The sequence below is a fragment of the Protopterus annectens genome, chromosome 2.part0 (assembly GCF_019279795.1).
Source record: "Protopterus annectens isolate FY-2018-M chromosome 2.part0, PAN1.0, whole genome shotgun sequence".
NCBI lineage: Eukaryota > Metazoa > Chordata > Ceratodontiformes > Protopteridae > Protopterus > Protopterus annectens.
Genome location: NC_056728.1, coordinates 1,357,608,663 through 1,357,752,841, shown reverse-complemented (window position 1 = coordinate 1,357,752,841; position 144,179 = coordinate 1,357,608,663).

Genomic DNA, 144,179 nt, shown 5'->3' with positions numbered 1-144,179 from the left:
GCAGAAAAGGGGCATTTTCACATTCTGCGCCTTACATAGCCATTGCTTTTCACCTTCAAACTTTTTAAAGTTCGATCATATGGTGTCGACCATATGACATTCGAACTTTAAAATGTTTGAATAATTAATAGGGACCAAGACAAAGTTCAGATACAGTAGAAGAATAAAAGAATATGCAAGACAGTGGTGGGAGAGCACCGTAGCTATCTACGTCTTCACAAGCTAACTGTGTATTTATACAAATAAACTGAGGAATATGGATAGTCACCACATCAGGACTATGTGAAAACAACTTAGTGTTGTGTGGACATCTGGATCAATTTAAGTATCCCATGCACAACCATAAGCAAAGTGGAGACTTATGCATGGGGTGTGAATTTGTGAGGGACAGACACCCTTTTAATTTTTTTGAGAGATGGGAATGTTGGGGTAGTCTATAGAGAAGTAGTTAAAATATCCCATGAATAAGGTATTTACTTTGATGGTCAGTGTCTCCAGTAGGTCTAGGTATGAGCTACTGTATTCTAGGGACATGGAAGGTATCCCATAGCTTGCTAGGATATGGGATGAGACTTTGTCTATGGCAATTTGCATGTGGACAAATTCCAAGGCATTGCCCTGTTTAAGTAACACAAATTTATGCTTATTATTAATATAGATTGAGTCTGCTCCAACTTTTTTCTCTGTTAGAGCAGCTGATAGTATAAATGCGTAGAAGGCACTGAAGCCTTGCACTACCAGAGTATTTCTGCAAATTTAAACCATGTCTCAGTAGTGGCACAGATGTCTATATTCTACAAATGTGTAGAGCTGGTAGGGTATGGAATTTCTTGCTTAGGCTCCTAGCATTGAGGATTACCACCTTTAGGTTTCTTTGGGTTTTATTTATATCGGTAGGTTTATCAATTTGTCATTGCCTAAAAAGCTCTAAGGGGGTGGATATAGCTTTAGCCAATATTTGGGAGACTGGTGCAGGAAATCCTTTGCAAAGCAACGTTGTTTGGTAACCATGTCTTCCCACACTGACAAATAATGAATCCCCCCTGGAAAGACTGCAGAAACTAAGCCAGTTATTGAAGTCAATCATCTTTTGTTCATACTGTGGCAACATCTTTGGTGAAGGTAGAATGCTGCTCAATGCAGCTTAATAGGATATAGTTTGCTTTGGAATATTCCTGTTACTGGGTTTGCTTGGGTAACAAGTTGATTTTTCTGCTCAGTGCAAGGCACATTCATAGTTTGTTTGGTCTGTATATGTTACATATGATTTACTATCACATTGTCAAAGTTCAAAACAAAATCCAGCCATATCTGTGAATCAGATGTGTGAAGTGCGGCATATCGATGAGGACAAAATGTCGAAATGCACACACCAACATATTCAAATTCACACTTTCAACATTCTTTTAAGTACATCACTAGTGTACACTATGCAGTGCCATCTTTCTGCAGTGGGTCTATGCCCCTCTGCACCCCCACCCCATGTAAATAATATATTCCAACTCTGAGATCACACTACAGTGGGAAAAAAGGGAAATTTCCTGATCCCCACTGTACCACAATTTGTAGTCATAATGTTGAAGACAGATGTGAAAATGCACTGTGGTATTCGTGATTCTGAGCACTTGCACTGGTGCAGGTTAGACAAAACAGAAATCGTCCAACTGTTGTTCGACATTTCCATTTTCGCCTAACCGGTACACGTCAATATGATAGTAAACCATTGCATATATCACTCATATAGGTTACTGATGACATTCCTGTATAATTGATCAATAGTTTGCTCTTACCACAATGTAGTTCATAAATACAAGGTAAGCATTTCTTTGTTCATACAGGTTCATCACTCACCTTTGTTACTGTTGCTGAGAATGTTGTTTTCTGGGGTTGCCTTTTGTCTGATGCTCACAGGAACCAGCCAGTACATGGGTAAGTAAAGACTGGTAAATTTGCATGCATCACTGTTGTAGTTTGTATGTGCTTGCCTCTTTTTTTTTTTTTTTTTAATTACATGGTGATTGTGTGTGCTATTCACTGCCTTTTAGACATTGTCATAGCATATTTGGAACACCTCCATCTGCCATGATCATCATCAGCTCTGGGTTCCTCATCTGACCTCTCATCTAATCCTACTGACCCTTCCTGTGGTGCTGGGACCTGTGATTCCTGTTCTGGGTCTCTCTGCTGCAACTGTTTCTTGAATATAATGTTATATAAGATGGCAAAGATGGCCATATTTTGGCAGAAGTGGCAGGGTCATACTGTGGGGCACCTCTAGAAGTATCTAAACTCAGAATCATGACTTGAGCAGGTCAAATACATATTCTATTGTATTTATAGTCTCTGTGTACAATATTGTAACTTTGTTCAGTAGGGTTGTGTGCGTCTTTGTTCAGTAGGGTTGTGTGTGTTTCTCATGGGAGTCATTAACCAAGGTTCCAGTCTGTATCCTGCATCCCCCACCAGAAGTCCTTGTGAAAGTGCCCCCCGAAAACCTTGGGTACATGTCACAGGTGTGCCATATGTTGGAGTTGTGAAAATTACCAGTGTTACCTGCACACACACATTATAGATGATACCTTGTACATTATAGACCACCTGACAGTTCACTAAGTGATAGCCTTTCCTGTTTATGCACCTCTTTCCAAGTTTACTAGGTAGATATTCTATTTCAATGTAGGTGCAGTCTAATGTCCCTAGAACCTCAGGGAAATGTGTTATGGCATAGAAAATGTGTGTGGTGGTAGTTCTTTCCTCTAAGTATGTGGGAATCTTATATGCTCCCCCACATGTTGCAGCATTGCATTAAGAAACTGGGGGTGCATTCTTGAGGCATGGGCCTTTGACACCCCCACAGTGTTCCCTGTGGTTTCCTGAAAAGTCCATGTAGGTAGTATATGTAATGCTACACCTACATTAATTTCCACTGGGATAAATTCTTCACAATTTCCATGGGGCCTCAGGTGAGGACGGCAGATGTTTACTATTTGCTATATTGTATCCCTGTCCACCCTGTAACATTATATTATTTCTATATTATGAAGGTCAAATGTGGTCTAAACATCCCACACCTTCTAGGCCAAGGTCTGGCAGCAGCAGTACATTGTGTTAGAGTGTATTGCACATACAGATTTATAATGACTGCAGCAACTTGTAACATTTCTAAAGTTTCCTTATTCCTGTATTCCAGCACGATTTGGAATTCAGAGGTAAAGTGTATGCAACATATAGGTGATCATTTTATACATGTCTGAATTGCTCCACCATGATTATTTAGCTCAATAGCATGTCTAACCCTTGTTTTGTAGCTGGCCACAACATGTACTGCTGTTTGCTAAATTGCAAACAGCTCAGTTGTCACACTTGCCACACAAATGTGCTTAGAACATGTAGGTATTCGTGAATCCCAGCCAGAGTGTGTCAAACACAATCAAAGAATATAAGCACATTATCAAAGATACAGCATAAGATCTGCAGACTTTGAAGAACTTTCTCACAATATTGTAGTACCTTACAAAGTAATTTAGTTTTGCTTCAGAAAAAGAGAAAGTTGTAAGATGTGTATCCTCTTTTTTAAATTATTGTTGCTACTAATATGTTAGTCATGTAGTGTGTTTTTTGTATACTATATAGCTTCAAAATCCCAAATGATAAGGAAGATTCAAAATATTGTAAAGGGATACATCAAGCCTGAAAACAACGACTTGACTCCAAAAATAGGAACATCTTAAATCAGACCTAAAAATAGAAGTATTTCTCCAAAATAGGGACACTTAAGATGTCTGTTGGAACTATCAGGGTATTTTTCTTCCACATTACTGCTTACCGATCCTGGTATGTAAGAATCTATAACCACTGGGTGTAAAAATTTTCAAAGATTAATGCTACTTTTGTCTTTTTTTTTTTTTGGACTGCTATACCTGGTTTTCTTGCATCTGTTTTTTTTTTTTTCAAATGTTTGTAATAGGTAATTCCATATGATGTAAACTTCATCATTGTTGATAATGCTTTGTAGTTCATGTTTCCAATGCTTCTCAATAAAGAATACTTCATTTGCACAATCCCCAGCGCAACAGTCCTGCCACATTATTGTTCCTTTCAGTATACAGACCCTCAGCATGTTTCTTGTTTTCTTGTCTAGCTGGTTTAATATTTTTTGAGCCAGTCAATCCCACCAAATCTGTAACCTAAAACAGGAAAGGCAAATTGATTTATAACTTGGACTTTATTTTTACATGTCAAGGCTGTTTTCAATATTAGGTTTAGTCTTCTGAAGTATTCCTTATTGAGCTTTGTTTTCATTTGTTCGCGCTTTATTGTCAACCCCCTCATCTATTCCCAAATATGTATAGACTCTTTCCTACACAAGCTATTTTATGTTAAATTGTTGTTCCAGGTTAATATTTGCTTGGTGCAGCAGATTTCTTTTTATAAATGTTGCATTGGCATATTCTTATATTATCAGAGAAATATGAACCATTGGTAGTTCTGCTTTCAAAGCCTCATCTGATAAAACATGCATATTCAAATTATCCATAAAAAGTAGCTGAGATGTCCTTAAACAAGGTTGGGTTCTACAAGTTAAACTGGAATCACAGCCTAGTCTATTCATTATGCTTTTTTATTAAGCAAAGCGCATCTTAAAAAGATAAAATTAATATTTAACAACTGATTTTACTTAAATTTATATAAGGTAAAGGGATTGAATGGTTCTGAGGCCTCTGTATCTTTGTTAGAGCCCCATTCAAAACCAAAGATGCAGTTTTGAGGATGCTATATATCTAGTTGTACTATAGTGTAGCTAGTAGGTCCTTGGGTAAGAAATAAGGAGAATAAAACCCATCACTGAAGTATTCACTGACCATTTGAAAATCTTGACTGGAATACTTTGTAGCTGTTTTCAGAAAAATAATCTGAATCTAAAGTGTTTCTTAATAGAATACTGAAATATAAAATATAAAAATTATTTGACAAAGTATCTTTGTGACAGCTGCATGAGAACTGACTACCCATGGGGACAGTAGAAAGACACCGCATGACATATAAAGTGAAGTTGTTTATGATTCAGACATGAATATGGAGGGTTATATTCTCTTGGGAAAGAACGGTTATAGGACAGACTGTATGTACATGACTGAATCCACCCCTAAAAATACTTAGCAGCTCTGAATCTGAGGAGTTTAAACCTTTGTGGTTTTTGCTGAAACACTTGTTTTGTAAATAACTCTTGAAAAAACAATCCTTCAGCATCTGGTTTCATTCAGCTGCATTTTACAAAGGCTACATGTTTCTGTTGTTTATGCAATATCCATGCTATAATACAGATAATGCAACTTCACCTCAGTACTTTTCTGCAAAACAGTGATGTGAATTAAAAGAAAGCATGATTTTAGTCAGAAAACTACCATATGTACTGCAGATGGGGTAGGTTAAAAGCAAAACAGTGGCACACCTGATCCAGTTTTAAAACAGAAATGCATGATGAGACAGTTTTAACTACGGATTTTCTCTGTTTATATTTTCTTGTTGGATTTCTTGGCATTATATTAAAGATGAGCTTGGTACCTCCATTGTCATGAAATAAAAAAAAAGCATTTACTAGCTGTACATTCCTAGCAGACAGTGCTGTTCATTTTGCAGGATGTGATTTCCATTTTTCAAATTCAAACACTAATCTCTGTCACAGACTTACTGATAGCATTATCTCATTTAATACTTTGTGCCTACTCCACACTGACATAGGAACAAAGGAACAAAGCAAGAAATAATACTAATAATTATTTGTTACCCAAGTAGGCCCACTGAACACAGTCCTTTTTCGAAGGTGATTCAGGAGTAATGTCTGGTTAAGTGACTTTCTCAAGGTCACACACCAAGCAAATCAAGGCTGAAGTAATCAAACCATCAAGTCTAGCTTTAAAGGTAATCAAAGTAGTACATAGTTTGACCTGTAGGGGATACTTATAGGCTGGGAATACAATGAGTTAGCAAACAGTCACTCCAGCAAATATCACTTATTTATGGTGACAATTTAGTCTCTAATCCAGGTATTTAAAGAGGCACTGGTTTTGTGGCCAAATAGGATGGGCTGTTTCATGGCTCAAAAAGCAATACAAAGGTCACCTTGGAGAAGCAAGTTGTGCTAATCTATTAGGATAGTTTTAATGATTTACACCTTTATTTTTCTTAGTCAGGTATTTTTGAGGCCTTTCTAGTTGAGCAATATGCACTGATTTATACATACCAAAGGAGGCATTGTATTTAATGATGGGTCTGATAACAGAAAAGTACAGGACCAAGATAACTTCTTTAGATGGTGATGACATTCCCTTGGAAATTAACTGGGCAGATAGAAGAATTTCCTGATTATGGTGGAAACAAGATTATCACATGAAAGTGAGTTGTCCACACAAGCATCCATGCCTTTTGATCTCAGAAAAGGAAGCTGATTCAGTTTCAGTTAAAAAAAATATTGTGGAGATTGTGTTAAAAAATGTTTCTTATTGTGGTATCCCCCGGCATATTTACAGTATGTGTGATCTATAATTTTAAATGCATTTTTGTTATATTTGCTGTTTTTGAATGATATTGTAAATTTAAGTATGGTAATGAGCACGCGCACACACACACACACACACACACACACACACACACACACACACACACACACACACACACACACACACACACACACACACACCAAGAAATGCACTTACTCTGTTTTGCATTATTAAACAGTAACAAAACCAAACACCTCTTCAATGTACCAAATGGTGGGTAACTTAAAAGACATACATTTCTTCTCAGTTCCATTTCCTACTTTTACACCTTGAAATTACTTATTAAAATTTCTCCATGTAAAATTTTTTGTAAATCTCAAAAAAAAAAAAAAAAAAAAAAATATATATACATATATATATATATATATATATATATATATATATATATATATATATATTGTCATACTGTCAGGTAACACAGAAAAGAACACTACTTCAGACAGCAACACCAATAACTGTAATCACCTTTAGGTTCATAGGTTCATACTAGGCTATCTGCCCTGGGGCAATTATAAGCCTAGTCCGATTCTGTATGGCTTATGCCACCCCTTGATTTGAGTATACTGTGCCCTTTTTAAGGTTTAGTTTACTGTGCCTTTGTCTAATAGTGACACGGGAGTAATCCCTGGGACAAACCTACGATCCCCCATCCACTTATCGAGATTCTTCTTGAAGAGATTCAGTGAGGTGCTCTGCCTCACATGAACTGGAATTCCATAACATGTGCTGCCTTACATAGCGTTAGCCACAGTTGGACTCAGTTTGAAACTGGGCTACAAAATTACAACCCCAGCTTAGCTATTGTCACATAATTCTGGTTTAAAATTTGTTTCTTGGATTCCATAGCACATCTTAGTACATTATATAACATTCCTGTACAAGAAATATGGCAAACAACAAGTCAGTGGAATATTAACATTCTTCAAAAACATCTGCGACCTAAACCCAGGCTTCACTGTCATTAATGATGCAATAAGCAAATCAGTCCCAAACTAGACCTTTATTCAACATTATTTAGGAAGCCATACAAAGTTGAAGTTTGCTGGAATCTCTCTTCTTCCTGCAACACTACCTATTTTAGAAAACACATTGCACCAAATTTTGGATTATTCCAAACAAACACTATTAATCATTTGTGGAGATCTCTGCCTCAAACAGAGAAGTCCACATGAGACCAAAGTGACGGAAATTATAGTGCCTGCAATTTAACATAAATGGGTGAAGAAAAGACATAAAAGTACTGTATTTAATGCCTTTTTCCATCACACACAGTATCATCACCAACATACTTGTGGCCATGGTGGTGCAGCGGTTGGCATTGTTGCCTTACAGCAAGAGGCTCTCTGGTTCGATTCGCAGCAGGGGTGCCTTCTGTATGGAGTCTGCATGTGCTCCCTGTGGTCACATGGGTTTCCTCTGGGTGCTCTTGTTTCCTCCCACATTCCAAAGACATGCAGTAGGTGGATTGGACACGCTAAATTGACAATAGGTGAGACTGAGTGGTACAAATGAACTACCACAGCAAGGCTAGCCACCTGGCAGTGTAAACCTTTGGCTGGAGATGATTGCACTGTTGAAGTGACACCTCAACCACATGTGCAAAATGGGAAAAGGTGCTGAGGATAAATGGATTTAACAATCCTATCAAACTACCATAGTGATCACTGCTCTATCTTTGCATGTTAGTTCGTAAAACACAATGACGCTATGCCAAAGTTATTTTCATATGGGCATTTCCAAATAACCTTGAAATCATTCTGCTAGCTGAATTACATCCAATTGATTTGTAGACATCTATTCGTGTGCAGGTCCTATCTCTGCCTTTTCAGCCTTCTATAACTTTCTCATATTGTTGCAGGGCAGACTATTCCCACTGCAAAAACAGGATTAAAAAAGCAGTTATGAACTTTGGATTACATTAGATTTATAGACACTCATTAAAAAGTAACAAGGAAATGAAAGCATGTAAAAGGTCACGACAAGCAACAGTAAACTACTACAAGTAGGTAACACATATTACAACAACTCAAACCACTGCTGCTAAAGCTCCGTATTTCAGAAACCTTCATACTTCAAATCTTAGCAATTCCAGCAAATTCTGAATATAAATAAAATCATTTAGCTCTATGACCATATTCCCTAAATCATGTATTACTGCACATTAGCCTCTCTCTTAATGATTACTGCTATAAAAAACATTTCCATACCCCGTCCTATAATAGACTCCTGCTTTAATATACATAATTTTCTTAAACCCTCTACCACCTTTGCACAGATTAATACAACATCATCCCTTTCACTTTAAGGAAACACACAGAAATAACTGTTCAGTAGCATCTGATTAATATAGACTGTAACTACCAGTCTTTATTTTCACTATCCATGCACAAAAATGCTTGACACAGCAGCAGCAGCAAAATTCCTCACAAAATCCTTCTGATCCTCTATAATGTAAGAGTAACAACAAACATTGTACCCCAAGCTTTAAGAATGCCTAAATTGTTATTCTAGCTAAGGATTTAGCATTTGTGAACAGTGCAGATTACAGAACAATTGTTAACATTTACCCACTTAGTAAAATTTTAGAGAAACCTATTTATGATTAAATTAAAGAATATTTTCAAAACTATAACTTCATATCAGACAGACATTGTGAATTTAAACCTAAGTACAGCAAATAAATTGCAACTTTCATGGAGAATGGCCTTCTAATTAGTGTCATATTTTAAACCTATAAAGGGAATTTGCCACAGTTGATCAAAATCTACAGCTGCTAAAATTAACTGATTATGGTTTTGACAGATGTGGTTACATTTTGGTTCAAGAGCTATTTTTCAAACAGATCTTTTATTGTATTGTAACAAACTTTCATTCAGAAACAGATTTACTTACTATATTTCAAAAATTGGTATTAGAATCACTCTTCTCTATTTATAAATAGTCTGCGTTGGAACTTAACACATTTAAACATTACCGGGTATGCAGATGATTTGTCATAACTAAATAACTAAATCCAAAACAATACATGCTTTGCCTCTGCACTGCAAAAAAACTTATCTTGGTCTGGCATTGGTATATTGACAACACTGCATCGATCAGTACAAAAATGTCTAAGTTATAATATTTGGTGCTGCTAAAAGACTAACCAAAATTCAAGATGTACTCATCACTGACCATACTGGAGTCTTTCTAAGTTACTCAAGGGAACAGAGGCATCTTACCACACAACACTTTCTCCTTCCAATCTCATACTGAAGTTATAACCATTAAAGTCCTGTAGTAACTTAATGCAAACTTAATGCAGCCTATAGTGCATCTCATCTCCTTACCACAGAAGTTCTTATTACAGTACCCATCAGTTTGTTAATCCGTAGACTGCAATACACACAGCTTCTTATAGCTACTTTAAAACCATGCAAAACTAATTTATTACAAACTACTGAAAACAAAACATCAGCACTCTATACCACTGAGCCATGAGTTGCAGTACACTGTGAAGCAATAATTACTTCTTCTGCAAACAACTTAACATTGTAAATATTTATGTCATGTCAATTTTTTATTATTATGTACTGGTCATTTCTTATACAAATGCATGCTATGTTTGCACAAGCCTGGTATTGTTATGCATGTGTTTTGTTTTATGTAAATCTGCTATTTGATTGCAGCAATGTTACCAGCTGGCCAGGCTTATGACTGAAAGGGTCAAGTACTCAGATGGTTAAATAAGCATGCAAGCAAACAAACAAACAAACAGATAGTTGGCTCTTCTTGCATTGTTTCTGATTTTATGATTCATAAGTCTAGAATTTACAACCATTACATAACAAATTTAAGGCAAGAACCTCAGAATTATATGTACGGGTAGCAGATGCTTTACGGATTTATTTCATTCCTTTACATTTGTTCCTCATACATTTTCTCTGAAAGCCCAAAAGGTGGGATGCCTGTTCCCTCATCATCATGCTTAAAATGGTAAACTACTAGGAAATGGTCATCATGAAGATCCAGGGACCACCACATGGTCCTGGCACTTTTATTTTTTCTTGACAATATCAAGTTAAAAAGATTGTGTTCAATTAGTATATAAAGTTTTATCCTCAAAATTGTAATTGTAATATAAGAACTCTGCAGACAAATTAATCCATACAGTCATTCCCTTTTTTGTAATGAAATATATCTTTTCTCATTTGTATATTTTTTATTGTAAAGAAAGGAATATTCTTTACCCACATGTTGACTCAGTATCACTCCCAATCTTATGCCGGATACATTAAGAAATAGCTTTGAAAATTCTGGATGAAACAGTTTAAGAGGATTATACACTATTCATTTTTTTTTGTTGTTGTTGGTAAAGATATCTTAACATTGTTCCAGCTATAATTTCCTGACGTGTGATTAATATGTGGTCTTGGTTCGCAAAATGTGACACAAATATCTGGGAACAAGCCATCAGTTCTACATTTACTCTGTATTCCCTTTTCATAGGCAGAAGGATCATTATATGGTTTCTCATACTTTAAGGCAAATGCATAACAATTTCTCATCTCTAATAACAAAACCAATGAATTTTTTATTTGGAATTGTTTAATTAAAAATCAACCTGGGATAAGGTACACCAAATATTTAAAAAAGCCTCAAAGCAAACAAATGCTGAAATGTCACTGACTGTAGTATGCTATTCAGTTAATTAACAAAACAGTCTAACAAAACCAAACACTCTGAATTATTTAAGGCAATGCCTCTTCATTAATCACTAATAGCAGTTTCATCATTTATAGGATTCACCAGTCAGTGAACATATATGAACAATTTCTCCAGACAAAAAAAAAAAATCAGTAAACAAGTCACATGACTTTTTCAACCAATAAAGTTCTTATATGAATAAAATATACTTAAAAATGTTCTCAGTTTAAAAAAAAGAAACTAGGTAAATAGGCACATTAAAAATCATCACTTTAAAAGATGGAAACACGAAAGTAACTTATTAAAACATTATACAATTATCACTAATGTTGAGATTGTAAATCTCTCAACTTGCTAGTGACAAAAACTATTGTAGAATGTATTACTTCTTAAATTTCCTGCCACTGTTCTGTTTTACCTTCACCTTTCTAGTGACCAGAACTGGTCTAAAATTTAATACTTCATGAATAGTCTGCCACTGCACTGTTGTAGCTTTACCTGCCATCTATAGCATGCAAATTCTAAATAATCATTCACTTTTCTACCTCTTGGGAATGAAAGCTCTTTGTTACATCAAACAAAAACTTTCTACCCCTGCCAAATATCTGCAAGGGCATTATTCATACCTTTTTTTCTTAGTCATTAAAGCATGCTTGTATATGAATTGATGCAAATGGCTGGTGATTTTCCCCACATAAAAATGCACCACAAAAATCATGTTTAGCTAAATAAGCAATGCTGTCAGAGTTATACTGACTCTACCAGGAATGGTACCAACCACCTCACTAATGATGTACCTCACTCATTTTTTCCTTAACAAACGTTTGCAACTTTGTAGTATCTTCTTTACATTTTTGTCTTACTCACAGCAAACTTAGGGATTTCACATATGATGTTTCTTATGTCATAATAGTTGCTTAAAATATGCCAGTTGTTGGGGATAATGTTCTTAATGACAGGGGTATCAGTAATGTGGTTTTGTCATGTTCATGAGTGCTGATATCAGTTTCAACATCAGGAGCGATAGTTTGTTAAATTATGGATTGTAATATAGAACTTGTATTCCTCGACACAGAAGTTACAACTTTTACCTAATTTGTGGAGTAATCCCTTTCACTAAACTCCTGAGATAAAATGTCATTTTTCTTTCCTATAAACACCTTTTTCCTGTTAACTTACTTCATTCTCACTGTCTTTTTTCACTATATTTCTTTTTACCCAAACAGAGTGCACACAAGTAAAATGTAAGCAATACCTTATTATAGCTTCTTAAATGTTTTGTGGACAGAATCTCATCTTTGTTATACAAATTAATATGAAAAAAAATCATGCTGTTGTCAACTTAAGAAACAGAAAAGACTAATCTTTCTGTATGTGTGCCAAGAAATTTCATAAAAGACAATAAACAAGAAACTTCAGCTCTCCAGATATTGTCAACAAAATACATATAAAAATAATAATACTCAAAATGTCTGAAATATAAATGTATAATTTTTCCCAGAATGGTAAAAATATATTAGCATGGCTCAAGGCCATCACCAACACATAATCATGCCTTTCATTTGTTGAGGAAAATCTGCCATTAAATTCAATGACATTAAATGACAGCATCAAATGCAATATTTCAATTAAACCACCTTATTTTTTTCAGAAGCATTCCCCTGTTTTCTAAACCTCATTTTACAATTTTATCCCTATAACATTTGGTATTATAGTATTATACAACTGGACAGCAATAAAAAGAAACACTCTTCATCACTGACAACATTCTTAACCTGCTTAGTGGAAAAATAAGGAACAGTATTATCTGAAGAGATTATGACATGCTGTTTTACATGTTTTCAACAAAAAAAGTAATGGCCCCATAACAGTATCTCCACTAGTTACTATTGGTCGTAATGCAGGATTGTCAATACCTTTATAAAATTTCCAAAAATCCGATATATCCAAACCTTGGATCTGTAACTTTTAAATAATTATCAAAATTATAGTCATTATTCGTTGAAGGTTGTGCATCAGGGCTGGCAACTCAGTACGTAAAAATCTACTTCCAATCATTAGCGGACCGGAGTTCCGCTGTGGCGAACCCTAACCGTGAAAAGCCAAAAGATACAACAACATTCAATATGACTGTGTACCAGCTAATGTCTCTCTACCTTGTACTTTCCTATAGTAACATATTCATCATTGCAGACAAGAATAGTTCCATCTAAGTAAAATAATCTTGCTTGTTTAATACCAACTGTCAGCTTTGTCTGCACTGGAGAAATTAATTGTATTGTCTATTTATGGTCATTTAATAGTGCTTTTTCAACAGATGTCATACTAAAATAGTTATTCTCAGGACTGCTGCAGAAATGTATTCTTCTTTCAGTCTCACAGCATTGCTGAAATGCACTATGGTTGGGTAATAAATGTGATTAAAGGAACTTGGCTTGATCTCATTTGAGCTCAGAAGCCTTGCAGAGTCTGCCCTGGTTAGTACTTAAAAGGTAGACTGCCTAGGAATACCAGGTGATGGAGCTAAAGAATAAAACTTTTTTTCAAGTACTTTTATTGATTGAATAATGTGATTGACTGTGAAAAGTCAAAAAAGATTTTAAATGATGAAATTACATATATTCATTGTCTAATGAAGTCCATGACTGATTATAGCACATGCAGTGATTAACAAAACACTTGTACCTTAAGTAACACAATTATTTGGCTTTGTTGGACTTTTTTTTACTAATATGCATCCTGTTTGGATTAAAAGAACTATAGTAAAAGGACAAGCAGTAAGAAAGAGTAGGCTAACAGAGGAAGATGTGTTTGCATTAATCAAGGATATTAAGGCCAGGGCTCATAAAGAGCTACAAAGTGTAGCAACAGTATTGGCTTTTTGCAGTGCCGTCGGCATGATAATATGCCATTTAGTATACATTAAGCTGCTCTATACAATCTGTAGAGCTACCAAATGTAGACACATGGCAGAATATGCTAATAAAAGCACAAAGAGCCGAAGTGCATGCTAATTAACAAGTCTAGCATAGTGAAGCTATTCAGGAGGCTATAAAGCAATCATGTACACTCAGTGTAGGCTTTGGCCTTGCACATCAAAACTCTTTGGAATACAGTCATGATTACACTTAGGAAAAAAACATGTGAGGGGTTGCTGCTGCTGTTATGCTGTAGGTACAACAGGCTTTAAATCAGGGTGCTGCTGTTGCTGCTGCCAGACCTCAGCCAAGAAGAAGGGTGTTTAGACCCCATTTAACTTATTGTGGACTGCATGAAACAAAAATTGCTGAGAGATACAGGGTGGGCAGGGAAACACTGGAGGAAATATGCAATCTCTGCTGCCCCCACCTCAGGTCCCAGGGAAATTGTGGAGGACCCATCCTAGTGTAAATGAAGGTAGGTTTAGAATTACATATACTAGCTTCTGGTACTTTCCAGAGACCTACAGGGGATATATTAGGGGTGTTACAGGCATCAGCCTCTAGAATATTGCATCAGTTTTTGAATTCCATGCTACTAAATGCAATGGAGCATATTTATTTCACATTAACACCACAGGAGAGAACAAGAACCATGCAGAAGCTTTATGCAATAGCATATTTCCCTGAGGTTTTGAGGCCATAGGTTGCAAATAAAAATAAAAGCCCCACCTGGGGAATATGGATGGAGTGACATCATCAGAAAAGGTTTCCCCTCTGTAAACTGCCAGGTTGTCTGCTATGCCCAGTGGATCATCTACAATGTCTGTGCAGGTAACCCAGGTAGATTCCATGACTCACACATATGGCACACTTGTGAGCTGTACATTCTTCAAGGTCATCTAGTGGGGGGTGCAGGTAGAGCTCAGGCTCATGACACCTCTGAAAAACCCACACAGTTCCATTGAGCAAGGATATGATGAGGCCCATGCGCAAACTAGGAATATCATAGAACATCTGTTTGGTCTGCTTAAATCAAGGTTCCAGTGTTTAGACACATTAGGAGCAGGAGGTGAACTGCAGTACAATGTAGGCACCTGTGCTGAAATACTTACAGTCTGTGCCATGTTGCACAATATAATTATCAGGTAAGAGTTTCAACAAGGACAGAAAAGGACAGGACCACAGTTTCAAGGACCACAGGCAGGGTCAGGAGCAACAACAGGTACAGATGAGGAGTTTGAGTGAGAACCACCGGTTGCAGATGGTGCTTGGCAGACAGAGGCATGCATGGTATGCCCTGGCTCTAGCTAAGAGGCAAAGGAGAGCACACACAGTCACTACTTAGCTCAAAGCCTAAGATCCCATGTATGTACACATATGAAAACTGATGTCTGTGAGATACCACAACCTTTACTTAACCATCTAATGGCTACATCAGGTAGGGACAACCCCCAAGGGTACAATTGTCAACTGCAGAATGAGAAGGTAAGTGTGGAACCTGTAACGAAAAAAAAAGTTACATAACTTATTACTCTCATCTGGAAATATGTATTTGCCCCTAAGCAGACCCTTTTGTCTGATGTGTACAGTTATGTCAGTAGTATCTGCTCTGTAAGATGCTTGCAACATGCATTTACATTTGAGAATGAATAATTTGCATTAAGCATTTCAGCTGACAACCTTCCATAAAACATGGAACAGGTCAATTATACTCTCATTTGCACAACCATACCAAGAAGCAAGACTGAAGTACCTAATAATTCCAATGCTACAGTGACAATACTAACTAAAATACTATGTGCTATTACAATACAGAAGTAATGAATTCTTAAATGAGTAGAAACAAGAAATCAAAAAATCTAGTTCTGCAATACATATTAATAAATTCAATCTTGTGAATAAGCAAGCATCAGCTATCCAGTGTGTGTCATACTTTATACAACTCACAACGACATGTGCAAAGGGTAGAGCACAATTTTTGTCATTTGCATGGGGGGGTTAGGAAAACAAGGCTAACACCAAAGAAATGAGTGTGTGCAAGTAAGAAATACATGTATCTCACAGAGTATACAGTGTTCAGGGCCAGTAACAGCAGTACTGGTTAAATAGTCTGCACATATGTGAAATGGTACTGGCAAGTGAAATGTTTTTCTACGTGCATGAACACAATCAAGCACTGTGCTAGCACTACAGATGGCATCTTAGACAGATGTGAATAGCAGACTACTCATTTCAGCATCATCACCCATCACCAAGAGAATCACCTGTGCCATGAATTGCACTTCAACTTCCATGATCCTGGCTAGAAGTTGGGGTGCTACCTGAATGTATAAAAACTCCAGTGGAACACTTCTTTATCACAGTTAATATTTAATAGTCACGTTCATCTATAAGACAGTCTTATTGATGAAAACGACTATTAAATATTAACTACTCTAAAGAAGTGTTCCAGTGGAGTCCTTATAGCGCATTCAGTGTTTTTGGTTTTTTGTTTTTTATTACACTGGTTCCTCAGGAATTCTTCAGTTTTTGATTTTTTTGCTACCTGAATGTGCCTGTACCTCCATTACATTCCTATATATACATTTGGTGGCACCTAATGACACACCAGCTTCAAGAGGAGAGTGGACAGCAGGCCTTCTGCAAGTACCCCTACCAAGTCTCCTGTGTAGTACTATGACCTCTTGATGCTACCACTCTGCAACGAGAGTAACCACACTAGCCTGATCAACTTTGTCGATCTCAAGCTGTCCTGTATCAGAGGTCTCTGTGCCCTGGGTCTACACATGCATATTGACTGTGTCTGAAACATGGCAGAGGATGTGGGAGTCACAGCCTCAGTGTCAGACAGACCCTCTGCATCCCCAGACTGTGCCTGCTCATCACCACCATCATTATCAGAGGCTACCAATACTGTAACATTAGGTGGTAGAAGTTCCACAGTGCCACTCTCAGGATCACTTATGAAAACTAGCAATAAACACAACAAACAGAAAAAATGGAGAATAACATTGAATACATATTTAGGTGGGCTGGCAGCCTTCATTAAAGAAGTACCTATATGTGAGGAATGGAAAGGAAAGACGTCTGTTGGGTCTATATTAAATAGCTGAAGAGGCGTTTCAGCGAACACCTCTTCGGCGACACATAATGAACGAACACTCTAAATTGTGATCATTCAGAACAGCAATTTCTTTCCCTTCGAAAGAAATTGCTTGACCATTGTCATAAGTTTGCCATTATCCCCACTGTAGTGCGATCTCAGAGTTGATATATTTAGTTAGCAGGGGTGTGGGGAGTGGAGTCCCCCACTTTATGTTTCTAATGATGTTTTTTTTCTTTCTTTTTAAATAAGCGATTTCTTTCCCAGTGAAAGAAATAGCTGATTTCAGTGTTTGTGGTTTTGTGCATTCGCTGTCTATGTGTCGCCAAAGAGGTGTTCGCTGAAACTTTCCTTCATTTATTTAATATAGACCTAGTCTGTTAAGTATCATAATGCAAATTAAACAAAAAAAGAGAACAGTTCCCTCACAAGTGCGGATTAAAAAGGACCTCATAAAATAGTTAGTGAACAGTTGGCTGTTCTCTCCAAACCCAAAGCAAACTCCTGTATTTCTGTATGATTGTACTCTAACTCACACAATTATCAATGGTGCTGTCTCCCTGTGTGTGAGTGTGTGTGTGTGTGTGTGTGTGTGTGTGTGTGTGTGTGTGTGTGTGTGTATGTATATATATATATATATATATATATATATATATATATACATTATGGATACCATACATCTTAAATATGTGCAATGACTTGCTTCTTGCATACCTGGAAGGTCTGATCATGACACTTTGGGTTTCTCGTCCACATCTGCACCAACATCAACAGGTCTGGTGGAACCCTGTGGCAGCTATCTTTATCTCTGATAGTGGACAGGATCTCTTCAGTTTCAGTTAGTGGTGGATTGGTAACAGGATCTTCCCCATAGCCATCTGTTTCCACTCAATTACAGTGGCCCTGTGATGGGCAGAGGTTATCATGTCAGTTGCCTGGTGTCTTATCTGGGAGCAGGTTCTGCCATGCCCTCTGACAGCATTAAGGTCATCGACCACCTGCTGCCATATCCTGTCTTAGGCAGATTAGTCATCTCTTCCTCTCCCTAACAGAAAAGCTCCACAGTGATGTAAGGCCTGGATAATGACCTCATTTTCTGCATCACTATATGGTGGCTTGCAGGGTAGAGATATCTTCCTGGGTGTCATATCCCTGCATGAGATGAATCAGAAAGCAGACACAAAAATAAACAGACAGGATGGCTGTGAGCTCAGTTCTGCGTGACTATATGCATCCAATATGCACAGAAACAATTTCTACGTGTTAAGTGTTCACTATGATTACACACAATTTAGGCCCCAATCCACCTGTCATTTTTTATATATTTTTTCTTGTATCACTTGGCAGCATAAAAATCACTTTCAGGGCTTAAGGGAAAAGTGAAAAAATTAGTTTAGGCTGCCACAGGTAGTGCAAACCAGCCAGGCAGCACTGTGTGACTGTCAGCACTCTGGAATGTACTCATGGAATAAAACACACCTGACAGTAACTTTCTCTGTGGCACCATGTGTAAGTGCATCGAGCTTATAGGTAAAGGATATCTGATGCATGGTTCTATGATACTTTCATAAAGCATTGTCTGAATGCATATTTAATCACATTTTGTGATACCATTGTGTTGTATAAAAATTTACTGTTGTCATTATTGCTAACAACATGTGATTATTAGTCTGTCCTTTTTCACATTATTTATCATTAATTCAAAGTCTGATAATGTGTTCCACAAAGTAAATATCTGATGTTGCAAAGCCATGTGAGAAGGAAGAATGTTTCACTTGAATGCACTTCTTGCTTGGTCATTGCTGCATATACACATGCATTGCATTTACTTTCTGTAATTTCTCTACCACGTATTCCTCTTCTACTGTCTTCCCATTGGCTTTCTGCCTGGCAACACGCAAACAGGGTTCATTACCTAAGGGAAACAGTAAAAATTTTAGTTTAGGCTGCCTTAGGTAGCTGAAACACTCCTGGCATCTTTAAGTTGCCCCTGCAACAGGGAGAGCACTTACACCAGTAAATGCATCTGATAGATGTCAAATTCTGTGGTACAAGGTGCAACTGAAGGGAATCAAGAGAAATAAGGCACATAAAGCATTGTTTGAATCCTCTTTAGAGATAACATTACAAGTATTCGCAATATGTCTTTTGTCCCGGTCCCCTTCAATAAAACACATCACACCGAATGACGTTTGACGACCTTTATTAAACTTCCATAACATGACTTTGATAACCAATATTATTAATTACAACTGCATAGTACAACTGATTTTAATCACATCATAAACATCCCTGTAATGTTAATCAGGAGAGCATGACTTAACTCATCCTGACACAGTAAGTAGCGTCCATACCTCTACTCACTTTCTTTAGTTATGAAGCAGCTTCCAACAACTCACTTCATATACCATTTACTGAAGTATCCCTCCAACCAAATAATCAGTGTCCTTACCTCTGCTCACTTATATTTACTACTGATTGCCCCCAACTGCTCGCTTTCCTTTCCCAACTTATTGAAATAAACATACACACTAGAGGGGGAACAGAAGAGGGTAAACCTGTCCCTCTTCTCTGCCCTACCTGGACTGCTAAAATAACCAGACCCCACCAATCCACTGAAGATAGGGAGGGAGGGCGAGCAGCAAGTTTATGCCAAAATGTGATTCTTTACCCAGCTGGTCTTGCTTAAGCCCCTTAATCCCCTCCCCACCCCTTACCTCATTTCCTCCCAATCCTCCCAATCAACCCTCCTTCCATTTACATCTTTCATCCCCCCACACTCTTACCTCTCACTGATATATTTGTCCAACCCCTAATGAAGATGTCCCTGGACAAATTGGTTTGTTGCCAAACCTCATTTGTCCCGGTCCCTTCAATAATGCACATCACACCGAATGACGTTTGATAACCTTTACTAAACTTCCATAACATGGCTTTGATAACCAACATTATTAATTACAACTGAATATAGTACAACTGATTTTAATCACATCATAAGCATCAATGTAATGTTAATCAGGACAGCGTGACTTTACTCATCCTGACCCAGTAAGTAGAGTCCGTACCTCTACTCACTTACTTTAGTTATGAAGCAGCATCCAACAACTCACTTCATATACCATTTACTGAAGTACCCCTCCAATCAAATAAGCAGTGTCCTTACCTCCGCTCACTTATATTTACTACTGATTGTCTCCAACTGCTCACTTTCCTTTCCCAACTTATTGAAATAAACATACACACCAGAGGGGGAACAGAAGAGGGCAAACCTGTCCCTCTTCTCTGCCCACCAACCTGAACAGGCTGTTCCCTCCCTCACACTTACCAAAAGATCCAACAACCTAACCCCTAAGCCAAACATTTTTCGATGTACCCATCCACTGTAGACCAGAACAAAATAAATCCCCTTCAACCAAAAGCCCTGTTATATAGTTAGCAAAAACACCAGTTGACTAAATGGTTAAAATAATCTAGTAATCCTTCCAGCCATTCAAAACACCAAACCACCTCCTCCCCCAAATTATACACCCAACTCAACACCTCAGGTCACAGTTGTAGGAAATGCAAATCCCAACAAATCTCCTTCCCCTCTTTACAATGCACTGTCCAACTCTCCCCTTAACCATAAAAGGGAACCCGGTCACATACATCCTTCTGACTACCAGTCCCCTAGATGCCACATCCAATCAAATTAGCACTGGCCTCTGAGCAATCCCTCTGCTTAACCTTTCCACAAAAGATCAATCCAACTACCATGCTCCCCAAAATCCAATCCATAATAACCATATCGTGACTCCACCTCACCTGTGGACAATTCCAAACTCCCCCTAAACAACCCCATTTATCCCCTCTACTCTGCCTTTAACTCACCTCAACCTTACTTGTCTCCATACTACTCCCTACTGCAACAAGCTTGACATGGCTTAATGAGCACCTAACAGTAATTCACCTGTGCCTTTTTGTTCACCACTCCAGCCAAACAGCATCCATTATCTTTAGGTCACTAAATGATGTGACTCTCCGCACATCCATTTACGCCCTCACCACCCATCATTCCAGCTTCTGGCACAGTGTCCACTGTATGCTCATCCCTCTTTGATCTTTTCCTTCCACTTGCTCTTTGTAATATTGAAGTTTCTTAGGGGGTATGAAAGCCAAAACACAAATGGCAGAACACACTTTCTGAATACAGATCTCCCTGATTTGCCCTAAGCCCACCATGTTATGCAAACAACCCAAAACATCGAACAGAAACCACAGAGATGCTGCAGCCATGTCACAGTTGAACGGTATGTACATAAACCCCAACTGTTACTCTACTAATGCCTCTGGTGCACTGCCTGAATTACACATGCACAGCCAATAAAATTCTCTGCTGTCCATCACTCCTTGTATCAACCTGTATCCTTTAATGCAATAAAACCATATCTGGGCAAAGCCAGAAGAATGGGAGAGGGAGTGACAAAAGCCCAAATAGGGAAAGCATGAAAATATTGCTCCCCCAAACCTAGAAAACTGGTAAAATAACAGAAGTGCACTCAAGTAACCTGCAAGTGTGACCTCAACCTGGTCTGTGACATCATTAGGTCTTATTAGCAGGACAGATTTGTGTCCCAGCAACTCCCCCATCTGTGGAATAGCTTCCCTCTCCACGTCCGAGTACCTCATTATCCCTTTTCAAGCACAACCTGATTAACTGGATGGGAAACAGAGAATACACCCCTGGGATTCCAACTGTGTCCCTGCTGGACCGGCTTACCTTATACATAATCAGATAATCACTGGGGCTATAAATAGGGATAGCAAGTAACATAAAACTACACATACAAATATTCTGGGCATGGGCTCTAATGCTTTTAGCCTGTCAATATATCGAAAGGGTTATTCCCATAACAAGAAAACCAGGTGGCTCTACAATGTATAAATAGAGAGGCCAAGATCTGGCAATTCCACTAACCTCTGTACAGCTGAGAGGTATACCAGGACCCTAACACCACTCCAGAACACCCACTGCACTCTGACTTTAATTCATATTCCATACTGCCCCTTTTTTTTAATGTGGTAACTTGAAAACCACACCATCACACAGTAACAGCAGCCAAACCAGATGGCCCTGACTTGCTGCAACCCCCAACTAGCTTTTATATATATATATGACTAAGATGGTTGGCCCATGCCTAACAACACAGATACCATCTGGAAATCTAACATTTGACACAGGCAAAAAAAAAAAAGAAAAACACCCCAGGGGGAATACCTAATGGATCCAACAGACCAAAAAATACTCTATCAATGTCAGGATACTATGGCCGGCAAATGGTAAAAGACACGAGCGCAATTGTGTGAAGAGGTATTTTACTCTCCTTGAAAGAGCTGGTTATGCAACAAACAATCCATACATCTTAACTGTCCCAGACAGTGGTTCCTCACAGTAATCAATTAACTTTAACTAACTAAATCGATAGATAGAGATCTCTAGATATTAATCAACACAAAGTAATTTGATGGCTCCATCCCTCACTTCTTTGTTGCCTGGCCAATAAAAGTATTCTGATGAACTACTACATTTGTTTTCAACTAGTGGTAGGTATCACATATATTCCTAGACTTTCCTGTACAACTCCCTTCAGCAGTATACCCAGAAATATGTAGTGGGAGCATGAGCCTTTTGACTGACTGACAGCCGAATATGTGACTCTGAAGTTCTTCCACTGGAGAGCAAAAGCCATGCTTCACTGACCATTAGCGGCAGCCTGCGTATAAACAGTCATCACTCCACCCCTCTCAAAGCCCGGAAACAGTCTGCAGCAATTAATAGCAAAGTGAATGTAGACCAGTGGGTGGTTTCTTGCCCTCCCATAACCATTACTGTGACCACTCACTGTACTGTCAAGCTGGCAGTGTAAAGGCTGTGTAAAAGCCCCATCTAAAAGTATGAAGCAAAATCTGCAAAAATCTGTATCATTGAGAAGTATGCACACCTAGTGCAGAAGACACAACTGCTGTTCCGCTAAACACTGTGGCCAACTCCAACCATCCCCTCCCCCACAGTCATTACCACAGCACTGTGCATCTGCAACAATCAACTGTTACATGCAGCTCATGATCAGACATGCCTTAACACTGAAACCATTTCAGTCACAAAGAGCAGGAATTGACTGTTCCACCACCATCACAGACCACCCTGAAGCCAAACCAACAAGCAATGAGCCACCAAACATGGATCGACCAAAAACACTAGAGCAGCAATGGCAATGACACAAAACCCCCGCAATCGCTTCCAATAAGCCCATCAATCTGGTCACCACCACAGAATCCACCCTATGAACTGGAATTCCAGCTGACATTCCAACCATCAGAAACTCCGCTCCACCCCTGCCATCAACCCCTGCTCCCCCCTCTGCCCGTCCTTCCCTGCCGCTGTGACATGAAGACCCACCCCCCCTTTTTTTTTCTTTTCTGATATACCCTCCTGTCATCCATCCTCCAGCTCCCCCAGCCAAAAGTACAAATTGCAGCAGGCAGATCCCCCAACTGCCATACATTCACTAAACCAGCAGAACAATATGGTGAAAAGTGACAAAACCCATTGCATGCCCATGTGCGATAGAAAAACTCTTCACACCACCAAAACATTTCCTTGACAAACATTTTTTTTTAGCAAAGTAGCAAAGCTTTTAATATTATTTTCTTCCTCCATTACTTCAATTGTACATTACAGCATACTTATAATTTTCCAGCCAATAGTTTTAATATGATAAAGTTGTAAGACAGAGAACTAAAGCAACATTTGATCACTGTAAACACAACTGCACCCCTAATCACCACATGACAAAACCACTGCCTAGTTCGATTCCCATCTTGCTTCACAAACGAAATCATTGGGCAATCCAAAACTGCGAGAAATTTCCTCCTACCAAGGTCATTACATCCTTTCTCAACAGACAGACCAGACTAAAACACTGAAAGATGTGGAGTCACCTCTGCAGCCAAACTGCACTGTATGCAGGAATGCACCATTGACCTTGACGCAAAGCAATACTGCTCTGAGAAAACTTCGGGACCTGATCAAAGCAACATGATGAAGAGCGGTACATATCTGTACATACACATCATCCCAACAAGTAACAACCACTTGCTGTCAAAGAAAAAGGTATGTACTAGTCTGCAATAAAAGCTGTCAGAAACTATTTTTCACTAAACTAATTCCACAGGTGCAACTTCTGTAGGCAGCTTAACAGTCATGTGAAAGTACCAAAGGTGCAGAAACAAGCTGGACAGCACCATGAGCAATGGTCAATCCCTCATAATGACCGCAACTGTGCAAGCGCAGCAATGAATACCTGCCCCAAGCCTGCAAACCAAGCCTCGACATTGACACCAATGCTGCTGTGCATGGCTGAAGCAATGACACCAAGAGCCAAAATGCCACAACACCAAGGCCAGCAGACCAGATTGACAAGGACAACCGAGTCAACTCCAGGAAAGCACCAATTCAGCCCCGCAAGCTCACATTCCACACTCACAGACTCCAACCGTATAAGCCCCACTAATCCTCTCCCAACAACCCGATGCCACCAATGAATGAAGACCATTTCCAAAGCCACCAGACCCAGCAGAACAATCCAGACTAGTTTGCAAACACAACTCACTCCTTCACAGTCCAGGCCCCATGAGCCGCTCCTCCAACAAGCAAACATGCAACTAACCTGAAGGTTACTAACAGGCTCACTCCTATAAAAGACCCCTTGAGCCAAGAACATACAACCAAACCATTCTGAAGCCATGCAGCAGCAGTAGCAAAAAAAAAAATATATATATATATATATATATATATATATATATATTGGCTAATCAACCATCCCACCACCCTCCTTCCAAGGCCTACCTCACCACGCAACACCACCCCAAGTCGTCATGGACATACCTTGCCTTAGCAAGTTCACGCCAAAATGTGATTCCTTACCCAGCTGGTTTTGCCTAAACCTCTTAAGCCCCTCCCCACCCCTTACTTCATTTCCTCCCAAATCAACCCTCCTTCCATTTAACCCTTTCATCTCCCCACACTTTTACCCCTCATTGATATATTTGTCCAACCCCTAATGAAGATGTCACTGGACAAATTGGTTTGTTGGCAAACCTCATTTATTTTTTTTTCCCTCCTTTTAAGGTCTATTCATTCTTCACTTGGCAGCATGCAAACAGTTTCACTACCTAAGAAAAAAGTGAAAAAAATAGTTTAGGCTGCCTTGTGTAGCTCAAACATGCCTGGTAATGGTGTGCTTTTCTCAGCACCCTGGATAGTACTGAGAGGAGAAATTTCACCAATCACAGAACTAGCTGTGTAGCACAAGGTGTAAGGTTAACGACTTTAGGTAAATAATACAGCCTACTAAGGGTTTGAAGCTACAAGATGCATGTTAAAAAAGGTGGAAGAAGTCCATTTCACACAACATTTTGAATAACTTATTTCTTGCAAGCAATGTATCAGTAAGCTTTGAATAATGAGACTGTGTTATTTAGCATATATGATTAATGTTTTACAGATAAACACAACCTACCACGTGTCCACTATCCTAGAAATGACAATGAATATATTTCATATAAAATTCACTTGAATATGTATGATAGGCATGATACTTTTGTTTTAATCATCATGGTTCATCTCAAATCCCAACTATGTGTTTAGGACCATTATGTCTTGTGAAGTATCATAAACAGACTGGTATTAATCATACAATTCAGCTGCTTCCATCTGAACCATAATTACTTACACAAAGAATGCCTATTATGTAGGAACACATTCAAAAACATACTTACAACCATATACATAGAGGCCTTCCTGAAGTATATTGCCATTCCTTCAGAAATCACTATATGCCAAATTCCTTGCTGGAAAGCTAGTTTTCTTGTGGCAATGTCAGTTAATGCATTGTGTTACAATTTTTGCATCCTTTATCCCATGGGTTTGATTCCCAACTATTACAATAATATCTTAACATTGGTAAGCCACAACATGACAATGTGTCTGAATTCAGAATCTTTCACTTTCTGAACAGCAACCTTCAAAAGCCATGTCATTAAGCAGTCCATTGTTGAATATTAGAACCTGTGATAACGCGTGGAGCACGACACATGGCACAGTTCAATGCCATGTTTCACATCTTTACTGCTATGTTAAGTAGTGCCTCTATGTCTGCCAAGGAATCCATCTGCTTTTAATTGCATACATACAGTTTGCAAGGCTGTATGTCTTTGTACAATACCAGTAATGTGAACTCTGAAATAAGCAGCAATTTAGATATTTTGTCAACTTGACTTTTGCAAACATGGTTGGTGCAGGTGAGAAAGTGTGCTAAATTTAGAGCACAAATGTAGGGTGTTGAGTAGTCCAGGATATTTGTGGCATTCCTCATGAAGCACTAAAGCTGTAGGCTTCTGCAAAGGGATTATACGGTGTCTCAGTAAAAAGCTGAGGCTTAGAATGGCTTAGCCAAGGATTTCTCCACTGCCACTGGTATTCTACGCAATAAAGAACAATGTCCACTGCAACTGGTATTCTATGCAATAAAGAACAATGTAATCACCACTATAGTGACCTTAAAAAGTGCAAGCAGGACCTCCTAAGTCAATGGGAGGCTGAATGTAGGACTGGGAACACCCCCCCCAGTTGTGTAAGTATGCTGACCCATAACCTATGATATGGCACTAATTATCTGGCCAGCCAATGCAGTTGCTCATTATGCTTTCACATATATTTATTTTCTTTTTGTGCGGTACAGCTGCAGAGGAGATAGCAGCAAACTGTGAATGCACCAGGGGAGGTCAACTCACCTGAGAGAGGCACGGGTAAGTATGATTCATGTAATAATTCAATTTCATTCCCTTAAGTACTAGCATCTTGAGCAGGCATACCTCATCCTTCATCTCATGTATGCATGCCTTCACTAATAACTCTTGCTGCTTGCATCAGACAATTAGAATGCCAGCTTTACTGTGTGTAGGTTCACTACCCAGAAGCAGTATTTTTTTTATTTGATGATTATTTATAAGATCTTAACAGCTGTCTGTCAGACATAGTTACATTATGGTAATTGCAATGATTTATTTAGAATGCATAATTCCAATCTGTCATAATAAAATAAAGGCAGCTGGTTCTTATATCAGAGCAGTGACATTTGTTGATTTAGTGACACACAAATGCCCTTCCAAGGTGTGCAATAGTACATTTTCAAAATTGTCTATGTATTGACAAAGCATGTTTGTTTAAAATATACAGTACTGTGACATGCCATGTATCTAATTATCTCACTTTTTTTCTCTTGCACCCTTTCTCTGTATTTTTGGGGGTTATAATTTATTGACAATCTCCTGTTTGCATAACTTGCTGATGCAAATTAATCAACAGCATAGAGAGGTACACTGACCACTGTGGCTCAGCTTCACATGCCTCCACAGATGGCAGCACAGATACCCAATTCTTCAGGGTCACAACCTGTCAGTTCTGTCTCTGCAACTCCTGCCCTACCTGCTCCAACTGTGTCAGATACCTCTGCCCTGACTGCTGGTATTGTGGTACCCTCCAGGAGCAGTAGTAGTGGAGTTTGTGGTTTTATCACCCGGCAGGAGCTGATAGGGCTGATGGAGGATATAAAGGACAGGGGCCCTAGTGCATGTATCAGCAGGGTTGAAAAGGTCCTGCATTGCTTTGCAAAGATGATGCCACATCTGGCACTGACCCAAGGAGTGGCTGCAGGAAAGAGTGATGACAGTTCTGAGGGTGAGAACTAGATTCTCACTGTTGTTATGCTGAACTTGGGTACATTTCTGATGTCCCTTATGTATCTCCAGTCATGGCATCCCCCAACTGTATATCTCCATCACCATCCCTGTCTGTCTTGTATGTCCTGAATGTCTGCAGATGCTACCTAAACTACATCACCTACATGACCTTCTCATTCTTAACCATCTTTTCAATGTTCCTCTGTCTCCTCCCAAAAAAGTGGACTCATGTCCCACAAAAAGTATGCCCTATACAAAGCTCTCCACTTCACCTATGTGTCATCCTGACACAATTGAGTTGGTCCAATTGGCCATACAACATTATTCTGTTGTTGTCACCCATCACTGGCATGGTAACTCTGCAAAATCCTAAAATTGTGTGTACAATTGCACACATACATTGTGAAGAAGTGGATAGCTATGATGCTCTCTCACAACCCTCCTGCAAATTCCTATATTCTTTGCCATGTGTGCTGCTCTCTGCTTGCCTATCTCATTTTCACCACTGTGCTATCCAACACTTTTTCACATGTTTAATCTGGTCAAAAAGATTCACATACAACACATTTGAGCTGAAATGGTCCATGGAAAAGCCTTCATATTATGTCCTTGGCATTTCTGTAGACTTTGGCATAGTGCAGAAATGCTGAGTAACAATGAATGCTGTTTAATATCTTCCTGCAAAAGCTGAAGATTTTAATTTAATCTGCAATGTTCTGGTTACTGTTGTGCACATGCGCTTAAATCTGCTGCACTGTGGGAATACAGAGTAAAGCCATGTTAAAGTCAGTACTGTTATACAGTTAATTAAAACAATTCTTAGGTTAATGGGTATATTAAAACTAGGAGTTCCTAGGCGGTATGTTGATATAATTACCATTTTTGCAGCCTGATGTTTAGGCATAGTGCTATGGGTTCGATTATGGCTGTATGTCAGTTTATTACTTCATGATGGTTCATATTCCTAGCATATACTTACTTGCATACACCTGTATTTCTCTACATAAAACATATTTCATTTGCACAAAATTGGAATAGGGCAGCAAGACATCATTTTCAAAAATACTACAGCCCCAACAGGGAGACTTAGTAAGAAACCCTTATCCTGGTTAGGTATTCATGTTTATTGCACTCTCCCACCCTTATTAGTATCTATAGCAATCAGTTTATTATAAAGAGCATGACAAATTAATGAGGCTTTAATAAGTAAAACTAAAACACCATGCAGATATTCCTACATGTCCCACAAAATATATTTTTGATATTCCTCTCTGCATCTGTCTCTAACTTTCTCTCTTTACCCCTTCTTCTTTAATAAATTGTCAGTGTACTTGAATGCTGTTATATTAATGCTATGCAGTGGTGATGCCTTTGTGGCATAATGAGCTAATGCTCAAATTTGCAGAAAGATTTCCTTATTACCACAATCAACAGAACATGCTGGAGGGACAGGTTCATAACCCAGAGACTGCCCATGCACTGGAACAGACTTCCTATACATGTCAAGCAGAGCACCTCACTGGCCCTTTTCAACAGAAATATTGATGAGTGGATGGGAAATAGAAAATTCACCCCAGGGATCACTTCAGTGGCTCTACTTGATAGAGGTACTGGGAACTAATGGTGGCATGATGCCAGGGCACTTTTATGGGCTAGGCTTGTACAGGTTCCAGGGCCGTTGGCCTAGTACACACCTATGAACCTATGAATAATTTCAAAGGCTCTAATCCAGCTATTAGCTAAGTGTTACTGAGTATTTTGGGTTCACTAATTTAGCCTTACCTGTTGGGAACATATTGTTGTGAGCGACCATTATCCTTCTTCATTGATAATTAACTCTGTCCCTGCCTCTGTTTTACCCTGTGGATACATCTTCTCTCTTTTGTATCATTATTCTTCCAACTCTGCATTTGCACAATGTCTGGCACTGAACAACAATTGCAACTGAGGCCAAATGGAAGTACACGGCTTATAGCAATATCTTGGAATTTGATTACCTTCATCTGCATTACTCTGTCTCACTTTGTGTCCCTTTGCTCTGCTATGTTTATTCAGTTTAATGTAATTTTAAACAAGATGAAGCATTGGAAGTACAGATTGAGGTGGTCAGTATGGTAATAAAGATGAATACATAGAGTCACATTTGCTGAAATCTGCTGTCAAATATTTACTATCACAATTCTGAATGTCAAAGTATTTTGCTAAGATGATACTCAGGTCTAAATATTTTTCTTAGCATGCTGAAAATGTTCAAATTTATACGGATGACAACATGTTTCAAGATGATTTGTCTGACTACTGCGTCTGCAAATGTTGCCTAAACTTCCATTTAACACAGCATTATCATGCTGCTACACTGATCTGCCTGGTACCTATAGTGAATGCTGTCTTGCAAAGATCGTTGCACAGAAGTCAGCATGTACTGCTAATAGGTATTGTAAGTTCAACACTTCAGGATATGATTACCCATGCGCTAACACTTTGCCATCAGCAGAAAATGCTGCAGTCCAAGAGCACAATTAAAAAAAAGAAAATCAAAGATTTATAGTTTTTCTTTGCCCTATGTATGTATGTATTACTGTTGTCAAATGATGATCATGATTTCAGAATGATGTTGACTCACTTAATTCATTTATTTAAAGTAATATGTCTGCTATACAATGTTTACACTTGCACTGTTTTACCAGATCGGTTGACCTATTCCCACAAAATTCATCATTGTCATTCTGCAGTGCACTATCCTATGTGTGGCTTGCATGTCTGTCATGCCAATTCACATAGTATAAGTCTAAGACAATGCAAGTGTGCAATCATCTCAACATGAAGTCACAGCAATGTTTGATTCATAATCCACTTGTGTATAACAGTTGTGTATGAAAATCCATTATGTGGAACATGTCAATGTCCCTGACAGTAATACAATATACAGTAAGGACAATATCTACATTGTATTATAAAATCATGTCATTGCATGTGACAATCATAGTGATGTTTCATTGTCCTGTGTACACATATGCAATTGTTGCACGACTGTGATGCTTAGCACCATGTCTTCCAAGCACTGCTTTTTACAAATATTCTAATGTCCAATTAAATAGAGGTGTTGTCTATCTTTTCCAGTGGTGCTTGTGACTAGTACTTGCTCTCTACATCATGTGATCTAAATAGATAGGAGTTTCAATATTCAACATAGAAGATGTGTGTGTGTGTGTGTGTGTGTGTGTGTGTGTGTGTGTGTGTGTGTGTGTGTGTGTGTGTGTGTGTGTGTGTGTGTGTGTGTCTTTGTGTATATGAAATGCTGGTGTATCGACTTATCCTGAGAAAAACACATTTAAGTATTCTTACAGTTCCCTTATTACAATTTTTACAGAGACATAATCTCTGAAACACACTGATGAGGTAATCCTGACAAAAGTGTAATCTCTGCCCTTACAAATCAGACTTCTCTTGTGGTCCTTGTGACTAGTGCATTGCTGTCTAGACTGCACAACTCTAGATAGGTAGGAGGTTCAATACCCAGCATGGAAGACCTGTGTGCACCACTCGGTGGGGTATCCATGTCTTCTAAGGTCACTTATTCCTATTTTTACAGCATGAGACACACTGATAAGATCATCCTGACAAAAGTGTAAACTCTCCCTTTAAGAGCCAGACTTTTCCTCTGTGTGTGTGTCTGTGTCAATGTTTGACAGTATCAATTGGTGGTGTATTCACTTCTCATGAGAATAATGCATTTAATTGTTTCCACAGCTCACTTGCCCCAATATTTGCAGAAATATCCTGTATATGACACAGTAATGAGGTCATTCTGACAAAAGTGCAGTCTCTCCCCTTAAGGGTCCATCTTCTCCTGTGCCACTTGAAACTAATGCAGGGCTCTCTAGACTGCATGCTTTAGATAGGTAGGAGGTTCAGTACCCAAAATAGAAATGTGTGCATCTGTGTATGTATCTCTGCATGAGACTGTGTATATAACTTGGAGGTTTATGCACTTCTCATAAGAATAATACATTTAACTATTCTAACAACTCTCTTATGCCTAGTTTTTCAGAAACATCCTCTCTGAAACACATTGATGAGGTTATCCTGAAAAAAGCACAATCTCTCCCCTAAAGTGTTTTTCTGTGGAGCTTACAACTAATAGAGAGCTTTCTAGATTATGTTACCTAGATAGGTAGGAAGTTTAATACCTACCATGGAAGACTTGTATATGTGAGAGTAATGTTTTTTGCTGTCTTCATTTCCTCTGAAGAGGAGCTCCTGTATACCAACTTTTATTAAGTGTCCTGTATAAAACACACTGATGATGTCATCCTGATAAAAGTGCAAGCTCTCGCCTTCAGAGTCAGACTTCTTCTGTGGCACTTGCAAATAATACAGTGTTCTCTAGACTGTGGAACTAAATAGGTAAGAGATTCAATACCCAACATGGTAGACTGTGTGTGTGTGTGTGTGTGTGTGTGTGTGTGTGTGTGTGTGTGTGTGTGTGTGTGTGTGTATGTGTGTGTGTGCATGGTTGTGTGTGTGGTTGTTTACAGATAGGTGAGTATGTGCTCTATCGACCTGTACTCTAGATAATGTTTTAAAATCATATGTGTCTACACCATCCCCTAAGCCCACCTTTCACAGCCACAACTTTATTGCTACACAATGGTGTAGTTATGCATATTGTATATAATGGAATCTCCATCCATCCTCAACCTCTTTTTCCCACTTTGCACATGGGGTTGGGATGTCACTTCAACAGTGACAATCATCTCGAGCCAAGGTTTACAATGCCAGGTGGCTAACTCTGCAGCATCAGTTTATCCATATCACTCACTTGTGCATGCACTCACACCTACGGCCATTTAGAGTGTCCAATCCACCTACTGCATGTCTTTGGAATGTGGGAAGAAACCAGAGCACCCAGAAAAAATAACATGACTACAAGGAGGACATGCTGATTCTGCACAGAAGGCACCCCAGCCAAGGAATGAAACCAAAGAACTTCTTGCTATGAGGTGACAATGCTAACTGCTGCACCACCGTGGCTCCCCTCATACTGTAATACATTACTATGTCCACAGATTTCTAAATTAATACCTCAAATAACAGAGTAATGGGTTGAAAGATAGCCATTTAATGTTTTCAGAGGGAAAGTGATGCAAACATTTATTAAATGTGGGGGGGGGGCATTTTCATTCTTCAAATGGCAGGTGTTTTGCATGGCATCAGTAAGAACACATGACTACAACATTATATTGTTTGCCTACAATCCTGGTTCAACATACTGAAGAGGTCATTCTTTTGTGAGTGAACTGAAGCTATTTGAATGTCAGACTTCTCCTGTGGTGCCTGCATGCCTTTTGCTATTCTTTATAATGTATAACTAGAAAGGTAGGAAGTCGAAATATAGCAGTGCTTAACTTCTGCAAGTGTGACTGCCAGTGGAGTCAAGATTCTTTTATACATAGCTGCAGTGTCAACTTTCACAACCCTGATTGGCTGTAAAAATATTACCAGATACATATCCTTGGCAATACACTGCTGATGTCAACCCTTAATAGATGCTGTATGCCTAAGGTGTAGTCATTGTTCTCCTTTGGTACTGGTTCCTGATAATGTGTGTATAGATGTTGTAAGTGAATAGTTAGGGGGTTTGATTCCACCACTGCTTCAGTAATGTGAAAGCTATTGCTGTCATATACCATTAGCCACCTCACAACCACCTTTATATATCCTTCTAATTATGAGATTGAATTCATGACACTAGAAAATCCTAACACCACCAGTGACATTAATGTTTTATCCACACGATGATTACATACTGCTAACATACCTGCAATATATCACATTTGGACTGCACATTCTTCTGTGTTGTGTGACTTTGATAATGTGCTTTGTACATTGTGTAACTACATATGTAGGATGTGTGAGGTCAGCTATGAATGTATCTTTTAACTTTATACTGTGCATACTATTCTGTAAAGACATATATGATGTGAAGATGTACAGTGTTATCATACACTTTGAAGACTTTTTAGCATAAACTTCCAGCTAATAAACAGTGATGATGTCATCTGTTTACTGTGCACTGTCTCAGTTATACCACAACATGGTCATGTGGCACTTGTGATTCAGGCACTAATCTTTAGATTGTGATCCTGGGTATTTATTTCATATCCATCCATTACTGCTCAGACTATGTTATTATGACTGTACATGTCACTAACACTGATGTCAAGCACATTGGCTTTGTACACATACAGATTTTGAACCCTGTTACTAAAAGCTATGACAATTTAAATTTTATTCAAAGTAATGAATACATTTGCTTTCATATACCTTACATAACATATGCAGGAAGTGCTTTCCTCCGGCATGAAGGAATGAGACAGCATGCTTTATGTTGTTGATGTAATATAATATAGCAATTACAGGCACACATATCCCTTGCAGAAAGAACATAATGTAATTCCTTCACATAACCACATATCTCACAGTCGCACTGACATTTCTACCATGGTGCATTCATCCTGTAAAATTTCATGTTTTGTCTGCTGTCAAATGCCCACATGTTCAATATCCACATTCAGTGCCTGTTAGTGTTGTTGTGCCTTATACTGTAATGCATGTATGACATGTACCATAGTTATAACGTGTCCATTTATAGTGTGAGAATCCCCCATAATCCCTTTCATCTCAGCAATTGTTTACCACACATACATATGATGTAATAAGTAAGCATATGAAAATTGTCATACTAGTTGTAAGGCTTCCACTGTGGTGCTTGTGGTTCATCCTGATGTCATTAGTCAGTAGAGTCACATTGCTTCTGCTCAATTCCTGACATGGGAAACATTATATGAATGTACTGATGTTACATAAACACCACTGTATCTATTTATTCATATCCATTTTTATGTTGGACAATAATATATCATCACAGGTTGTGATTGCATGGCATTGAAATGTTTATTCAGGGCAAGACATACTATGTGTGCTCCTGCAGCAGATGCATTGAGTATCAGCTTTTATAGCATGCCTACACAGATAAACTGGTGTTCACTTCTGGGACAGTTTGTATCCTACATGATGTCAAAGAATTGGCCATATTGTAATACTCAGTGTTGTGTGGACAATAACATGTGCAGCTGCTTTCCAGCATTGTGACTAAATCTGATTGTTCATATTATACCCCTACCTTTTGTGTTAACACAGACATTCACTTTATTTACTTGTGACAGGCTCCATTGCTATCTGATGTGGCACATGCTATCTATACAGAGGTCTGGAGATAGCCTTGTATAATAGGCAGGGGTATGAACCTGGTAACATCTGTGTGTCAGACAACAGTGGCTTACATGCACTCACAGGGACAACATTTTCAGGCATTTTTATAACAGGTAGGTGATTAGTACACTTTATATGGTATGATAGTGTTACATGCCCTGTGAGGGTGTTCTTCCTTACGTGACTGATATGCATATGTCTGTGATACCCATGATTGTTGTATATCTCTGTGATATCTGTTCAGGTGTGTGTTCCAAAAGTACACAATGCAAATGTTTTTTAGGTCATTTCTTGCACATATGCATTACCTAGTCACAAGATAATGATGCTCTGCATTTCATGTCTTCCTCTGGATGTGTGTTTAATACTGCAATTGTTTCTGTCACAATCTACAGCTTAATAGCAGATGTGTGATTCCATAAATGTTGCTTACTGTATGGCATGCAGTGAGCCCATCAGGAAATGTGACTGGTCCTCTGTTACAACTTTCTATAGTGTTGCTGCTGTTGAATTGCTGTTCTGTTACTGTTCCTGTAATTTTATGTGAGCATGCCCAGTATTACTAGGTCATAAATGTTTGCAAATCAGCAATGGCAATATTGGACTCCTGACACATCATCTGCTCAGTTTTGTCATTGGTCACTTATGTATGCTGTTTGTTATGAGATTAGCGTGTAGAATTTATATAAACATACAACACTTGCCTGTCAATTACTTGATCATAGGTGATAAATCCATTTCCTATTTGTGCCAGTGTCAGTTCTTTGCATAAATGTGTCCATTTATGAGTTACCTGACATTACAGCTGTAAACCACTTTTTCTTGTGTGTACATGTTGAGATGGATAATACAGGGGTGCTGTCAACTTGCATATATCAGTTCCCTGTATATACATCCTTTATGCAATAACTGCATTCTGTGCATTCATTCCAAGATGTATCTTCTGTCTTTGCTGTTATCTCATGTCAGCATTTAATTAACATGTATATCACATTTACACTCCTTGTTGTTACATTGCAGCTTTATGTCCCTATCACACCTTTATCAGCATGTCCATTATTATTTATGTGCGTGACTGGGGGATCGACATTCACACTAATTATCATTACATTAACATTACAGATTTTATGTCAGTGATACTTCTTAGACACTTTTGTCACATTGCCTGTGGGATATGAGTACAATTTGAACATTTCCCCTCAACAAAATTGCTAAATCATTATAACGCATTTTTGTGTACCAATTCCTCCATTTCACTCCCCCTCATTCTGTACTGTTTCCCTCTACTTGTACTTAATATGTCTGAGCTACAGCACATGCTTGTACCTGTGCATTGCCTGTATGTGATCTGTTTTGTTTACATTGTGTGCTGCTGCTTGCAAGCATCCTTCCATGTCTGTGAACATTATTGCTGGCCACTGACAGGTGCTTGCAACCATGTAAGAGTATCGAGCAGCATGCATATTTGATTAGTGCTGCTGCTCATCGTACTAACACACTTAAATCATGTAGGCTTAGCGTAAAGCCTACATGAGTGTTAATGCATACCAGGGCAAACCTCACCAGTGCGTTTTGTAGCTCTCTGAATGTTACAGCAGTAGAAGAGTTCAACAGCTGATGCCACTATAACATCTGGACAGCTTTTGGCAAGATTTTTGGTTAATTCGATTTGTAAGGGGTGCTGCCCCTTTTCCTCCATAACTGTTAGTTTTAATACAGAATATATTTTTAGTGGCTTAAAGGGGCATTTCCCCATTCAAAGACAGCTAACTGATGGAACAAACTGTTCTTACTTTCCCCCATAAAACAAAAATAAAAACTACCAAAGTAGTCACATCTTTTACAGTGGGCAGTTTAAGTCAATAACCCAGTACAGTACAATGCAGTATAGTACAGTAGAGGAAACAACTACTACGGAGGACATTAAACCTTGCATGGTTACTTCACTTGGTATTCTGAAATAAGTTATGCAAGAGGCAATGTTCGCAACATTTGCTAATGTTTATAAGAAAGAAAATTACATTTTATATCAGAGATTTATTGAAAGGGGTTGCTCCATAATTAAGATAGAAAGAATTATTACTTTTGTGTCAATGGATAGGAGTTATGCATTTCAAACCCTGTTTAAAGAAACTATTTCAGTTGCTGTATAAATAAACTGTAACATGGAAACAGGAATGAGCATCACTGAAAATGACAGGTGACATAACTTTAGCTCATGCTCATTGGTGCCCCTGCTGCTAGGAGCACTATCATGAACAATTGTCATATTTTAGTCAGCCATGATGCCTTAAGAAGCAAATGAAGTGAAACCCCTAAGTTTACTATGAGTAAAACCAAAAATGTAAAGCAGATATCACAACATGGTTGTAAACTGCATTAAAAACAAAAAATAATTCAGATGTTAATAGATGTGGGATGAATCAACAATGTCCATATATTGTTTATAACACTACTAAGTTCATGATCAGTGGGGTGGATATTACCCTTCCTGGTAGACTGGCATGCAAGTCTAACAGCACTGTTTATTTTTAGCTGAATGTGATTTTTGGGACTATTTTATGTGGGAAAGAACACTAATTATTTATATCAAGGACTATATGAGCACCTTTTAGAAATTAAAAAAAGGGATATGGATAATGCCCTTTGCAGTCATGGGTTTGTGTGTACAGGTATTGCATTTTTATTTGTTGTAATAGACAAAGTAGTTCCATTATCAAGTAGAGGGAGTGTAAATGATTATCTAAAATTTATATAATACAAATGGCAAGTGAGGCTGAATGGAGTAAAATGGCTGTGAGTCACTGAAATATTAAATTTTACACCAGCTTTGACCACTTGGGAAGTTGGCATTATTCTTTGAAGTATTAATGTATTCATGTTCAAGTTTTCACCTTTTAACGGATTTATTTTAATGTGTTTTTTTCCATGTTTTCATCTTTTTTATACAGAGAAAGGGTTTTTACGTATTTCTGTTGCCTGAATGATTTTGATTGCTTGTGAAAATACACATTTGTTTAGTTATTTTATTAAATGAATGATGTGTTTGAATATATTAACTGTCTGCTGAAGTCTGTGAATGATGAAAGTGCTTACAGTGACCAATTTGTTGGTGTCTTTTGGCTTTTCCCGGTTAGGGGTCACCACAGCGGAACTCCGGTCCGCTAATGATTGGCAGTAGAGTTTTACATGCTGGCTTGCTGGGCCTAATGCACAACCTTCAATGAAGGAATGCCTATTCACGCATGTCGCCACACAGAAGACGCTCTAACTGAGAATCGAACGGGCAATGTCTAACTGTGAGGCGACAACACTACCGCAGCACCACCACCGCACAGTGACCAATAAAGCTTTGAAAATGTAAGTAACATGTAGTATTAGGTTTTGCTGGAATGCTTTAGAAAAAAAATGAATGTGCTCTTGTACAAAACAGCTCAAATGACAACATTTGTAAGTTAGCATTGTGTATAGTTCTTTTCCGTTCATGATTTGTTTAGTTATCTTCTTAAAAATTTCATATAAAATATCTAGAAAAAGTTCACCCAGTGAAACGCTCCAGTGTCTGTACATCAACTGACTCATGCTTACACATTTATAACATGTTCACATACGTTTCAATACTTGATTGTATCTGTCTGTTATGCCATCTCTCTGGAAATAATACATAAAGGTCTAAATATCTTTGATATCTGATATAATTTCTGAAAAAAAAATATGCCACATATTTTTAATAACTTTTCTTGAGGGCACCATTTTTTGGTATCTAGAAAAAAAAACTACAAATAGTTAACGTGATGAAATTAAGACTACTAAACAAGGATGCAATGATGTTTACTTTGTCATAGGCAATAACTTCAAAAGGAATTCTAAAGAGTTTATTTTTCAAGGTAAGCTTAAAATACCACATACCTTTGCTTTTTATTTGTCTCCATCCATAGCTATACAAATGAGATGTTTGTTGCATGCTCTTTGTAGCATTTTGTTCCCCTCACAAATGAAGATGTACAGTTGTACTTCCCTTAATACCTATGAAACAAAGATCAAAGTAGCTTCCTGTGTTAGTGGGTGGACTCATTTCTTATATAAAATTTTTTTTAAGCACAACAATGTTATGTTTTTTTACCTCAGGAAAAAAAAACCTACTTATGATTTTATTTTTATATTGCTCTGCTGTTAAATGTTGTAAATTCCGTGCTATTCCCACGGAATATGTTTTAGGTTCGTAGGTTCATAGGTAGGTACTAGGCTATCGGCCCTGGAGCCTATACAAGCCCAGCCAAAAAGGTACCCTGGCTTTTGCCACCCAAGAAAATAATTTTCCTGTGCCACTGTCGAGCAGAGCCACAGAGATGATCCCCGGGGTGAATTTCCTATTTCCCATCCAATCATCAAGATTTTTCTTGAAAAGTGCTAATGAGGAGCTTTGTTTGATATAGATAGGTAGTTTATTCCAGAGTATGGGAAGTCTCTGGGACAGGAATCTATCCCACCAACATTTTCTGTTTATTGTGGTGACAAAGTTTAGGTCCCTAGAGCGTGTAGCTCGGAGGGATTGGGATTTCTTTAAGTGGAGCATGTCCAACAGCTCTGGGTTTGACATAGCTTTGTATGTTAGGCAGAGATCACCTCTGAGTAGGCGATATGTGACGGAGTAAAGCTGGAGTTTTTTGAGACGGTCTGCATACGGCATCTGTTTGAGGCCGGTAATCCTCTTTGTGAGGTATTTCTGCAGCCTTTCCAGTTGTTGTAGATGTCTTGTGAGGTACATACCAAAAGGGGCATTGTACTCTATAATGGGCCTAATGAGTGATGAGTAGAGGGGAACAATGACCTCTTTTTTTCTGGATGAGAAACCTTTTGTGATGAGGTGTGCCACGTAGAAGGATTTCCTGACTACTGTGGCAATGTGATTATCAAAGGAGAGACTACTGTCCACCTGTGTCCCAAGGTCTCTTATCACACTTTCTGTGTTAAGTATACTACCACCTATGTTGTATTTCATGGGTACAGAGTTTTTACCAAAGGGGATGACAATGCACTTTTTGGCATTGAGCTTGAGGCCATGGCTTTGGCACCAGGTATCTGTCTCAGTGAGGCCCTTTTGTAGGATGCCCACATCGTTAGGAGTTTTGATTATGACTCATAGTTTGCAGTCATCTGCGAACTTCATTAGCCAAAGACCTTATGTGTTAGCCTGTACTTCAGAGAAGTAGATACCAAACAGGAGAGGACCCAGGACTAAACTCTGTGGTACTCCACTTGTCACTGGTCTGAAGTCGGATTTGGAGTCTGCTACTTTCACAGTGTGGGTTCTGTCAGTGAGCCAGTTGGCAACTCATCTTGTAACATAGGGATTTATACCTAGTTTAGTGAGTTTATCTATAATTCCAGAGTGGGGGGTGGTGTCAAAAGCCTTGGCAAGATCTAGATAGGCTGTGTGAACCACCTTACCCTTGTCTGCGGCTTTGGTGACTGCTTCAAAGAAGTCTATCAAGTTTAGGAGACATGATCTGCCTTTTACAAACCCGAACTGGGTTGGGTCCAGAGTTTGGAGATTACCAATGTCTTTGTTTATAAGTTCCATGATGATACATTCCATGGCCTTGCAGACCAGGCTCGTCAGGCTAATGGGGCGGTAGTTTTCGGGGTCTGTGGTGGCTCACCCCTTATGGAGTGGGACAGCCGTCGCTGTGTGCCATTCAGCAGGCACAAAGTCTGAGGTGAGGCTATGATTAAACATGGTACTTAGGTGGGGTGCCAGTTTGTTTTGTAGTTCATGTAGAACGCAGCCTGGGATGTTGTCTGGTCCCATGGATGCTATGTTCTTGGCTTTGGAGAGTGTGTTTTTTACCTATGCAGCCATGATTACAGGAACTTTGCATTCTTCCAGTATACAGATGGGCTCTTTAGGGCGTGAGAGGGGGATAACATTAGCACTAAACCTATCTGCCAGGATGTTGGCAATATCAGTTGGGTCTGTATATTTAGTGCCATTGTGCTGTAACTCAGGGCAGATCTGAGTGTTGCCATTGAGATTCTTGACATAGCTATAGAATGCTTTGTGGTTGTCTTTAGAATCAGTGGCGATTTTGTTTTTGTAACTAGCTTTGGAGGATTTTATCAGGGATCACAGCTTCTTACTGAGGCTGACCAGGGAGCTCCTCCACTCATGGTATTTTACTTTCTTTTGCAACAGTTTCTTCCTTCTGTTGTACAGTTTGTTTATGGCAGGGGACCACCAGATTGGCTTCCTTTTTTTGGAGGATAGCGTCTTGGTTCTGTTTGGGATAGCACAATCCATGCATTCATGTAAGTGCTTATAAAGTGCAATTGTGTAGGATTCAGTAGTCGTAACTGTATTGTCCATCTGCATGGGTGTCATGAAGTTCACCATTTCTGTCTTAAAAAGCATGAAGTTGGCTTTGGAGAATTTTTTTTACCATGGTTTCCTTAATGGGGGGTGGGGGCAGGATGTGGATATCTAGGGTATTTAGCTTATGGTTGGATCAGACCAATGAGCCGTTGACTTCAGGTGTGGAACACCAGTCACTCATGTTGGTAATGATTAGACCTAGGATATTGTTGCCCCTGGTGGGGGTGTGGATAAGTTGATCCAGGGCATTGGAGTTTATGAATTCCAGAAAGCGTTGAGTGAAGGAGTTGGTACATGAGTAGTTTTCCCAGTTAATAGTAGGGTAGTTGAAATCGCCCATTATTAGGGTGTTTGGTTGAACCCTAATATTTTCCAGTACATCAAGAAAAGAGGAGTGGGAATCCTGAGGCATGGCGGGTGATCTGTAGCAAGCTATAATTTGGATTGCAGTTTTTCCCAGAGTTAGTTGCACTTGGATAACCTCGGCTGCAATATGCTGAGCAACTAGCCTGAAGGTGTGAATATCCTTAATGAATATGGACACACCTCCACCTTTGGTGTTCCGGTCCAGGTTACATGGTCGAAAAATGTGGTATGAGTTATAGCCTGGTAGTGCAGGGGTGCTCTCTGGAGCCTTGAACCAGGTCTCAGTCACTGCACAGATATCAATGTTCTCCATTTTAAGGAGTGCCTTGAGTGAGTGCATTTTGAGATTTAGACTTCTAGCATTGAGTAGCATCACCCTCAGTTTTTGCTTGCCTGTTCCTGTTACGGTGGTGAATTTGTCATTTGAACCTTGCCTAAAAAAGGCACTATAGGGGTGGCAATAACCTTAGCCAGTATCTGGAATCCCAGGGGTGACAGGTGCAGGCCATCTCTGGCAAAGCATTGTGGTCTGTCGACCATGTCATCCCATGCAGATAGATACTGGATCCCTTTAGAATGGCACCAGAAGCTTAGCCAATTTTTGAAGTCAATCATTTCCTCCGTGTACTGCATACCTATTTTTCATTAAGTTGTGTATAACTCCTTACATTTTTTATTTACTTTTTCTATATAATATTTCTAGGATACAAAAGACACATACAAAACCTCAATAGGAAGAACTTTCCACAGGTCATTTCTTTTATATTTTTAACATTCCATTTTTACTTAAAGTTTACAGTATCCCCATAGACCATTGCTTTATTATCAACCAATGAAACAGATGGGGGAATTTCCTTGCTGCACTGATCAAATTTCCTCCTAGTGAGAACTAATACTGCCTCAAGTCTCCCTTGAAAATACACCATAAAACTATTGTGACTAGACCAATTAACAAAACACAAATGCAAATAAAATACATTTTTATCAATGTTTTCAGAGCCCCAATTTAACAGAACTAGGTAAAATGTCTGTAAACTGCTCCACAGTCACTACTTCTAATATCTAATGAGAAGTGTTACGTTTGGGGCTTAGTCCGTTCATGACAATGATGTTTTATTTTGGCACACTTTTTTGGTAGGATTACCTATCTTACAGAGAAGAACATTACAAATTTATACTTATATGTCTCTGTTGTTGTGACGCCCCTGCACTGGCCCAGTAATCAAGGAGCCTCAATCCTCACCACTAGCACCAATGAGGGCCATGCACATTGGGAAGGATAATAACTACACGCACAGTAAAGTACAATTTCCTTTAAGAGTACACAGATATCACAGTCAGTCTAGGGCTGGTTTCTCCCTTTTTCTCCAGATCCCCAATAAGACTCCCCACTGGCACAGTTATAGGGTACAGATCTCAGCCTAGTGATCAAGCCAAAACCTCCAGCACCCTCTCTGTCCAACCACTCCTTTGTTTCCCTGCCCAAGCAGCTGACACACACACACTTTGAGATATGAGTTATGTACAAACATACACACACTCCTGGGGAAGTCTGGCACAGGTTCTCCAGCTATGCCCTCTTCTCTCAAAGACTATAAGGTAGAAATCACTGCCAACAACCACTATGTATCAGCTACCAATAAGGCCCTTACTAAAGGGTTACCAATTTTACTGTGCAATGGTATTATTATCCAATTAGTAAGTGTGACTGAACTTTCAAGGTTATTGGAGTGGCTTTGTACAGTATCACCAAATACATGCAAGTACTCTAGAGCTTAAATTATCTCTACACAAAACAGCCACAGTTGAAAGGTTTAAAATATTTAATAGTAAATTATAAAAACAAAAGACAAATCTTATTACTTCAACACAATGACATTACAGAGTTTAGAGATCACAGAAAACTTTCAAAATAATATTGTAGGATAGTCTGACATAAATATAGAAAACAGCCAGACTAATCTGGCTATTTCCATCTATCTCTAAGAGAAATAACTGTTCTAAATAAATATCTTACTTACAGAGCAAGCAAGTGCTGGTGAGCGGATGTGTTCAGGTTCAGACAAAATCTAAAATGCTTAATTCTCTCATTCTGAGAAAGTCTTAAATTGATAACACAGTACTGCTGAGTCATTCCACATTACATCATTCTTGACACTTCTCTTGTTCCCAGGCTAACAGAAACTCAATATTTACATTTCTTAGTAAGCTGCACCTGGCCAGGAAGACATGGCAATAAAATATATTATACATGTAAAACCTTAGTAATTATCTCTTAAATCAAGACGATAGAAATAATTTCCTGGCCTAGACCTGCTGTCTCCGAGCTTGAGATCAGTCATACAATGCTTGATTTATCAGCTTTCTTTCAGTAGAGTGCACTGTGGTTACATTTTTGAAGCTCAGTACAATATATAGTTTAATCCTAACATATAGTTAGTTGTCTTTACATTTGTAGAACAAGCCCGTGAATTACATTAATATTTACAATGACACAGAATGATTTACAAAATTTTATCTAGCTAGGCTGGCAGCATTTACAATTGTAATATTGTAACCAGTGTACAAAAAACATAATTTGGTCTTAGGAAATAGCTTCTTGATATCACATGCTACAGCTCACTAGCAATGCCTTACTGAATAATATTGCTTAATGACCTAGTGTATATGGAGTCACTGACAATGTATAGCCAATAATTTAAAAAAATATAAGCTTTAACACCATGTGCCTCTACTAGATGATATAATTTAACTTATTTATGTATCAAAGAAGTGAGAGTTGGAAAGTTGGCTTAGACTGGCGACATTTTTGCTACTGTCAGTTTCCATTTCTCACAACAACCTTTCCCTCTTTATCTGTGTATTTCTCAATTATTTATTGATGGTTGTAAAACCAATTCACTAGCAATTTGACATCTTTTAACACCTTTATTGAGATGTTTTTCCTGTATGTGGCTACACCTCTACTTCCTTCACACTCTTCTTCTTTCTTACTTCTTCATATTTTAGTTCTTTCTGAATCTTTCATGCAGTCCACATGACCCATCCATTATGACTACCCCACTCACATCATCCAGCAATGCAAGAGTAAATATTTCCTCTTGAAGACTCCACATACTTGAGCACAGGCTGCATCATTCTGTGGAAAATGCTGAAAGGAAAGGCCCTTAGTGGCCAAAAGCAATGTTTAGCAGTGCAACTGGAGCCTGATAATGGAAATAATAAAGGATTATCAAAAGATACAACAAACAAAAGAGCACTCATCTTAGGAAATGCAGAGCTTGACAGTTATGGCTTTGCATAGCATGATGATTTTTGAGATGTGTGAATTAATAGCAAATTTGGTAGGTGAGATATTTAAGTATGAAGAAATAATACTTCATGCAGTTAGTAATGGATGGGAAATTCCTTTTTACCACAAAAAAAATGTTGCCAAAAAATTAAAATCATTATGTGAAGTCTGAAGGGCAGATAATGTCTAGTCTAACTTTATTATCCCCAAGATCTCAATATATACATATTATGGCTGTACACAATCTTAACTAGTTAAAAACTTCATCTTGTTTTTTTTTTCTAATCTTTTTAGTTTGAAATCTTTATTATGGGAAATATTGATAATCACATGAAAACAGAAAAAAAACAAGCATTTTTTGTAGAGGGCAAGACTGTCTGTACCCTGTGCATCTGTAAATGTCCTAATTCTCAGACCAATTAACATTGTGGAGCAATGAGACACTTCCATGCCCTGCAGTTCCATGATCTCACTCAAAACACTGTCTTCAGCAGAACTGGGATTTGACTAAACTTGATGGACAAATTCCATTCCAATTTAATTCATGTACTGGAACACCTGTTTCCCCTCAAACAAACTATTTGTGATTACAAGCTCAGCTGTGTAGCACAGATGAGTGAACCTCTGATGATGACATAGACACTTTGAGTTTGAGTAAAGGTTTGATCGGTGGAAGAGCTGGATGTGGGAGGATGAGCATGAGTGGCTTACACTGGCACACTCACTCAAGGATGAAGGTATAGTGGTTCCCATTCAGGCTTATTTGCTCCTGCTGAAGGAGAGACTTGTGGCCCCTGAAGTCACATGGGTACTCATGTCAGCAACGAGGCTGAAGGATTAGGGGAATATAGAAAAATGCCTGTGTACTCTGTGCAGAGCACGATGCATGATGTGAGCTGATGGGAGAGACAGACACGCAGTTCTGTGCTTAGAGGGGGTATTCATTATGGTCTCCTTAGGATCATGGTTTTGAAATGATAGACTACCTCACTAGTGATGAGGCAAGAACCCCCTTTTCCACAGTAGTTGTGAAGGTACAGGTATAGACAAAAGCCAGCCTCATGGCTGCCCAAATGATTTTCCCCCTTGAATGCTCTCTCCTCTTTTCTGGGCACATCAGTACGGGAGAAGTAATGGGTTTAAGTCAGATTGTAGACTTTTGATGATTGGCCAGCAAAGAGGCAAAATGCTACAAAAAAAAGTTGTGATTACTGATGCATATAACACTATACAGATACAAATTTCAGAGTTTACAAACAGTAGTCACACTAGGGCCACAGGAGATGAACTAATTACTCTGGTCTACAATTATATCAATTAAAGATTAGTGTTTACCCATGAAGACTATATAATTACAGCAGATGAATTTTTAAACATGCAAAACTTAACAATAAGAGACTGCTTTCCCTCCCAGTGATTGATATCAGACAGAGAGAGGGATATGGGAGTGCTAAGTGAAGGACGTGCTCTGCTAGAGCTTATAGTTGAGTCTAGAACTAAAGCTGCTCACAGTACAAACATCTGCTTCTGACTTTAGAACCATTAGTATTACTATAGAAGTATAAAAAACTAGAATGTATATGCACTAACAGAGCTTATATTTACAATGGTAACATTCACTAGACTCCAAGTTTTAAAATGTAGTTTATAAATCACAACAAACAAATGTCAATGCTTGTAATGTTTCCATACAACTTAGAATAAATACATCATTAACTCTTCAAGCTATAGAAATACTGCAGTATTATTTTTATGAAATTAGTTCTGAGATTTCATATGAAGCTAGGCAATTCTATCCATTTTGCTCGATTATTTAGATGTTTATACAGATATGAAAATTATGATGATTTGCATAATTATGTATGCCGGCATAAATTAATTTTTCTATACCTATCTAGACACAGTAAAGTATCACTGGCACCTATGTTACCAACATCTGTTAAGAAAAAATAATCATAAATGATATGTTTAAAAATATCCAATTCAAAACAGAAAAATTAATTCTAACAAAATATATAGAATAATAAACAGAATAGACAAGCCATCGAAATGACTTTTAACACTGTCTTGCTAAAAGACAGAAATTAATGAAAAATATTTTATCACTACATTAAGAGTCAGTCAAGAACCACATTTATTATGGCAGCCTTGGAATAAATAAATAAACTTGTTGAACATTAAATGGAAATGGCTAATATGATTTAACATTTTATTCCAAACCTTTTGGAACCATGACAATTTAATGTCTTCAATAATAGCATATGTCAACAATGATGGAATCACCGATAAAAGTATGAAAAGCATAAAATGGAGCAGAATAAAATGATGGCCAGCAGTTATAAAAGTAAAACGTCTTTAATGGAATTCAAATGCAAGTGCTTTCACAGTTACACAGACTGCTTCTTCAGACGATACTATTAGTCAAAAGCCTTCATCCTTTAAATATAGTGCTTAACATTCAAATGCACTGCCTTCCTGATTGCTTGTTGGACATTTAAAGGAACACCATCATTGCTAATGCAAAAACATCTAGTACTAAATACATATACTAAGACTAGTTGCATTCAAGGCTGTATAATAAAATATGTAGCAATAAGCACATAACCTATTTAGTATATGTATCGATAAAATATGTAAATTGTATATGAACAACCTATAAAATTTTAAAAAATATATATTACCCTACTACCACTGATGATGTGCTCCATGGCTTTACAGACAAGTTGTGTATGATCAATGGGTTTATAGCATCCAGGGTGCTGGCTGGTGGACTCTGGGAATCACTTTGGAAACAATGATATCCCTGATAAACAGAGAAACTCCTCTACAGTATCAGTAGACTTAAAGGCATGATAGCAAAGAGCCCTGGCATGGAGTGGTGCTGTCATTACAGACTCAATGACTACAAAACATGGACTCATTCAAGGTACAGAAGTGCCACACGATCCTGAAGCTTGTAGTTAAGCTCCGTTATTAAGAATGGCCACCTTTACTGATTCATGCTTATAGTGCCTTTTTGTATGCCTCCAGTTAAGAGAAATAGTTTCTTATGGTGTTCAAACCTTTTGGGTCTGAATTCTTTAACTATGTGGCCTACCAGCTAATAACAGGCAGTATTAGAAAGGGCAAGGGATCCTTAACAAAATGACACCACGATTGCTTATCTAGGATATCCTGCAGTAGAGAAATGAATCTTTGTTTGCCACTTATTATTCATAATTTCATATTTATGGTCATATTTTCATAGCTGAGAGAAATATATGCTATTGAAGGATATGGTGTAAAATGACAGTGTCTGTTTTTATTACACTATACTGGATATATTTCTATTTGCTTGTTAGTAATTATGAAAATGACTGTTCACAAAATATTGGCATTTGTTTATCTATTGTTTTTTAAGTTTGTTTTTCAGAAAATGCTCCGGAATGCAAGAATGTGTGTGGGCTGCTAGAGGTGTGACATTGCATACCACATAGGTGTAATGAGTTAATGTTCTGCAATTTATGATTTGATTTGTTGGCTAGGTTGGCATGTTTATTAGATAAACTCTGATTAAAAAAGGCACAAAACAAGGTATTAAAGGCTTTGGCCCATAAAATTAAATCATTGAAAGGGAGGTGTAACCATCTTTTGCGAAGCAAGTTAGATTGTCAATCATCTTATCCCAGGGACTGGGAGACACATACTGGACTCTCCTGGAATAACACCAGTGACTTAACTAGTTGTTGAATCCAGTTATCTTTTCCTTGAATCGAGGCATCATTCTCAGTGTAGGGAGGATACCACTCAAAATCAGAATATTACCCTTGAATACAGCCAATGTGGCAAGTTCTAGCATGGACTACACTCATGTCATGGTGGAGAGAGACCTGAAGGCTCTTGATGTATTGGCAATCCTGGATCTGGAGTGGCAACTAACTGTAACCCTGTCCTGGTGAAGTTTAGTGTCCATGGTGTCAGTGCATCTAAAATGGAGTCACCAATTACTAGGATGTTTGCAGAAGCTGATTTATTCTTGTTAGATATTGGAATGATATGTTATGATATTGTTGACATAGGGGTGCATATCATATGTATGTCTGGGGATTCTTGATGATGCCTTGTTTTAGGAATAATGTTATTTGTCTTTTTGGCTTTTCCCAGTTAGGGGTCGCCACAGCAGAACTCTGGTCCACTAATGATTGGCAGTCAATTTTTATGGTGCCGAGTTGCCAGCCTGACGCCCAACCTTCAACAAAGGCACCCCCATTCACACATGTCTTTCAAATGCCACTCAACCACGGGGAGGACATGCAGACTCCACACAGAAGGCACTCCCGCTGAGAATCGAACAGGAGAACCTCTTGCTGTGAGGCAACAACGCTACCACTGCACCACCACGGCTTCACCTTGGTTTAGGAATAATAGTATACTTTATTACTGAATTGTTATGGCATCACCATATGACAGTTTAATGTTTTCAGAATGAGGATGTTTCTTGTGCAAAAATAAAAAATTACCTCACTCAGCAACTTGTATTTTTTCCTTTGCAGGTCATTTGATATCCAAAGTTAATGTATACATGTAAATACAAAGCAAAACTAGAACAAATTAACATTTCCATGCAGAGTTATTTTAGTGTAGATTTATTTTCTTTATGTTATTTGCTGTATTCTTACTATAATTCTCTGTATTTTTTGGTACACTTCCTTGGTCAGCTACATCAGTTAGCAAACAAAACAAACTAACTACTTTAACTAACTAACTAACTAACTAATTAGCAACTAAAATATACAGTATCTGCTTAACAAGTCACAAACTGCATCTCTAATCTATTTGAAGTGCACAGCTTCCTCGATCAAAATGTCAGTGAAATAGAGATGAGATTCTGACTGACGTACACATTTAGTTCCTAGATTTACATAAAATGCAGGCTATTTAATTATTTTAGCCCTTGATTTCTTATGTACATCCGATACCTAGTGTCCCTTTACCAGCATTCACTTTTAGTATTTTAAATATTTTCACTCTATGTTTTTCTTGTATAAGCCAATCAGACTCAGATGTAATACACTTCTCTACAGTTTTAAATGCCGGATAATCAGTTCTACCTATTAGATTTCGACATTATTCTCTATTTTAATGTTCTTAACCTGACATTCACTAGCATTGTTAAATCAAAACCAAAGCAAAGGCCAATGTTTCCTACAAGATGTGTTTTGTAACCATGTAGTTTGCAGCAAGAACACAAACTTGGAAGTTAAAAAAGGTCTGTCCAACTCCAGATAAAGTACTTGCAGTCTTCAACATGGTTCTTCAGTGATCTGGTGTTTTAAAGCTGAGATGTGTAAAGTGTGTTAAGCCTACCTCTATGCACCCTCCTGTTTTAATGTAGACCATCTTGTCAGCACTGATCTCTTTCCTTATGATTAATTTGTCGCCTGCCTATACTTTCTATTCTCTGTATTCCAAACATTTTAGTGTGGCCTATCCTTTTCTGCTCACCTGTCACAATCGCAACACCTGAGCCTAGGTTTACCTTTCCTGAAAAAAATTAAAATATTTGTAAGCTGCCACTTTTGCAGTCTACAAGCAGAAACAAAGCATTTGCTTATTTAGTCAACATCCAGCAGATTAGTTCTGCAAAAAATGCAATGTTCACAGCTTCATAGGTGGTTACTAGGCTATTGGCCCAATAACCATTTTACACCTAGTCAAAATGTACCCCAAATTTTCCAAAATATTATTGACATGTCTCACTACCCCAATGAATTTTATGAGTTGCAATATAGGTTTGTACACATTAAATATTCAGAGGCTGCCCCAGTTCATTAGGGACATAGATGCCAAACCAGGGCTAAATTTGTGATTTCCTATCCATTGGTCCAAGTTACATTTGAATATGGTTAGAAATGAGATTTGCTTCACATGAATGGGACGCATGGTCCAGAGAAGGGGTAATCTTTTGAGGCACATACATGTGTCTCTAACATGTCCTGCTTATGTCATAAATGAGGTTTAGGTCCTTAGAACAAATATTTCTGGTGTCAATTGTTTTGCAGATGTACAAAAAAATCTATCAGTGTGGGATCAGAGTATGCCTTCTAGGCAAAGAATAGAGCACCATTCAGCAACCTGTTGGAGACCGAGAACAGGGTTAATGCTTTGACATGATCTACACAGGATTTGTTATTAACTCCCGGTATTATATTTGTGAGAAACTTCTCTGATCTGTTAAGCTGATTCAAGTACCTGAAAGGTGCACTGGACTCTGGATGATATGCCCTTACTTATAAGTTGTGCAATGTCAAATGATTTTCTCACCACTGTAGACACATGGTAGTTACAGGTCAGGTCCTGGCAACCATGCTAATTTAAATCAGAACAAATAAAAATATTTACTCTGCCAATGTCATAAGGAGGAAGTTATAAATATCCAGAGTTCTAATGATATCAAAAAGCAAAGCACTTGATTAAAACTGTACTAAGTGATAAGATTTGTACATTACTGAGTACAGGCCTCATCCTCTGCTCAGTGAACAGTTTTGTTCTGTGAATAATAGCAGTCATATGGAATTTGACTTTTAAGTAGGAATTTTGCTGCTTTGATTTTTATTTGAATTTTTGTGACAAGTAGGTCAGCCTGAGGTCAGTCGAGCTCATAGTTCTGTACTTCAGATTGGTGATTGATGACTCTGACCACCGATGTCATGTAACAGCAAGTCTCTTGTTTTCGACCAAGTAGCTGAAATAAGTCATCTGCTTTAGTGAATGTGTTTGTTTCACATGCATAAGAACAGGTGAGCTAACAGGCTGAAAACATGAATGGAAGCTCATCTTTTCCTTCCCGCAGCACAAGTTCCTGTTCAGGCACTGTTTCATCATTGATTATTACCCTTTGTCTCTGCTGTTTCAGCAATCTCCCCATCTCCCTTTAAAGACGACACTATGGTGCTAAATTCCAGTGTCAGATGTGCTCTACCATTTCAAGCAATGCAGAGCTTCTCTTTTGGCTCATGTGTAAAGTAAGCTGTATTGGTCCAAGACAAGCATCCAAATTCTCTTCTAAATATTTTGAAAAGCACCAATATATTGCACAACTTTCTGTAACATATTGTAAAGTTGTACAAGCTGAATTATTGGTGTGTTTGAAATTTCTGGATATTCACATTTATGACTGATTGTTTTTGTCAGGGGGTTGTTTCTCTGAATCTTATGCTTCTAAAAGTCACTGATTTTGACTATAGGGATACCATTGTTTCACATGCACTGAGTGTGGCATTTCTCGTAAAATGTCAGATTTGTGGGGCAGTCTACAATTTCACTTAAAGCACAACAGGCATCTCCACTGTATTATACAAAACAAGACTCGTTACAAAAGTGCAGTTGTTTCTATCATTTTATATTCTATTAAGGTTGTTTAATCTCAGTATCTTATCTTTCTGTGGTCTTTAAAGGAAAGTTAGAAAATATTTTTGAGATATCATCACACAAGCATTTTTGTTGTTGTTATTGTTTCGCACAATACAATGAACTAAATCAGAAGTGGCCCATGACAAACATGGGTATTTGTTAACTCTAGATTAGGAAGTGATCATGTAAGGAGTCACACATTATTGGCACTGCCTGACATTCAAATGTTTTTACAAGGGCTAGAATGGTTCTGTACACCACACTTTACATCTGAGAAGCTGTGACACAATGCTGAACTTCACAAATATACTAATCCACTGTTTATGTCTGACTTTCATAGATTCTATGCTCCCAGCCATTGACTATCACAGTTTTGCTAAACCTGCAATTCAAGCTTTCACTTTATGTGGTACTTGAAATAGTAACAAAATTCTAAAGGCATACCAGAGCTATCCTTGTTTCTAACACCTTATTTTAGGTTCTATATGTGAGGACTGGGGCCTTCAGATGAAGTATAGTCAGTTGTATGTATCCAATTATTCAAATTACATTTTTATTTTATTTTATTTATTTTACATTTGTTGACCGGGATAGTCCAACTGGATTAATGTCCATTTTCAGCGGAGGCCCGGGAAGAAACGCTCCAAGCTAACAGATTGCAAAAAAACAACAACAACAATGAAAACATATTACAAATAAGGTATTGACAAAGAATATATAAGCAAACATGAATAGACATGTTCAAACAGGTTAGAGTTACTCCCTGGTGACAGTTAGGGGTAAATTAAACAATAATTCGAGTAATAGATTTTTCACATTCTTGATGAGCGTTAGCCAGGCTTGTTGCAGTGGCAAAGCCAGTTTAATGCCATATGTTGTTTGAGTCTAGTTTTAAACTGGCCTAGGGAGGAGAGCAAAGTAATATCAGCTGGATGTGAGTTCCAGGCTCTGCCTGTAGAATTTGCAAAGAGAGAATCACCGGCTGCATTGTCAATTCTGATTGTCTGAATTAGTAGTCTATTCGAGGATCAAAGCAGTCTCAGATTGTTATAGGGGGTGATAATATTTTTATGTGCCAGAGTATTATCTGGATTATAAAGGATTTTATTAGCCATGATCAGAAGGTTATATTGGATTAGACTGGGAAGTTCAAGCCACCCAAGCTGGTTAAGGTTGATGCAGTGGTGTGTCCTGAAAGGCAGGCCAGTGGCAAACCTGGCAATGTGATTATAACAGGTTGACAGTCTATTAAGTACAGGCTTGTTTAGATTAGAGAGTAGGGGGGGATACATATAGAAGTGTTGAAAGTAGGTGAGAGCGAGCTATAGCAATTTTGGCTGGAGGGGTTAGGAAGGCTTTTATTCTGTACAGTGACCCTAGTTTTTTATTGATGGTTTTGATCAATTGGTTTACATGTAGGTTGAATTTTAGGTTATTATCAATAATGACACCTAATACTTTTGTAGAGGGGTCAGGGGAGATTATTGTGACATTATTTGCCTTTGTAGTAAAGGTAAAAGCAGCAGACCTTTGTGGAGGTGAAAATAACAGCATATTAGTTTTTTTGGGATTTAGTAACAATTGACGTTCAGAGAGCCAGTTTTTAATAGTATTAAAAGTGGACTGGGTAGTAGATCACAAATCAGTAGGAGATGTAGCAGAGCAAATCAGGGTGGAGTCATCAGCATATTGGATACAGCTAATATGACAGTATACAAGTCATTAATAAAGATGGAAAACAGTAGGGACCCTAGTATGGAGCCTTGTGGTACTCCAAGGGTGTTAGGTAATAGATTAGAGAGCTTGTTCTGCCAGAGTACAGCCTGCTGTCTTCCATTGAGGTAGGAGTTAAACCATTGAAGGGCTTTAGAATCTAGACAGAAAGTTTGCAGGGTGTGAATCAAAAGTTGGTGGTTAACCATGTCAAATGTCTTCGAGAGATCCAAAAAGGAGCTGAGGATATGTGATTATTGTTACGGTTATTGTTTATGGTATTGGTAAAAGCTAATAGGGCTGAATTAGTGTTGTGCTGTGGATGGAAGCCGTGTTGGGTATTGGCCATGAGGTGATTCTGGATTAGGTGGTGGATGAGTTGTTTGTATATACATTTCTCCATAACCTTTGCAAGTGGAGAAAGTATTGCTATTGGTCTATAATTGGAGAATTCGGTGGAGGAGCCTCCTTTATATGGTGGGATTACGTAGGATGTTTTCCAAATGGTGGGAATTTTAGCCTCTGCTATGGTATGATTAATTAGTATTTATACTGGGTAGGCAATAGCATCAGCTGATTTTTGAAGGTACTCTGCAGGGAGTTGATCAGCGGAGAGTGTGATGGGTTTTAATTTTTTGATCAAGGTACAGATAAGTGATGTGGACACTGGCTGGAAGCTGAACAAGATTAGGTTTCTAGGGATGGTACTATCAGGGCCAGGGGAGCTAGGAGGTAATTGACTAGCTAGGGCTTGAACTGCCTCAGTAAAGAAATGGTTAAAACTGTTTGAAACATCCTTGGGGGTTTATCACTGGTAAGCAGTGGGGATAGGGGTAGACATTGTTCCAGGACGAAGCAGATTATTCAGACCTGCCCAGAACTTCTGAGGATTGTTCTGGTTTGCTGTCTGTAAATTACAGTAGCACTGATTTTGTCTTGTAAAATGAATTTTTTAGTTTCATTCCTAGCTTGCCTGTATTTAACATGATCTTGGGGGTCTTTAGTAAAGCGCCATAGAGCCCAAAAGTTGTTTCTACTGGTAATTTTTAGTCTAGACTCTTCAGAAAGCCATGGTGCAATTTTTGCTTTTGCTCTCTTTGAACGGGCAGGTGCATGCAAATCAAGGATTTCAAGAAATTTGTTGTTAAAATATGCAACTTCCTCCTCTAAGGGGAGGTGTTTTAGAATAGACCAGTTACAGGAGTTAAGTTCCTGTTGGAATTTGGCAGGGTCAAAGTCTTTTTTTTTTTGTTTCTGACTTTTCTGAGTAAGGGTTGCTGGGGATTAATGGCCTTTTGCTTAACTATATAAGTGAGAAGGTGGTCACTTAGGTCATCGGGGAGGGTACCAGTAGCATACAGTTGGGGATTACTATTTACATGTACCCAGTCGAGTATGCTTTCTTTTTGGATGGGTTTACCTAGCCTGGTAGGGGTGGTAATGAGTTGTGTAAATGCATGTAGGTTAATATGGGTAGATGGGGATTCTGAGGAACAGGTGCCCCAGTCTATGTTAAAATCACCAAGTAGTAGGGTTTCTTGGGGGTAATGACATGATAATCATTGTAGGGTGTCTTCAAGTGTGGCTATATTGTTACCTGGGGGAATATACATGCAGATGATGTTGATGCACTTACTTTTATTAAATTGCAATCTAGTGGCAAGAATTTAGAAGTTATTAATCTGAGGTGGTTGAGTAAAATCTATGGTTACATTCAACTCAGATTTGTATAGTATAGCTACCCCACTGCCCCTTCCTGGAAACACGGTCCAACCTGTGTATGTTATACCCAGGTGGTAACACTTTATTGTCAGTAGTGTTAGGTTTTGACCAGGTTTCAGATAGACAGAGAATTTCGGGGGAGTGGACAGCCTGGAGTGCATGCAGTTCATATACCTTGTTATTAATGCTTCGAATATTGAGATGACAGGCCAGGAGAGAGTTAGTTGGTCTATTGATTATAGTTTTATGGCTTAGGTTACAAGTAGAGGGGGTGTATATATCAGAAGTGGATGGGCCAGGGTTGGGGTGAATACCACCATCGAGTATTAAGCTAGGTCTATACTTAGTGATAAGCTTAATGAGTTTGTTTAAAAGTTTATAGTATTGTCTAGATCTAGGGCTAATGTGCCAAGGGTTGGTATGCTGAAAGTGTGAACAAGATATTGAGTTGGACCCATTATTATTAGCATGGCTGAAGGTGGGATGCTTTACAGCTGGGGTGATAGTATGGTCTTTTGGGTACTGATGACCAGTGAGAAACTAGTTTTCATACACGGTGAGTAAGTAAGTAGCCAGCAGAATGGGAAGTAAAGAGTAGTGTAGCATCATGAGAGAAGGAGTATAGTAGTTACGGTCTGTTGTTTGTATGGCACAACAGCAGAAGATCTGATGGTAAAGTTAGAGGTAATAAAGTGGGTGGAGAAAATATATTAAGTGAAAGCTGATAGGATGTTATAACAGGGTGGAAAGAGTATGTTAGGTGAAAGCTGATAGGGTGTTATAGCAGGGGGTATGGTTAAGTAACTATAAATTTAGAGGTACTGGGGGCGAGTGGAAATTGGGGGCAGGGAGCGGGGCTAACACTGACTACAAGTGTTTTCTTAGGCTTCCTGGAGCCGTATGGCATGTATTTAGTGTTAACTTAATGGTTGTGATTTTGAAACAGCATTTTTAAACTGTATTTTTAGACTATATTTTCCCCTAAGTTATCAACTATGTTTTATATTGTGTTTTATACTCTTACAGGGTATTTGCTAGCTATAAGTTAAGGGTTTAGAGTATAATTTTCAGGGGGGTTTGCGGGAGACCAGTATGATATTACAATATTCAGGGTATAATTTTAGTTAAGAAATAATGTTGTAGAATGCTAGGGGCAAACTAGTTCGTTTAAAAGCAGAGATTAAGCCAAATTACTATGGGGGATAGACTAAAGGTGCTTTAGACCCAGATCAGCAGTAAACAGCACATGGGATTACATTACAGTTTTAGGTATTAACCTTAGCCAATTGTAGATCGGACTTCAGGTAGATTGTTTGTGGGTAGAGTTTCTCAGGTAGCATCCTTCAGGCAGGAGATTCTTTTAGTTAGATATTTTGAGGGGCTCTGCCTTAGTCAATTGTAGGTCGGACTTCAGATAGATTGTTTGTGGGTGCAATTTCTCAGGGTAGCGTTCCTCAGGCAGGAGATTCTTTTAGTTAGATATTTTGAGGGGGTCTGCCTTAGCCAATTCTAGGTTGGACTTCAGGTAGATTGTTTGTGGGTATAGTTTCTCAGGGTAGCGTCCTTCAGGCAGGAGATTCTTTTAGTTAGATATTTTGAGGGGGTCTGCCTTAGCCAATTGTAGGTTGGACTTCAGGTAGATTGTTTGTGGGTACAGTTTCTCAGGGTAGCGTCCTTCAGGCAGGAGATTCTTTTAGTTAGATATTTTGAGGGGGTCTGCCTTAGCCAATTGTAGGTTGGATTTCAGGTAGATTGTTTGTGGGTACAGTTTCTCACGGTAGCGCCCTTCAGGCAGGAGATTTTTTTAGTTAGATATTTTGAGGAGGTCTGCCAGATTGGAAAAGCAAGGCTGCCGACCATTTGTGCCATATTTACACTTGCAGTCTGAAATGTCATATCGTTATGTCAAGTAATTCCATGCATGATGATATCTGCAGAGTCATTCATGGGTTGTGTTCCCATGTGTTGGATCACTCTTATATGTGTAGAGTGGTTGAGGATATTTTTGGTAAAACAGGAAACTTGAGTAATCATCTCATACACAAAAATCTTGGTTTTTGCAGTTATTTAATATTCATAGTCAGGTTTTCTCTATATTTATAAACATTTGCATTTCTTTGGAAGCAAACATTTAATGACATTTTCTAACTTCTGTTTTTTTTTTTTGCATAATGTTTAATGCAACTAACATGGTGTAAATTGAATGTATTATAAAACTATGAAAAGCTTTCACATTTCACTTACCACTTGAAGCTTTATAAAATAAAAAGAAGTATACCAAACCTCTTTATAGTGCATTGAATAACTACCCTCATATGCAGCCAATTAATCATTTCAGTAATTAATTGAATCATCTGATCCTATTAGTTCAAACAAATATGTGCAACTCAAAGCCTAAGACCCAATTAACTTATCATATCTTGGAGATAAGAAGTCAACTAGATTAACACAAGATGTCAAGCTTTATGATTTTGTGAAATACCACAATGTAAAGCTGAGCCACATCCAAAGAATTACATTTATGATTAGTTTAATGTCACATTTTAATTATAGTATTACAGGGAACTGTTGATTAAATGCGAACATCCAGGTTTGCTCCAAAAATGCATACACTATTACCCTCTGAATTAGAAATAAATAAGTTAGTAGTCATATACCCACTCATTTTTTAGGGGGGTGGGAGGGTGGGTACGCATGCTTAAAAGTCTGTTGTAGTCCAAATTCATAGTATAAGAGCTTTATTTACTTCTTTTCTCTTAGGAGCACTTTGGTGTCCCAAAATATGCATATGGAATTTCCCGTCAGTTTTCCTAATATAAATGCACCCAGCTGCACCCAGCCATATTAACCACAGAAGCCATGTAACAGGAAGCAGAGCAGATGATCACATATTTCCTGTCTGCAATCAACTATTCCAAAACATTTTGTCTCCAAAATAAAAATACTTTCAGCTCACCCTTAACAAATAGCTCCAAGTAGGATGTTTATAGTCTTGCAGTCCCTTACAAGATTATCTGTCAGAAAATCATGCTAGTTTTTATTTCTTTTATGCTAAAAATGTGACTCATCCCATTAAATAGCACTGAATTATGTCAGCAGTGGAAATGCTGTCACCCATTATCTACAACATAAGATAACTTGCAAGCATGTAAACAGTCTAAGAACTGTCATAACTGCAAGTTTTTTTCAATAATTGTTGACAATTGCTTTACAAGCAACAGCGATTGCAACAAAGGTCCCTAAGGGTAATAGGTAATGTCTGTACAAGTGATTAAATCAAAGGTGCCAGTATGATCCATTAATACTGCCTCATCTTAGGCATCTTCAGCGACAAGGGAAGGCAACAAGGGAATCATGGGCGATTAACATTCTCAGTTGATTTAGACATTCCACTACAAATTCATCAATTTCACTCTGAAATACTTAATGGTCGAATATGTTCTTTATATAAACATGATGAAAAGCACGCTAATAGACCCAATGTGTTTTAATCTGTTGGCTTTTTGTAAAGTTAGAAGTACAAACTACAAATTTTTGAAGACATCCATCATAGAATTAGATGTCCTGGAAGTTTGTTAACTTCAAATTATTCTGTATATTATATATAATCTAAATTAGTTGTTAAACAGGGGACAAACAACAACAGGATTGTTTTTACCAAATATGATTTTATATGATGTCACCAGCTATCATTAGCCTGACACATTACTCACTCACAGTAAAGGGAAAGAAAGACTGACTGACTTGCCCCATACTTATTTTATTACATTTATCATTTTTGATGTTTCAGCACAATGGAAACACAGGAAACTATGGGGATGGGGATTTTCTTGATAGACGTGAACTAGGAACTAAGTGTTTAACCAGATTAGTCTGTCTTGTCAGATATGACAGCATTTCCATAGATTCATAGGTTCATAGATTAGTACTAAGCTAACTGCCCTTGCGAGCCATTTTAAGCCTAGCCAATTATCCCTTGTGAGATTCAAAAAAACCTGACCTTTTGTGTTGTAAGGCAACACCTTAACCATTATTAGGCCCTCCCCTTCTTCATAGATTATTACTAAGCCTAACTGCCCTTGCAAGCCATAAAGCCAGCCCAGTTTTCCTTTCCTTGAGACTCTCCTGTACCTTGTGTTGTAAATTGTAAGGCAAAAAAGTAAAAACCATAAGGCCATCCTCCCTACTTCCCCTTATGGACATACACATACTGCTCTCATATGCTTGTATATTTCTGTCAATATGGGGGAATGTGAATCATTTGACAACAACCTTTCAGTTTATGCTGCTGCTATGTGAACTCTCATGTTTTATAAATATATATACACGCCTTCTTAGATTACATACTCTGAAGTTCACTTTGGTAGTACCTTCCTCTATCCATCCTTCATGTTTGGGAAATGTTTATTAATTTATTTCTTGTTGTGGCTTATATCCATCTACAACCCCCTTTTGTTTTCATTTTTACACATGGGATGGGGGTGTCACTTTTTAAACAGTGAAAATCATCTAGAGTCAATGTTTACGCTGCCAGGTGGCTAGATCTGCTACAGAAGTTCTTCCACACCACACACTCACACCTATGACAAATTCAAAGTGTCCAATCTACCTACTTGGAATGTGGGAGGAACTGGACCACCCAGGGGAAACCTACACAAACAGTGGGAGGATGTGCAGACTCCCCACAGAAGAGACCCCAGCCAAGAATTGAACCAGGAAACCTCTTGGTGTGAGGTGACAATGCTATCTGCTGCACTACTGTGCCACCCTCATGTTGTGGCTTATATATCATTGAGTAAGTATGCCTTATTAAGAGAGTCTCAGGATGAAGAAATGTTACTGAATTAAAATTCTTACACATGCTTTCTTATTTCAAGATGTTTACAGTTTTAGCAACAGTCAGTACTCTGTGGTAGTAATTACAGCCAGGCATATTTCAATCTTAATGTAACATGCATAGAACAACATCTGCAATAATATACTCACTCTCATAAAGGCTGTTAAAGCAGCATGATGCACTAAAACTTCCTCATAGCCAAATAACCATCACAAAGGTCCCGTACTATATATTAGCTAATGATAGAACTCCCCCTGTGACACATGAAAGCCACAACACCTATTTACAGAAACTAGAATCACTTAGTATTAAACCCAGTACATTTTCGTAGTTGGTCAAAACTATCCAACTATAGACTTGGAAACTTACACCACCACTAGTGCATAAGCACAAGGATTCCTGGAATTTGTCAGTACAAATGCCCTAGAACAACTAGTCAGAGTACCCACTAGGGGAACAACATCTTGGATCTTGTCCTTACTAATATGGGAGTATCTTGCACCATTCCTTGCGTATCTTTTTCACTCCCCAGTTCTGACCATAAAGCTGTCTCCTTTGGAATAAAATTGAAACCAGAGACTCTTCCACTGAAGGTACCTTTAGAAATTTCTCTTAAGACAAACTATCAACTATTAAGTGATACATTGTCAAGCTTCAAGTCCCCAGCAATTCCATTTAACTCCACTGAATATGCAGAAACATACACCGCCACACTATACTAGCATGTAAACAGCTGCACAGATGCAGCTTTTTCCTGTAGGAATAAGAACAGGGAAACCTCAGAGACAAACTCACATGGTAGAACCATAATATCAGCAAGATTTACAATAAAAGTAAGATAATTTTTTACCAAAAGTTGAAGATTCATTCCCAGGATGATAGAGCACTTTAATGAAATAAACAAACAACTCAGGAGCTTAATAAAATCAACCAAAGCCAAGTTTGAGGCTAAAATAACAATCCAAGCCTAAGACAATCACAAGGCCTTTTGTAGTTATGTTTGTAATCTCAGAACCACAATGCAACAATGCATTAAGCTAAATGTGAACAATGTTACTAATACTGAGGCTGAGGATATAGCAAACCTACTGGCTGATAAATTCATCTCTAACTTTACCCCCCTCTCTCCTCCACCTGTCCCAAAAGATATACCTAAAACTAATTTACTTCCAGTTATCATACAAGATCAAGTCCAAAATGTGCTGTTGAAAGCTAAAAATACTGCATTAATTGGTCCTAATAATATCCCTGGATGCATCTTAAATAGCATGAAGCATTATTTAGTCACTCCCCGACAACACTGTTCAACCTCAGTCCCATAAGGGTTTTGTACTAAGAAAATGGAGAACAGCTGTAGTCATTCCCCTGCATAAACAAGGACTTTTCAAAGACACAGGCAATTATAGACCTATACGTCTGACCAGTCTCATATGCAAAGCCATGGAAAGACTTATCATTGAACTAATGAATAAGGACATAGGGAACCTCCAAACAGTGGACTTGTCTTAATTTGGATTTGTCAAGGGAAGGTTGTGCTTACTCAACCCAATGGACTTTTTTGCAAAGGTTACCAACGCTATGGATGAAGATAAAATGGTACACATGGCATAACTTGACTTGGTCAAAGCTTTTAACACAGTACCCCACTCAGGTACTGTAGGAAAAACTAAATAAACTAGGAATAACCCCCAACATCACCCAATGGATTGCCAACTGGCTGACAGATAAGATGCAAAATTGTAGACGCTATCTTCACAAAGAGACCTGTCACCACTGGAGTTCTCCAAGGTTCAGTGCTGGCCATCTCCTGTTTGGAACCTACTTCTCTAAAATAAAAACCAAAACCAAAGGGGCTGCAGCTGACCAAGTTTGCAGATGACTGCAAGCTACGAGCAGTCATCGAATTCCCAAATGACCTAGCCATCCTGCAGGAAGGTTTGCCCCAAATAAATAACTAGTGCCAAAATCATGGACTGAAACTAAATGTAAAAAAAATACATTATTGCATGCTTTAGAAAGTCATCTACACCAGAAAACTCCCATGATGACAACACACTCTTAAGAGCTGGCCCAGCTGTTTGGGATTTGAGAACTTCTGTGGACAATGACCTCAATTTCAACTGGCGTGTGTCCACTGTCATAAGAAATTCCTTCTATATTGCATACTTTATAAACAAAGGGATTGTGTCCAGATCTATGGATGGGTGGGAGGCTGGTAAAATGGTTAAGGTGTTTACCTTACAGACACAAGGTGCAGGGTTTGATACTCACATCTGGTAATTATCTAGTCTTAAAATGGCCCAAAAAGGCAGCTAGCCTATTACTAATGACTCAGCTCTGATTATGCTAATCATTGAGTATAATACCTCCTTTGGTAGGTATCTGTGCAAACACATGCAAAAACTGGACTGCCCAAAGAAATATCTTACTAAAAGGATACAAGGTCTTAACATGTCCTTCATGGACTGACCCAAAGTCCTGCACTATACTTCGTATCCTACATACTTCTAAGAGGTGACCTGTGTCTGCCATACAATGCATCCTCTGACCCAATACTGATTGACCTATTATACATCAACAAGTCAAATAGCATCAGGAATACTTTGTCAAGGGATCTAAACCTCTTCTGCAACAGCAGCAGAATGGTTTGTAGAGACAGGTATATCCCCCCAAGAAGATAACACTGCTCTGGAACAAACTCACCATCCATGTTAAGCAAAGATCTTCTCTATTCATATTCAAGTATAATTTGTATCTGTGGCCAGATAATAGAACATTTACCCCAGGACTGCCTCCTGTACTACTAATGTACAGAGGCAACTCCTAAATGCTTTATTCCATGCATGGTTCCCCTCAAATTATCTAGGGTATTGATGCCATATAAAACTATTGACCATGGGATGGGCAAGGCCAATCTAGGTTAATTCGAGCACTTAAAGGGAAATTGGCTAGGCTTAAAATTACCCATGAGGGCAGCTATTTTTGTACATACCTATGAACCTATAATTTAGTGCTGATGTACTGAGCACTAAAACTTATTTACATAAAGGTATGCATTCACATTTTATTCAGTAGTTTGGAAGGCTCATAGCAGAAAAAAGTGACTGTTTGCATAAGCGTATAGGAATTTGCACTACTTTCCAGAAGGGTAATGCATTTTTGTGCTAGCATTATGGATTAGAAGATACTTCATCTTATGTTTTATTATGTTGTAGCAGGTAACTATAACCACTTTTGAAGTAACTTTACTTTGTGGATACAACAGTTCTTATTCATGGCTTGCCTTAACCTGGGCAGGAAACTTAATTTACCGTTTGGTACAGCAAACAAAATCTATGACACTGGTGGATTGCAGAGTTGTAAATATAGTTAAGGATGCACCAATATATCTGCAGTTTGGAAGCAGGGGAGTTAGACATGCAATCAATTTTATGCATTTCTGTTCAGATAATAGTTTTAAATCAGCATTAAGTCAAAAGAGTTGCTAGGCCATCTGGAGACTCTCATTCAACACCTCCCTCCCCACAGCCAACAGAGCAAAAACATGTTTTTAAACACAGGCAAAGAAAACAATGCATTGACAACATATGACACTGAGAAGCTTTTTCTTACATATTAAAAATAAAGCATGACTGAGTAACATCATAGTTTTGCTGTATGAAGTTTTAAAACACTATTGGATGCAGTCATTAATTTCAGTGTGTACCATTTAACAATAAGTATTCAAGCAAAAATACAAGACATTACTCAGGTAAAAATGAAGTTAAAAGGTTTAGGTTGCATGTGGACTGAAACATGACAAAATAACAAGCATCAGTCCACTGTTGATATTGTACAAATACTGTGCAACAAGGCAGTGCAAAACCTGTACAGTTGAAATTGCAACCAGAAAGTAACCGATGTGAATGGAAAATAATTGACGTACATTAGAGCAAAGCCTGCAAAGAAAATATACAATAACCTTCTTGCAACCAAACCATTCTCAGAAAATCTTTAAGGAAATACCATTCATTCATTCATTCATTCATTCATTCATTCATTCATTCATTCATTCATTCATTCAACTAATAATAGATAAGAACCACAGTGATGAAGAATTCACCCCCCATAAAATAGTGTAGCATTGATTAAAAATCTATCAACTAATATAAACGCAGTCTTGATGAATTAAGAACTCATATCTATCCATCCCATAAAAAATCCAGCAAACTACCTATATGCCCTATATAGCAACAACAAATTCACAATGAACAAGTTGCAGTACAGATAATTGTACTTGCAAATTAGCCTTAATGTCACAGCTTACCCAGGGCATAATGAGTCTGTATCAATTGCTCCAGTTCTGAAGATGAGGGTAGCAAATCTGTAGCTGTTTTATATTTTATATTTTTATATTTCCACATTTGACAGATTAAAAAAAAAGCTTTTTAAGGTTATTAATTTATGATATTAAAAAAAAAAAAAATATATATATATATATATATATATATATATATATATATATAAATATATATATATATATATATAAATGTATATGTATATATATGTATATATGTATATAAATATATATATATATATATATATATATATATATATATATGGCTTACAATGATTATTTATTAAATATATTTCTTTGTGATGGATTTACATAAGTATATTTTTAAATGATGGAACATATGACTTTAAGATTTTGAAATGTAGTAGGCCAACAAGATGATTGGCCAGGTGATGTATTTAAAAGAAGGTTTTATCACTTCCACCTTGTTCGGATGAAGTCTTGTATTTTATATGATGAAAGCACTCAACAAACATTGCTTTTAACATTGAAGATTTTAGCAAAGTTTACAGTGGATTCTTGTACCTACATCCTTTAAGCTGCTTGAAAAAACTTTATTATTTGCTTTTTAGTATTTGCGGGTGTTTCAGCCCACTTTTCTCTTAGTTTTGAAAAAAATAACAATATCCAGAACTGGCAGCAATGGCAGGATACCCCACATGATTTTGTCTCTTTACCATGCATTCATTACAAATCAAATACTTCTCAATGGAATTAGGGGCAAATCTCACACAGGGACATTTACAATATCAGTACTGTTAACCTGAGTACTTGACAGAATATGATATTCTGAAGTAATCCAAAGACATGCATCTGGAGCATTTCTCCCCGGGCCTCCGCTGAAAACAGGCTCTGTGGAACCTAGTCGGACTTTCCCGGTCAACAAATGATAAATAAATAAATAAAAAAATAAATAAATAAATATATATTTTCTGAAGCAAAGAAGAATATTATATTTCTAATTATTGTCATCATTATTTATTAAGTGAAATTCACTGTTTCTCAAAGAAACTTTAATTTGGTTTTGTGCAAAGCTAAACTGCATTTATGCATTGCATTTTAATTTGACACATCAGTTCACCACCAGTCATGTCCTATGCGCCACACAATTGATCTACAGATCATGGTCTGTATTTACTATAGGTAAACAAATCCAGAAATATTAATCAGGCAGGGTCTCTTCATGGACAATTAAAATATTAGTACTGTGTTAACTGGAGTCATTGAGAGAATAAGAGAATATGAATTAATATACATTTTTCTGAAGCAAATAGAAAGTTTATATTATTATTATTATTATTATATCCCCATGGTGGTGGTGCTGCAGTAGCATTGTTGCCACACAGTAAGACGCTGTCCGGTTCGATTCTCAGCTAGAGCATCTTCTGCGTGGAGACGTGTGAATGGGCGTACCTTCGTTGAAGGTTGTGCATCAGGGCTGGTAACTCATTATGTAAAAATCAACTACCAATCATTAGAGGACCGGAGTTCCACTGTGGCGACCCCTAACCGGGAAAATCCGAAAGACTCAATGTCAATTATTATTATTATTATTATTATTATTATTATTATTATTATTATTAATTATTTTCTAATTATTGTCATTACATTAAGTGCAATTTTTCACCACCTGTTTCTCCAAAAAGATAATTGTGTAAAATAGCCATCAAGCCAATAAGCCAAACTACCCCATTGATTTGCATTAAATTTTAATTTGACACATCCACCACTCCAGTCAGCCCACCATCAACTGTCCAGATTTCTGCAGAATGTCCAGATATTTGTCACATTTTCTTTTGTTTCTCATAAAATATGTGGCTTTTGGGCAAAGCACTGGTGATTGAAGACACTAAATAATGACAGTCATGTCCTATCCTTCAGAAAATGCATGCTAACGCAAAACCTGTTAATTCTAGCAGGCTGCAGTTTTCTAACTTTATGAGTAGTATTTAAAATCTGTCCCTATTTTTTTTACCTTTGGCCCACCACCAGTATTGAGTTTCAGACTTTGCAACCTTCAGAAAATGCATGCTAACACAAATCCTGTTATTCTAGAAACTTTCTACATTCATAAAAGCAGTATTTAAAATCTGCCTTTATTAGTTGGCCTTTGTTGTCTTACCACCACTGATTAAAGTCACACTAAATAATGACAGCCATTTCAAATGCAGTCTTCTTATGTTTCAGAAACTGCATGCTAACACAAAACCTACTACTGTACGCATTTTCTAAATTTACAAGAGCAGCATTTAAAGTCTTTAACTTCCCTACTTTGTGAAAGCCACCAGCCAAGCAGTTTGTTATTGGTCATCATCTGTCCTGACATAATACTCTGTCTCTGAAACAAACCCAGCAACTAGCCAGGCAAAGCCAAAACCTTTTAATTTTTTTCTAAATTTACCACAGCACTCAAAGGAAGTGATTTAAACAAAAAAAACAAATAAACCAAGAACAAATTGATTGGCTTACTGCAGGCGCCAAAGATAAAACCCTGTGATTGCCTTTTCTGAATCACCCTGCTACCTGCACAACCAATCATAGGTTTTTGAGGTGGTGCCCACGCATGATGATTTAAAACGGGAGAGGAGGCATGCTGGAGTGTCTTGGACATCCATGTAGGATGCTTTTGCCCTTACTTTGTTTCCTTTAAAGGGAAATTAAAAAAATAATAAATAAATGCTATGGAAATTTTTTTTTATTTCCTTAGAACAAATTGTGCCCTGAACAAGTCAGCACCCTGGGTGATTGCCCCCTCTCACTCCACCCTTGCTTCTTCTGCACTAAGAGATGTTTTGAGTCTGTTTTTCAATGACATCCATCTTAGAGAGCTGAGTAGAGTGCAGTAGTGAGCAGACCTTATTATTTATTATTATTATTACTCTTGTTATAAGTGTACCATGGAAGGCATTTTGTTTATTAAGAGATGAACAAATGTGCTCTATTCTAGATTAGCTGATCATATTCTTTATGATCCATGTGGACTTTTATCAGACTCAACATGGGAGCATTGTAAATTTTGAGCTTAGCTTTTTGGGTTTTTTTTTTTGTTTTTTAGTTGAATTCAAATACCTGACAGGGGGAATAGACATTTGAAGGGCACTCAATCACTTGTTTTTTTAAATGGTCGGAGGCTCCAGTCCAAAAGACTGCATTTCATTTTTATATTACCTTTAACCTGTATAGTGAAATAACACACAAGAAAAACATATTGTCAAACACAAAGCTGACCTACACAAAGCTGACCTACAGAACACTAACATTGCAAAAAGAGTCAGCATTATAAATAGCCAAACTAGGACCCCGTTCTTCTAGGTGCACTATTTCACAATTATTTGTTTATTTTTAGGACAGTGAAACTGCATTTCTTTGCTCTAAAAAATAAATTCATCCTGAGGTACCCCTATTTAAAGAAAACATGCCCTCAGCATGGCAGGCACCCTAGGAGAAAGTGCTACAGTTGAGACTGACCATTCAAGCCACGCTACACTTGGACATTGCAGGAAAGCTCACAAAGTTTTAGTGTGAGTGAAGAGAGAAGGATAGGATTCAGTAGTGTGAGGCAGCTATAGTTCTATCTGGATCTCTGTCTGTATCTATAGCTGTATTTATATCAATATATGTATATGTGTCTCTATCTGTAGGTATATCTACATCAATATTTTTATATTTATATCTGTTTTTTCTTTCTTTTTTAGATGCTGGCAGTGATCTGCCAGATATTTTGGAAAAAGCACTTTACAGAAGTAAGACAGAACAACAACAAAAATAAATTAATGAGGTGAGGGGCAGGGGATTGCAAGAGCCCAAACTCAGTGACAGATTTTAAACATCATTTTCATTTACTTAGAAGGTTAATAGAACAGGTTTGCACATCAACATACATTTTCTAACCAATAAGAAGTGTGACACTCTAATGTCTGGCATTAATGACTGACTGCAAACCTCATTTACTAGAAGGGCATGCATTTTCTGAACAATTTCCTTAATCAGGTCATCTTTCCTTAATCACGATTTTTGTTCAGGCCATCATTGGATAAAAAAAGTTGTTTAAAAACCTCCAAAATGCACCCCAGAGCATCTAACCCCCATGGCGTCTGTGGGGCCTACCTGTCTAAGAGTCCCAGGCTAATGCTCTAATTTCCTCCATGATTACCAGAGTGCTAGTTGGGACATGTTGAGTGAATGCATGAAAAAAATGAAGAGCAAAGCAAACTACGAGAAAAGGAATAGAAAAGTAATCTGGATGGTGTGCACAGGCTCCGGAAATGGGGTACTGGGTGATATTCAAAGGGGGAGCAGTAGGCAGCAGTGGGAAGATGCTGTGAAACCCTTCACTTGAAGTGCCAGACCCTGACTGCAAAGTTAATAACCTTCTTTTACGTGAAGGAATCTCTTTTTGTATGTGATATCCAACCATTGAAATCTAAATAAAAAATAATCAGACATAAAATCTTAAGTGAGTGATGTATATAAGAAAGCTCAAAAGAGAAGAAGACAAAGCATGCAAGTCTAATAGTACACAGTAGGATGCGTTTTGCAGAAAATAAGTCAGTAAATTACCTCTCTGTATAGATGTTTTTAACAGATGATTTTTTGCAGCAGGGCAACTCTTTTTCACCTCCATGTGGGAGCTGTACTCTAACATAATCTATTATTGATTAATTCTAACTGCAAAGTTACTAAACTGTGGAAAAAGGAGAAATAACTTGGCTTTGCTAAGAAAACCAAGTGATTATCCTTAATCTGGAGTTCTGTATCCTCTAGCATAGAAACCTTTACAAGTAAGTGGTGTCACTTCCTCCACTTGGGGGAGTGTGAGGGTACTTACCACCTGTAAAAAGAGAATTAAAATAATCTATTTTCATTCTGTGCCTTGTCTGATGCTTAAAGATTGCATATTATTTTGATATAAGACTATATTATATATCTTACAGGGATATAGGGGAGCAGCCAAGATTTTTAGAATTATGATTCCACTACTTAAAGCTGAATATATAAAAGCCAACTCCTCCTACACCCAAACCAAATGCCCAAAACATAAAAGGGAGACAAATGAAACTACTGGCATCTTTTGCAGGAGAGCAAGCCCACTCACTCACAAACTTGTATAGATCAAGTTTGTGGTCCCTCAACAAAGGGATAGCTACCAGTGCACACATAGCCATCTCACAGACAGTGATTTCCAGTGGAAATCAGCATTCTTTTACTCTGTGTCTTTTGTCTCAGGCAGTTGATGATCAGGGAACAGTAACTTGATGATTTAGAATGAAGCCTTGAATTATATACCAACCCTGTACCATAATCCAGAATGTAGCTGCTCTCTCTCCACCTAGACAGTGTATGTTTCTGAAGACCATGAATTTTCAGTACTGTTACTTCCACTGGGTAGTTCACCAGGCAATTAAATCAATATATAAATATAGTATTGTACACATCTATCATTGAGAAAGGAGATTTTAAGTGAGTATTCTTAGCTGTGATCACTTAGGATTCCTAAAATAAAGGATGTATGAAGCCGTATACACCATGACATTGTTAGTGTATGTTTGGCTTTGGTCTTGTGCCTATCGCAGTTTATATTTTTAGTACAGACAGATTTCCAAATGTAATGCTCATAGGCTTATGTTGCTGTTATTTGATATTTCACTCTTCTTTGATCATTTTTGTTAGTTTTCTGATTATGTTTCCTGAGCTAAAATGCAGACACATATCAATTAATTATATCAAATGTAATTTAAGTGTACTAACATTTCATGAAACTCACTCACTATAAGCCTAACTTCTGATAAACCGTGGGTGTTGACCTTTTATACAAAGTGAGACACTAAGATGATACTTTAGGAAGAGAAGGTGATGTAATATTTTTATTTTACCAAATTAAAGTAATGAGAAATATGGTCAAGAGTTATGTGCATATAATGAATGTAATGCTGCCTATATAAATTAAACAATAACAAAACAACTGAAATATTAGACTGGTTCAGCTATACTGTGTCTATTTCTTAACTGCTTATTTTCAGCAATGAAATGTGGTTAGAATGCAAATATTCTAAAAGATTCTTTAGGACAACAAATGACATCTTAGGTTGGGAGGGTGGCCTAATGGTTAAGGTGTTTGCCTTACAAACATAAGGTTCAAGATTTGAGTCTCACAAGGGATAATTGGCTAGGCTTAAAATGGCTCACAAGGGCAGTTAGCTTGGTACTAACCTATGAGTCCTGTTTGATTTTTATGATTTTCCTTGACTTCACTTTGTTGATTAAATGTTTGCCAGGCAGATTTTTTTTGTTCATGAATGCCTGCCTGGTGTAAGCATAAAGTGCAGTGATGTGTAATGGTTTAGGCGATTAGTGGTGGCAGGAAGTAGGGAGAAAAGAAGTGAGACAAGTGGTTGTTTTTAGTATGGGGAAGGGGGACTTTAGTATTTAAGGATGAGAGATTAGCATGCCATTCTCTTTGGAGTGGGTGTTTGTATATACCTTATGCTTGCCAGAGCCTAAGAGTCTGACAAGCCAGGTTGCAGCAGGTACAGGGTGAACAGAGAGTGCAGATAAGCATGGATAGCAAGTTTTATAAGGTAAGTTGCATTGGTGGAGTCTTAATGCTAGCTGGGGTAAAGGAACATGTGATTTAACTATGGAGTTGGGGTAGTTGGAAGGTGAAAGGAATGTGTAAAGGCAGGATAGTGCTTAGGTGGGAGATCAGGTCATTAGTGGTTTGAATTGAGAAGAAGGAGTAAAAAAGTGATAGCCATGAGTATATCATATGTTCATGTGTAGGTAGTGCGGACAATATAGCTCTCAGGGTCATACAGATGTTTTGGGGTTTTAGAGTTTAAGCAAGACCCAGAAATGTTAACATTCTTTTGCCCTTGCTGTTTTGCACATCTGTGAAGGATTTACACTTACTCGTGTGTCAGCATTCCATTTGCAGTGGTAGTACAGTGCAGCAAGCAAGCTCCTATTTGAAATAGTAACACAAGGAAAGAGACAAGGGCAACTGGTATGAGCATTCTTCAGAACGGTGATGGTGTGGTCTTTGCAACTAGGCATTTGAGGTGCAAAATATACATGCTTTGACATCAGTGCATCACTGTGGGATTGCATCACTCAGGCCCCGGGTGGAGGATGTGTTTGGCTCAGCTCCTTGCTGTGTTGATGTGCCTTTTTGCATGGATGTCTGTGGCATGTCTCAGTTTTAATCAAAAAAGGGAGAAGAATTCAGAAAGCATAAGGAGTTGTGGAAGCACACACACATCCACACAACAAAAGTAATGAAAATGTTTGAATCCCCGAGACAGGCTTTGTTTTATAAGTATCCTTCAGCAGTTATAACTCTCAGCTGCTCAGATTGTTACAGACTGTCCCAGATTTTTCCCTTAATTTTTCTTTTGTTTCTCGTGATATTGGCCATTTTCTAATAAATCAATGAGGACTAAAGTCACTAGATAATGATATATATTTGAAAAATGCACAATCTGTTATTCTAGTCATGTTTGAAGTTTATAAGAGCAATATTTAAAATATATCCCTGGTTTCGGACTTTTTGTCTCCTCCATTAATTTGGCTTTGTTCAGATTTCCTGTGCTTACAAGGTGAGAGGTATGGCAGCTCGAGTCCCAGCAGAGGTCTTCTCTTCATGCCTTATTAAAGAAAGTCATGTAGCACACCTTGTGGGTTCGTTTTAATGGGCCTGCTTAGGAGTGTGGGTCTGCTTAGGAGTAAGGACTTATAGAAAAAACCTTAGCCTCAGTTTAAGTAGCAGCTGCTCAACAGGCAATGGATGAAAAATAATAAGGAATATTCCAGGGATTCAAAGCTCTTTCAGTGGGGACTTGGGCCCCCTATCCCAATTATGTGGGTAGCCAGTAGTCAGAGGCAAGAGGAAGTAGGAGATGAAGAGGAATTAGTGTGTAGTTAGGAGGGTGTGTATGGAGAATAAGGAAGAAAGTGGGGAAGGGAAAAGGTTAGTGATAGAAAGGGATGCTCATTGGGCAAGGTGGGGGATAATGATATGATGGTCCTTGGGGACAAGTGGGCATACATGTAGCTTTATGTATGCAGAGATGGACAGGTGCACATACATATATACATATATATAGGGAAAATCCAAGTCCACAAAAGAATCCAGGCAATGAACTGCTCTGAGAACAACAAAGAAAATGTATAAAATCCAAACTTCACAGAGCAGAAACAGGCTGAAGGAAACCACCATGGCATAAAACCAAAGGGTAATTTTATTTCGATAAGTGCTTTCACAAACACTGTTGCTTCATCAGATTTCAACACACCATAATATGATGAACATTTATTTCTTCCTCTTAAATTCAATCATCCAATGAGAACAACGTGCATTTCTATGTCTCTAAGTAACATATCACTTCCCTGTTAACTACATAGTGACCAAATTCTAGAAGCAGCATGACTACTCTAAGCTATATTTCAAACAACATATACATATAAAATACTTATAAAATGCATGAAGACACATTATAATAATCTATAAAAAATAAAATAAAATATTATACCCAAAATACATATAAAACAACTAAAAATACATAAAACTATATTATGTACATGTTCAATACTATCATCTTTTCAACCTCCGTGCTTCTAAAGTGTATTTAATTGAAATGTGGTCATTCATCCCTGGGCTCGAATGTGCCCTCAGACTCAGAATCCATCTAAGTTCTGATTGTTCAATTGTATTAACTATATCCCCTTTCCTGTCATTCGACAAGATCTCTAAGACTAGGAACTTAAAACTATGTTCATTCCCCATATTTCTAATATCTTTGGCTATGGCACTATATTTCAAACCTCTGCAGGCACAATATAGGTGATCTCAAACCCTTTCCCCTCAGCTACCTGTTGGTCTTGCCCACATAAAATGATGGGCATTTTACACATCTAGCTAAATACACCAAAGTCTTGGTGTTACAATCACCTCGGGCCTTCACCTTATATTCCTGCCCAGTAAATGGATGTATAAACATATCTGTTTCATCTATATGCTCACAATACCCATATTTCCACATTTATGTGTCCCATAGCCACCCTCATTGTCAACTGGACACTCAGTGATCTTCGAATAGCATAACCTATACTTGGGTTCATACGTTCATAGGTAGGTACTAGGCTATTGGCCCTAGGGCCTATATAAGCCTAGCCAAATGGTACCCTGGCTTTTGCCACCCAAGAAAATTATTTTCCTGTGCCCCTGTCAAGCAGAGCCACAGAAGTGTTCCCCGGGGTGAATTTCCTATCTCTCATTCAGTCATCAAAATTTTTCTTGAAGAGTGCTAATGAGGAGCTCTGTTTGATATACATAGGTAGTTTGTTCCAGAGTATGGGAAGTCTCTGGGACAAGAATCTATCCCTCCAGCATGTTCTGTTTATTGTGGTGACAAGGTTTAGGTCCCTAGAGTGTGTAGCTTGGAGGGATTGGGATTTCTTTAAGTGGAGCATGTCCAACAGCTTTGGGTTTGACATAGCTTTGTATGTTAGGCAGAGATCACCTCTGAGTAGGCGATATGTGACAGAGTAAAGCTGGAGTTTTTTTGAGATGGTCTGCATAGGGCATCTGTTTGAGGCCAGCAATCCTCTTTGTGAGGTATTTCTGTGGCCTTTCCAGTTGTTGTAGATGTCTTGTGAGGTACATACCAAAAGTGGCGTTGTACTCTATAATGGGTCTAATAAGTGATGAGTAGAGGGGAAGAATGACCTCTATTTTCCTGGATGAGAAACCTTTTTTGATGAGGTGTGACATGTAGAAGGATTTCCTGACTACTGTGGTGATGTGAATATCAAAGGAGAGACTACTGTCCACCTGTGTGCCAAGGTGTCTTATCACACTTTCGGTGTTAAGTAGACTACCACCTATGTGGTAGTTTATGGGTACAGAGTTTTTACCACAAGGGATAACAATGCACTTTTTGGCATTGAGCTTGAGGCCATGGCTTTGACACCAAGCATCTGTCTCAGTGTGGCCCTTTTATAGGATGTCCGCATTGTTAGGAGTTTTGATTATGGCCCCTAGTTTGCAGTCATCTGCGAACTTTGTTAGCCAAAGACCTTCTGTGTTAGCCTGTACTTCAGAGAAGTAGATACCAAACAGGAGAGGACCTAGAACTGAACCCTGTGGTACTCCACTTGTCACTGGTCTGAAGTTGGATTTAGAGTCTTCTACTTCTACAGTGTGGGTTCTGTCAGTGAGCCAGTTGGCAACCCATCTTGTGACATAGGGATTTATACCTACTTTAGTGAGTTTATCTATAATTCCAGAGTGAGGGATGGTGTTGAAAGCCTTGGCGAGATCTAGATAGGCTGTGTGAACAACCTTACCCACATCTACGGCTTTGGTGACTACTTTAAAGAAGTTTATCAGGTTTAGGAGACATAATCTGCCTTTTACAAACCCAAACTGGGTAGCGTCCAGAGTTTGGAGATTACCAGTGTCATTGTTTATAAGTTCCATGATGATACATTCCATAGCCTTGCAGACCAGGCTCATCAGGCTAATGGGGCAGTAGTTCCTGGGTTCCCTGGTGGCTCCCCCTTTGTGGAGTGGGCACAGAGACTGAGGTGAGGCTATGACTGAACATGGTACTTAGGTGGGGTGCCATTTCATTATGTAGTTCATGTAGAACGCAGCCTGGGATGTTGTCAGGTCCCATGGATGCTGTGTTCTTGGCTTTGGAGAGTGTGTTTTTTACCTGTGCAGCCGTGATTACAGGAACTTTGCATTCTTCCGGTATAGAGATGGGTCCTTTAGGGGATGAGAGAGGGGTAAATTTAGCACTGAACCTATCTGTCAGGATGTTGGAAATATCAGTTGGTTCTGTATATTTAGTGCCGTTGTGCTGTAACTCAGAGCAGATCTGAGTGTTGCCATTGAGATTCTTGACATAGCTATAGAATGCTTTGTGGTTGTCTTTAGAATCAGTGTCGATTTTGTTTTCGTAACTAGCTTTGGAGGATTTTATGAGGGATTTCAGCTTCTTACTGAGGCTGATCACGGAGTTCCTCCAATCATGGGATTTTACTCTTTTTTGCAACAGTTTCTTTTTTTGTTGTAGAGTTTATTTATGACAGGGGACCACCAGATTGGCTTCCTTTTTTTTGGAGGATAGCATCTTGGTTCTGTTAGGGATTGCATGATCTATGCACTCACTTGTGTAAGTGCTTATAAAGTGCAACTGTATAGGATTCAGCAGTCATACCTCTATTGTCTGTCAGCATGGGTGTCGTGAAGTTTGCCACTTCTGTCTTAAGAAGCGTGAAGTTGGCTTTGAAGAAATTTTTTATGGTGGTTTCCCTAATGGAGGGTGGGGGTGGGATGTGAATGTCTAGGGTGATTTGCTTGTAGTTGGATCTGACCAATGAGGAATTGACCTCTAGTGTGGCACACCGGTTGCCCATGTTGGTAATGACCAGGTCTAGGATATTGCTGCCCCTGGTGGAGGTGTGGATAAGTTGATCCAAGCCATTGGAATTTATGAATTCCAGAAAAAAAGTGAGAACAAGAGTTGATACATGAGTAGTTTTCCAAGTTAATGGTGGGGGTAGTTGAAATTGCCCATTATTAGGGTGTTAGGTTGTACCCTAATATTTTCCAGTGTATCACAAAATGAGGAGTGAGAATCCTGGGGCATGGTGGGGGATCTGTAGCAAGCTACAATTTGGATTGCGGTCTTGCCCAGAGTTAGTTGCACTTGGATAATCTCGGATGCATTATGCTGAGCAACTAGCCTGAAGGTGTGGATATCCTTAATGAATATGGACACACCTCTGCCTTTAGTGCTTCGGTCCAGGTTAGGCGGTCAAAAAGTGTGGTATGAATTATAGCCTGGTAATGCAGGGGTGCTCTCTGGAGCCTTGAACCAGGTCTCTGTCACTGCACAGATGTCGATGTTCTCCATTTCAAGGAGTGCCTCGAGTGAGTTCATTTTGAGGTTTAGGCTTCTAGCATTAAGTAGCATTACCCTCTGATTTTGCTTGCTTGTACCTGTTATGGTGGTGAATTTGTCATTTGAATCTTGCCTAAAAAAGGCACTATAGGGGTGGCAAGAGCCTTAGCCAGTATCTGGAATCCCAAGAGCGACAGGTGCAGGCCATCTCTGGCAAAGCATCGTGGTTTGCCGATTATGTCATCACAGGCAGACAGATAATGGATCCTCTTAGAATGACACCAGAAGCTCAGCCAATTGTTGAAGTCAATCATTTTGTCCCTGTTCTGTGATATCATTCTGGGTGATGGCAGGATGCTACTCAGGGCTAGGGTCATACCTGCCTGGGCTACAAGATTGGATAGCTCCTCCATGTCTCTTTTCATGTAGTCCAAGGAGGTACGTCTCAGGTCATTCACACCAACATGAACAATGACGGAGTCATATTTATACTTGTTGTGGAGTGACCTGAGTGCATGCATTATGTAGTGGATCCTGGCACCTGACAGGCAGCTGACAGTAACTTTCTCCTTGTTTAGCCTGGTGAGTGGAACATCAGTGTGCCTGACTATAGAGTCACCTATGACTAGAGGGCTATGTGTCATTTGGGTTGTGTTGGGGAGTGGTGGTTACTTGCGTTTCTGCTTTGGAGGTCCCTGTTGCTTGGGTAGATTTTTTTTGAGAGCCTCTGCAAATGTAGGTGTGTGCTTTGTGTTTCTATGTGCGTGTTTTGGTGGTGTAGGTTTTGAGGGACTATGTGATGAATGTTGTGTGGTGCAAGTGTTTACCTTCTCCTCCTGACTGTCTAGTCCAGTCTTGTGTGAAGAGAGCTTTGCTTCCAGTTTGGCTATATAAGTGCATCTCTCACAGGTTGTAGTGTTGGGTGGTAGGCGGAGAGGGTTGTCTGTGTACATGAGGCAATTGCTGCATTGCCCCAAGATGCCCAGATTCATCAGGTAGACAGGAGAAAATACCGGGAGCTGAACCTTAGACATGTCTGGATAGGTGCTTATTTATTAAGTACTAAAAATTGTTTTCTTCTAGACAAGTGAGGAAGGTTGAGTGCTGTAGTAATTTGTAGCTTATTTAGTGCTTACAATGAGTTCTGAACAAATGCTGAGCTCAAAGAAACAGATTTGAGTGCTGAAACTAGAAAACTGGCTAGTTATAAGAAACAAAATTAACCTAGAAGGCTTCCCTCCAACACAGAAAGGCTTGGGGTTCAGAAGCTTACAAACAGTCCTGGATACAGCAAATCTGTATCTGGACTAGATGACTTACAGGAAAGGCAGGAAACAAGCTTAGAAATTTTTTTTTTTAATTGGAAAGGGGAAATGAGGAGCAGAAACTAACTGGGTTGGCCTTCTCAAATGTTCTCCCTGGATTAGGTAGAATGAGGTAATGACACTAGACTGGGAGGAGTGTCCCAGATCAAATTTACAGTAGGCGTGGGTAACTGCAAAGCCACCAAGTATAAAAACAGAATATCAATAGGGACGGAGGGTGGGAAACAAAAATCAGAACAAACAAACTCAAACAGATGCTTAGCAATTGTAGAAAATTCTAGTTAATACCTCACACACAGTGAAACTAGCTAGCAAAATATATGCAGACAATAAAAGTGCTATAAATAACCCAGAAATAAGCAAAAGACAGGATACTTAATGTTATATATCACAGATTAGTTAGCTCAGAGCCTTTCCTCTGACTTCCTCCGATTAGCTCAGTGTGAAATGGCAAAAACACTCACAAGTTAACATCTTAAGTAACAAAGTTAAAACCTGAAACAACTTTAAAAAAAGCTTGAAAGAACCAATGAGGTGCTTATTCCAAGGTCTAGTCCAGGCAACCCCAGTCAGCCAATGACCACAAACAATTCACTCTCACTGAAATGCTATACTGGCTTTGGCTAAGGTATGATGGCCTGGAACATGTGCTCAGACACACAGCCTCTACTAACAAACAACTAGGCCCAAAACACAAGCCTGAATATGGACAATGCTACACTACCAATACTACTTAGGTAGGAAAAAACTACAGAAATGTTTAAACAGATAAAGCATCAAGGAGACTTTAGAGAATGCTTTTAAATGCAAACAAGTTATATGGTACATTCCTAGCAGGAAATCAGAACAAACAAACCCAACCACGCTTAACAATTGTAGAAAATTCTAGTTAATACCTCACACACAGTGAAACTAGGTAGCAAAGTATATGCAGACAATAAAAGTGCTATAAATAACCCAGAAATAAGCAAAAAACAGGATACGTAATGTTATATATCACAGATTAGTTAGCTCAGAGCCATTCCTCCAACTTCTTCTGATTAGCTCAGTGTGAAAGTGATTTTTTATTCTTATACCCATATTTAGGTTGTATTCCAACTAAGCCTGCTATCATGGAGTATGCCTGTAATACATGCCAGTGTTCCCGAAAAATATTTTTCAGCTGGTGATCATCTGTGGAATAGGTCAACATAAACCGCATTTCACTCGGCCTAACCTTATCGACCCTATCATTTATCCCTGGTGTGGAGAAATATGGCCTAGCTGCTGTACCCCTGTCTCTCTTCACTGTCTCTTGTGTCCTACATATATCACTTACTTTATACCCCCTCTGTTGGAACTCAAGTCCCATCTGCTCTAAACTATTATCAAAGTCCACATCATTCACCGTGAGTCTACTGGTCCTCATCATCTGCCTTTCAATATATTGCTAAAAATGTGATTGGGGTGCATATTAATCTGATGCACATATGTAGGACGAAAGCAGTCCTTCGTATACATTCCTGTCTGAAGTTTCCCCTGTTGATCTTTAAATACCACCAAATCTAAGAAATCTAATGAATGTAAAGAGTATTTTGAAGTAAATTTCAAAAAGGTTTACTGCCATTCACAAATTCCAAGAAAGATAATAAGAGTTTCTGCGTTCCTGTCCATAACAGAAACAAGTCATCCACAAAACAATGATAGAATCTAATGTACCTACTCTATGGTGAATTTAGAATATAGTCTATCTTCCATCCAACCATAACCAGGCTCACATAGCTATTGGCCAGAAACCTGCCTATAATAATTGCCTGCAAAAGTGAACACATTAAACTCCAATATCAAGGTCATTAGGGAACAAAAAAACTCCACTTTACTAGGATCATAAAGTCCTTCCTTAAGATGGATCCCTTTTACAATCTGCACCCCTTCTTTATTAGGAATGGATGTAAATAATGAGGTCACATCCATAGTAATCAACAGCAATGTAGATGTATCAATATCAGTGTTCTCTCTAAAGAATGTGTACAAATCTTTCAAAAAATGCTCTGAATCTCTTAAAACTGTAATATATATTTCAACTACAGAATGAAGATGTTTTTCCACATATATGGTGATTGGCTCCATCACCCAGCCTGTCCCTGCTACAATGGGTCTAAACGGAGGTCTCAAGTGGTTCTTATGTATTTTAGGTAGGCCATTAAATAAAGGGACTAATGGTTTTAAAACTGAAAAATATTGGTACAGCTCCTTAGTCATACAACCATTTTCAAAATGTACATTCTGTATGCCCCTTAACTGCTGGTCCAACTCTCCCAACCTCTCAGAGCTCACCCTCTCATATGTTTTGGTGTCTTGTAACATCTTGTTGTTTGTCTTTTTCTGGTAAGGGGTCGTCACAGTGGAACTCTGGTCTGCTAATGATTGACAGTAGATTTTTATGGTGCTGAGTTGCCAGCCCAACACCCAACCTTCAACGAAGGCACGCCCATTCACACATGTCTTTTGGAGGCCACTCAACCTCAGGGAGGACATGCAGACTCCACACAGAAGGCACTCTAGCCGAGAATCGAACAGGAGAACCTCTTGCTGTGAGGCAACAATGTTACCGCTGTACCACCACGGCTTACATCTTGTTAATACAATCTACATAATAAGTTCTATTCATAACAATGACCAACCCACCCTTATCAGCAGGTTTTATCATGATATTCATATCATTTTGCAAGGCTATTAAGGCTTTCCTTTCATTAAATGTCAAATTCTCAAACCCGTTCTTCCTTTTATTGTTTTCCAAAGTTGCATGTATTTCATCCTCACAAAGTTGGATAAAAATCTCAAGAACAGGATAAGATTTTGATAAAAAACTGCTAGGTTTCTGGAATACCATATCATTAACATTTCCATTATTACTGACATTTTTAAAACTCAGTTTCATTGCTACATTTCTTAAAAACATACATAAATCAATCAATGTATCAGTTAAATCAGCTCTAGTTGCTGGAATGAAAGATACACCCTTATTTAAAACATTCAGTTCAAACTCTGTCAGAATTCTGTCAGAGAATGATACACCCTTATTTAAAACATTCAGTTCAAACTCTGTCAGAATTCTGTCAGAGAAATTACATACCAAGTTTAAATGTTCTAAGTCCACATTTTCTTTATCGTTCTGATACCAGTTTCCTGGAACGACTGTTTCCTCTTGTTCCTTATTCGCTGTTCCCCTGGTCCCCTCCATTCCTTCCTTTCTTCCAAAATGGCAATGAAAGTTCCATAAAGACCTGGTTGGACAAATAACTCCTGTCCTTCGGTCATACTACAGGTTCATTAGAAGCCAAATTCAAGCTGGTTTCACCTTGAGGAGGTAAATGTTTGGCAAAAAGGTTACAAGCAGCCAAAGTCGCAATTGCTGTTCCCGCCAACGTTTCTTGTTCCTTCTCCCTGGTTGTTGTTATATTCACTTTCAATAAGCCTTCCTTATGCATCTGTACAGCCTCATTTGCCCCACCCTGTCTCCTGATTGGGTAGGTTGCTGTGTGCCACTATGCTCATTGGAGAGAGCATTGCCACTTATTCAACAACTGAACAAGCAGAACTTAGATGGATTCTGAGGCTGAGGGCACATTTGAGCCCAGGGTTGAATGACCACATTTCGATTAAACCCACTTTAGAAGCACGGAGGTTGAAAAGATGGTTGTACTGGACATGCACATAATATACTTTTGCGTATTTTTAGTTGTTTTATATGTATTTTGGGTGTAATATTTTATTTTATTTTATTTTTTATAGATCATTATAATATTTTTCATGCATTCTATAAGTATTTTATATGTATATGTTGTTTGAAATATAGCTTAGAGTAGTCATGCAGCTTCTAGAATTTGGTCACTATGTAGTTAACAGGGACGTTATATGTTGCTTAACGACATAGACATGCACATTGTTCCCATTGGATGATTGAATTTAAGAGCAAGAAATAAATGTGGAGTATTTTATGGTGTGTTAAGATCTGATGAAGGAACAGTGTTTGTGAAAGCACTTATTGGAATAAAATTACCCTTTGATTTTATGCCGTGGTGGATTTTTTTAGCCTGTTTCTGCTCTGTGAAGTTTGGATTTTATACATATGTGTGTGTGTGTATATATATATATATATATATATATATATATATATATATATATATAGGTATACATGGGTGTGTATGTTTATGTATCTATACAGATCTTTATAAAGGGGATGGACATTGTGTATGAGGCATATGCAGTTAGGGATATAAGCAGTGGGGATACTTGAGTTATTGGTATTGGGTTGTATGTGGGGATAGGTTGTGATAATGGTTGCCATCTGCAATTACCCATGTAGGCCTGTAATCCACAGGGCTACAGTTATGCTTACACATCTTGTATATATAAAAATGGGAGAAATACATTCTTTGGAAGGTGTGGACAGTAAGGAAAGGTGGCAGAGTGTGTAATGGAAATATTTCTGGTGTTGCTTATTGTGGTTATTAATATTCTATTTTCTTTGCAGGATGGCTGCACTGTTAGAATTGCAGAGGAAGTGTGAATCAATTTGCCTTACAGGCAGCAGCCCTCAGTCAGGAGGCAGTGACCCAGGAACCACCAGAGAAACCTCCCACCAAGGTGAGGGAGATGACGAAACAGTCATCACAGGAAGCTGGCACTCCAGCTAAGTGAGCATAGAGACAGAGATGGAAAGCAATCAAGATGCAGGATGGTGAGGTGGCGTCCATGGTAGTGGCACTGCAGACCACAGCAAGTAATGATGTTATGTCTCCTACCCATCGGGACAATAATGTTAGATAGGAAACTGATAACATGTTGAGTGTTGCAGAGATTTGGGGTTATAGGAAGACTGAGGCAGCAGCAGTTTTTGACAGAAAGTAATGCATTGTAGGAGTATGTTGGTGAAGGTTGTCTTGACAAAGGACAGGGTGAGAGTGCAGGTAAGGCAGAACTGACATTGGTAGGGGCTGCTTTCCCCAATAACTTTTCGAGCACTTGGAAGCAGCAGTGAGGGTGACTTGTAGATGAGCATGCTGTTCCATGAGACAGCAAGGACCACTCTCCTTTTTGGGGGAACACTCCAGGGATTTTCATCACACCACAAATTCCAGTGGTAGCAAAGGAAAAATATATTTTTTTGTTTTTTGGCTTATTGATACAGACAGAGCTCAGCAATTCACTGAGACTGAAGCTTCAGCATCTAAGGATCTGACAGCATCTGTGGCTGCAATAGGAAGGGGCAGTCAAATCAGTTCAGGCTGAGATCATAGAACATTTGGTTATTGGGGTTTATGTACTTTATAGCAGTGATACTGGAAAAGGATCCCAAGCAAAGCCTGCCACTAATAGCTTGCTTCTTAATGAGGAGGCCATGCTTGTTTCTGGTTTGACCAGTATTTTAGGAAGTTGAAGGTGGCTGATAGGTCCCTGTATTGGGAAGGCAAATGCGCAGACAATTGGTTAGGAACAATGATAGATAAGTCAGGTGATTTACAAAAACAGTCAGAAATAAACTTCTGGTAAGGTTAAGATTTGTTGGTTGCTTAATTCCAATAGTTGTAGCTGGGCCATGTGAAGGTTTGCACGTGCTTGCTGATATTGTGACAGCCCACATAGTGGACTTAAGTGTTGGCAGAAGGAGGCAGGGCTGAAGGGTTGAGTTCCTCCAGGGGTTACAAGAAAAAAAAAAGAACAGTGATGGTAGCAGAGAGCAGCACCCAGGGAAGGGGCCTTTTAGAGGCCAAAGGAGCCAACCCCCCCCCTTTTTGGGAGGGGCCAGGCAACCGTCCATGGCAGTCCCCATCAGGCTTGAGTTTTTGGAGTTTTATTTAGTAGCCAATCCAGAAAAGGCCATTGTGGAAGGACTAGTTAATTGATTTAAACATGGGTTCCGTATTTTCCATCTTGGAGTGTGAGTATGTTTGTGGTAGCTTATGATCAGTGAAAGGTAAAGATGACACTGTTCAGGCACTACTCAATAAAGAAGTATTGGGTTACAGGCTTTTAGGTCCACTGGATTTTCCTCCTTTTCAAGAATATAGGATTTCATTATTAAGGTTGGTATCCAAGACGCAACAGGGTAAATATTGGTCAGTACATTACATCTTCTTTCCAGAGGGTCTGTCAGTCAGTAAAAACTGAGGTGTTTGGCAGTAGCATGCATCTTTGATAATATCAGGAAGGGAGATATCAATAATTTAACACAGCAGTTGGAATCCAAATGGATAATCAGGTTGAGAGGAGACTTTGGACATGGCCTGAATGATAGGGTACCTATTAAACCAAGGCTTAGAGCTAGAAGTTTGAAGAAATAATACATGAATTCATGATTTTTACAAAATGCTTTAATGAATTATATATTGCTTGGAATGTTTTATTTTATCTGTTTTTGTTACTTAGTTGTAGATGGAATGCTACTATTTTTGGATGTAGTTTTTTAAAGATGTAATATACCTTTAAGCAGTAATTGCAAATAGTCATGTATCTGTTGAATTGATTATATAAATGGTTATGTATGTGTTTTAGTATACATCTGATGAAGTAGCTTTGCTACGAAAGAGATTATGTATTTGGTGGTTTTATATTAAAGGAAAGAATTATACTGGAATTCCTTGCTGTCCTTGGATCCTTCTGTGTCTTCTATATAGCTATGACATAGGTGAAGATGCAGTATGCATCGCTGGACTATGCCACAGGAGTGATCTGTACTTATCAAGACCTATGTCTTGTAAAGCTCAAGAATGAGTCAACTCTAGCTTCTTGTCCATTAGAAAGAAGATTTATTCATGCTGAGAGTGTGCCACCAGGGTAATTTGACAAAGCCAAGCACATTGGTTGTCTGGTAGCATGTGATATCTTTAAAAAGTTTAGTTTGGTTGTACACTGGATTTGGGAATATAGAATTTCAGGGCAAAGGGCAGTGCATTATTTAGATGAGGTTTTTGTTGGTAGAAAGCAAAGGAATTTTGAAGGGTGCCCTATATATTTTTAGGATAACTGCTGGAAATGTTGGGATCCAGTTTAGCAAGTCCCATTATGCTGAAACTGAATGGACCAAAAAAAAAGAAAAAAACAGACTTACATATACTAAGTATGAGATGACCATTTCTCAAAATATCCCCTTTTCTCTGAGGCAGTGATCTCAGAATTAACATATATATATATAACTTCCGCGGTGGTGCAGCGGTGGCATTGTTGCCTAACAGCAAGAGGTTCTCCCATTCGATTCTCAGCTTGGGTTGGGAGTGCCTTCTGTGTGGAGTCTGTATGTCCTCCCCGCGGTCGAGTGGGCGTTCGAAAGACATGCGTTGAATGGGCGTGCCTTCATTGACAGTTGGGCGTTGGGCTGGCAACTCGACACCATAAAAAAAAACAACTGCCAATCATTAGTGGACCGGAGTTCTGCTGTGGCGACCTCTAACCGGGAAAAGCCAAAAGACAAACATATATATATATATATATATATATATATATATATATATATATATATATCCCCCCTCTTAATTTTTGGTCTTTTGTTTTTTTTTTTCAGGATGTCAGCACTCAGCATTACGTATAACAACATTTAATGGCGAACCAATTTTTAGTTTTATGTGAGACTTTTGGGGAAACCAGCAGTCAAAGAGAACCAATATGGCCTGGACAAAGTATTAATGTTCCTAGACTTATCGGTAGATGTTTCTTTGGGCCTTTTTTGCCTACCAGAAGATAAACTGATCAAGTTGTCATAAGGAACTATTTGTCACACTCTTTTAAGTTAAAAACACAAAATGAATGGCAAGACACTGCTATGGAAAAATCTTCTTCTTTAATAAAACGATAAAATCCAAATGGTGAGCGCTTTCGGGTACAACAACCCTTCATCAGACAATTAAAATGAAAGAAACTTTACAATTTAAATCTTTAAGCAGCCAATCAACATTCAATACATTACCCGCCTTTTTTGTAAGGCAGGTTTTAAAGGCACAACCTCATTTAAACCTGGATATCTATGTGATGACAACATAATAATCCACTTTGTCTCAAGTGTTTCTGTAAGTAATTTTATATCTCCCCCTCTAATACCTAGCTTCACATTTACAATGGCCTTGAACAGGAATGTATGTGTTGGATTCTCCACTAAATGTCTGTATAGGGCATTATGCTGATCCTTGTTCCTGATGGAACTTAAATGCTGTAGTATTCTAACTTTCAGCATATTATTTGTCATCCCTACATAAAATACAGAACATTGTGAACACTCAGCTAGGTATACCACATTAGCTGTTCTACATGTAGCTCTAGCCTTAAACTGAAAATGTTGTCCATTCAGTGGGTGTACAAAAGTGGAAACCTTATTAATGCTGTTACAAGCCTTACAAAAACCACATGGTACTGTTCCTGGTCTATCCATAAAAGATCTCTGTGTGGACACAGATTTTTCTCTACAAAGCAAATCTTTCAGATTTGTATTACGTCTATAACCAAAATTCGGTCTAGGGCCCAATAAATCATATAACCTGGCATCACTTCTCAATATATTCCAGTTTTTACCTACTATATTCTTTATATCATTAATATTACTACTATATGTAAAGTATAGCCTGTTCTCATTAGGTCTCCTATGTTGCTGTATGGCATCTCCATTAGTCCTACTTTGTTTCAGCCAGGGTTTATAACTACTTGTTCTTTTCTTTGAACTAGAATCCACTACCCTATTGACCATTTTCTCATCATAGCCTCTCTGATTAAAGCTTGTTTTCAACCCCTCTATCTCTCTTTTATATTGTTCATCTTCCAGGCACAACCTAGATGTTCTACATACCTGGCCCTGTACAATATTGGGAAACATGAACCTGGGGTGCATGCTATCAAAACACAATAGATGATTCCTCCAGCAATCTTTCCTAAATAAACTAGAAGAAAATCCTAGCTGGGTACGTTCTATCCTTACATCTAGAAAGTCTATCTTTACTTTAGAATGTGTTAAACTAAATCTGAAGAATGTAGTCGTTGAGTGGAGATATTCTATAAAACTATATAGCATATCTTCAGTTCCTTGCCAGTCGTCATTCCTTCCTTTCTTCCAAAATGGCAATGAAAGTTCCATAAAGACCTGGTTGGACAAATAACTCCTGTCCTTCGGTCATACTACAGGTTCATTAGAAGCCAAATTCAAGCTGGTTTCACCTTGAGGAGGTAAATGTTTGGCAAAAAGGTTACAAGCAGCCAAAGTCGCAATTGCTGTTCCCGCCAACGTTTCTTGTTCCTTCTCCCTGGTTGTTGTTATATTCACTTTCAATAAGCCTTCCTTATGCATCTGTACAGCCTCATTTGCCCCACCCTGTCTCCTGATTGGGTAGGTTGCTGTGTGCCACTATGCTCATTGGAGAGAGCATTGCCACTTATTCAACAACTGAACAAGCAGAACTTAGATGGATTCTGAGGCTGAGGGCACATTTGAGCCCAGGGTTGAATGACCACATTTGATTAAACCCACTTTAGAAGCTAAGGAGGTTGAAAAGATGGTTGTACTGGACATGCACATAATATACTTTTGCGTATTTTTAGTTGTTTTATATGTATTTTGGGTGTAATATTTTATTTTATTTTATTTTTTATAGATCATTATAATATTTTTCATGCATTCTATAAGTATTTTATATGTATATGTTGTTTGAAATATAGCTTAGAGTAGTCATGCAGCTTCTAGAATTTGGTCACTATGTAGTTAACAGGGACGTTATATGTTGCTTAACGACATAGACATGCACATTGTTCCCATTGGATGATTGAATTTAAGAGCAAGAAATAAATGTGGAGTATTTTATGGTGTGTTAAGATCTGATGAAGGAACAGTGTTTGTGAAAGCACTTATTGGAATAAAATTACCCTTTGATTTTATGCCGTGGTGGATTTTTTTAGCCTGCTTCTGCTCTGTGAAGTTTGGATTTTATACATATGTGTGTGTGTGTATATATATATATATATATATATATATATATATATATATATATATATATATATATAGGTATACATGGGTGTGTATGTTTATGTATCTATACAGATCTTTATAAAGGGGATGGACATTGTGTATGAGGCATATGCAGTTAGGGATATAAGCAGTGGGGATACTTGAGTTATTGGTATTGGGTTGTATGTGGGGATAGGTTGTGATAATGGTTGCCATCTGCAATTACCCATGTAGGCCTGTAATCCACAGGGCTACAGTTATGCTTACACATCTTGTATATATAAAAATGGGAGAAATACATTCTTTGGAAGGTGTGGACAGTAAGGAAAGGTGGCAGAGTGTGTAATGGAAATATTTCTGGTGTTGCTTATTGTGGTTATTAATATTCTATTTTCTTTTGCAGGATGGCTGCACTGTTAGAATTGCAGAGGAAGTGTGAATCAATTTGCCTTACAGGCAGCAGCCCTCAGTCAGGAGGCAGTGACCCAGGAACCACCAGAGAAACCTCCCACCAAGGTGAGGGAGATGTGAAACAGTCATCACAGGAAGCTGGCACTCCAGCTAAGTGAGCATAGAGACAGAGATGGAAAGCAATCAAGATGCAGGATGGTGAGGTGGCGTCCATGGTAGTGGCACTGCAGACCACAGCAAGTAATGATGTTATGTCTCCTACCCATCGGGACAATAATGTTAGATAGGAAACTGATAACATGTTGAGTGTTGCAGAGATTTGGGGTTATAGGAAGACTGAGGCAGCAGCAGTTTTTGACAGAAAGTAATGCATTGTAGGAGTATGTTGGTGAAGGTTGTCTTGACAAAGGACAGGGTGAGAGTGCAGGTAAGGCAGAACTGACATTGGTAGGGGCTGCTTTCCCCAATAACTTTTCGAGCACTTGGAAGCAGCAGTGAGGGTGACTTGTAGATGAGCATGCTGTTCCATGAGACAGCAAGGACCACTCTCCTTTTTGGGGGAACACTCCAGGGATTTTCATCACACCACAAATTCCAGTGGTAGCAAAGGAAAAATATATTTTTTTGTTTTTTGGCTTATTGATACAGACAGAGCTCAGCAATTCACTGAGACTGAAGCTTCAGCATCTAAGGATCTGACAGCATCTGTGGCTGCAATAGGAAGGGGCAGTCAAATCAGTTCAGGCTGAGATCATAGAACATTTGGTTATTGGGGTTTATGTACTTTATAGCAGTGATACTGGAAAAGGATCCCAAGCAAAGCCTGCCACTAATAGCTTGCTTCTTAATGAGGAGGCCATGCTTGTTTCTGGTTTGACCAGTATTTTAGGAAGTTGAAGGTGGCTGATAGGTCCCTGTATTGGGAAGGCAAATGCGCAGACAATTGGTTAGGAACAATGATAGATAAGTCAGGTGATTTACAAAAACAGTCAGAAATAAACTTCTGGTAAGGTTAAGATTTGTTGGTTGCTTAATTCCAATAGTTGTAGCTGGGCCATGTGAAGGTTTGCACGTGCTTGCTGATATTGTGACAGCCCACATAGTGGACTTAAGTGTTGGCAGAAGGAGGCAGGGCTGAAGGGTTGAGTTCCTCCAGGGGTTACAAGAAAAAAAGAACAGTGATGGTAGCAGAGAGCAGCACCCAGGGAAGGGGCCTTTTAGAGGCCAAAGGAGCCAACCCCCCCCCTTTTTGGGAGGGGCCAGGCAACCGTCCATGGCAGTCCCCATCAGGCTTGAGTTTTTGGAGTTTTATTTAGTAGCCAATCCAGAAAAGGCCATTGTGGAAGGACTAGTTAATTGATTTAAACATGGGTTCCGTATTTTCCATCTTGGAGTGTGAGTATGTTTGTGGTAGCTTATGATCAGTGAAAGGTAAAGATGACACTGTTCAGGCACTACTCAATAAAGAAGTATTGGGTCACAGGCTTTTAGGTCCACTGGATTTTCCTCCTTTTCAAGAATATAGGATTTCATTATTAAGGTTGGTATCCAAGACGCAACAGGGTAAATATTGGTCAGTACATTACATCTTCTTTCCAGAGGGTCTGTCAGTCAGTAAAAACTGAGGTGTTTGGCAGTAGCATGCATCTTTGATAATATCAGGAAGGGAGATATCAATAATTTAACACAGCAGTTGGAATCCAAATGGATAATCAGGTTGAGAGGAGACTTTGGACATGGCCTGAATGATAGGGTACCTATTAAACCAAGGCTTAGAGCTAGAAGTTTGAAGAAATAATACATGAATTCATGATTTTTACAAAATGCTTTAATGAATTATATATTGCTTGGAATGTTTTATTTTATCTGTTTTTGTTACTTAGTTGTAGATGGAATGCTACTATTTTTGGATGTAGTTTTTTAAAGATGTAATATACCTTTAAGCAGTAATTGCAAATAGTCATGTATCTGTTGAATTGATTATATAAATGGTTATGTATGTGTTTTAGTATACATCTGATGAAGTAGCTTTGCTCTGAAAGAGATTATGTATTTGGTGGTTTTATATTAAAGGAAAGAATTATACTGGAATTCCTTGCTGTCCTTGGATCCTTCTGTGTCTTCTATATAGCTATGACATAGGTGAAGATGCAGTATGCATCGCTGGACTATGCCACAGGAGTGATCTGTACTTATCAAGACCTATGTCTTGTAAAGCTCAAGAATGAGTCAACTCTAGCTTCTTGTCCATTAGAAAGAAGATTTATTCATGCTGAGAGTGTGCCACCAGGGTAATTTGACAAAGCCAAGCACATTGGTTGTCTGGTAGCATGTGATATCTTTAAAAAGTTTAGTTTGGTTGTACACTGGATTTGGGAATATAGAATTTCAGGGCAAAGGGCAGTGCATTATTTAGATGAGGTTTTTGTTGGTAGAAAGCAAAGGAATTTTGAAGGGTGCCCTATATATTTTTAGGATAACTGCTGGAAATGTTGGGATCCAGTTTAGCAAGTCCCATTATGCTGAAACTGAATGGACCAAAAAAAAAGAAAAAAACAGACTTACATATACTAAGTATGAGATGACCATTTCTCAAAATATCCCCTTTTCTCTGAGGCAGTGATCTCAGAATTAACATATATATATAACTTCCGCGGTGGTGCAGCGGTGGCATTGTTGCCTAACAGCAAGAGGTTCTCCCATTCGATTCTCAGCTTGGGTTGGGAGTGCCTTCTGTGTGGAGTCTGTATGTCCTCCCCGCGGTCGAGTGGGCGTTCGAAAGACATGCGTTGAATGGGCGTGCCTTCATTGACAGTTGGGCGTTGGGCTGGCAACTCGACACCATAAAAAAAAACAACTGCCAATCATTAGTGGACCGGAGTTCTGCTGTGGCGACCTCTAACCGGGAAAAGCCAAAAGACAAACATATATATATATATATATATATATATATATATATATATATATATATATATATATCCCCCCTCTTAATTTTTGGTCTTTTGTTTTTTTTTTTCAGGATGTCAGCACTCAGCATTACGTATAACAACATTTAATGGCGAACCAATTTTTAGTTTTATGTGAGACTTTTGGGGAAACCAGCAGTCAAAGAGAACCAATATGGCCTGGACAAAGTATTAATGTTCCTAGACTTATCGGTAGATGTTTCTTTGGGCCTTTTTTGCCTACCAGAAGATAAACTGATCAAGTTGTCATAAGGAACTATTTGTCACACTCTTTTAAGTTAGAGAGAACCTCAGATTAGGCTCAAAAAGGTAAGTCTACTGATTTTATTAAAAGGAAGGACAGATGGGCTTCCGAAGTGTAAAAGTTTTATATAAGGTAGTTAGAGATTAGTTTGACTGATACATGTTTATAAGATTTTTTTTTGTTTTGTTTATTGGGCAAGGAACAATATTAATTACAGGTAATTCTTTCATATTTTGGGCTACCAGATGAGCTACAATAAGACTATGAGAAAAAAAATGTTTGGGCCTCAATACATTGGCTTGGCATGAGATTTGGAAAGGAAGGTTAGGTATGTTGTGGAGGTATATTACAATTGTTGGAAGAGCTGAACAGAACAGCCACTGATTTTAGGATTATTTTGATTCCCTTGGAAGTAATGATCTGGGTACTATACCTAGATGGAAACTGCTGTCTTGGATCATTCGGGATTTGCTTATTGTTTTGCAGAAAATTCCAGATGCTTAATGGTCTGGTCTGCTATCATTCTTAGGCTTTACTGGAGAGGAGCTGTTAATGTTTCAGCATTAGAGACGTCTAGACATTTTGTTAACCATTGAGTGGTAAGGGCAGCTTCTTTTGGTCTGGTGGGAATTGAGCTCTTGGATTTTGTGAACAAGGATCAAGTTTGGTTTAGCCTTGATCTTTTTAACATTCATATTTCTTTGTTCTTTAAGAAAGTGCTTTGTGAGGTCAGTAAAGAGAGGAGCTCTTGAGAGGAAGGTTTTTGAGTTGTGATGGGTTGGAAAAGGAGGAACAGGCTGTCTAATAGGCAATCTAATGAGTAGTTTTAAGGTTCTAAATTGTTTTCCTCCCTTTCCCTAAGATCATTAACAAGATTTATGTTAGGACTGTGTAGTGACGGATGTGCGCCTGAGAATTCATGCTGTGTTCCGGTATCAGGAGTGGTGAATAATGGGAGTCTCATGGGTGGAGCAGGCTGTTGAATGCTGACAGTTTCTTTGTGAATGTTTTATTAGTTGTGTTGATATTATTGCATTTTACTTGAGTTCAGTGTGTTTTTGTATCATATATTATTGTGGTCTGGTAATAAACAAGTTGTTCACATGGCAATTTGGTGTGATTATTTGTGCCTTGAGGTGAACGTGGGGTCATGAATAATGAGTCACTGTCCATTTTGGCTTTGTTTTTTTTTTTTCACTTTTATTTGCAAGTATTTTCCTTCTGTTGTCGTCATTGCTGGAAGATGGTCAGGTTTCTCATTTCTGTGGAAATGAGAGTGAGCAAGGTAATGTCTAAGCCTAAGGATTCAGATGCTGCCTAAGTATTTAGCGCATTAGTTTCTGATATCCAGCTTTTTCTGAATGGAAAGTGGCAAACAATGGTGGAGCCCTGTATTTAAGGGACAGGCTGCAGCTTTGTGATCTCAGTGTTTACTTAATACTTATCTTTTACTGAGATCCATTTTCAAGATATGGGACATTGGCATTGTTCCAAGATGTAATCTGGCAATGAACTCAAGTGTGAGATGTAATTAAGACATTTTTCAGTTATGCAAATCTCATTGCTAAAATCAACCATATCTAAGATATCTCTATATCAATCACAACTCACTTGATCTCACGTTTTCCTTACAAATTACCTAATAATACCACAGGTATAATTATGTCAGTTTCATATAATACAAAATATTGCAGTTAGTGCTAAACTGGGGCAACATATGAGCCATGGTTTGTCTGAAGTGCCAGAGCTGTCTGTGTGTTAGGGGGTCAACACCAGGGCTACTTCGAAGTACCCTGAAACATGTGCAACACAAATTCCTCACATATGGTAAATTTATGGGATGAATGCGCTATTACATTTTCCATGTTACATATCTGGGACTTCCCTCTTTGCAGGTGTGCTCGAGGTAGTGAATAAGTGACTTGCATTTAGTGGTCCTTCAGATCTGCCTCAATATTATTTTTATATTGCTCATGCAGACATATAAAAAGGAATTATCATTTTCTGTTTTTACATAGTACAGTACTGTATAGTATTTTTTGTTTGTTTATTTTATGCTTATTTGGAAAAGCCCGGAAACCTTTGTAAAATAAATATAAACTTGACATTTCAATGTTTAAAGTTGAGTGACATGGAAATTCACATATTAGAAATGGGAATGGAAAATTAACTTCAAGGACATTTAACAAGGGATCCATTTCCAATGTCAGCCCTAGACCATCATATTTTGTCATTGTTTTCTTACCATACCATTGCAAGATGTAAAACTGCAGAATATTTCAGAAATGACTATCTATTTCTAAAAGAAATACAGATTAAAAAACAAATATGTCTATTAATATCCTTTTTTGCTAGCATTTCTGAAGGATATGTTAGCACTTTTATTTTGAAAAATCAGATTAAATTCATAATTGTATGAGCATTTCATATGTTTTCAGATTTTCAGTAATATTTCTCTGGTGCGGTGAATTATACTTGGGGAGATTTTCCGACAATGGGCTGGATTCATGAAAGCCTACATGTTGCACTGAGCTTGGTTGCATGTGGTGACTGAGCTGATTGTGATTCGGGAAACAGATGTACACATTGCGACTTGCTGCAAAACAAGGGTTAGCAGCTGAACTAGACACTGTAGAAGCAAATAATCGTGGCTGAATGATTCAGAAACATATAAAACAAGTGCCTACATGTTGTGCTTGCTTTTGCTTTGAGTTCAGGAACATTCTGGAATGCAAACATGAAGAAACTTCAAAGAATGTTAGACATTACAGCAGCCATTATAAATCTGTATGTGCAACAGGCAAAGTGCTGCAGGTGTTGCTACTGGACACCTCAGCCTAGAAGACATAGTGTTCAGACCATATCTGACCTACCACAGACTACATAAAATTGAAATAGTAGAATACAGGATGGACAGGGATACTATAGATCAAAAAGTCAACATCTGCCATCCTCACCTGAGGCCCAGTGGAAATAATTGAGAACACATCCTAGTAGAAACTAAGATATGTGTAGGATTACATACACTAGCTACAGTGACTTTTCAGCAACTCACAGGGGACACAGTGTGAGTTTCATAGGCCTCTTCCTCATGAAAACTTTACCAGTTTCTCAATGTAATGCTGCAGCATGTGGGGGAGCATATCTGGTCTCCACATACTCCAGAGGAAAGAGCTGCCACCATGCACAATTAATATGCCACAGCCCATTTCCTGTGGTAGTGGGGACCTGCATTGTGCCCACAATGAAATAAAAGCATCACCTGGTGAAGTGGGAAGGAGGTACATAATCAGAAAAGACTATCATTCCATCAACTGTCAGGGGGGCCTCATGTACAAGGTATCATCTATATGTGTGCTAGTCACACTGGAGTTTTCCATGACTCCTACATATGATGCACCTGTGACTTGTAGCTAAGGTTTTCAAGGGGTAACTTACCACAAGGACATCTAGTAGGATATGTAGGATATGCACTGGGATCTTGACTCATGACTCCCATGAGAAACTCACACATCCCTACTGAACAAGGTTAAACAATGCATACTCACAGACTAGAATTACCATAGAGTGTGTATTTGGCCATCTTAAATCAAGTTTCTGATGTCTAGATACACCTGGAGATGTGTTGTAGTATGATTCTGCTATCACCACCAAAATTCTGACTGTCTGCACCATCTTACATAACATGGTACTCAGGAAGCACTTGCACAGGGTGCTCTAGAACAAGGACCACAGTTCCCAGTATTACAGGCAGGGCCAGCAGACACAGAATAGGGGTCAAATGAGGAACCTACAGCTGGAGATGATCATGGCAGACAGTGGCATGCACAATATGCCACGGCACAGGTTAAGAGGCAGGGAAGAGCACACATACTCACCACTTAATTAAACAAGAAAAGGAACTAAACATGTACAAAAAGTAACAGTGATGCATGCAAACTTACTGGCCTTTACTTATTCATGTACTGGCTGGCTACTGTGAGCATTAGATATAAGCAAGCCCAGACTACAATATTCTTAGCAGCAGTAACAAAGGTGAGTGATGAACCTGGAATGAACAGTTAAATGATTACCATATATTTATGTACTGCACTTCAGTAAATTTAAACTATTGATCAATTATACATTAATGTCATCAGTAATAAATTTGACATATATGCAACGTATACAGATCAAAACAACTATGAAGCTTTTTAATGTGTCAGATGTGTTTTCCCTGCATATATTTACAACCCATGTGTCAAGCCGAAGCAACCACATATAAACCAAACCCAAAGGGTGTAGGGCAGTCTCACCATCATTCACACAGGTAAGTGATGAAGCATAGTTATAAAATCACACAAACACAAAAGAAAAGATAAGTAGTTTAGACACAAATGAGGAGTTTCAGTCCAAAACTAGAAAGGAAAAGGGTATTGCCCCCAAAAATGCTTGTCATGCCTACTAGTGTGCATCAGACATATGTAGTCCAAGTCAGAAACCCTAATAGGGATCAGGTCAATCTCAGCATCATCTGCCCAAGGGTCTGCGTAAGCAGTACTACAGAAGTAATATTACTATACTAATACCACTGCTACTAGTATTAATACTACTAGTAGCACTACAACTACTACTAGTACATGAGACACGTGAGATGTACTGAATGTGGGTCTGCATGGAAATACTAATACTACAACAAGCATGGGCACTATAACTTATAACCTTGTTGAACTTAAATAGACTAAAACAAAATGAAATTCAGTACATATCCTGATGAAAACAGGTATTTGACTAAGCAGTCATCAGCTGTCAACTCTGTGCATCAGACACAGGCAATTTTAACTCACAGAACTGTGCAAGGAGAAAGGCACAGTCCTCATCCCTTGCACACTGTGGGGGGTGGGGGTACAGGAGGGCAAGCCCGAAACAAAAGAAGTATGTGTGTCTGCGAGATGAGGTCAGAGCAAGTATCCACTATCAAGACCAACATCTTCAAATGTAAAGAAGTCAGTTTTGAAGACTGTTTCATTTGTGTGTGAGGTATCATGGTCAATGGGAGGTGTACTGTGTGGGGGTGTATAAGAACACAGTAACAGCATTTGTGAGAGCACTACACCCTGGCATCTTGGATAGGCATGAGCCGTGCATAGTAGAGACTCCAGTTCATTGTTGACATCCCCAGCCATGTGAACTACCTCTGCCAGAAGTTGCACTGGTAGTTTTATGTCTCCGGCTAGAAGTTGAGGTGTATGTGTGTGAGGGAGATGAAGGTCAGAGTAAGTATGCATGTCTAGGTCAGTAGTTCTAGATTTAAATAAATTAATTTTGAAGAATAATTGTGTATACATGAGACACGTGAGATGTACTGAATGTGGGTCTGCATGGAAACATCCTAAGCAGTTGCTCCTTGGTGTGAGCCAGGGATGGCAGAGGATACAGTTCATCACTGCCACCCGCACCACATGAACTACCTCTGCCAGGAGTTGCACTGCTTTTTCCATGATCCTAGCTAGAAGTTCAGCTGCTACATGAATATGAATGATGTCTGCTGGACTAGGTCTTATCATGACTACATCCATGACCATGAACACATTACCAACCACATCTGTGTGTTGACACCTTCAACACTGATGGAGCAGTGGAAGCAGTACCACTATGGGAGCAGGTTCTGGCACAACCACACCCACATCGACTAATATCTGATGATGTACTGGCTCTCTAGCCCTGTGGATGCTGACCCTCCCCCAGAAGATGTTTCATAACAAACACTGCATGGTCCAGTGTGTCATTCATTGGGTCTATATCACTTTGTTGAACTTTTATTTTGTTGAATAACTAATCATCAAAGCCCTTTTTATATTGAAATATGGCACTTTGAGTCCAGGGAGATTCAATGTAGCTTGTAATTGGAAAGTTTTAGTACGGTTAATGCTTAATTAATTGTGTAATTTGTTTACTTGTTTAATTATGGATGTTAATGGTGATGTATATAAAATGTGGTTTTGCATGAAGGCTATTTGAGCCGAGACACTAGAGACAGAGATATTAAAAAAAAATTACAACTCTGCAACAACTTTATATATACCTGTATATATATATATATATATGTATATATATATATTTATATATATATATATATATATGTTTGTATATATATATATATATATATATATATATATATATATATGTATATATATACACACAAATGACATATCTGGAGCATCACTAGTCGACATCCTGTGGTTGTCTTCCACTTCAGCCTACACATCCATGACAGTAACTCCTCTGAGCTGCCTAGATCCCTCATGGTCAACAGTGAGTGTTGGTTCAGTAGGAACCCCTCCACCTCAGTGAGTGGTGGTTTGGTAGCAGGCCCACCCCCAGTAGCTCTTCATTCCAGTGCCACAGCCTTGGCTGCATTGATTGCCATCTTGAGCATATGAATGACATTCCTGTATTCATGCCCATGGTTACCCACAGCATTTACATCGTCAACCACCTGCTGCCAGACACAGTTATGGAAAGGCTTGTCAAATGAACAAGGATCTAAGGTCCATGACCCATGGAGATTGAAGGCCTGGGCAATGACCTCATTCTCAGCATCTGAGAATGGAGATTTGCATGGAACTGACACCATCTTTGTTTGTTTAGGTACAACCACCCTGTTGGGAGTTTAGCCTTGAAATGTTCTGGACTGTAAGAAGATTATTTGCATGTGAAGACAAAGTGATTGTAAGTCATATCACCTCCCATGCACAAGGTACAAGGTTCGTTCTGACCTCCAGACAATGCCTGTTTGGAGTTTGCATGTTCTCCCTGTGCCTCTGTGTGTTTTTTCCCACCTTTGAAAAGCATATTCAGTGTTTCTATCTCAACCTTACCAATGAATGGAGCTGTGGGCAGCAGCACAAACTCTACATGGTTCCCTATAGGTTGAAGAGTTGTATAGACTAACCGCTTTGGGCATCTACTGTGTTGCACAGCATCCTCATGATAGGAGAACACAGATCATAGACTGTGTGCCATGAAAGGGCTAGCCACTTGATGGTGTAAAATATGACTCTAGGTCAATTGGTCATGTTGACCAATGTTGTCAAATGGGCATGGGTATTTGCCAGTAATAGGTGGGTTAAGCACCCAGCCTACTTGACCTACCCCAGGGACCCATGCTAAAAGTGAGAGTGGTGTATGTGCCCCTATTGGCCAGTGTGTGCCAGTTATAAAGTTCAGCAGCCCTGGGTCAATAAGCTACTGGCAGGCTAGTATCCAGTTGTCCAGGCTGGGTTATCTGAGATAGCTCTGTTGAGCCAAAGCTGGATGTAAAATCAGTCAAACTGCCAAACATTAACTATGGAGGAGGATGGACATCCTATGCATCCAAGAGATAAGATGGAAGGGCAGTGCAGCAAAGACACTTGGCTTGGGATCTAGAGTCTAATACTCATGAGAAGGACAGGATAGAAATGGTGTGGGAACTGTGGTGAGAGAGAGAGAGACTTCAGAAAGCAATGAAGGATATCATCAGAATTAGTGACAGATTCAAGACAACCAGACTCCAGTGTAATGATAGGGCAGTATTCATAATCTCAGCCTATGTCCCACAGTAGGGTTGTGATAGTGAGTAAGAGTGCATTCATACAATGCAGGACCTACTAGATAAAGCAGGACAACATGAATTGGTCTTGATAATAGGTGACTTGAATGCACATATCGGGACAAACAGAACAGGATATAAGGACTGCCTGGGTCCACATGGGGTGGGGCAACTGGAAAACAGAAGGAGAGGCCATTTTAGACTTCTGTCTGTCAAATGGCTTGACTTCCTCTTGGTAAGGAAAGGGCACTGGTGGAGAATCAGTGATTGTAAAGTCATCCCAGTGAAACAGTCAGCTCACACAACTGGTTGCCACAATCAGCAATAAACAATGGTCAGAGAAGGGTCTAAGGTCAACAGAGACCAGGCTGAAGACCTGGGAGTTGACTAAAGAGAAATCACAACAGTTCAAGAAATTACCCAAGAAGAGGAGGAAATAGGAGGAGTTGAGGAAGGAATGGCAGCACCTTAAAACAGCATGTGCAAGGACTACAGAACAAATATGTGGTCAAGCCAGGTATGGAAATAAGGTACATAAGGAAAGCTGGTAGTGGAATGCAGTAACCCAGGAAGTCATCAAAAGAAAGAAGGAGTGCAGGAAAAAGTGGGAGATAGAAAAGACAGACCAGGCTAAAAAGGAATACTAGTTGGCTAACAAAAAAATCCAAGAAAGGAGTTGCAATAGCAAAGAACAGGGCATCAGAGGCACTCTACCAGCTTCTGGAAAGAGACTCTGAGGGTGGCACAAAGAAACTATATCAGGTTGCAAGACAAAGACAGAAAGATAAAGAAGATAGTCAGACATCCTTCATAAGGGATGCCAGCAACAACCTGCTTACCAGTCCACAGGACATCAAAGGCAGATGGAAGGAGTATTTCCAGCAGCTTCTGAATTAAGAAAACCCCACATAAGCTGTATCGTCCCAGACACAGCCTACAATGACACAAGAAGAGGAGCCCACCCTAAAAGAAGTAAGAATAGCACTAAGGAAAATGAAGTCAGGGAAAGCAGTAGGGTCAGATGAGGTCACAGCAGTTATAATAAAAATGCTGGGTGAGATAGGGAAGAAATGGCTCCTGAGGGTACTGGTAGTGTGGATAGAAAGGCATATCCCAGATAATTGGAGAATAAGCATACTCTTGCCAGTGTACAAGAACAAAGGGGACATTCACAATTGTGAGCAGCACAGAGGTATCAAACTCCTGTCACACTGCATGAAAGTTATGGAGAGGGTGACTGATAAATGGGTACGCAGAGTAGTAGAAAGTAAGATAGGGGATGAGCAGCTCAGATTCAGATCAGCATGTAGCACATCTGACCCAATGTTTGCAGTGAGACAGATAGTTTAGAAGAAGCTAGAGATGAGGAAGAGTCCAAGTGGGCATTTCTTCACCTGGAGAAGAGTATGACAAGGCCCCAAGAAAGCTGATTTGGGCAGTACCGTGGTGATTCAAGATCCCAGAAACATTGGTAGAATTAGTGCAAGCTATGAACAAGTACCCGATCGCTCAAGTGTGAACAGTGTTTGGGCTCACAGAAGGGTTCCCAGTGGGAGTGGGTGTGCATGAGGGTTCAGCTCTGAATCCATTGTTGTTCATACTGGTGATGGACAATATTAGCAAACAGGTCAGATGGGACAGATCTGCAAAGTTGCTGTATGCAGATGATGTGGCATTACAGGCAGACTCTGAGCAAGAACTTCAGCAAAGGATAAGTGGGAATGGAATACAACACTGAAGGCACATGGGATGAAACTAAATACAGATAAGACAGTGGTAATGGCAGCAAATTGAAGAAATTGGAAGAATCTGAGAATTGAGATAGAAGGGAAGATAGTAGAACAGGTAAATAGCTTCAAGTATCTGGGAGAGGTTGTTGAGGAGAATGGGAGTTTGAATGAGGAGGTCAAAGCTAGAGTCAGAGGGGCTACAGCCAACTTGCACAGAGTGTCAGATGTAGTGTATGACAGAAGAATGCCAAAGAAGCTGAAAAGTAAGGTGTACAAAACTGTGGTGTGACCAGTGCTACTGTATGGTACAGAAACCTGGGCAGTAAAGGCAGAGCAAATGAAAAGTCTAGAGGTGATGGAAATGAAGTATCTGAGAAAGGTGGTAGGATGCACACTGTGGGACAGATGAAGAAATGAGGACATAAGAGCAGAAGCCAAAGTAGCTGTAATTGCAAAAAAGATCAAAGAGAACAGATTATAGTGGTTCAGGCACATGCATCAAAAAGCAGAAAATAATCTGGTGAAGAAGATTTGAAACAGATAGGAAGAAGATAAGAGGAAATGAGGGCATTAAGCAAAGAAGTGCATGGATTGTGTGAGAGAAGATCTGTGACCATCAGGCATGAATGTCAAAGAAGACAGAAGTGTGGCATTAAATCCAGAGAGATGGTGACAGTTAAAACTACAACTTGACACAATGTAGAAGATAGGAAGAAGGGGGTCATGATGATGATGATGAATGATGATACATATCAAACACAACACGACAGACTTGGAGTGTTACAAGCTGATCCAATACTGTGAACAAAATATAGAGAATTATAATTGAATCTCCAGTCATAACTGGCTTATTATGTTTATTATGTTTATGAGCTTGGCATCTATGTAGAGAACACACAATAGCACATTATGATCAGAGATCCGATAATAATTCTTTGCGGTGCAAGGAGGTTTATTTGCTCCATATACTGCTAGACACACACACACACACACACACACACACACACACACACACACACACACACACACACACACACACACACACACACACACACACACAAGTGACGTCTTATCCAAAAAAAGTAGCGGGTAAGTGGTTGATGTCCTTACATATTCCATGTGTAAGGGCAGCAGTTTTAATCAAAATAGTGGCTGTAATGTAGCAAAAAGAAGGCAGAAATGGGAGTTGAAATGAAAATGAAGTCACTCATGTAGTGATGCTGCTGTTTACTGGCTGGCACTGTCAGCTTTTAGTGCCAGATGCAATTATTAACAGCACATAGGGGGTGCTTAACAATTGTTAAGTACCCTTCTAAATGTTATTTAGGTTGTGTCTCATGTTAGAGTAATGTTAGCATGCAATTTTACCATTATTGGAGCATATTCATAGTACCCCATGCACTACAAGAATCATTATGCAGGCATATTCTAATACATTAATAACATATCTGAATAAGATTAATGCAAGACCTCTAAAATCTCCATATTCTCCTTCTTCCCCATGGCAATAGTAACTACGGAATGAAACATAAACTGATGTCAGAAAAATAGAAAAGCATAAGCAGAGAACACTTTTTTTAATGTAACAATAATTGATATAACCTTCAAAATTCAGACGTGTCAACGTCCTCAGAATCTTTCCAGAAACCGATGAAATAGGAAATATAAGAGCATTGCAATTAACAACTGTTGTGTGTTCAATATAAACACAAGTTTGGAAACTTAGACAACACACACTGCAAATAAAGCCCTTTAAATATAAATCTGTAAGCAGTACTTGTATAGACTATGAAATACCTTGACAGATTTAAAGTTGAGTTCTCTAAAAAGTGTAAATGCAACAGTACTAGCAGTCAGCAACAATAGTTTCATTTTGAAACACATGGGAGTCCAAACAATCTTCCCTAGCACAATGGAATTTCCATAGCTCCAAGTTCAGCTTAAATACTGTTGATTACCCCCCCCCCCCCCACAGGCATGTTGAACATGTAAATCAGACATGAGCTCATTGTTGTTCCTGAATCACTCAAGCTACTTGAATTGCTTGGTTGACCAATATAAGTGTAAGTATTAAGACCTTTGGCTAGGAAATGCCTTGTAAGCGTGACTCATTAGCAGTTCTGCACACTCAATTACATGTTTATCCCTCATGATAATGAGAAGTACACTTACAGAGGGTGTGTGTGTGTTGTCTTTCAGCTTTTCCCGGTTAGGGGTCGCCACAGCGGAACTCCGGTTCGTTAATGTTTGGCAGTAGATTTTCACGAATGCCGAGGTGCCAGCTCGACATTCAACCTTCAATGAAGGCACGCCCATTTGCACATGTCTTTCGAATGCCTGCCCAACCACAGGGAGGACATGCAGACTCCACACAGAAGGCACTCCCTGCACTCCAGCCAAGAATCGAACGGGAGAACCTCTTGCTGTGAGGCAACAATGCTCAGAGAGAATAATCTTACTGAGGAGGTTTCATTCACATTTGCTGACTTAGAAGAGAACTTTGGTACACCATTTAATAAAAGTTTTTTAAGAGGATTATGTGCTTGTGACGACAAAGTGATTGTAAGTCATATCAAATATATACAATGTAGACATACAGAAAAAAAATTTAACAGTGCAAAATGTAATAGATTCATGGTACAAAGGGATCACAATGAAACAATGCACACAGAAGGAAATAATCATCTCTTGCAGACATTTAATTGTAATTTCATATACTTCACTAACATAACTTCTGCAAGGATCATTTTCAGCAGGATGTGTACTGTGACAAGACAAGTGCTACCTGTGTGATAATATGGGTATCTTGCTGTCTAAATGAAAGTGTAAGAAGTGGAATGCTGAATACATGTGCTCCACTTTCTATACATTACTATGTCACTGTTAAGGTGACAAACGCTGTTAACGATGTCAGTGTTTTATGCTGATGCCATGGTTTCAGGGCTCAAATCTAAAGAGGGTGACATATCTGAGAACGTTATTAGGGATCCTTACAGTCAATATTTTACTTGTATAAAGCCACAAATTTGAAAAATCATCACAATTATTCATTTTTTTTGGCTTCACCCCTTGTGTGATGCTTAGTATGCACTTTGCAGCCTAATGTCAATGCCTACCACTGAATGACAGCTCACGTTCCACGGCAAAAATTCACTTTGTTTTTTATGTGCAAAGACTTAGCCATCAGTGGTGCAAATTAGACTAGTGGTGATGTATGTTAGTCAGCACTCTGGACGGTACTGAATGTGGAAACCCCCCTGCTATATTGCTTTCTCAGTTGTTCAACATGTTAATGTAGTTTGTTCTGAAGAACAACACAAGCAGTGCAGGGTTTGAATCCACATTCAGGAATGTTTGAATTCAGGGGTCAGAATGCATTTTTTTGCACTTGAACCTTAATTATACTTGTGATTTACAAGGTGAATGTTGTAACGTGTATAATGGATGATAAACAAGTTAACTGTGATCTGTGTCAGTGGTGTAGCTCTGATCATAGTAAAGTTAAAGCACGCTTGCATGTGTATGATGTTACAAATGGTTCTTGTCAGAAAGTATGAGGCAGTACAATTAGCAACATTAGGAGTTAGTGTAATAAGAAGTGTTCAGCAGCACAGGTTTAAACATATGCATGAATATGGTTTCAGTGGAATGATAGCTTATTGATATATGCTGTGTAGAAAATCACACCCTATAAACTCTGTATGGTCTCTTTCTCAATATGTGTTAAAACTTTGATTAATTAGTTTAAAGTAAACAGAAGGTCATCACAAAACTCAGCAGCATAACAGTGTTTATTTATTCCTTGTATGACAGTTGCCATAGAGCATATCAGTAAGCAGTAATGACTGAAAAGCAATAACACTTCATATCCTGTGGCAAAAACACTACACATGCACTGAGAATTTGCCATCGGACATGCAAATATGCTTGGCATGTATTAGTTAACATTACAAATATTACAATGATCAATGTAATAGAAACTTTTCCACAGGTGTACTTATATGCCTTAAATTATTAATCCGATAAAGGAACACCTCAAGTGCAACAGTTACAGGGCTGTCAGAATTAAGTCTAGATCCAGTCATGTTCCAAATTGCACACCTCAGAAATATATTTTTTTCTGTGGCTTTAACGGTTAACTCATTACAGCTGAGTGACTCCTCCAGGTGTTTCTGCAGCTGCATCCCACTGATGCCTCTAGGCTTCAAACATTGCTTGTTTGCTACATAGGAAGTACTAAATGATTTCAATTTAAAGCTTACATAATGGAAAACATGATTGTATTGATATTTGTCCTCTGACAAATGAAGGTAATGAGATTTTAATTGTTGTTCAAATAATATTTATTTATACTGTCATAAGGTTCATGTTTTGATTAATATCAGATTTTGATGAATAGTCAACTAGAGCAGACAGAACTGTTTAGCCTCTTGTGAAACTCCTCAGCTGGATGAACATTATGCTAAAGACAATATGTGTGTAACAGACCACGATGCTTTGCCAGAGATGGCCTGCACCTGTCACCCCTGGGATTCCGGATACTGGCTAAGGTTCTTGCCGCCCCTATAGTGCCTTTTTAGGCAAGGTTCAAATGACAAATTCACCACTGTAACAGGAAAAGGCAAGCAAAAACTCAGGGTGATGCTACTCAATGCCAGAAGTCTAAATCTCAAAATGCACTCACTCAAGGCACTCCTTAAAATAAAGAACATCGATATCTGTACAGTGACTGAGACCTGGTTCAAGGCTCCAGAGAGCACTCCTGCACTACCAGGCTATAACTCATACCACACTTTTCGGCCATGTAACCTGGACCGGAACACCAAAGGCGGAGGTGTGTCCATATTCATTAAGGATATCCACACCTCCAGGCTAGTTGCTCAGTATAATGCAGCCGAGGTTATCCAAGTACAACTAACTCTGGGCAAAACTACAATCCAAATTGTAGCTTGCTACAGATCACCCACCATGCCCCAGGATTCCCACTCCTCTTTTCTTGATGTACTGTAAAATATTAGGGTTCAACCAAACACCCTAATAATGGGCGATTTCAACTAGCCCACCATTAACTGAGAGAACTGCTCATGTACCAACTCCTTCACTCAACGCTTTCTGGAATTCATAAACTCCAATGCCCTGGATCAAATTATCCACACCCCCACCAGGGACAACAATATCCTAGATCTAGTCATTACCAACATGAATGACCGGTGTTCCACACCTGAAGTCAACGCCTCATTGGTCCGATCCGACCATAAGCTAATTACCCTAGATATCCACATCCTGCCCCCACCCCCATTAAGGAAACCATGGTAAAAAATTTCTCCAAAGCCAACTTTATGCTTCTTAAGACAGAAGTGGTGAACTTCATGACACCCATGCAGATGGCCAATACAGTTACGACTACCGAATCATACACAATTGCACTTTATAAGCACTTACATGAGTGCGTGGATCGTGCTATCCCAAACAGAACCAAGATGCTATCCTCCAAAAAAAGGAAGCCAATCTGGTGGTCCCTTGCCATAAACAAACTGTACAACAGAAGGAAGAAACTGTTGCAAAAGAGAGTAAAATCCCATGAGTGGAGGAGCTCCCTGGTCAGCCTCAGTAAGAAGCTGTGATCCCTGATAAAATCCTCCAAAGCTAGTTACGAAAACAAAATCGCCACTGATTCTAAAGACAACCACAAAGCATTCTATAGCTATGTCAAGAATCTCAATGGCAACACTCAGATCTGCTCTGAGTTACAGCACAATGGCACTAAATATACAGACCCAACTGATATTGCCAACATCCTGGCAGATAGGTTCAGTGCTAACTTTACACCCCTCTCACCCCCTAAAGAGCCCATACCTATACCGGAAGAATGTAAAGTTCCTGTAATCATGGCTGCACAGGTAAAAAACCACACTTTCCAAAGCCAAGAACACAGCATCCATGGGACCAGACAACATCCCAGGCTGTGTTCTACACAAACTACAGAATGAACTGGCACCCCACCTAAGTACCATGTTCAATCATAGCCTCACCTCAGGCTTTGTGCCTGCTGAATGGCGCACAGCAATGGTTAACCCACTCCACAAGGGGGGAGCCACCACAGACCCCAGGAACTACCGCCCCATTAGCCTGATGAGCCTGGTCTGCAAGGCCATGGAATGTATCATCAGGGAACTTATAAACAAAGGCATTGGTAATCTCCAAACTCTAGACCCCACCCAGTTTGGGTTTGCAAAAGGCAGATCATGTCTCCTAAACCTGATAGACTTCTTTGAATAAGTCACCAAAGCCGTAGACAAGGATAAGGTGGTTAACACAGCCTATCTAGATCTTGCCAAGGCTTTCAACACCATCCCCCACTCTGGAATTATAGATAAACTCACTAAACTAGGTATAAATCCCTATGTCACAAGATGGGTTGCCAACTGGCTCACTGACAGAACCCACACTTTGAAAGTAGCAGATTCCAAATCCAACTTCAGACCAGTGACAAGTGGAATACCACAGGATTCAGTCCTGGGTCCTCTCCTGTTTGGTATTTACTTCTCTGAAGTACAGGCTAACACAGAAGGTCTTTGGCTAATGAAGTTCGCAGATAATTGCAAACTAGGAGCCACACTGAGACAGATGCCTGGTGTCAAAGCCATGGCCTCAAGCTCAATGCCAAAAAGTGCATTGTCATCCCCTTTGGTAAAAACTCTGTACCCATGAACTACAACATAGGTAGTAGTATACTTAACACCGAAAGTGTGACAAGAGACCTTGGGACACAGGTGGACAGTAGTCTCTCCTTTGATAATCACATCACCACAGTAGTCAGGAAATCCTTCTATGTGGCACACCTCATCACAAAAGGTTTCTCATCCAGAAAAAAAGAGGTCATTGTTCCCCTCTACTCATCACTCATTAGACCCATTATAGAGTACAACGCCCCTTTTGGTATGTACCTCACAAGACATCTACAACAACTGGAAAGGCCACAGAAATACCTCACAAAGAGGATTACCGGCCTCAAACAGATACCCTCATGAACCGTCTCAAAAAACTCCAGCTTTACTCCGTTGCATATCACCTACTCAGAGGTGATCTCTGCCTAACATACAAAGCTATGTCAAACCCAGAGCTGTTGGACATGCTCCACTTAAAGAAATCCTAACCCTCTGAGCTATATGCTCTAGGGACCTAAACCTTGTCACCACAATAAACAGAACATGCCGGAGGGATAGATTCCTGTCCCAGAGACTTCCCATACTCTGGAATAAACTATCTATCTATATCAAACAAAGCTCCTCATTAGCACTCTTCAAGAAAAATCTTGATGATTGGATGGGAAATAGGAAATTCAGCCCAGGGATCACCTCTGTGGCTCTGCTTGACAGTGGCACAGGAAAATAATTTTCTTGGGTGGCAAAAACCAGGGTACCTTTTTTGCTGGGCTTGTATACTCCCCAGGGCCGATAGCCAAGCATCTACCTATGAACCTATAAACCTATGAGTGGCTGCTGAGATATTGTAAATTGTTTAACAGATATTACAGACTTAATAGTTACAGTGTTTACTGTGACTTATAAAACCTAGTTTAAGACATAGAACCCATAGAATACTACCACAATAATAAACAGCTTGTGCTGAAGAATTTGCAATTTACACTTTTTCAGTAATCCTATACTTCCAAATATAAGAACATTTGTTTGAAATTTGAGGACATAATTTGATTCTATCAAAAAGCTTAGGCTCTGTCCATTGGGAGTTGCATTGCAAACTTCCAGAACTCCACTGGAGGAAATGAGTTAAAACACAAAATAAAGAAGTTCAGGCTCTTTTTGTCATTGGATCGATTCCCACATGTTATCACTCACAGTTTGTTAAATTTATGAGCCACCAAGGCATTATGTACAACTTAAAGTAAATTCACATAACAACAACTCTGAATGACAAGAACACATTTGATTGCCATCCACCATCCCTGACAACATGCTCAGAGGTGCCAATATATAATTTGAAATGTAACTGAGATATCGACATTAACCAGCAGTTGGTGGAGTTGCTGTGGAACATTTGTAAATACACTGATCACCACACATGGTCAAGTCTTATTACTATGTTTCACACTAACAGTGGACATTGAAGAAATCATACCCGCATTGATTCCTTTCCATTTCTATGCTTTATGTTACCCAAATGCAGTTGCCAAGCTTCTCCATTGTTTCTCACAAGTTGGTACATGCAAGATCTGAATTGGGGACCAGTTCTATGCCATTTTTCCTGATATCTTTGAAAAAACATAGCAGGCAATGGTGAATGTAGTGCTCCATTAAAGCAATGCTGTGGACACCTCATTAAACATTACAGCTGAAGGCTGCTGTAGAACAACTAAACAGGGTCCCAGTACAAGTCTAAGGCTTGGACTAGCTTGGACAAGGCTGTCACCACTGTAACTGGCATCCCACACACTGCTGAATGGTGTTATCATCCTTACAGTGTCAATGACAGGAATATTTTAGGACCAATGTCCCACCTTAGTTGAGTAAGTATAGTGACCCATTACCAGCCAATACAATACCATGGCTTGCCAAAACATGAAGGTGTTCATTTTTATGTTCTGTATAGTTTTGCAGAGCTAGAAAATAATAGGGAGGTGCATCAAAAAAGACTTCAGCACCTCAGAGAATCACGTGGTGGGTATTGCTCAGGTATGAGCGATAGCCATTTCACAGGAGCCCTGATTTGGAAATCATTTTATCAACTCTGTGGAGATTACTCATAACTGATTGACACAGATGCAAATGAGTAGGCATACTCTCTATATATAACAAACATATATACCTGCTCAAATATCTCTTGAAATATTAGATTAGCCAATTTTCAGTCAATGTAGCTATATGTAGGTTCAAATCCACACAAGAGCAATGAGTCTGTATTACCAAAATGTCTATTACAATGCAATTAGTGAGATAGAATACCATGGTAATCATTTTACATGGACATTTTATGAAGTGGAATCCCTAAAGCAGATATGCAATAGTCACACAACTCCTTGCATAATGTGTATAATACTAATGAGATTAATGTGTAGTTTAGTATATGCATAGCTTCACATTCATATGTGGATGTGATAAATCTTTAAATATTTATGTAGCAATATGAATGGACTGTGATATATTAAACTCACATAGCATTTATGATATTTTTATGTCTTCCCCTACCTTATTTATTTATTTTTTTTGCAATGACATTCAGGCTGTTCCTACTGCATCATAAATGACCACCAGCAGGGGGTGCTATACTGGCCAAGGAGGCTCAGACTGCTAGGCTTCCACAGGTGGCTGCAGTAGCAACCATCACAGGCAGCACTGCTACCTAGCACTTTTGGGTCATAACCTGTCAGCATTGCTTTACAATTTCTGCACTAACTCTCAAACTGCATCAGGTAGCTCTGCCCCAGGGGCTGGTGCACTCATACTTATTGGGAGTAATGCCATTGGAAGTGGCAATTGCATCACCCATTAAGAGCTAACAGGGCTGGTGGAAGAGTTAATGGAGAGAGGTCTTGGTACCCACATTTGCAGAATGGAAAAAATCCTGCAGTGAATAGTAAAACTGATGCCTTGTCCATCCCTGCTCAAGGTGTCTGGGAATGGAGACAGTGATGAGAGTTCAGGGGATAAGGACTTGATTCTTACTGTACTCATGCGGGATGAGGTTGCACCTCCAAAGTCCCACACCCAGCTCCAGTCATGCTGTCCCCTAATCTTTTGTGTCCATCACTATCCCATTCTGCCTTGTATGTCCTATATGTCTGCAGCTGTTACCTAACCTATCCCACCTTCCTACCCCTCTTATTCCTAAATACTTTCCCCAACATTCCTCTCTCACAAAAAATGAAAAGTGCACCTGTCCCATAAAAAAAGCATACCCCCATACATAGTTCTCCACTTCAGTTAGGTGTGCATATGAAACACTTGATTTGGTACATTTAAGTTGGTGTCACACACCCTTAATGTGACTACCCAAATTCCTCTAATTATTTGTAGAAATACATTGTTCGCTTGTGAAGAAGTATATGGATGTCGTGCTTTCCCACCACCATACTATTCATTCCTTGAAAACTTCTCCTTTGTTCTATACTCTGTTTGCCCCCTATTTTTCAGCACTCTTCTTTCAACCCCTTTTCATACCTTTAATTTGGTCAAAAATAAATATGACCAGAAATGGCCCATAAACCAAATTCTCTATTTTTGTCCTCAGCATCTATGTGACACGACATCACACAGCACTGTTTGCCATAGTTATCCATACTTACATAACATCAACTGCCACTTCTCAACTTATGACAAAAATTGATGAGTTTTTGCCTTTAGCCGCATTCATGAGGTGTTCCTCACACTATTGTGATTAGCCCCAGTGTGCTACAGACAGCAATAGGGATAGCACTATGAAGAGCAGTCATTACTGTATGTATCAAAAGCACCGGAGTTTAACTTACAACATAATGTTTCAGTTGATATGGTGTTGTGAAGTCTGATGTACACATACTCTTATGCTTCAAACTTTTGTTATTGTCTCTTCAACTTTGTGATTTCTCTTTGGTGAAATATGACTTACCTTGTGGACTGCTCAGATAATGCTCAGATCTAGAAAATGTTGAGTACAATTGACAATTGTTCAAATCCTGCCCTGTGTAACACATTATTTAAAGTTTACCTTTATATTATGTTCCCTGGTGATCTATTGACTATGTATGTGACTCCCCAATACTAATCTGCTCATTCCTTAATCAGTCTACCATTATTCTACTCTGTTTGCTCTCTGTTCTGAACACTGCACTATAAGCAGCATGAGAGAAGTTTCAGTGATTCGCACACCACATACATGGTCAGAAATGGAGCATTAACAAAGGTCTATAGTGCTGTCCTCAGATTTTATGCAATGCCTGGCAATGCAAAACAATAATAAATAGTAGTAAATGGCACTTCATGTCACATTTTAGCATGGTGCCCATCATGCTACTATGCATTGCCCTATTGCATGACAGAAAGCAGGCCCTTGATTATCATTTTCCTCAGGGTCAATTCAGCTGTCTGTTGTACGCCAGCTGAAAGATGACTGCCTTTGTTGTGTATTCAGGTAATGTTCAGGTTTAGAGAAAGTTTTTAACATTGGCATAAGCTTGAATCCAGCATGTTGACAAACATTACATACATTTTTGTTTCCTATAACATTTTACCTGTTAGAATTATTGGCTATAAATGTTATTCTCCAACACTATCCTGCTTATTTCTGAAGTTCTGTTCTATTATTCTACCCCAGCTTGCTCCCTATAATGAATACTTTCTTGTACACAGCATGGCAAACATTCCAACAATGACTGACACAATACACACTGGGCTAGAAATGGCACATAAAATATTTAATTCATCACTGACACCCTTGTGGTGTCAATTCTACTGTAGCATTAACAATGAGTACAGAGGGCACAGATGTTTATGTTTCTGTTGGCCACGGTTCTATTCCAAGGTGGCATTACTTACAGTTAATTCACTTTTTACGTGCCTCCAAGGCTTTGCATAATATTTAAACAAAATGCACATGAGGATCACAATGACTAACAGCAAAATCATGGAGTTGTGGTCATGGTTGTGTGTCACACTGTTCAAATTATGAATGCTATCAACCTATCCAAAATGCATACCCAGAGGTGGCACACCTTTAAGTTGGTCATAAGAATACTTTACATACCAGATACATGGTCAAAAATGGCCCACAACCAAAAATCTTGAATTCTGTACTGATCACTTGTAGACAGCAATAATGATTACACTATCAGGAGACAGACAGTCTTTGATATATGCATAACAAGCAAAAGGGTTTAATTTATAATACACTAGATGTTTCAACTTTAATGACTGTTATGAAGTGTGCTGCAGGCATAGTCCATTGTTTCATGCAGTTCCCATTGTGCCTCCAGTTGTGTGAGTTTTGCTAAGTGAAATATGACTTTGGTTTGGTCAGAAAATGCTCAGATCTACAAAATATTACTTAACAATGGCAAGAGTTCAAATCCAGAATTATTTACTTTAGTTAAACTTTTCTTTCATAGAACATTTTGCCAGGTGAAGTATGGGGCTACATACATGACTCGCCCACCACTATCCTTCTTAGTCTTTCATTAATTTACCACAGTCCTACCCCTGCTTACTTCCTAGGCAGCACAACAGAAATTTCAATGATGGCAAACTTAAGAGTAACACAACATACACATGGCCAAAGATGGCCCATAAAACAAACTTTTTTTATTTTTGTCTTTAGCATTTGCCCAATGACTGGCATCAAGCAGCAATGTGAAGTAAGAATAAATGAAATGTCATGTTCTAAGGGAGAAAACTGAAGATTTTACCTTCATCCACATTCCCTTATTCTAATAAGCTTAATTCAAATGTGCAACAGACAGTAACAGTCATATGACTATGAGGAGACAGTTATTCTTACATCAATAACAGGCTCCAAGGTTTAATGTTGCAATTTTCATTAGTGTTATGATGTCTGATGCACACATATTCCCTTGCTTATTACTTTTCTCATTGTCCCTTCATGTGTTTTACTAAGTGAAATATGACTTTTTTGTAATGTGCTAAGATAAGGATCAGGTCTAGATAATGATAATGCAGGTTAATGAGCAAACTAATCTAAGGTTATATGTTATGTCAAACATTCATTCAGATTTGGATTCTCATAACATTTTCCCTTGTGAACTACTGGGTAGATATGGTAGTCCCCCACCAGTATCCTGCCTATTCCTTTATTTAGTGTACTAGTATCCCACCCCTACTCATACTTTTCTACCTTTAAGTGCAATAAATCTGAACAAAGGCAAAAGTAATGGGAGACAAAGTGTCAAAAATAGTGACACAAATTATATTTATTGGTCTTATTCAATTAGAAATTTGGTAAAATAATAACTTTAGCATTAGCAAGCTCTTCCTGAAGGATATGAAGTCTGACATTTACATGTCTGTTAATATATAATGCTTTGCCAGCTCCATATTAGGAACACTTACAATAATGATCATAACATATGCTATAATGATGACACACAAAACATTATTACAACACACATAAATTCTGAAGTGGATCAAACACAGAAATATCAATATGCCTATACTCGATCGCATGCTGCTTGGCATCAAGCACCCTAGACTACTGCTGCTTCTGATTCTAAGTTAAAAATCTCAAAAAATAATTATGCATGCACTAATACTTTCCCTTCAGTCATGCAAAAGAGCTTGTCATTGGTGCGCTTCAATAAGAAATTGTGACAGAATAACTGTAATGTCAGTGGTTTGTATTATTTGTGTATAGTCTATTAGCTTATTGTAGTCAAGATATGAGGATTTCACTGTGCTGCTATCTATTTGCAATATAATGCCGATGATATTTTGCACTTAAGCACATCATCTTTTCAACTATGTTTTTCAATGAAGTGGTACCACTGGACACAAAATTGAATAATAGTATTGATGAATGCACTATTGTATATTTTGCACATATGTCTTATAGTTACCTGGCACAATGTGCATACATCAGTAAGTCTTGTCCATGATTAGTAAAATATATCCAGAATCATACAATGATCTTGAGATGAACATTCAGGAATACATGGATGGCACTTTACTGATTGACATCTGTAAGAATAAGACATTATATAACTAGTGAATGCACCTTAATGTGACACACTGAGATATCCTTCACTATACAACACTTTCTATGAATGACGTCATGGATAAGTTACTGCTGAAGTATGTAATGAGTTATGATCAACACATTGCTGTTTTTGTCTGTTTGTCACAACACACTGGCCATTCATCCAAACATATGTTGTGTAAACTATGTCTAACACTTGTCATAAAACTTTCCCTGTGATGAGCACAGTTAGTGCAATGTTCTCTTGCTGGTGGACTTAGGCAGGTGTTCAAATCCAACAATGACTAATTAGTGTGTGTATGTGTGACTACAATGACAGGTAGGACTGGCTTATCTAACAAATCTGGTGTGTACAGTTCCATTCAGGAGAACCATTTAAATGGAGTGAGGACTCCCACAACAATTTTAATCTCTTTTAGGCCAAACATCTGCTTTACCACACACTGATGAAGTCAACACTTTAAATGTGTTCTGTCTCACACTTATAGTAAGACTTCTCATGTGGCATTTGGAGTTAATACAAAGTTCTCTAGCTTGTAGACTTAGGGAAGTGTTCAAATCCAGCAATTACTAACTAGTGTAAGTGTACGTGACTGCAGTGACTGGTAAGAATATCTTATCCAACAGATATAGAGTGCATACTTCCACTCAGAAGAAGCATTTACACAGGGAGAGGGTTCCCACAACTCTTTCACTTTCTTTTGAGTCCAATATCTGGCTTACAGCACAATAATGATGTCATACCTCCAAATATGCACTGTCTTGCCCTTGCAGTAAGACATCTCCTATGGAATGGTCACCTAATGCACAGTTATCTAGATTGTAGACTTATACAGGAAGGAGCTCAAATACAGCAATAACTAAGTAGTATTGGTGGATGTGACTCTAGTGCTAGGCAAATCTGACTTACACAACAGATCTGATGTGTGCACTTCCAGACAGTGCAAATGTTTAGAAAGGAGGAAGGCTTTTCCAGCACTTTTACTCCAAGCATCTACCTTGCCACACAATGCTGAAGTCATCCCATTCAAATATGTGTTCTATGGCACATACAGTAAGACTTCTCCTATGGGGCATGCAGTTAATACACAGTTCTATAGCATGTGGACTTAAATAGGCAGGTGTTCAAATCTGATAACTTATGTTTACAAAACAATAGTGACAGACAGGACTGACCTACCCAACATATGGTGATATAGCTGGCTCATACTTATGTTAGCTGTAACATGGGTAAAGGATTTTGAGCCATCAATATACATTTTAGGAGATACATGATCATAGGCTCATAGGATCATAGGCGGCTACTAGACTAATGGCCCTGGGGTCCTTACAAGCCTAGCCAAGAGTTTATCCCCAAAAAATAACCTCAGTCAGCACCTGTCGCCCCTGTCAATGAGGGAGAAAGGTGGAACCCCTGGGACAAATTTATGGTTTCCCATCCACTCATCAAGATTGCATTTGAAGAGGGCCAGTGAGGTACTCCATTTGACATGTATGGGAAGTCTATTCCAGAGATGGGGCAACCTCTGGGAGACAAACCTATCTCTCCAGCAGGTTTTGTTGATGTTGCATATTAGATTTAGGCCTATCAAGGGGGTAATGTATGAGGAGTTAGACTTACAGATATGGAGCATCTCTAGTATGGCAGGTCTGATATTGCCTTGTAGGTGAGACACAGATCATTTCTGAACAATCTGTATGAGACTGAGTAGAGTGATAGTGATTTAAGCCTGTCCACATAGGATAGGTGTTGGAGGCCATGGATTCTCTTTGTGAGGTATTTCTGTGGCCTTTCCAGTTGGTGCAGGTGTTTGGAGAGGTACATACCAAATGGGGCATTATACTCACTCATAGGCTTAATAAGATAGGAGTACAGAGAGGTAATAACCTCCTTTTTTTCTGGATGCAATCCCTTTACTTATAAGATGAACCAAGTAAAAGGCTTTTCTGACTACAGTCACCACATGACGGTCGAATGTGAGATTGTTGTTAACCTGTGTACCAAGGTCTCTCACCACAGGTTGTGTGCTTAGGGGGGTTGCCATTGATGTGGTAATCAGTAGGGGCTGTGTTTTTGCTGAATGGTACAATAATACATTTTTTTGTGTTTAACTTAAGGCCATGACTTTGGCACCAGTTATTTGCAGCTAAGAGACCCTCTTACAGTTTGTTAACATTAATTGGGGAGTCAATGACAACACCCAACTTACAGTCATCTGCAGACTTGTTCAGCCACAGGCCCTTTGTGTTTGCATGGACCTCTGAAAAGTATATGCCAAACAGTACTGGTCCCAGGACAGATCCCTGAGGAACACTACTAGTCACAGGTCTGCTGTCGGAGGTGGCAGCACTTATTTTGACCTTGCGGGTTTTAGCCATGAGTTAGTTGGCCACCCATCTGACTAGATAGAAATTAACACCAAGTTGTGTTAGCTTTTTGATGATGTCCAAGTGGGAGATTGTGTCAAAGGCCTTGACCAGGTCAAGGTAAGATGAGTATTCAAGAACAATGCTCAAGTAAGACCTTGAAGTGTATGATTTCTGAAACCTGTAACTTAAAGTCTCCTGTAGGAGATGCAGTTAATACACAGATTTCTAGGGGTGGACTTAGATAGGCAGGAGTTTGAATCTGGTAATGTATGTGTATACAACAATAGTGACAGATAGAACTGTCTCACACAATAGATGGTGATGTGGCAGGCTCACACTTGAGTAAACACTAATGTGACTAATGTTTTTTTGAGTCCTCAGACTACATTTTACATGAGAGATAACCATTCCAAAAAAAAAACTGCTGATGTAAAGTGTGGGCTACATGACACATCATATGTGATTATTTCTGTGGCATCAATGGTTGATATACAGATTTAGGAACTATGAAGTCAGACAAGTGTTTGAGCCTGGAAAGGTGTAACCAGTGAGTGTGCAAGAGAATACTTACAGGCATGATGGGCTTCTCCACAAGAACTGATATTTACAATATAACTTACTGGAAACATTTACAGCTGGGGAGAGAACGGCCAACTTTTGTACTACCTTTAATGGAAGCCATATGCATTGAAACACAATGCTCAGGTTATCCCTTCAAGTGTGTATTGTATGACAACTGTGATATGAATTCTTGTGTGTTTTCATCAGTTAGTGCACAGGTCAAGTAATATACACTGCAATGTTCAACTCCAGTTGTGTATGTCTAATCTTATTTTTTTAACAATATAGTGGTTATAGGGAAGAATGGCTTATTAAACAGATCTTGATGTGTGTCATACTACATAGTGGTCACAAAGTGTAATAAGACTTGTGTTATCATTCTTTGTTATGATTATGGGATGGGTAAGTGATATCCATGCAGTCTTTGCTGTACTTCCTTATGAACATGCCCAGTATGATGATGCTGTATTCCATTGTGCGATGTTAAGCACAAAGCACATTAAGTAATCAGTGTGGTGAAATAGGTATTGTCAGTTGTTTTGTGGAAAAAAATTCTGAAAATGTGCCTCCAGAAGTGGGGTAATGGAGGTAGTGATTGATGCATGAAGGATACCCAGATTGTTTTAGGCCAGTGTATACCTGCTGTATGTAAACTTTAGCATTTTCACTTAATACTTTTATGATAATGTTGCACCTGTTTGTCAGGTATGTTGTGTACTGTGATGCAGGTATTATGAATGCGTTGCACAATGCTCAACTCAGAAGAAATTTTGATTTATGACATGATAGTATATTGCCTTCAAGGGTGTACTTTGTTAGACTGTATTAACTATGTATGTGTGATGGCAGCAACAGGAAGTACACACGTAGTATGATGCTTACATAGGCACAAACGCTTTACATGACAGTCACATATAATAAAGTGAAACAGTGCATGCAGCAGTTGTCATGACACAAAACTAACATCAGGCACACTTGTGCTGTGATTACCTTCTTCTAGGGGGATAACTATCTTGAATGGTCTTTCTTTTACACATACCTATTTATATTCATAGCCATACACTGATATTCTTACACACACCACCCAGAACTACCTCCCCATGACTTGTGTCTTTAGGAAATTCCATCTTAGTATATTTCACATGACATGTCCCACACTTTCTGTGTACTTACGTCTCATCTGTTATAGTTAGACTTATGTACCAGTGCACTGCAGCATAACCTTCTATTACTGTGCTGTTCAAAGTAACAGCTCTGTTTCTGTGGCAGGTCCTTACAGGTTGCACTACATACTGTTTGGGATGCATTGACTATCTCACCTCCTATTCTTCCCAGCATGCATGTTGCTGCCCCTACTGCTATTGTTTTCACTATCAGTACTTATATGTAAAGTATGTCCAAGTGTTCCTTAATTTTCTCAATTGATCAGCGGTTTTATATATATATATATATATATATATATATATATATATATATATATATATATATATATATATATATATATATAAAACTTTCCATTACACCTTCATTGTAACTTCAATACATATAAGTCATGGAAATGTATAAACTTGTGTTATTGGTCTGTCTGCTTAAACATTGCAATTGATTCATTTATAACATTTAGTGACTGTGTTTTATTTCCCAATACACATGACAATGCCGGTGAAGTCCCTCCATGTGTGATGTCCTACTGTGTCACCTTTCCTTGTCCACTGGTCATACCTCTCAACTGTCTCTGATTTTCAGGAATATTCATGAGTCTGAGTCAAATTGTAGCTCTGTCCCTTTTAATCCCTTGTAAAAATGTAATAACCTTGGGGAAAAGGTGATGAATTATAATTAACAATAATTAATGACTATAGTTACAGGTGAAGACTTTTTTTAATTCAGAAAATGTATATTAATTCACACTATTATTCTTTCAGCATCTCAGGTTAACTGTAATAGCATTTTTAAAAGCATCCCTGATTGTCCCTGATTATGTCTGGATTTGCCCCTAATTCTGATGAAGCTTATCCCTGATTCATTTCAGAGCTAAGACTGTTATGTATAGACTTCTCCTGCCTTTTATATGTATCCTAAGTGGCCCTATCTGTTGTTGTACCATTTGTGCATACTTGCTTACTGAACTCGGGCTTTTTTTACAATCCTGTGTTTACATTTTCTCCACAAGCCCTACTGCACCAGAATACGCCTGAAAGCATGTATTCTGGGCTCAAGCAAGAGATTTGCAATGCGTAGAGAGCTTGGAATCTTGCATATTTGATTACCAGTGCTGCTCATCATGCACAGCTAGATGGATGCGTTTGCTTTAGTGCAACATGTACGCATGGTTAATGAATCCCTGAGAATTTTTCAGCAAACACAGCTGACTAACAGCAGCTCATTCGGTTATAGCCTAAGAAAATGTGTCATTAAGTTTCCACCTACAAATATTCTAGGGAGGCAAGTCTCTTGTACTCCCACTGTGTAATTACTTTAATTTGAAGGTCAACTTGAAAAAATAATTGCTTACTTTTCCAGAAAAAAAAAGGATTTTTTCTAGACAAGAACAGGCATAAGCATCTTTCCCAGCTATTCCCAGCTGTTTTTTTATCAGCTGTTAATTAAACACATCTAATCAGGATCATGCCAGTATACCATCGAAGGACATCATATTCTATTTGCATTTACAGTGTTAGTGCTTGGTTCTAACAATATTAACAATGCAAGATTTTCACTTTACAGTACATTGGAATAACAAAGGAAACAAATTACTGAGAGACATTCTGAGAAAAGTTAAAAGTGCTTGTGTGTGTGTGTGTGTGGGGGGGGGTGAAAGGACACTGTTATTATTTTTATAGTGTGCACAGTGCTGAACAAAGAAAGAATAATTGAGCCAATGATGTCATCTAAATGTTAATTAAGGCAAGCTATGGGAGCAGATTATCAGTGTTTTTCCACATCTCCTTGGATGCACTCATGGATGCCAAGTAGGTCACCACTACCTTCACCAGAAATGACTGCTCTAGGCCTCTGTGTGCCATGCTGCTCTGCATGTGTTCCAGAACATTCTACAATCTCTCTGATGTCTGACGTTTGACAAGAAGGACATGCAACTTACTCAGAATCTCTATTAAAGTCTGAGCAGTGGCTGTCTGCACTTGCATCACACACCTTCACATCTGCTAAGTGATAACAAGGGTAAGGTCTAGGTCAGTGAATGCCTTGGTGTAATGATGGTGATTGAAACCTACAAGCCCTTACTGAAAGTTGTTTGTGCACACTTTAGAAGCAGCATTACCCACTAGTACTGCCCCTGGGTATGATGACTGTGCATCAGGGGTGGGGATGACCTGGACTGGATGATCTACACTAAACACAGGTGAAGCCTGAAGGTCATCCTGGTCCACTGCAGTCCTTTCAGCTGTGGGCAAAGGGAGTGCACCCTCCACTATTATAATTGCTGGCAGTATCACTTTGTCAGCAGACTGGGGTCATTTGCATGATGCCTGATTGCCAGTCTCCACAGACTCACTGACATCAGAGATGTGCTGACCTGTTGAGCTAGACCATTGCCCAGTGGAACTTCTAAATGCATACAGATCACATATCTGTGACAATACCAGTACATATTGTGTGATTCTCACCACCATGCAGTACACAGACTGCTACATGCCAATTCTATAACAGCTTATGGGTACATGCATACATACATACATACATACTATGCTATATAAGTTATCTCTGTTGCAGTCCTGATGCCCCTGGCTGATTTATATTTAGATGTATGTGACTGGGTAAACTTTGCAGAGGTGCTAGTCAATGTCTTACAAGAATGGCATGTGCCACTACTCAATGGGTTCATCCCTTCTGCCACTAGGCCAATTGTCCTGTCTAACCTCCACATCTAGTCCACTACTAGGTATGAGTGTTCTGTCAGGGCTTTCCCATACCAAGAATTCCTTAATCTTGGTGAGATACCTCTATGTTGTTTGGGGTGGGGGTATCCATTCCCAGTGGCTAACTTCCTTCATCTTGGCATGCAGAGATTCTTGCTGATTGATAAAAAAATATCTAAAAGAAATTGTTGTGTTTATTGAACCTCAGAGGTAATATTTTTGTGACAGAAACTATCTGTTCTCTGTGCCCTACCTAGATAAACATCTCCCCAACAAGACTGCATCCTATTCTTTCTTTTCCATTTGCCCAGACAGGCTCATTCAGAAAAGACTTCTTACTTTCCTGCCTGCTCCCTATGTTTTAGCATGTTGAACCCTTTCACAGTGCTGAGATCATTCATAGCATGATCAAATCAGATGTGTAAGGATTGCCATTTTCCCCTGTCATGGTCAGTGCAGTATTATCACACATACACACACACGTACACACACACACACACACACACACACACACACACACACACACACACACACACACACACACACACACTGCACTACTGTGTGATAAGGTCTATGGCTGTCATGACATCTTCAGTGGTGACTGCAGTCCTAAGTTCCAATACCATTTATGCTGTCTGCTGTCACATTCCCCTCTATGACAATACTCTCTATTATCCAGTTTCTTCAGATTCCCTATATAGTAATGTGGTCTCCAGCAAAAGGTTAACTGTGTTTTTTTCATGCAAAACTTGTGCCAATAACAAGATGCCATCCTTTGTCCATACTATGGAGCCTGATCTTGCTTGTGCATGGCCTTTGAGGTCATGTATGATGTGCTCCTTAATATCATGACCACTCTAATTACAACTGCTTCATGCTAATGACCATGTTTATTGTACTACCCCACTACCCATTTTGTCCATGCATGGGCATTGAAGTCACATATGGTGTGAGTGTATGCAAAGACTGGCCTCAATAATGTCATGCTTAATTGCAATACTAACCATGTTCATCATGCTGATATTGATGCATGCCATGTGGTGTCAAGCCATCAGGACTGGGCCAATAGAGATGGAGCCCACTCATGATGTCAACCATGGAGGTTGCTGACTTCTAGACAGGCTTGTCTCTGAGTCAGTTTGACAAGTCATTCTCATCTCACTCTATTGTCTGATCATGCTGTTCACCTTTGTTGTGTGCCACTATCTATACCTTATTTGTATTTCAGTCTACCACACCATCAGTTATTCACTCTCTGTCAACCTGTGTCTCTTCACTCTTGCCCCTTGATTTGTTTCACTACTTCCCACACAGTCTTTGTCTGTGCTCTATGCTTGTTCATCTGCCCCTGCTGCAGTCTTTGTACTATTCTTCCTTTCCACACCTTCCTCCTATTACTTTTTCCTTCTATCATTCTTTTTCTTCTTCTTTTTCTTAAAAAAAAAACAAAAAAACAAAAACAAAAACATCTGTCCCACAAAAAGAGCAATTGTCCCACAATAAATTATACTGGCTTATCCCATCCCCATACTACTTTTCCCTTCCTGTAGTCCTTCTATATTTTTCTGCTTACTGCTCCCATTTCTAGGTGTTATCATTAATTTCTTCCTGATTTATATAATAAAATCAGTTGGATGTTTGCTGTGAATCCTTTGGGCTCACTGCTGTGTTATGTAGCATCAAATAAGACTCCTAGTGAAGTCCACCAAAGCTAACTACAAATCTGTAACCTCAAACGTAAAGTCCAGATTTGTGCTGAACTTGTCGTTAATGTTACTACATATACAGAACCTGTGGATATGGAAAACTGGCAGACTGACAGTTTCAGTGAAAACTTTACTCCCTGTCCCCACCACATATACCCTAAAGCATCGCTAACACCTGTCCCCCACCTAGTATCTCTGAGGAGCAGGTTTTAAATGCCTTCTCCAAGGCCAAAAACATAGCCTCTATCGGACCAGACAACATCCTGGGTTGTGTTCTATATGGATTAAAATAGGAATTAGCATCACCAATGGGCATGCTTTGCAATCACAGCCTAAGCACTGGTTTCATGCCAGCAGAATGGAAAACAGCTACTGTCGTCCCTTTGCACAAAGGGGGTGCATCCATGAATCACTGGAACTATAGCCCCATTAGCCTGGCCAGCCTTATCTGCAAGGCCATGGAATGAATCACCATGGACTTTACTAATAAAGATATAGGAAATCTCCAAACACTTGACCTCACCCTGTTTGGCTTTGTCAAGGAGAGATCATGCGTGTTAAACTTGGTGGACTTTTTTGAGACAGTCACCAAAGCACTAGATGAGGGAAAATCTGTGCATACAGCTTACCTAGACTTAGCCAAGGCCTTTGACACACTCTCTCACTCAAGAATCATTGATAAACTCACCCAGCTGGGTATCAACCCATATATTGTCAGGTGGGGTGCAAACTGGCTGACTGCTAGAGCTCATATGGTCAAAATAAGGGACTCCACCTCCTCCAGCAGACCTGTAACCAGTGGTGTTCCACATGGATCATTTCTGGGATCCCTACTGTTTGAATCTACTTCTTGAATTACATATTAAAACTAAAGGACTGTAGCTGACAAAGTTTGTTGATGACTGCAAACTGGGAGTGATTACTGAAACCACTAGCGATGTCAACATCCTGCAAGAAGGTCTTACGTAGACTAATGACTGGTGCCAAAGTCATGGTCTTAAACTTAATGCAAAAAATGCATTATCATCCTCTTCAGTAAGGGTGATGTTGCTGCAAACTACCACATAATAGCAATACCCTACACACACACAATCAGTGGTAAGAGATCTGGACACACAGGTCAACAGCAACCTTAACTTTGATCACCATGTCTCCACACTGGTAATAAGGGAATTTTATACTGCTCATCTCATAAGTAGGGGCATTGCCTCCAGAAAAAAAGAGGTTATAACCCCCCTGTACTCTTCCCTCATCAGGCCAATAATAGAGTACAATGGTCCCTTTGGTGTGTTCCTTTCCAAACACCTATAACAATTTGAGAGACCACAAAGGTTCCTTACAAAGAAAATTCACGGTCTTCAAGGTGTGTCTTATGCAGACAGACTGAAATCATTGTCACTTTACTGTGTGTCATACAGACTGCTCAAAGGTGACTTGTGCCTTGCATATAGAGCAATCTCTGACCCAACTTTAATGGAAATGCTGTACATTCACAAGTCAAATGGCGCACAAATCACTCACTCAAAGGACCTTAACTTGGTATGTGACATTAACAGAACTTGCTGGAGAGACAGATTTGTCTCATAGAAGCTGCCCCACCTTTGGAACAAGCTTCATATTCATGTTAAACAAAGCCCCTTGTTGGCCCTATTTAAGTGTAATTAGAATGATTGGATAGGTAACTGGAAATTCACCCTTGGGGTTCTACCTGTGTTCCTCTTGGGCAGGGGAAGTAGGTACTGATTTTAGTGTCAGCTTGAACCAGACACCCTTGGGAACAAGGGTTGAACCTGGCTAGGCTTGTAAGGGCTCTGGGCCATTAGCCTAGTAACCTCCTATGATCATATGACCCTATGATTTAATGTACATGTGAATAATGTGAACACACACACATAATGTCAAGTATGCTTCCTCTATGACAATGTGCCTGACAGACATAATCACTCCTTAGCATGGCCCCCACAGCTGTCCAAGTATTAACATTTTCAAGACTACAGGGCTTCATTACATAGCACTCTCTCTCTCTCTCTCTCTCTCTCTCTCTCTCTCTGGCATGACCGGGCTATGTCAGCACTTATGTATATCAAATCCTAGTCCAGTCACACTGTGTTATTTTTACCATGCCATATACAGCAGAGGCACCATGTTATTCTTCTTTCTTTCTTTCTTTCTTTCTTTCTTTCTTTCTTTCTTTCTTTCTTTCTTTCTTTCTTTCTTTCTTTCTTTCTTTCTTTCTTTCTCCTTTGCCAGTTGGGTTATTTCTAATAGGCTTGTAGCCTGTTTTCAGGGGAGACCTGAGGTGGAATTTATACTACTAGGGGAAATGTGGCCATGGCATCAGGAAACTATCCCTACTCTTCAGCACAGGGGACAAGATTGAAGGTGGCACATCCAGTTTCTGCCTCCATTCCAGGAGTGAAGGTGGCCCGGAGAGGCAGCAGAACCATGGAGGATGTATCCCAGCACGTCAATAGTGCTAAAGTTGTTGTTTTTGCTTAAAAATGTATGGAGATGGCAGAATTGCTACCAAATGGAAATACATATGTCACAGTGATAAAGACCAAGTCTATATCAGAGGAGCGGAAAAGAAGGGAGCAAGTGAATGTGCCCGAGGAGATGAGGCCAGATTTGGAAGAGTTGTTTCAAAAAAAATTATTCAAGGGCAAAATGGAGCAGCAGAATGGATGTATTATTACAACCATCCAGTCCGGAGGGTTGTGGGATGATTATGCGGTTAATATGATAAATCAAAGTGAATCGGAAAATTAAACAATGGTGTCATGGAGTGAGATAATGGAAAATATTAAGGGAGAAGCTGAAGGAGAAAAACAAAAGGAGGCAGAAAAAATATATGAACAAACAGTAAGGCAAGGTGAAGAAAGGAAAAAGCAAGGACAAGAAACAAGGATGAAGTTTACCGTACACATAAGTAATAAAAAATTACAGGGACTGAACAGGTACAAGGTTTGGGACTTAGTAATTGCACCATTAGGGGTAATGCCTAAAGAGGTAAGAGTGTTTATTCTAATTAATAACAATATTTTTTGTGATATAATATTTGAGACAGGAGAAGCTATGGAAAATTTCTTAGGGAGATATGAACAAAAGAAAAGCAATAGTCCTTAGTCTGATTATGTCATATAAACGTTTTTTTAGACAAACAAAAATATAAAGAATAATGGTGCAATTCAGGACTGAAATTGAAGCCAGTGAAATGAAACGTTTACTGACTGTTTGTAAAGATGTTACTGATACAACAAAGGTATATGATGAAAGAGGTCTATGGACTGGGGGTTGGGAATCTGGTATCATATTAAAGATGATAAATGATAATGTAATTCACAGTCCAAGTGTAATAAATGTGAATGGTAACAGGGGTTATGTGAAGTATAAGGGTCAATGAAGGACATGCTTTTTTGTGGTAAAGATGATCATTTGATAAATGAATGTAATGAAAGAAAATGTTTTACGTGTCAAAACAGGACATGAAGCTGAGAAATGTGATTTAAAGTTTAAAAAATGTGGTAATACTAGTCATCCATGGTTAGAATGTGAAAATAATGACAATATGGCTGAAAAAGAGGTTATACAAAATACAGAACATGAAAAAGTGATAATGCAAGAGAAAATAGTACAACATGAATCAAATGACAAGGTAGACTATAGTGTAGAACAAGAAAATAAAGAAAGGATAATAGTGAGACAAGTGAACAAGAAGAGATAAATTGGCAAATAATGAGAGGTAAGAAGAAACCTTATAGGAAAAAGAATAAAAGAAAGAAAAGGGGAAATTAAAGGTATATTTGCAAAAGAAAGAAAGAAAGGCAAAGGATGAGAATATAACACTTTCTTCATACAAGTATTAGCTTTGAATGTTAATAGTATGAGAGATATTAAAAGAGGATTAGATGTTTTGGAATGGTGTACACAGCTTAATATGAATATAATAATATTAGAGGATATTAGACTATTAAATAAAAATGAAAGGATACAAACAGAAAAGCTATTGAATGGACCAATCAATTGGAACACAGGAAAAGAGACATGTTCTAGAATATATATATATATATATATATATATATATATATATATATATCATGTCAAGAAGATATAAAAATATTAGATGTTACAATTGTTGAAACAGGATGTATAACTGTATTGGATGTTAGATTTCAAAAATAATGTTTATAGAATAATGTTACAAAAAAGACAGAAAAAGAATGTTTAACAATTTTTGAATTATGTCAATGTAAACATGAATATCATATTAGCAGGTGACTTTAACTGTAATCTAAGACAAAATGAGAAGATTTGGGTGATATTAAAGTGGTGAATGATTTAATTAGATATGGTAAACTGCACATATGTGAGAATAAACATTGGACCTATAGGAGGAATGAGTTAAGAACAGAAATTGATTATTTTTAACATCAGAAGGTTGACGGAATAAAGCAAAATGGGCTTTCTGTTCATTTAGCTATATGGTTAAATATAAATGAAAAGATGAATACATTAAAATAGGTAAAGGAATTAAAGGTTAAATGAAAAAAGAATTGGAACCAAGTAATAGAAAAGGAAATTATAAATTATGGAACTACCATATTGATATGAGAGAATTTTATGAGAATTGGACTACTTGGTAGATTAGTTTTAAGGAAAAATATAAAAAAATGCTTTCTTGAATGTATTCAAGAGAAAGGAAAAAAGAAAATACAATATACACTAGATTAGGTCAAGAAGTATTTAGAGAAATAGCTAGAAATGAAAAAGAATATTATGAGAAAGAAAAAGAAATGTACAAGATAAATCAGGAGAGAATTGATGATTTAATTATATAATAATTTATTATATAAACAGATATATAGTTTACAAGGGAAAAAAGAAGAGGTAGCAGCATACTCAATTAAATTAATAAAAGAAAAGAAGATAAGAGAATTGAAAAATAAGGATAGAAAATTAATGAAGATTCAAGGAGAGATATGTGGAATAATTAAGAATTATGTAAGACAACAGTTTGTTAAGAAAGATGTTTATAAACATCAGAAATATGAAGTTAACAAGTTAGGTAAACAAGATAATCCCCAGGATTCAATAAAATCTGTGTAGGCTCTGTGTAGAGCCTACACGTAATATACTTGTCTACATGGCCACAGTTTCCCTTCAGCAGCATGCCACGAATATTAATCATGGCTTGCTGCCAAGGGAGAGCATAGTAACAGGGATATTGAATCCATGTAGGCAGTTGTGTAGTGGCTATCCTGTGATTGTGGATTGTCCAGGGAATTTCTGGACAGATGTTATATACAGGGTAAGAATCCCGGTAATGTACCCTGCTAATGTTGAAATGTTTGTGACTGAGTATTTAGTTTTTTAATTTCCTGAAGTATTTTTTATTTTTTTAATGCCCATTTGTGCAGTGTGGAATGCAGCAGTGCTGAGCTGCACTAACATCTATACAGCTGACACCTGCTAGACATCTAAAAATAGAAACCGGATGTAATTATTTATTTATGTCTGGTTATGTTTAAGCCCATTTGCATGGCATGGTGTGGTACTTAGCAATGCTAACAGGTAGCTTAGTAGTATATGTGAAAGTATACTAGTTTACATAATATCCAGGTAGCTTAATGGGTAGACTCACACCCGAAAACTTAGTAGATCCTGGGTTTGAGTCCCTAGCAGTCACAGATTTTTTGTAATGCAAGTGAATGTTTTGCTTAATTTAAGAACAAATATGTTACATTTGGAAGAGCTACACAGTGCTAATAACTGCTTAAATATGGATAATGGCTACCACTGTTTGCGCATTGCTAAGCTTCGCTAAAACATGGATGTTTGAGTTTGCGTAATGCTAAGCAATGCGACACTTTTTTTAATGCGGCAGTATGATGTGTAAGGGCAGGAAAACAGCCTATATTAAGGCCAATAGGTGGGAATTCTGCAACATTTGTTGGAGTCTTACTAACTGTTAGTATGTTAGGCAGTGTTGGAGATGGTGTGGGCTTTCAGATGCAAAAGCAGGGTGTGCAGGAGTCCAGAGTATTTGTTGGGCTCCTGGTATAGAATTATGAACCTAGGCTGTTGCAGGGTGATTACCAGCGCTCATAATGTAAGGCTGAGGCCTGGGATCAGTTGGTCAGGGAACTTACCAGTGCTACTGGTATGCCCACACTGGTGAGCAGTGTCATCACCACTATGATGACCTGAAGTGACGGAATGGAGAACTTTGGACACCTGGGTCCAAGAGGCCAGGGATGGGCATACCCCACACATATGAAAGGATTTCTGCCACTGCTTTACTAAAACACAAGCTGAATCTGTGCAAAACTGGTATGCATAATGGTGTGCTTTTCTTCCAGTAGATGAGAGGGTTCGCAACATGCAGTCTCATGCCAAGCACCTGGCCAGGATGTGCCATGAGTGTGGTAAGTACAAATATTTTATGATAACTGCAGTGCAATAAACAATAACCAATGAACAATACCAATAACAGTAAACAAAAAGGTGCAAAGCAGGATTGTGGTGTCATAACATAATTGCAGTAGAGCCGTATGCATTGCATATCTGTTCTAATGTTGCTGCAGTCAACTGTAAAATTGCAATAACTGTGGAATACAAAAGAATTGCCTGATAAATGTCTTGCACAACCCACAATACAGTTCAAGGCTGTCTCCAGGCCATGTTCAGTCACATAATGCTCTCTTTTCCTCCCACTCTAGAACAAAGTATATGGGTGTGGTAGCCCACTTTATGGGCAGATATCATGTCTATACTTCACAGATTCTTAGCAGTAATACCAATAAAGTGTAAAGCAGGATTGTGGTGTCATTACTAAATGTGTCTAAATACTTGTTATTTATTATTATGATTTGATATGAATATATTCTGTTAAACTATTATGTTGGCCTTATGGTTTAATTCATACTGGTTTGCTGTTAGCCTACTTACTGTTATTCAATGTCATGTTCGACATAATATACCCTAATATGTATTTGGATTAATCAGTATTATGTTCCATTATGTTAATACTAACATTAGTTTCATTATTGCTAACCTTAACTTATTGTTATAACTAATTTACTACAGTGTGTCAAGGTAGGCCGGTTCCCAGTGATCCACCTACCTTGCCTCCTCCGTGCATGGTACTAGGGCCCAGCATGTCTGGGACCCAGTCTGGTGGTGCCCACTCTGCTGCCCCTGTGCTACCTGTGGTTTCAGGTATTTCTGCCCCTCAGGATAGGGCTTTTCCTCCTTCTGGGAGCAGTGGTCGAGGGGGAGTTGTCACCCATGAGGAACTGTCAGGTTTGGTGTACAGGATCATGTACCATGGGTTTGGATGCTGCCAGCACTGGATGGAGAGCATTCTGGCCACCCTGGTAGGGCAGACTCACCCCGGAGCCCAGCCTCCACCCCTGCCACCCTGGGGTAGTGACAGAGTAGTACCAACAGTCCCATGGGTGGGGACATGAGTCATGCTGCTACCTTATGGAGGCACATGAGACTGCGATTCCACAACACCTTCCCCATCCAAGGTTTTCACCCCCTCTTGTGTCACACACCAACCCTGTCTGCTGTCTTGTCTGTCTTGTCTGTCTGAAAAAGCTTCCTCACCTACCCAACTTACCTCCCTCGTAAGTATCTATGTCCCTTCCCCAAAATTCCACTCTCACCTTAAAAAAAGGGGCACCTGTCCCAAAAAAAAATATCGTCCCATACATAGCTCTCTATTTCACATGTGTCCACTGGACACATGTAATTTGGTCCAATTGGCTTGACAACACAATTATGTTGTCCTCACTCCTCTCTCTCTGGGAGTGAGAGTCCAAATTAATCTACAAATTCTGTCAAAATGCACAGTTGTTGCTGTACAAGAAATGGAAGCTATGGTTCTTTTCCAAACCCTTCCTGCACATACCTACCTGCCTTTCACTATGTGTTCCCCCTGCTTGCACCCTATTTCACCACTTTCCTATTTCCCCATTTTTCTTTTATTTAAAGATTTTTTTGTGCGACGCTGCACAACATGTCATGCAGTGTTACTAAGCTCAGCTAAATGGAGCTATACTAATATATGTGTTTTAAATGATAATAAATGCGTACAAAATAAACACTTGTCCCCTAGTTCGAATCCAAGCCCATCGGACCTGCAGACCACTGCATTAACATGCCACGCTACACAGCTGGTAAGTAAAACAGGTGGTTTAAGCAAAATATAGTAACTGCAAGTTACAGTCATTAAGTGAGTTTAAGCAGACCTGTGCATTGCGCCTCATCACGCAAACACGCTTAAAGAGTAATGGAAAAAATGGGAGTGTAACTTGGAGTCTGGGGCAAGAGTACACCAGTAGAAAGCCAGACACAGAATAATGGATGCAAATGACGTCTCTAATAGCAAGTAAATGTGCATATTTAGCAGCAACATTTAGAAATACACCTGCTAAAACATTAAAGGCAACATACATGTTCAACTGGGACTCTGGTGGGGAAATACATCCATATAAAGCCATTCACATAATGATGGATGTAAAAAAGTATGCCACATTTTGTATGTGTGCACTTATATGTTGACAAATACACCTGCTGTAACAGTGACTCAGTAGCTCAGTCTGTTAAATGCTGTGCAAGCAGTATGTTTTGCCACACACAGTCCCAGGTTCAAATCCAGTGGTGTGTAGCATTTAAATTACATTATTATGAAGCCAGCAATTAATGACTGAGTTATGCACTCTTTATCCACAAAATGCATTCCAAATGAAATGTCTGCTTTTCACTGATGAAGTCACAGGCCTGCAGATAGGAACATACTTCACATATCCCTGTAGCAACACTATAAGTGCATAAAGTGTCAAGTCATGTATTAATATGCATTCATAGAGGATGTTAATTTAGGTAATGCAAATGAGGCCCACTAATATCAGAGTGCCTCACACAATCCTTTCATAATCACATTACAGATTAGCACAGTTGCACAACTAACATACACATATGAAGCCCCTGCTGGTAACAAGGACTGCCAGCATACACATTCCAAATGAACACCACACTGTAAAACATGGCCTGATAATTGCCCAAATGGTTGACATAATGTTAATGTTATATTTACCCATGTGTTGCTCAAGGATACAACAAACATGTTGCCTCTGTTAGTGATACCATTGCCTAACATACTAACCTTAAACACATGCCTTAATTTGAGTGGAAGGGGTACCCTCACTCTGGCTCTGCCTCTACAACAAGGCTGACACAGCTCCCACAGTTACCCTTACAGCTTTTTGTCCTCCAAAGTATTCACACTCTCTGCCTATGGCTATTACCTGCAGCAGCAGCTACAGCCTGTAGCACACCCATCTTTATGTAAAAGTAGCCGCTACAGACCTACCCTCTGTGATGAAGTAGTCTCTTGACCCCAGTAATATCCAGCACAATGTATTAGAAAGGGTTTCTAATCTACATGAAGGCCTTATATCTTGTCAGTGGTTGCATGTCATTGGCTGATGATACTGAAAATCAGCTGTATTGGCTGCAATTAGCATTTCAGAACCACGGATTGGTTAAGAGGCAACCACCTGGTAATGAGAAGCATGTTAAAAAGGCAAACAGCTTGCTATGGGGTACCAGTCTGTATGAGACTTTCTTCACACTTTCTTCACACAGTAAATGTGTTGCCAAAAACTTTATATACAGTATCTGCACATATTAACAGAGGAGTATTGAAAGAAATATAAATGACAAACTCTTCATCACAAACTATTTTTATAATGGTAGTATTCTTTAGGTTCTAGGTCTTAAATGAAATATTATAAGTCACAGTAAACACAGTAACTATTAAATTTGGAATATTTTGTAAACAACTTACAATATCTCAGAAACCACTCAAGTTACACACATACTGTGAGCAGCATTTTATACTTCTACTTGAGAGCTTACGTATGAGGCTAAGGAGTTCTGTCTGTGTTACTTGGTTGTTGAGATATTTAGAAAAATTTGAACATTATATCTATATAAATTAATACCATTACAACAACAGTAAATATCTATTTACTTGCACTAGACAGAGGTCAAATATTAATGCAGTTGAGTTTGTCATTGTGTAAGCTTTAAGATGAAATATTTTAAAACCTTGCATATAGCATGATTTTGGAATTATTGATGCAAATATGAACAAACAATATTTGAGGCCTAGAGGCATCAGTAGGAGTTAACTGCAGATGCACTTGGAGGTGTCACTTGGATGTCCTTTCTTAGTACTGTGATAATGACATGTCATTGATCTCCAGATTTGTTACACCTGCACAGGACTTGCAATACATCAAGGGTGGAATGTTTTTTGCCAATGTGGCACACTGTTCTTGTGGGACTGTCCTTTTATAGTGGTTGTAATAGCACACTGCTATTTGTTTGGCACTGTTGTTTTGACATATTATCAGGGGTTGCCCCTAGGGGACAGACTACAATGGACATCAGTGTTGGGTGTATGACCATACAGCAGTATCTGTCATGGCACACACTGGAACAGCTGCCTATCACTAGTATTTTAGTTTTACCCACATGCTTAGTATGTTTGCCTACTCTGGAATATGACATGTGATGAAGCAGTGGATACTGCCAGCCATTTTGTTCTTGTTGAATCTCTACATTGTGTACTCCCCTGTATGTGATCCTGACATGTGTTCCTATTTGGTTGATTTTCAGGAAATGTAGCCCAGACACCGTGCCCCTTTCACAGATGCAGAGAGTGATATAATACTGGAAGGCCTCCATCAACACCATGAACTACTACTGTTGGGGGAGGCAAAACAGGGAACACTAGGCAGCACTGTGGACTGACCTTGTCCATGACGTGAATGCCATAGGTCATCAGAGCAGGACATATGAGCAGGTTTGACACTGTGCAACAGATGTGATTGATGCTGCACGCAGAAGAGCAGCAGATATAGCCAGGGATCATGGTGTCACTGATGGAGGGTCTGAAGCAGAGCAACCACTCTCAACAACTGAGAAATTCCTGGTGATCTTAGGAACACATGACAGCTCACAGGCATCCATCACATCATACATCATGGATGTGGGTGCCACAGTTGAGGTGCGTGTAGGTAAGCTTAGTTTGTTCAGCATTGGAATACTGTAGCATTCAATGTGTCAGGATGTACATAATATTATGTGGGTGTCAGATCTTTGTTCATTGGGGGTGAGGGATTTAACTGCAGTTTGAATCTCATGCTCAGATTTTGACCAACATAATTAACATAGAAGCTACTGTAAATGTGAGATATATGTATGTATTACCTTGCTATAGTGCAACATGAGGTGGTACTTATATTACCTCCCTCTCAACTTTTCACAGGTCCATCAGGTATCAGACAAGGCTGTGGTCCTGCTCCTGGTAAGCATGACACTATTTTGTTACAGATGCAGAGTTACAGCAATGTATTCTCTAAAGTGTCATCCTCTGCCTGCTGCCTGCATTTCTGTGCTGTCAGCATGATTGCCAAACCACACAGATATTTTCTGACTGTACAGACATTAGAGTCATACCTATGCCTTGTAGGTGTGACCACATTGATAGATGTGACAGCATTTTTAGGACAATACAGATGGTCATTTGTGTCAACTGTGCAGAGTCTTCACAAATGTCAAGAGTGCACTTCATTGTTGCTGATGAGATTGCTGTGTAAAGAGCTTTTATTTATAAGTATCTACAGCTGTTTGTGGGAAAGTAATGTCCTCATGTCCTACTATATCAGGTTGGGTTTTAAACAGGCAAAAAGTGCATTTCAAACAAGTTTAGAATGCATTCCAAGCAAAATTAAATAACACTTATCCAGCAGCAATCTGTATTCAAGCCCCTAGGAATTAGGGTTTCATACTTCAAAATAAAAATAGTTTCTTTCTTTAAAAGTGCATTCTTAATCAAATTCTCATTTAATTCACTAATAAAAACCTGTTCTAAAATGATTAAGAGAGACACTGTTAAACTGTCTAATATAAAAAAGGACATTAATACGGTTTGTTCTAATTTAATGTCTGCTTTAGACAGGGTGAAATTTGAGTCTTGTCTACATGATATTAGAGAAAAGTTAAACTCACAAGAAAAAAGAGTTCTTGAACAGAAAATGTATAAGATACAGAGAGATTTCCGTGATTTAGAAAAAGGCGCTGCCTATTTCAGGGGATCCAATCAGCGTTCACATTCCAAAGCTCGTCGTCATAATGATGCTGGCTGGTTTAAAGAAAGAACTGTTAGTACTACTAATGCTAACCTGCCTGCGAGTACAGTAGTTAGACAAGATGCGGATGACATCATGAACAATGATTTTCCACCTTTGCCATCACCAGTGGATGATTTTTATTTTTCTGAACATTTTCATCCACCTGGGGTGTATGGGAGGCAACAGAAGAGAAGTTTTTCGGCCAGGAACAGCATAGGGTAGGGCCCCCACGCCAATGGCGTGATAACAAAAGGACAAAATGGTATTGATTTATGTTCTGGATCTAATGTTGTAATTAATTTGTCTGGATGTCAGTTAAATGACAGTATTTATGCTGTATTGAATCATGGACTGAAATTTGTACCTACTGTTTTACCTAAAAAATATGAGTGTAAAACAGAATTGTTCAGATTTGTGCGCAAATTACATTTATGGTATCATTTTCACTGTTCATCTTCTTTGAATGCTGGTGTGGAAACTGCATTGAATGATACACATACTACTGATGATTATGTCTCAGATTTGGACACAAATGAATCTTTTGTATCCTGTGAAAGTGATTTAAATGCTTATTGTGTTATAGATACTTCTAGAGTGAATACCAAGAGTACCTATATGCCCCTTTTTTACATGAAGGTATTAAAAGTTTTCATGTGATGGTGGAATTTGAAGTTAATTTGTTGATAAATAATTTAGATTTGATACAGGTTCATTATAATTTATCTAAAAGGGAATGGTCGGAATTAGTTAATTTTTCTAAACAGAAGGAATTAATTGTTAAACCATTGGATAAAGGAAATAAAATTATAATTATGCATTACACACAATATTATAAAATGTGCTTAGATTTACTGAGTGATGATACAGTATACTGTGTAGTCTCAAAAGATTTTGTTAAACAGGCCAAAAATAAGTATACATGTTTAATACAGAAAGGTTTGAGATTAGGATATTTGTTAGAAGCTGATGTTAAGAACAAATTAAATGTGGAAGATACTGGTCCAGCTTATTTTTATTGCCTACCCAAGATTCACAAAAATAGTAGGAATCCTCCGGGTAGACCTATAGTTTCGGCCAGTAGATATTTTCTACATAATTTGGGAGTTATTTTGCATCAGGTGTTGTTAAAGGAAGCTCAGAAACTCTCATCTTATATACAAGCTTCTTTTGATTTTCTTTGTAAAATTAAAAATGTTATATGGGTAGACAATATGTACTGGCTGACTCTAGATGTTAAAAGTCTTCATACCAATATCAAACATGTATTTGGAATTGAAGCAGTATACAAACAGATGGGAGATTATCCGTTAACACATTATATTTTAGATCTACTGAAGTTTTGTTTAGAAAATAATTATTTTCATTTTGATAATCAAATTTTTCATCAAATTCAAGGTACAGCAATGGGTGCGCCCTTTGCACCAATGTATGCTAATATTTTTATGGGATTAGTTGAAAAAGAATGTATTTATACTAATTGTTTTGTTAAAAATTATGTAAAATTTTATTTTAGATTTATTGATGATCTAATTTTTTTATGTGAAGGGGGTAGGCATTTAGTGAATGATTTTATACAGGATATACAAATAAATAGGTTTAATATATGTTTTGATGGTATACAGTGTGGATCAACTGTCTCTTATTAATTTACAGGGTATTGTAGGACAACATATTATCACTAGTATACATAGAAAATTTGATTTGCCAAATGAATTTTTGATGGGCACCAGTTGTCACCCTAAACATACCCTTGAAGCTCTACCGTATGGTGAATTCTTGAGAATTTCTCGGTTATGTAATGATGATAATATATTTATGAATGAAATATTATGTACTAGGAATATGTTTGAAAGAAGACAGTATGATATAAAGTTGATTGATTTAGATATCAATAAGATATTTAATAATAGGTTTAATAAAGGGCCATTATGTATAAATAAGTTCAGGAATGATATTATGAATTATAAAGAAGTGGAAAAGATATTTATGGTTTCTACTTATAATATTTGTAGTGAGAATATTAAAAAATGTATTTTACACGTTTGGGACTTCTTAAAAAACTATTTTGAATTGAAGGATTTGATTGAAAAAAAGTTAATGTTTTCTTACAAGAGGGGTAGGAATGTGAAGGATATGGTAGTGCATACTACATTTCATAAACCTGATGAGAAATTGCACTACCATATTGCTAGCAGAGGGATGTTATCATGTGGAAAATGTAGTGGTTGCCCTTATGTAATTAATTTTTTCCCCTATATAAATAATATTGATTATAGACCAAATGGCCAGTATAGCTGTAGAACTGAGAGAGTGATATATGCCATCAGATGTGGTTGTAATAAGTTTTACATTGGTCAAACGAAGAGAATGTTTAAGGTGAGATTATTGGAATATCTGAGGGATATTAGGGTAAAAAAATTAGAGAGCCCTTTAGCTCAGCATTTTCATGAATTTCATGATGGAAAATGTGATAGTTTAACAGCAACCATTTTAGAACAGGTTTTTATTAGTGAATTAAATGAGAATTTGATTAAGAATGCACTTTTAAAGAAAGAAACTATTTTTATTTTGAAGTATGAAACCCTAATTCCTAGGGGCTTGAATACAGATTGCTGCTGGAGAAGTGTTATTTAATTTTGCTTGGAATGCATTCTAAACTTGTTTGAAATGCACTTTAATTAATTTTAATGATCTAATTGTTTAATTGTTTGATTGATGTTAATAGCTGATGCTACATAAATGTTTTTGTCTGTATTATGTGTTACTCCTTGAAGGCTTACTGTGGCCGAGGCGCTAGAGAATAAATACAGAACCTTACTTGTGTACTGGCTTTGTTGTTTCATACTGTGGTGTAGCAACTTGGTTTCTATTCTTGTTGTTGTGGGTTTTAAACAGGTCTGTATTAGTGACAGCAATGTATAGAGCTGTACATATATTGCAACATAGTACTGGAGAGCATAATAGTGCAGATATTAATGTACTGCTTTACCCTTTCTTATCACAGGTGACCAGAAGGGTTGGTCTCCATTCCCTACACAACCTGATGTCACTGTCTCTTCTGACCTTGATGATTATGATGGCCAGAGTGAAGCAAAGGTGAGGGTTTCAGAGGCTGAATCTGTCCCAGAGGTAGACATCCAACTTCTGCCCTCATTGTCACTGCACGCAGTCAGTATGCCTACACCTACCCAATCCCCAGAGGTCAGAGATATTGTACTGTCAGAGGGTGGGGACATTGAACAGGAAAGTGTGGCAACTATGGCTCCAGTGAGTGCAGACACTGGCCATAGCCAGAGTGCTGGCAAGGTTTCATACAGGTGGATTGATAAGAGTGCTCATAGGAAGCCTGCTGTCCTTCCACCACCTGTTGCAGGTGTCACATCACGGGTCACTCGGCGTATATTTTTGGCTGTCATGGAGGCACAGGCACATTCTGAAAGGAACTCTAGACATAAGCTCAGGGTTATGGATGCAGCACAGTTTAGCATCTGTGACTACCTCCATCGCATTGGTGACATCCTGGATCAATTCATTGATGCAGTGGAAAGAAAGTGGTCTGAAACAGATCACAGAATATCTGTCTTGAAACACACATTTTCTGTGCTGGAACATCTGGTTGGAATTGATGTTGGACTTGTGGATGTAGGTCAGTGGCCACATCTGCTCAGAGTCCTCATGATTATGCACAATCATGCTCCCATAGTGGCAGCACATCCAGCACTCCAGAGGGATGTCTGCTGTCCACAGCAAGACATGGCAGGCCGTGGACTTGTGGTCCTGGGTGTTCCCATGCAGGACATGGTCCCAGCATACAGCAGTCACCATCAGGTAATAGCACCGCTTCTAACCTTGGGCATGGAGGTACCAGTGCAACTCCTGACATTGCCAGTTCCTGTGTTTGGGGTGGAGACATTGAACTGTCAGTTGTACCATTCATGGTTCAAAGCTTTCCAACATACACACATGTGGGGTTTGCACTGAGCTTAACTGTGTTCATGCACACACTCACACACCACTGTCAAATTCAAGTCACCTACAGACACACTCGGCACATTTCCATGGTCCATCTTGCCTGCTTCTCTTCCTGACTCACACACATGCTTTCAACCCTTTTGAGTCAGCCTAGGCCTCCTGCACCCCCACACAACACCCTGAGCAAGTGATGATGCCTGTGCCACATCCCTGTAATCCCTGTCATCGATGCAGGGAAATGAAGCTATGTGTCTGGTGCACAGGGTGACTATATAAATTAATATGTACTTGTGTAATGCAGTGTTGTTTTGCCATGCCATTTGTACTGGTTACTGACAGATACTGTATGCTGACATTTGTAATGAATAAGCCAAATAATTTTGTGTACCTTATGTTGTATGATGTTGTAATGGCTGTATGCTTACACAATGAAAGGTGTGTCACGGACTTGTTTATGTTTCAGTTTCAAGAGTCTACAGGGGACACCTATGGATACCCAGTGGCAATAAACCCATAGACATCACAGCACAGGATGGAATGTCAGTGTAGAAGAAATATGTCTTCAGCAAAGTACAGCACTACAGGTGCTTTGCTCCATAGGTTCACATGTGTATAACAGGCTAACAAGGACAATGGTGTCATTCAGCCTACTCATGCATCCCTAATTTATTAAAAGATCTGATACCCTTTATAAGTGTCACCAGAATTTTGAGAGCTAACACATCTACAAGCTGTGGTGATTGAGATGACCCATCTATAAACTGTACATTACAGACATTTGTCCTACACCAGTTATGATTGTCTTGTTCTGCATCCCATTGTGTAATTTGCACATGATGTGTGTTACAGCAGATGTGTGCTTCACATGCATGGGGGGCCTGATACATAGTTTCATAGTTTCATAGTAGTGTACTAGGCTATCTGCCCGGGGGCATTTATAAGCCTAGCCAACAGTGATGTGGCTTTACGCCACCCCATGCTATATAGTTGCGCCTCTCTAGTAGTGACACATGTGGGACCCCATTATTTAGTAAACTATACCTCTGTCTAGTAGTGACACTGAGGTGACTCCCGGGGTAAACTTGCGATCTCCCATCCATGCATCGAGATTTTTCTTGAACAGTGCCAATGAAGGGCTCTGTCTCACATGAACTGGGATTTTGTTCCAGAGTATGGGTAACCTCTGTGTTATGAATCTATCCCTCCAGCATGTCCTATTCATATTTGTGCAGAGGTTGAAATCTTTAGCTCGTGTGGTTCTGGTGGATTTGGATTTTTTGAGATGGAGCATGTCCATCAATTCCTGGTTGGACATGGCCCTGTATGTTAGGCACAAATCACCTCTGAGCAGGCGGTATGCTACTGAATAGAGCTGGAGTTTCTTTAATCTAGCTGGATAAGGCACATGTTTGAGACCTATGATCCTCTTGGTGAGGTACCTCTGGGGTCTCTCCAGTTGTTGCATGTGCCGGGTGAGATACATCCCAAATGGAGCATTATATTCAATCATGGGCCTGACAAGGGAGGAATATAGAGGTACAATGACCTCCTTTGATCTGGATGAGAATCTCTTCATGATGAGATGGGCAAGGTAGAATGTCTTTCTGACCACTTTGGCAACATGGTTGTCAAAGGAGAGGTCACTATCGACTTGAGTCCCCAGGTCTCTCATTACTTCTTCCGTATTCAGTGGGTTATTGTCTACGTGATAATTTGTGGGTACTTTGTTTTTCCCAAAGGGGATGACTATACATTTTTTGGCGTTAAGTTTGAGGCCATGATTCCGGCACCAGTTGTCCGTTTCAGTGAGACCCTTCTGTAGGATGTGTGTGTCGGCAGGTGAGTCAACTATGGCACCCAGTTTGCAGTCATCTGCAAACTTTGTCAGCCATAATCCTTCCATATTTGCTTTCACATCTGAGAAGTAAATGCCGAATAGGAGTGGACCCAAGACTGAGCCCTGTGGGACACCACTTGTGACTGGTTTTGAGTCTGACATGGCTCCAGCAATTTTAACCTTATGGGTTCTGTTTTTTAGCCAGTTTGCTACCCATCTTGTGACATATGGATTTACATTTAGGCTGCTGAGCTTGTCAATGATGCCAGAGTGTGGTATCGTGTCAAAGGCCTTAGCCAAGTCCAAATAGGCAGTGTGGACAGCCTTGCCCTCATCGATGGCACTAGTGACTGTCTCAAAGAAGTCAACCAGGTTTAAGAGGCAGGATCTGCCTTTACAAAACCGAACTGTGTGGGATCAAGGGTCTGCAGATCCCCAATGTCGCCATTTATGAGTTCCATGATGATTCTTTCCATAGCCTTACAGACCAGGCTGGTCAAACTTATGGGCGGTAGTTACCTGGGTCAGTAGAATTTCCCCTTTGTGGAGTGGGACCACTGTTGCTGTGCGCCAGTGTTCAGGTACATATCCTGTAGTGAGGCTAAGATTGAATAGAGTTCTTAGGGCGGGTTTAGTTCATCTTGAAGTTCACGTAACACGCAACCGGGATACCATCGGGTCCCATAGATGCTGTGTTTTTGCCTTGTTGAGTGCTGATTTCACCTGTGTGTCTGTGATGACAGGTAGGTTACATTCAGCAGGGATAATTACTTCATCTTTAGGGGTGAAGGAGGAGAAATTTCCACTGAACCTATCTGCCAGAATGTTGGCAATGTCAGTAGGGTCAGTGAATTTTTGTCATTGTGTACTAGCTCAGAGCATATCTGAGAATTTCCTCCCAAGGTTCTGACATAATTGAAGAAGGCTTTGTGATTGTCTTTGGTATCCTTGGCAATCTTTTTTTCAAAGTTTGCTTTAGATGTTTTTATGAGAGAACGTAGTTTTTACTTGTGCTGATCAGGAAGCCTTTCCCTTGTGGGATTTGGCTTTGTCCTGCAGTAGCTTCCTTCTTTTGTTGTACAGTTTGTTTATAGCCGGGTCCACCAAACCGGGCGTTTTCCTTGGTGGAGAGGGTCTTTGTTTTAGTTGGGATTGCTTGATCCATGCATTCTTGGAGATGTCCGTAGAAGGCTTTTGTGAAGGATTCAGCATTTTGGGATGTGGTTTCCATTAACCCAGTAGGCTTAAAGGATATCATTTCTGACTTGAGGAGCACAAAGTCAGCTTTTGAAAAGTTTTTCACTGTAGTCTTTTGTTCTGGGGTGGGGTGGGATATGTACATCCAACGTGATCAGTTTATGATCAGATCTTACTAGTGAGGAGTTTATATCCGTGCGGAGCATTTGGACCCCATGTTTGTGATAATCAGGTCAAGTATATTATCTCTCCTCGTAGGAGAAGTGACCAGTTGCTCCATAGCATTTGAGTTTATGAATTCCAGGAATCTTTGGGCTAGGGTGTTAGGGCTAGAATAGTGGGCCCAGTCTATGTTGGGGTAGTTGAAGTCACCCAATATGATGGTGTTTGGTGTGACATTCATATCCTCCAGTGTTTTCAGGAATGCTTGATGAGATTCCTGGGATTGGGAGGGAGTTCTATAACATGCGACCAGTTGTATGGCAGTTTTGCCTATGGTGAGTAAAACTTGTATGGTTTCTGATGCTTCATGGGTAGCCACCAATCGAGAGGTGTAGGTGTCCTTTATGAAAATGGACACTCCCCCTCCCTTTGTGGTTCGGCCTGGAACTTGAGGTCGAAACGCATGATATGAGGTATAGCCTTTTAGCGCTGGAGTGCTCTCAGGAGCCTTAAACCAGGTTTCGGTTACTGCACAGACATCGATGTTCTCCATACTGAGAAGTGCTTCGAGTGCCTGCATCTTGAGATTTAGACTTCTGGCGTTGAGCAGCATTACCCTTAATTTTTTTCCATTTTTGTTTTTTATGGAGGTTGATTTGTCCTTTGAGCATTGCCTAAAAAAGGCACTATGGGGGTGGCAAGAGCCTTGGCCAGTATCCGGAAGCCCAGTGGTGACAGGTGCAAGCCATCCCTTGTGAAGCAACGTGGCTTGTCCAGCATATCATCCCAGGCTGACAGACATTGGATCCCCCTAGAATGACACCAGTGATTAAGCCAATTGTTAAAACTGATCATTTTGTCTTTGTACTGAGGCATCATTCTTGGTGAAGGCAGGATGCTGCTCAGGGTCAGGGTCATACCAGTCTGGGCTACATAATCGGAGAGCTCCTCAATGTCTCTTTTCATGTAGTCCAGGGAGGTACGTCTCAGGTCATTCACACCCACATGGACAATGACTGAATCATACTTGTACTTGCTTTGGAGTGACCTGAGTGCGTGTGTAATGTGGCAGATCCTAACCCCCGATAGGCAGCTCACCGTTA